General features: G+C 35.5%; 2 protein-coding genes, 1 long non-coding RNA gene and 1 pseudogene across 8 annotated transcripts; 2 read left to right on the top strand and 2 right to left on the bottom strand.

The window, feature by feature from the left end:
- Positions 1 to 33,704: 33,704 nt before the first annotated feature.
- On the bottom strand, positions 33,705 to 48,960 carry LOC129146234 (uncharacterized). Its single transcript, XR_008552767.1, has 3 exons — positions 48,873 to 48,960; positions 40,043 to 40,183; positions 33,705 to 33,784 (listed from the first exon to the last, which is right to left on the bottom strand). It is a non-coding gene; the product is annotated as an uncharacterized LOC129146234 (long non-coding RNA).
- Positions 40,035 to 40,186, top strand: LOC119253651 (U1 spliceosomal RNA; annotated as a pseudogene).
- Positions 48,961 to 49,025: 65 nt separating the features above from the next.
- On the top strand, positions 49,026 to 67,778 carry SERINC1 (serine incorporator 1). Its single transcript, XM_037520323.2, has 10 exons — positions 49,026 to 49,194; positions 56,012 to 56,173; positions 57,331 to 57,500; positions 60,796 to 60,875; positions 61,047 to 61,184; positions 62,804 to 62,973; positions 63,082 to 63,172; positions 64,398 to 64,542; positions 64,647 to 64,877; positions 66,250 to 67,778. The coding sequence occupies exons 1-10, from the start codon at positions 49,156 to 49,158 to the stop codon at positions 66,383 to 66,385; spliced, it is 1,362 nt and encodes a 453-aa protein (XP_037376220.1). The 5' UTR covers positions 49,026 to 49,155; the 3' UTR covers positions 66,386 to 67,778.
- An 8,757-nt stretch (positions 67,779 to 76,535) lies between these two features.
- HSF2 (heat shock transcription factor 2) lies at positions 76,536 to 107,191 on the bottom strand. 6 transcript variants are annotated; one of them, XM_054697789.1, is made up of 14 exons: positions 106,363 to 106,506; positions 99,564 to 99,602; positions 94,287 to 94,395; positions 94,003 to 94,130; positions 92,897 to 93,021; positions 92,026 to 92,101; positions 89,561 to 89,622; positions 88,555 to 88,642; positions 86,872 to 87,020; positions 86,269 to 86,508; positions 85,413 to 85,518; positions 81,120 to 81,173; positions 78,398 to 78,482; positions 76,536 to 77,546 (listed from the first exon to the last, which is right to left on the bottom strand). In XM_054697789.1, exons 1-14 carry the CDS (start codon positions 106,417 to 106,419, stop codon positions 77,254 to 77,256), a joined length of 1,611 nt encoding a protein of 536 aa, XP_054553764.1. In that variant the 5' UTR covers positions 106,420 to 106,506; the 3' UTR covers positions 76,536 to 77,253. The 6 variants fall into 6 exon arrangements, with proteins under 6 accessions (XP_054553764.1, XP_037376215.1, XP_054553765.1 ...); XM_037520318.1 differs by lacking the exons at positions 99,564 to 99,602; positions 106,363 to 106,506 and adding an exon at positions 106,918 to 107,109; XM_054697790.1 differs by lacking the exon at positions 81,120 to 81,173 and having other exon boundaries at positions 106,363 to 106,507.
- Between the last annotated feature and the right edge of the window lie 36,988 nt (positions 107,192 to 144,179).

The raw sequence follows: 144,179 nt of genomic DNA, 5'->3' as shown, positions 1-144,179 counted from the left end.
ACAACTTTTTTTAGTTGGCTGAGAGGAAGGGAATTAATGTAGGACATTGTTGAGCTTTAAAATAACAATTGAGTCACCTATTAGGCTTGGCAGTATTCATGTAGAAAAAACAGCAGAGAAAGGTAGCTCAAATAGGTCAGTTCAATGAAAGCTAAATGAAATTTAAAGGTGTTCAATTATTCAGTAAACCATCTGCTGCTCCTTGTATGTCCTTGTACCTCACTGCACCAAAGGACACTTTTCCATAGATCATAATACTTGTAATTAGGGAATTCAAAGAATTTAATATTGGGGATAATAGTTAAGTTAATCAGAAAGCCCATATTTAGTCTCAATCTTCCATTTTAAAACCCTTTCTCAAAATAAAATGTGGTTTCTCTAAATAAAATGTGGTTTATATACACAATGGTATACTATTCAGCTATTTAAATAAAAAGGTGAACTCTTGCTATTTGTGATAACATGAATGGACTTGGAGTTTATACTAAGCAAAACAAGTCAGAAGGAGAAAGAAATGCCAAATGGTTTCACTCATGGAACATAGGGAAACAAAATTAAGTGAAAAACAAAAGCAAACCATACAAGCCCTAGGAAATTATAACTATAGAACTGATGCTATCAGAGTGGGAGGGAAAGAGAGGTGAGCAAAAGAGAGGGGACCAATGGATTATGGTGGAGGACATGGGCGCCTTGATGCTGGGTGTCATGTGATAATGCACTTCTGAAGAGGTACAGGCCTATACCTCTCAATACTATACAGTGTTGTAAACCAATTGTTACCTCAATTTTAAAAAGTAAAAAAAAAAAAAAAGTGAAGAAAAATAATTTAAATTTTGTCTATGAAAATAAACTTATAAAGAATGGACTCATTATTACTGCTATTAATACCATTATTATGATTAAAAGTGCTCATTAGAGTTAGTAATTGTGACTAGAAGAAAATTGAAAAGACACACTAGGCTCAATTATGTAGACTGCTTCTGTATTTGTGAGCCTGTGTGTATTTGTTTTTTTAATAAAAAACATGGTGAGGGCCTCCCCTGGTGGTGCAGGCAGTTGAGCGCAGCGCTGTGAAGCTGTCCGCAGCCTCTGCAGCACCAGTTCAATCCCGGTCAGCCGGCGAGGGTCCCACATGGCACGGCAGACCTCTCCTGTCTCGCCAGCTGCTTCCCTGAGCAGTGTATTTCGTCGGTCTGCCTGGTCTGCTCCTCGCTCTGTCTCTGGTGAATCCTCTCACCCTCCCACATCTGGCCTGTACCCCAGTTCTTGTATAAATAAATAAATAAATCTTTAAAAACAAAACAAAACAAAAAGAAACATGGTGAGAAGGAGCGTGGTGCTAAAGTAGCCTCCTAAATTAATAGCAACAAATATTTAATGGAATAACCAGGTAAGCAAAGAAAAAAAAAAGTTGAGGTATTTCAGAGAATCATTTGTGAAAAACTGCATTGAACGTGATGGTTATGAGTCTCATCTTAAAAATATGTCACATTGGATTATACACATGAATAAAAATTCTCAATTCTAGGAATAACTGAATATTACTATTAAGAGTTTGTTCGTACTTACATAGAAATGACTTGATACTCCTGTCTTACCATTTGCTGTATAATGTAGAATATACTATCACTATTTCTGTTTTAAGGCTAGCAATAAAATGTTTCTGAAATATATTTTCAAAAAAAAATTGTTACTCTTAATTTGTTCAAAATAATCATCACCAAATATTAATTTGCTTGATTTCTATAATGCATTATAAAATGATACAAATAGTGACCCTCACTAGCAACCTATGTGAGAAAAATAGCAAGAAGAAAAAGAAATAAAACATTTGTGATGAAAATGTTTTTCTATCTTGATTGCTTAGACCATGCTAGATCTTATATCTCTTCATATTACTTAGTATTACTCAATACTCAATGGATGATTATGGAGTCACAAAATCAAAACACAACTTGCATAGCCAAAGAAAACAAAATGGAAGCATAATGTGACCATATTTCTAATCTTTCATTTAATAACTATTTCCCTTAGTAACTACTATGTACTGTTTTAAATCCTGGGATATACAAACAAAACAAACAAAAACCCCTGACTTATGGGGAATATATTCCAGTGTCTACTTTAAGATATTTATATATAACAATGTTACTATCATCAGCCTTTCTTATGGGCAGTACAAAGGAATTGCACCTTCTACAAACACCATCCATATCCACAATCAGCAGCTCATATTCCAGGAACATATTTGGGGATGCTGTTAAACAGTGACTGCATCGCCTTACTCCTCTCTTGCATCATCCTTTTCTGTGGTAAATAGACGGTAAAGGAAGCTCAGTGGCATAATATCCAGTGAATTTTGATTAAGGCTTCTCAAGGATTACCTGGATGAGCCTAGGACTTTAATTTTTTTAGTATGTTAACCTTATTGTATCAATTCTATGGAGATGACAGAAAATGAACAAGAATCTCCTCTCTATCATCACAAGGCACAACGATTGAGAAGTATACATGAACCATGAACTATAAATTGTATGTTTTGCACTTTATACACATTTATATACATACATATGTTTATAAACATGCATAACTCATACATATGAACATGAAGGACATTAATATTTTGACAAAATATGTCCTATTCCATACCTACACTCACTGCCCACCCCCCATTTAGACCACTCGTACCCAGGAAAATAGCAAGATGGAAATCATGAAAACATACCCTTATGCTTCCCTCAACTAATATTTATGCAGTAGTCAGAGAACATCGATCACAATGAAAGACTTGCAGGGGCGCCTATCCACAAGGGAGATTAAGATATAATAAGAAAGAGGAAAAAATACAATAAATGCAAATGCACATCGATAAATCATGGAATTTTAAGAACAAACCATATTGAAAGAATTTGTGTAAGAGAGAAAATAAATTTATTTTAAACCTGTAATCTTAGTCCTTGAAATTTTAAAGATTTGGTAATTGTTTTTCAACAATTGTATGGCAAATTATTTAAACTTAACAAAGTCTTGCATCTTCCGTTCCAAATCCACTAAGTCCTTTGAGAAGCTCTCTGATCAAGTAATTTAGACTTCTTCTTTTCTGTTAAGCTTTTCATGTTTAACAATCCCAGTTTTGAAAATAACTAGCAAGGGCCTCCCTGGTGGCGCAGCGGGTTGAGCGCAGCGCTGTGAAGCTGTCCGCAGCCTTGGTGGTGCGGGTTTGATTCCCTGCTGGCCAGGGAGATACCCACATGGTGCAGCAGACCTCTCCTGCCTCACCCACTGCTCCCCTCAGCAGTGTATTTCAGTCAGTCTTACTGTTCTGCTCCCCGCTCTGTCTCTGGTGAATCCTCTCACTCCCTGCACCTCTGGCCTGTACCCCAGTTCTTGTATAAAGAAAATAAATCTTTAAAAAACAAAGAAAAGAACTAGCAATCATAAGTCAAGGGATAGAGGAAAATCTTACATTGTAAAAGAGATGCTATAATAAAAAAAAAAAACTTTGAGGTGACTGAGGACATTTTCTAAACAGAAATACACATTTCCCAGGAGAGCTTAAATTTCAAATACCAAGTAACTGCTTTAAACCTGAAAAGTCTATTCTACCCTCTTTAGAAAAATTATAACATTATAATGATTCTATTTTTTCCAAATTCTAGTGTGATGCAGTTAAATCTTTATTTCCACAAACTTGCTCAGACTATTTGAGGAGTGAGTTGATATCCTGGCTGTGCAATCACCCAGGTCCTTGGCTCTAGTGTGACCCAAGGTATATGTGAAGCCTGTGATTGATGGAGGATCCTGGATATTTGGCAGGCTAGAGTCTGTAATATAACATCAGTTGCCATCCACCTCATGGTAACAGACAACAAGAATTAATGATAATGATTTTTTTCTCCATCAACTACAAATCATGTGTTTTCTAGCGGGAGTAAAGAAGCAGATGCACCAGCAGTGGGTGTCAGACAAGATATTGAGCACAATTTACTATAAGTAATCAAACCTTACTGTTCCATGTAATCATTAATTTTTCACTGGAGATTCACTAAAATGGATTCAGTCTAAAGCAGGAAAAAAATGTTGTATGCCAAGAACTAAAAACATTCCACACCAAATATTATTCTACATTGTTTGTGATAGAGGTTGCATGCAGACAAGACAGGAAAATTCCAGTCCCAATGTTGCAGCACACGAAAAGCCTGATGCTCAGGGAGACCTAACTGTGTGACTGAGCAAGCAAACAACTCACATCATTAACAGGCTAATGAAGAATACAATCATTAAGGAAGAAGAAGAGAATGAGGAAAAGTGTGATATAGGAGAAATATATTTCCATTTTACTTAATGAATGGCACACTAAGGGCAATAGGCTTAATAATAACCTTCATGTAATAGAATAAATGAAAACAAATGTTACCACTACATTTCAACGTCATTTTCCAGAACTCCCAATTTCCCATCAAAATCAACCAAATTCCAATTTCTAGAATTTTGTTTCCTGTAACTTGTAATTTAAGATGCTAAAAGAATCATTTTCCATGCCTGGATGCTACATGAACCATTTCATCCCATAGAATAGCTTCAAGCAAATAATTTTAATATTTGAATTTAACTGTATTCACACAGAATCTTCCATTTTCAAAGAGATAAAAGCAAATTTTAAAACCATTAACATATTGAACTAGTAAAACTAAGTGAAATATAAAATAGTAGCTGAATAGTTTCAGTGAACATTGACTGAAAAATATTCTTGTGCTTTAAAAGCTAAGATAAGGAATGCAATAATTTTATTGAATAGAGAAATCGTTAAAACCCATTTTTAGTAATTTCAAACCCAAGGCTTACTATATACAATTTTTTGGCACCTTAATCTCGCTAGATTAAGATTTGCTTACCACTAGATTTGCTTACCACTATCATTTATTTGATGTAGCTACTTGTGGGAGAAACACTCAAATATCCCCAAGCTTAACTATGAAGAGGTTACTGCTTAATTTTCAATAATAATATTTATCATTTAGCCTGATCTTGATACAAAGGACTCAGAGAAAACCAGAGGATAACTCTATACTTTGTTATAAGTACTTTTTTAAATTAGGAAACAACACATTTTAAGTTTAAAAATTTATATGAATGAACAGCCAAACGCATCATGTTTTTGTAAATGGCACTCTGCTTTGTTAGTAATTACTGATTAATGTTCTAATCAATCATGATATATTCACTAAGTGCCAAATCTGATGAAAAGAGCCATAAAAATGAGTAATATACAAATCTCTGCTCTGGAAAAGGCTATAATCTAATAGGATAAATAAAAATAATTCTTACATTCTTACAGTAGAAGACAGAAAAAAGGAAGTGACAAAAAAAATATGAAGAGAGTTCAAGCATGAGAACAACTCCAAGGAATCCCATGTACCAGAAAAATCTTCACAGAGAGACTTAAAGATGGTTCATGGAACTATTTTAGGGGATGTGTGCTAGAAGAAGGAAAGGGGAATCCTCCATGCAGACAGAAGACAAATTCAAAGACAGGAAGTTGAGAAAGCATGGGTGTCAGGACATCAGAGAAAGCCCTACTTTGCTTAGAATATAAAACAATACAGTTATAATGGGAAATAAACCTAGGAAAGTGGTTGTAGATAAATGATGGCAGTCTTGAACTCCTTACTGAAGTAATGTGGAGTCATAGAAAGTCTTTGAGCAGGCGGAGTGATGCAATCAGATATGACCATCAGTTGAAGACTAACATCATCAACCAGATACATGGTGGGAAAGACCTGGCAGACTCTGAGAGTCAAGCAAGAAGCAACAGAAACCAAGACTAGGGCAGTAAACATGGAAATAGGAAGGAAAGAAAGATAGTTTAGATGGTGGAAACCAGGACAACTAGCCACCAACTAAATGTAAGAAATGGAAATGATAAAAATAACAATTTAGCATCTAGGTGATAGAAAATTAGTACTATGTAAATAGTAATAGGTATGTCCAGAAGAAACTGGATTTTGCATGGGAAACTGATGCATTCCATTTTGAACAAACAGAATTTAAAATTCTAGAATGGTATGAAGGTCAAAATATGATACCATCTTTTTGTTTTTATATAAGTAGCAGCCTTATTACCTGGAAGGGCCTTACACGATGCTAACTCATTTGCCAAATCTGCAAATATCTTGGTTCAACCCTGTTTTTATTTTTGATTCTACTTCTCCACTTTCATTTCACTCATATTTGAAATAGACTCAATCTTTCTGGTGTTACTTTCTCTTGATTCAAAGTTTTCCTATCTTTTAACACCGTTCTCAAATAATTTCTGTTCACTGTTTTACTCCTTCATCTTAAATTTTACAAAGCAACTGTCTTTTCCTCCCAACTATGCTCTTTTCTGCTTCTCTTCAACTAATGCATTAAATAAACGTATCATTTCTTCCACTTAAAATGAGAAGAAACCTTTCTATTTCCTCTGTACTGGTTTCTGTAATTTTATAATTTTCATTTGAAAATGTGTGCCATTTTTTTCAAGAAAGATCTGATAATTAAAAATCTAAATAATCATCACTTTTGTCCCTCAAATATGCTTGAAAAATAGTGTAAGTATAAGCCCTAAGGATAGCATACAAATAAATTAAGCTTAAATTCAAGTATCATAGCTAGGATCTTATCACTCCACCCCATAGATTTCTTTACTTAAAGTAGTAACGCAGGGCCTCCCCGGTGGCACAGCGGTTGAGCGCTGGGTTGCGAAACTGCCCGCGACCTCTGCGGTGCCGGTTCGATCCCCTGCTGCTCCCCGGCCACCAGAGGAGGGTCCCACATGGCGCGCAGACCTCTCCTGCTGCCCGCTGCTCCCCTCAGCAGTGTACTTCGGTCTTTCTGCCTGCTCTGCTCCCTGCTCTGGCTCTGGTGAATTCTCTCACCCTCCCGCGCTTCTGACTGTACTCAGTGCATGCATAAACAAAACAAAACAAAACAAAACAAAAATAAATAAATAAATAAATAAAAACATGCCTCTATAAAAAAAAATAAATAAAAGCGAGAACTTGCTATTAAAAAAAAAATAAAGTAGTAATGCAGGTCAGATTTTACTTTCTAAGATTCTTAATTTGAGAACTACTTATGGTATGATTTGGACCTAAGCCACAGTAGCCCCTGCCTTTATGCACCACAGCACTGTTTATGTAACCTCGTATCTTACAATGTGGTCATTGTCTTTTGATCAAATTGTGAATCCTTAAGGACAGGGACCATCCATCTTAATCTTACATGCTTCCTGCCTGGCACAGGACCTGACACTTAGTAAGTGGTCCAACACGTGAATAAATGCACAAATGCTAGAGAGAGAAGTAAGGGCCATTCAGAGTTTGTTTAGAAACACTATGCTTAAAATGTCCTCTCTGTCTTCTTGATTCTCACTCTTTCTGGTAGCTTTCCATGTATTTAATTATACACAAAATCAAACAAGATAGAATAATTTTAAAATGCATGAGATAATATATCCTTAACAAATTCAGTATTGTTAAATACCTATTTTAAACAATTTAATGTTGTTGCTAACATTCCTTTAAATTATCATCTTGCTTACATTGTTACTATGATTATTTTATGATTATGAAAGTAATGGTTTTCATAAGTAGAGGACTGAGTAAATACCAAAAAGCACAAAGAGGAGAAAAAAGAGTCATTCATAATTCTACCTTAAAAAAACAATATTAATTTTGGGTGCATCCCTGCATACTTTTAGTAGATGAGCTATTAAGTTGTATACAACTTTGTATTCTGGTATGCTTTATTGTTCATTTGATATGTACTGTGGGGCCTCCCCAGTGGCGCAGCGGTTGAGCGCTGGGTTGCAAAGCTGCCCTAAGCCTCCCCGGCATCGGTTCGATCCCTGGCTGCTCTCCAGCCACCGGAGGAGGGTCCCACATGGCACGCAGACCTCTCCTGCTGCCCGCTGCTCCCCTCAGCAGTGTATTTCGTCAGTCTGTCTGTTCTGCAACCTGCTCTGTCTCTGGTGAATTCTCTCACCCTCCTGCGCTTCTGACTTGTACTTGTATAAATAAATCTTAAAAAAAAAAAAAAATTGAGGACCGGCAGATCGTACCCCTGCTTGGTTCTGAGAAGAAAAAAAAAAAATATGTACGGTATGTGAGTACATTCTTTTTTTTTTTTTTTTTTTGATGGGACTCCCACCAGCATCCGGGGAACGAACCAGCGCTGCAGAGGCTGCGGGCAGCCTCGAAGCCCAGCGCTCAACCGCTGCGCCACCAGGGGAGGCCCTGTGAGTACATTCTTATTAAAATTTGTAGAAGACCTCTTTAATCACCTTATACTATTTCTTTTGAAAATAGTGCATAATATTTTTGCCTTTTCCTCTATATATTGGTCATTTGGGTATTGTCTAATTTTTTTAAAAAAATTATTTATTTATACAAGAACTGGGGTACAGGCCAGAGGCGTGGGAGGGTGAGAGATATCACCAGAGACAGAGCGGGGAGCAGAACAGGCAGGAGAGGTCTGCTGTACCATGTGGGTATCTCCTTGACGGCCAGGAATCAAACCTATGCTGCAGAGCCTGCGGACAGTTCACAGTGCTGTGCTCAACCCACTGTGCCTATGGGGAGGCCCTAATTTTTTAGTTAAAAATATAGCTACAAGAAATGTAACTTTAATAAAATGGCTATCAGGTAATAACTATCATTCAAATAACTTTGAATGTTCAACATTATACTAAGTTGTTAATTGTATTATCTAATTTAATCTTCATGATTTTTTGTGAAATAGGTATAATTATCCCCATTTTACAATTGAAAAAATGGGTACAATGAGAAGAAAAAGGTGGCTTTCCCTGACACCTAACCAATATAAAGTAGAGGAGTTACTTGTATTTAGACTTGTTTGAAGCTCTGGTTTCCCTCTGCCCAGGAAAAACACAGCTCTGAACCAACTAAGGTGGCAAATTATTAAGTCAAAGGGACCAGCTTTCTAAAATGTCATGAATGCATTTGAGAATGTGTGTCTCCTAATGAGAATTAAGAGAAATAAAGTTTTAAATCTTTGCTATTTTTAGAGATGAAAAATGTCACTTTTATTTACTATGCTCTTAATTACTAGTGAAGACAATGACAAACTTGTTTACTAGTTTCAATGTCTTTAAGCCATTTAAAAAAATTTATGTGTTTTATTGAGGTAATATTAATTTATAACTTTGATTCCATTTTAGAGGTATGGGATCTCCTTCAGGTACTACAATCTCCTTCAGGAATTATTACACACCACACCCATCACCTACTGATCTCTTGTTTTCCCATTTATTATTATTAGCTTTTTTTGACTTCTGTTTGAGAGCTGTTTGTTTATATGCTTTCAACATTTTCCATAAGGGCTTTGTGTTTCTCTCACTGATTGATATGACCTCTATATACAAGAATATGATATATTCATACCAATAGCAGTTTCCTAGTTTAGCCAATTTTGTTTCAATTTTGATATACAAAATGTTACTTTTTGTACATTTTAATAGACTTCATTTTTATAAGTTTATATATATATATATGTGTGTATTTTTTATATCATATAATGGAAGTCTCCAATTTAACCCTCCAATAGGATTCCCATCACACTGAATTTGGTGATGTCATCCCAAGCAACTTTTTTTTTTTTTTAAAGATTTATTTATTTATACAAGAACGGGAGTACAGGTCAGAGGCGCGGGAGGGTGAGAGAATTCACCAGAGATAGCGGAGAGCAGAAGAGACAGATGGACCGAAGACACTGCTGAGGGGAGCAGTGGGAAAGACAGGAGACACCATGTCGGTGTCTCCCTGGCTGGCAGGGAATCGAACCCGTGCTGCAGAGGCTGGGGACAGCTTCACAGTGCAGTGCTCAACCTACTGTGCCACCAGGGAGGCCCCAACTTTTTTTTTAAAGATTTATTTATACAAGAGCTGGGGTACAGACCAGAGGTGTGGGGTGGTGGGGCAAGAGGACTCACCAGAGACAGTCTGGGGAGCAGAACAGACAGATGGACCGAAAACACTGCTGAGGGGAGTAACGGGAGAGACAGGAGAGGCCTGCCGTGCCATGTGGGTATCTCCCTGGCCAACCAGGAATGTAAGCCACGCTGCAGAGGCTGCTGACAGCTTCACAGCGCTGCACTCAACCTGCTGTGCCACTGGGGAGGCCCCAAGCAACTTTTATCATATATTTTGTTATTTATCTTATGACATTTTGCATTTATACAATTTTTGCATTTATGGTAATCGCTTTCATGTATATAATTGTTTTGTAAACTCTCTCATGTTTCGTTATTTCATCTAATAATATACTTTGAGATTTATCTATGGTGATAAAATTTGTAACTCGTTTCTTATGATGTTAGCCAAATTAAAAGTTTAGTGAAGGTAACTAATCCTGGTGCTTTATCTTGAGTGCCCCAAAAGCCAAACCTGAGATGAAGCATCAAGTATAAGTAGCTCATCTGTGTAGCATAAGGAAACTTGACAGTGGACTAGGGAAACAGGACAGGAGAATAGGAAGACAGCAGATAAGAAGTGTGTTATATAAACGGCAGAGCCACTATGTGAAACAGTATGGAGGATTCTTCATAACTTAAATAGAACAATCATATGACCCAGCGACCCCATTTATGGGTATATAACTGAAAGAAATGAAGTCACTATCTCAGATATATCTGCAGTCCTGTGTTCATTCCTGTATTATTTATAATAACCATAACATGGAAACCTAAATATCTAAATATCGATTGATGAATGAATGGATAAAGAAAATGTGAGACAACTATACACATATGTATATATGTCTACAGATATGTCACAAATGAATACACACACCTACCTCTCACATTTAAACACATAGTGATATTATAATTTAGTCATAAAAAAAGAAGGGTATTCTACTATTTGTGATAATGTGGATGACCCTTGAGGGCATTATGCTAAGTAAGAAAGACAAATATTGCATGATCTCACTTAGATGTGGGATCTAAAATAATTGAACTCATAGAAATAGAGATGAGACTGATGACTGCAAGGGTTAGGAGAGTGAGGGAAATGGATGAAGGTGGTCAAAGGGTACAAAATTCCAGTTACAAGATAATAAATTTGAGAGTCTAATGTATAGCATGATGACCATAGTTAACATTAATATGCAGTATACCTGAAAGCCACTGAGAGAGTAAACCTTAAAAGTTCCATTAAACATAAAAAAGGATTTTTCTTGAGACCATGACTCAACATGATATCAGGTTCCAATTACTAATCAATTAACATTGATCAAATGCCAAGTACCTGGATGCTTACCAAGATTTTAAGGAAATTTTCTTTTCAGAGAAACCCCAAACTTGGCAAGCAAATATTTGGAAGTAGCTAACTCTAGGTACCAACAGGAAGTGTGTTGATAATATATGGCAGTCACCAAAAAAGGGTATCAAATGTAGCCATAAGATTACTGTCAAGTAAAATCCTCCTTGATGCAGATTCCTGATCAAGGGACTCACTCTCCTTCCAGGACAGAAAGACCTTGCAATCCCTGATAAGTAGAGCCACTGTCTGTTCTTTCCAGTTATAAATGAGAATTTTCTTGACTGTATCCTGCATTTACTCCACTAGTGTCTATTATGTTTGCTGTAGGTGGTTAAACAAATATTAATCATAGACTCCGCAGCATGACAGTTGAGGCTGACAGAAAAACATAAAACAATCTCTTGATCTAGAGGCATTAGGGTAGCTGTATACAACATATTTTTACTTTTTAAACAGGAGGTGAGTATAATATTTATTATGCATAAAATATCTGCCTTATGTTACATAGGAGCAATGTATATATTTTTTTAATGTGTAAATGCATGAATCAAAAGAAGGTATGTGTTTACTACACAAGCAAGGGCTATACAATGATGAGAAATAAGCTGTCACCAAAAATCCAAAGAGGCCTCCAAGGTGTTGGTTGCGGCTAGATATTATAACTTATCCTTCATCTTAAAAGGATTTGACAACATTCTCCAGAACACTAGACCTCTAGGGACCAGCCTCTGAACTTTTGCATAATATTTCGATATTCACTTATCTTTACATTTCCAGTGATGACTATTTCTCTTGCATGTTAAGATGAGGCTAGTGTCTTCAAAAGTATCATCACTAATAAGGAAGAGCTTAATGACAGTAAACAGCATCTTCAACTAATCATAAGTGATGTTCTGAAAGAAAGCAAAGCACTAATACAAGAAATGGAACCAGAGGCTAAAGTCCCAATTGCAGTTTGAAAGGAAAAGAGGAGCTTCAGAGTAGGAAAACACAAAATTAGGATAGAACTCTACTGCCTCCCCACCCCTGAACAAAGAGAATACCACATTTAGGTCTAGTTCTGTAGTTCTTCTTCTTTATATTTCTTTCTTGCTTTTAGCACTTAATATCTTTTATGCTCAACCTAAATGCTGAGTTTTATGAGTTACCCCTGCCACAATCTGTCAGGTTCCAATGCTCTCTAATGCCTACAAACTAAAAATCATATAACTCATAGCCAAAAGGTACCTGCAAATATGACCCCTAACTATCCTTCTAGCCTCATCTACATTTCACCTCATACAACCTGTTCTCAGGCCAGCTGAATTTCTCCCTTTTTTGAGAATGTTACATGTTTTTGACAAATTCTAGTCATTGCACATACTGCCCTCTCTCCTGGGAATAACCTCCCTCTTCTTTTTTTTGTGGATTGCTCGAGTCATCCTCAAAACTCAACTATCATTTCTTCTCTGATTTTCCTAATATTCCCAAATAAGTGGATCAGACTCGTTTCTGGGTCCCCCCAGATTGGTTCATATTGTTAGACTGTTTCCCACAAGAGAATTACTGCTTTTTTTTATCTTTGCAATTTTACCTTTGTAAGTAGAAAAAAGCACGCATTCACTCAATAAATGAATGGATGGATTTATTACCTTCTATTTTCCCCAGATCATCCAGAGTGTATCCTATCTATTTATCTGAAATTTTCTGTTTTTATTCAAAATATTTAAGAGGAAATTTATTTTTCCAAAATAGCTGTGTGAACAATTATCTTAAGTCACTAACTAAAAGTGTCTCTGTTTAGAGATCACTTAGAAAGGTCAGGTATTTATTGTTTAATTCATTGTTTTGTTTTGTTTTCAGTGGCCCAGCTTTGCATGAATCACTATATAAGAAAGAGAATGAACTGACTAGTTAAAATGTTGATTTTTTCCCATCTCACCCCTCTTCCCCCTCCTCCCCTGCAGTATGTCTCTGGTTTATAATTGTCTGTTTTTGCTTTGTTGTGGTTTGTACTGTTACTATTATTTTTTTTACACTGATGTCTTATTTGGTTCCCCTATATTCCTTTTATAAGTGAAACCATCCGATATATTTCTTTATCCTTCTGGCTTATTTCACTGAGCATAATTCCTTCTAGCTCCATCCATATTGCTGCGAATGGCATGAGTTTATCTTTTTTGATTGCTGAATAATATTCCATTATGTATATATACCACATCATCTTGATCCAGTCATCCAGTTTTGGGCATTGCATGGTTGCCTTGGGGAAGGAAATTCTAGGGGGACTCAATCTGAGGGGGTAGGGGAAGCAAATATTGTCTAAAAATGTAAAAAATGATAAATGTTAAAATAAAAAAAGAATAAGAATGGAGAATAAAAGCATGTATACTTGAAAAAAATAAAATGTTGATTTTTTATTTTTTTAGATCACTCTGTCAAAGATAGGTACTTAGCCCAGAATAGTGAAGAGAAGCCTTGGAGTTCTTGTTTTCCAACACACTGATTGCTTGACATTCAATAGGTAACCCCTCTACAGCTTAACTATCTTTATACTGTATAATTAAGGTAGTAATTCTTGCTCACTAATAGACTGCTTTTTAAGAGAGTACAAATACTATTAACACCCATCAAATGCAAGCATTGTGAGTATTTTGTGTTCCTAATACACATATAAGTTAATTTAATCAAGCATTTCAGGGATAACCAGGATCAAGATTTATTTAGCATCTTATCTCTACTAACATGCATAATGTATGAACAGGGCCTCCCTGGTGGTGCAGCGGTTGAGCGCTGGGCTGCAAAGCTGCCTGCAGTCTCTGCAGCCCCAGTTCGATCCCTGGCCGCCAGTGAGGGTCCCACATGGCGCACAGACCTCTCCTGCCGCGCCCGCTGCTCCCCTCAGCAGTGTATTTCATCAGTCTGTCTGTTCTGCTCCCCGCTCTGGCTCTGGTGAATTCTCTCACCCTCCTGCTCTTCTGACTGTACCCAGTGCTTGTATAAATAAATAAATCTTTAAAAAAAATGTATGAACAAAATAAAAACCTAATTAACACACTTGAATATCTGTATATCAAGGATCACTGAGATGCTACCTGGAGATTCAGGAATCTTTGCTTGGTAGCTAGAGTTAATAACATTTTCTATCATTATAGTAAGTTAGTATCTTACTGTCACCAGAAAAAAACAAGTAGCTGATAGGCATTAGTCTAGTGTAGTAGTCTTTTTTTTTTTTAAGATTTATTTATTTATTTATTTATACAAGAACCGGGGTACAGGCCAGATTCACCAAAGACAGAGTGGGGACAGAACAGGCAGACTGAAGAAATAACACTGCGGAGGGGAGCAGCAGGCGAGACAGGAGAGGTCTGTCACGCCATGTGGGACCCTTGCCAGCTGGCCGGGATCGAACTGGCGCTGCAGAGACTGTGGACAGCTTCATAGCGTGGCGTTCAACCGCCTGCGCCACCAGGGGAGGCCCCTAGTGTAGTAGTCTTCATGTCAAGGTCAAATTCAAGCCTAAGTAAATTCCAAATCAGTAGTGTACAGCTTTAAATTGGCAAATCTAAGGAGTCTACAAAATGCTAACATCTGAATTATTTTTGAAAACTGCAAATTCTGTTATACCTGAAAACCTATAAATGCAAATGTCCACCAAAATATTGGCATCCACTGACAATCCATGTTTCCTAAATTAAAAATGTCACTTCACTCCAACAAAATTAGAAGCACCTGTGTCACTTTGCTCTATTCTCATGAGTTGAAAAGAGCTCCAAGCTCAAGCTGGCCTGACAGCTGCTTTGAAATAGCAGGTAGTGCAGTTGCAATCCTGGTGACAGCAGTGGAAATAGGGCTGTTCATCAAGGGAAAATCATCCTGCCATTTAATATTTTTCCCTCTCCTAAAACCTCACCTTGATTTTACACTATATTCATAGTTCAGTTCTCTATGGAAGAAAGCATAAATTAGATTCCTTAAAAATGAAACACATTCATTCATCTCTTAAAGGTATTGAGTGCTTAATAGGTGATAAAATAACAACATTCTAGGTGTGGTGTAAGAAAGGTAAAGTGTCCACTGCAAACCCAGGAAATAGACTTGGGAACGGCGTGTGCTCTGAAGGGAGCAAAAGGTAACAAAACCAACTAATTTCAAAGAAAGAAAGGGTCAGAGAAGGCTTTCAGAAATTGAGGCATTAAGCAGTCATGAGATTACAATGCTCAGTTATTTCAGGAATAAGGGTGCTGCAGGTATGAAAGGCCCACGTGTATCAATCTCCTTTGTGAGTCCTGAAAATTACAAGTAATTTAACGCTCTTGAAACAAAAAATCAAGTGTTTGCAGATGGAGAGCAGAATATAGTGCAGTCAGGAGAGCCAGGGGATAAATGGATGGATGATCAGAGGCAGATGGAGATCAGAACCTCTCACGGTTCTATTATCCTGGGGGTGACCGGCAACCTCTTGTGGATTTGAAGTGCAGGCTCCAAATGACTATAGTAGCCCGGACCAAATCACAGTGATTTGAACAGGGATAATTTAAAGAATTACTAACTGTAACAAGTGATTGAAATACCCAGGGATTAACTAGAAAAAAAATAAGGACTACAGAGAATATAGGAGTAGCAAGTATAAGGAGCTGCCACTTCTTTCCTGAGATAGAGCCCAAGGACAAACTGCATCTGCCCCCAACGGCTGAGATCCTGACCTGGCAGAGGAAGCACAGAAGTGGTGTGTGAAGGATGGGTGATGCTGCACTGGTGAACTTACTTGAAGTACACCCTCTAGGGTGCTAACAACCTATTCAGGGAAGATGACTCACTGGAGACACTGTATTATGAAATTACCTGGAGTCAGAGGTGCTGAAGTAGTTGCCTGCTTCTGGGTTCTGCTGCCCCCACCATTAACTGCTAAGCCACGCACTGGAGAAGCTATCTGCACCAGAAGAGGCTAGTCCCGCAGAAGCCATCCCTGCTGCAAGGACCAGACAAATGGGACTTCTAGAACCAAGAACAGCCTGGGCATCCTTCAATGTCTCTCCATCGCCCCCTAGTGACACGCTTAATATTGTGCTAACTGCCAAAGAAATTATTTAATTGGTCAATCACCTGTTTTACAGAGAAGGCAGAAATGGTGAATTTAGAGCAGAGGGGCAGCACTGGAGAGGCAAAGAACCAACATTATCTGCATCAAGAAATGCACAAAAAATTAAGCAACTGCCAGGGAAGGCAGAGACTAAAAATGTAGCCTATGTGAAATGACGCTTATATCACTGGATCCATGGATTCTTTCCATTATCCTCTGCAGAGGGGTAATTGCTCCTCTTTCCACAAACAGAAAAACTGGAGTTTTAGTCTTTGAATAAAAAGGCTTGGCCAGGCACAGTATGAAAATCAGACAAATACATCAACACAGACATAATGAATGCTGAAACAGAATGCTAAGACCTCTCTGCTCTGCCTTCCTGGCTTTTGAAGATAGCTCCATGTTACAACTTTTTATTTCACCCCTCTGAAAATAAGCAGACAAAACTAATGAGAATCTGACAAATTCTGTAACATGACAGGCAGTAAACAATAATTAGAAAGTAAAACGAAGGACAATAATCGCAACACAGATTTTAGAAGAAAGTTAAAATACTCTCCAGGAAATGAGAAAATATTACAAGCATAAAACAGAAACAATGAGAGATAGAAGGAACATTTGGGAAAGAAAAAAAGAATATGATGAAAAAAGCATGATGGCAGAGGTAAAAACTTAATGCTGGTGAGAAAGACATGTCAAAGAAATAATCCAAAAGTTAGAATATAAAACAAAAAGATGGAAAATGAGAGAAAAATATGCAGACTATCAAGGAGGTACAGTATTTGAATCTAAGAAGTTTCAAAAAAAAAGAAATCAGATAAAACAGTAGCCAGGAAATCATCAATAATTTTAAAAAATTCCCGAATACGGAAAGACATTAGTTTCCAAACTAAAAGTGCTCACAGGGCCTCCCTGGTGTCACAGGTGGTTGAGCGCCGCACTATGAAGCTGTTCGCAGCCTTCGCAGCATGGGTTCGATCCCGGCCGGCTGGTGAGAATCCCACATGGCGAAGCAGACCTCTCCAGTCTGCCCGCTGCTCCCTTCAGCGGTATTTCATCAGTCTGCCTGTTCTGTTCCCCACTCTGTCTCTGGTGAATCCTCTCACCCTCCCGTGTATCTGGCCTGTACCCCGGTTCTTGTATAAATAAATAAATCTTTAATAAATAAATAAAAATAAAATAAAAGTGCTCACAAAGTGATAGCAAAAAAACAAAAACAAAAACAAACAAACAAAAAAACACCCTAAATCCAACCGAAGGCCTATAAGTGAAATTTCAGAATAACAAAGATTAGCTTTGAGAGCAGATGGGTTGGTTTTTCCCTGGAAAAATAAGGAATCAAAGTAATTTCAGGTACTTCAACAGTCACACTGCTTTCCAGAAAAGAATGGGGATGTATTTTTTAAATTATGAAGAAATCTTTCAACATTGAAATTGATGTTCTTTCTACCAGTGTTATGGTAAATAGTTATTTTCATACATAAAAGGCCTCAAATATTATACCTTCCCTGGGAAATGAGAGAGGACATGCTCAACTACAACAATAGAGTAAATGAGAGGGTGGGAAAGCATCAAGAAATCAAGACACCCAAACTAGAAGAAAATCAAGGGAATAAATAAAATTTATTGAAGAAGAAAATAAAATTAATTGAAGAAAAAATAAAATTAATTGAAGAAAAAGTATTTCATAAAAAATGCTTTTATAGTCACATTCATTGAACAAATGTGTTAAAATTTTACTATGTCCTCAAATCAATGCTCTGCATTGGGGGTAAATCTGGAATAACAAAGTTTCTAACTTCAAGATGTTCATAAGGCTAGTTGACAGGACGGTTTGAGAGAAATGTGAAACAAAAAAATTAGAGAACATTACTGTAAGTACTAGATATACAGTATGAATTGTAGTATGGGGGAATTCAGTTGCCAAAAAGAAATATGAGAAAATTTCTTGAAAATAAATGTTTCTATAGTTTAGAAGAAATTCCCTATTTCACTAATAAAACACATACTTTTTAAATTTTTACTGCCTCATACATATAAGACATTCATAGTAGGTCTACTACATTCCTTGGTTTAATCCTAACTCTAATTAGGAAAATTTTTTTCATAGATCAGATGAACCATACTCACTTTAAGAATAAAAACTTTCGGGGCCTCCTTGGTGGCTCAAGGAGGTAAGACACAACCTATGAAGCTATCTGCAGCCACTGCAGCACAAGTTCGATCCCTGGCCAGGGAGCAACTCACATGGCACAGCAGACCTCTCCTGACTCGCCTGCTGCTCCCCTCAGCAGTGTATTTCAGTCATCTGCCTGTTCTACTCCCCACTCTGTCTCTGGTGAATCCTCTCATTCCGCCCCACCCCAAACACCTCTGACTTGTACCCCAGGTCTTGTATGCATAAATAAAATGAATCTTTAAAAAAAAAGAATAAAAAGCTTCACCTCTGTGACAATTACTGACATAGAAGTCAGACTCAAAGAGAAAGAAAGACTAAATTCTCTTCTTGGTTTACTTCAAGTGTATTTCTTCCTGTAGGTTAGAGTCAAACCAGCTGAAAAATTACTGCTACAGGTTTTTAGTATCTCTAATACTGAAATGAACCTGTGTACTAGAACATGGAAGTGTCTTTGACATATAAAACACTTCTTTAAAAATTCAATATTAATATTTATCTATATAGCTATATATAGTTGCCAAAGAGAGTATTTCTTCTTTCTTTTTAAATAAACTTGAAATTTCCATGTGAATAAATTCAAAGTACACAGTAATGCTTAAGTGTTCTCTCTTTTTGCAATCCCCAAGATGTTAATATTGTTAATTGTATTCTTAATATATTCCGAATAATGCAATTTAAATTCTAACTACTTAGCTCAATTTTCCTGCCAATTTAGTCATTATGCACCTGCCATATTTGTCTCTTTATAATCTAAAATAAAGTATGAAAATTGAATAATAAAATGCTTAACTCTATTTTGTTCATTCTGCCACCCTACTATTGAAACACTATGAACAGTGTCTACACATGACCCATATAACTGTTCTAATACTGTACTCTAAGTGGTGATGAAATGATAGAAACTATAAATATTTAATGTTCTTATGCTGGTATGCTCTGTTATGCTCTGAATATGCTTTCCATATTGATATTAGATGACCATTCTGAAAGGAGTAGGATAAGATTCTTATTTGTTAAGAGACTTCCTTTTTAAAATGATTCAGAAATGCTGGGAAACTTAAGAGTTCATCTATTGAAAGTTTATAAACTATCACATAAATTATAGAAGCTTTTATAATCTAAACCATTAAAGTCTCATAAAAGGTTAAGTTCATATTTAAATTTCACTGTGAATTTATTTTTTGACCAGATAATAAATTAAGAGTTGTCTTTAATAATCCTGAAGTGTGCTTCCAATTAATTATGGTCCTGTCAAAACAGGGCTGTTGAAATTAAATTACTTTTGTTCTTCCTTAACAACACATTTTCGAATGTGGGAGCAAAGAGATTCATTAAAACAGTAACAACTAGGTTCCTAATCTCTGAAATATGAATGGTAAATAAAATGTTCTAAAGGTACACAGAGATCTATTTTATGGATTTAACTTTGTTATTCATTCAACTAAAGCTGACCTGTATGCAAAGAAAGTAAATAAAAAATGACGCATGGCAGTAATCATAATCCTTTCTTTCCTTGCATCTGTACAGCACTTATTTTAGCTTTTAAAAAAGTATCATCTCTTCATTAAAGAATATTTAAAGAATACCCACCGTAAAGTGAAAAAAAAAACACACATGAATCAGTTTCTTCACCTAAATATATCAGAGATAATGACATATTTATATTTATATATATTTATATTTATTTTAAATATTTCCCCCCCTTAGATTTTTTTCTTGTTATCTTTATAGCTATATGCATGGTGTCTGCATAATTTGTATATAAAATTATACATTATAACATTAACAGTCTCCATGTTATTTTAAAAATCAGGAAATAGTTACAGATTGCTATATAATATTACATTTAGAGGACATCAAAACAAAATTATTCAGCATTCTTTTGTTGTGAGGAATAAAGGTTGTTGCTCACTAGGCCAACCATGAATCCTCAAGTATTTTTGAAATGTGATATTTTGAGAAGAGTGGTTAATGATCTGGTGATAAGACCACATGTCAAGGTTTAGGTTTGACTATTATATTCATCTAAGAGATCTTTTGTTATCCACAGCTCTGAATTGAGAGATATTGGGACGAATCAGATATTATTGGCAGTCTGTGCCTTCACTTTTCTTCCATTACTACCCAAAAAGCTTACCTTCTCAAGAACTTGGCACAAGACCCAAAATCACATGCAGAGATTCGGGATGGGGGGAGGTTTATTTACAAGGTGAGGGGTGAGAAGAGGGAGAACAAAGAGAGAGAGGAGATGACCCATATATCAGTAATTTCAATGTATTGATGATATAGCAAGTACAGTGACAAGATATTAAGAGTAGCAGGAAGGCAAAAGGATCACTTGACCCCATCTGGACATTCAGAGACTTCTCAGAACTGATGCCTGACCTCAGTCTCAATGGATGAGTATGACAAAGCTGGGTATACCAAGATGCTTTGGTAATGCTTGGCACGAGGCTGTCCTTCTCTCCCACAGATATATGCCAAAGGCCCACTCAGCACCATCTCCGGTGCTCTTCCTTTCACTTGAAGGCACCTTCTCTGGCTCTCTCACTGCAGATCTGTCTCACATTCCAGTTCTCAGCTCAGATGATGGCTCCCCATAGAGGTCTTGACAACCTCCTGCTAATGCAGAGCCTTACTCCATCATTTTCATGCATGAAACCTCCCCTAACACACTTGAGTAGTTAGTTTCTTACACTTGCAGGCTCTAAAAGAACTTTGTATGTTATTCTAAAAAAATTCAAAGTACTGTATTAATAAGAATTAGTTCTTTCTTTTCTTCTATTTCCTTCTAGATTGCTAATTCTTTTTTTTTTTAAGATTTATTTATTTATTATTTATACAAGCACTGGGTACAGAAGCGCGGGAGGGTGAGAGAAGCGCGGGAGGGTGCTTCAGAAGCTCGGGAGGGTGAGAGAATTCACCAGAGCCAGAGTGGGGAGCAGAACAGGCAGAAGGACCGAAGTACACTGCTGAGGGGAGCAGCGGGCGGCAGGAGAGGTCTGCGCGCCTAGATTGCTAATTCTTAAACCAAGATTGGCAACGTATGCCCATAGACACAAAATCCAGCCCACTACTTGTTTTTGTATAGCCAACAAGGTAAGAATGGTTTTTATAATTTTAAATCATTGGAAACAATACTCAAAAGAAGCATATTACATGACATATGCAAATTATATAAAATTTAAATTTTAGTACCTATAAATAATTTTTTATTGGATTACAATCATGCTTATTCATTTCTGAGGTAGCTTTTGCATAACAAAAGCAGGGTTGAATAGTTGCTAAAGAGATAGTATTATTCTAAAGTGTCTAAAATATTTTCTCTTTGGACCTTTACAAAAAAGTTTGCCAGCTACTCTCTTAGAATGTGAAGATATTTATTGTTTTTAAGATCCCTATTGTATAGTGCATGATAGATGGTTCATAAATATTTGTTTTATATTTAGATATGTCCTAGACATTTCAGAAAATAAATATATTTTTTCAATTCTCTTTTATAGAAGTCAAAATAGTGGTTATTTTTAGGGTAGAACAATGCCTGGGAATGAGCACAAGGGATGCTTTTCTAGGCACTGGAAAGGTTGTATAACTTGATTTGGGCGGTCTTAGAACGTGCTCACTCAAAATGTTCTAAGAGGTGTACACTTATTTGTATGATTTTCTAAATGTATGTTATAAAACATATAAAATCAGTCACCTCTTAAATACTAATAAGGAAAAGAGAACATATTCATAGGTGTGCTGTCTAAATGGGAAGTTGGCATACAGCTCCAGCTGACTCTACTGGGTGGAAATACTATTTTAGATTTTCCAGATAGTCCAGTTTTTCAGGAAAAACTGAACGCAGATTCAGTGTATAACTGCAGAAATTTAAAATATTGAATCAAATTATTTAAAAATATTGCAATGATCAAAAATAATAGTAACTGTTTTAGATAACTTATTAAATTAAAATATTTTAAATTAACAATTATTGTATGATCATTATTATTATTTTATTATTATTTACTATCTATAACACAGAAAGTGGTCCATGAACTCACCAGTTACCGATTTCTGTATACAGAGGAAGAAGAGAACAAAGTCAAACACTTGATTTGAGAATCTTTAAGGAATAAGCAGAAATATAGAACTCCATTAAAGTTATAAGATAGGGGTGATCACAGATACCAAAAGAAAAGAACGTAATCTGATTATTTTAAAACACTAGTGCTCTTTATTTTGTGCACCCAATTAAGGTCAAAATAAAATGCCTTTTATATTACTTAAATTAAAAATATAATTTTAATTTTTATTTAATCGGTGGCGCAGCGGTTGAGCACTGGGTTGCGAGACTGCCCGCAGCCTCTGCAGTACCGGTTCAATCCCCGGCCGCCAGGCGAGGGTCCCACATGGCGCACAGACCTCCCCTGTAGCCCGCTACTCCCCTCAGCAGTGTACTTCGTCAATCTGCTGTTCTGCTCTCCGCTCTGTCTCTGGCGAATTCTCTCGCCTGCACTTCTGACTGTACCCAGTGCTTGTATAAATAAATAAATAAATCTTAAAAAAAAATAAAATAAAAAGACCTGTTCTTTAAAAAAAAAAATATATATATATATATATATATATATACACACACACACACAAACACACATATATAAATATATACATATATGTTATTTTGGGTGCTCATGTATTAGGATACCACAATTTTAAAGAGGTTAAGACATGTCCTGAAAAGTGCCTGCAATGCAAATCTTTATGTATTTTTAAGCCCATATATTGTATTTACTACTGTTATATAAAATATTTCTTCTTCAGTGGCTAAAACATTTAATGATATCTATACCAAAACATAAGAGAAATGTGGAAAATGTTATATAGCAGGAAAAAATTACATTTTTAAATAATAGTTAAAAGTCATAAAATATAGCACAATTTATAGAAATGTACAAGATCATTTATCAAACTGTGGGAAATAGCTATCACTGAGCAACCAGGTGCCTCTAAAAAACATTCTAAAATTAGAAAAATCATTCAGAAAACCTGGCATCAACTTTCAAGGAATCTTAAATGAAGGGTAGTATGATTTGAACTACTGCACTCAGCTACTAAACACTGATCATTTAAAGGTATATATGCTATTTGAACCTAATAGTAAATAAAGCACTGCTTCATTAAATTCATATTTACTCCAGGTGTCAAAGCCCATACTCCTTGAGACAAGGTAAACTCTTAAATAAATTATTTTTATCAAATTATACAATTTGATACAATCTTATCAAATTTATACAATTAACTGACAGTAAAGATTTTAAAATAAGAACTAAACCAGATTATTAAATTCGTAAAGATATAAGCCCCAAAACCAAAAGATTTGACTCCCTCTGACCACAGGAAGGAAACTCATTACCACAAACAAAAGACTATTATAGGTTCAGCCCACTAAATTAGGAATGAAAAAAAATGCTTACGAACATATCACTCATTAGCATTTTTCCAAAGAATATGGATAGTTATTTAATTCCTTGAAAATGTTTGGGGGGACTGTGAAAAAATGCATTGGGGTCAATTCGTTTTCATTACCATAAATTACATTGTAGTTGAATATGTTTGACTAAATACAAGAGAAATCTCTGGGTTTGGTTTGTTTGGGTTTTCCCATACTTTTCCTCTCTCCAACATTTTTGTTTTGTATAAAAGTCTCACTGCCTTTCGAAAATTATCCTTCCTAGATGAAACCTGAAGAATGGGAGATTAAAAACACAATGCCGGGCCTCCCCGGTGGCGCAGCGGTTGAGCGCTGGGTTGCGAAGCTGCCTGCAGCCTCTGCAGCGCTGGTTCAATCCCCGGCTGCTCCCCGGCCACTGGAGGAGGGTCCCGCATGGCGCGCACACCTCTCCTGCTGCCCGCAGCTCCCCTCAGCAGTGTACTTCGGGCCTTCTGCCTGCTCTGCTCCCTGCTCTGGCTCTGGTGAATTCTCTCACCCTCCCGCGCTTCTGACTGTACCCAATGCTTGTATAAATAAATAAATCTTAAAAAACAAACAAACAAAAAAACTAAATAAATAAATCTTAAAAAACAAACAAACAAAAAAACTTAATAGCAACTTAAATAAAAAACATTAAAAAAAATAAAAACACAATGCCTCACCTTCTTGATTTAAGAGATGAGCATGTAATCAAGGCCAGACCCATCAAAGTCCTCCACTTTTCCAGCCACAGGAAATAGCAGAGGAATGGGCAGGAGTAAAGTTAGGTATTCATTCTGCCTTGTAATACTCTCAAATAAACATGTCCTCTTCTTTTGGAGTACTAACTGGGTTAGTATAGTATATATATATATATATACACACACACACACTATATATATATATAGTGTGTGTATATATAGATATATACTATAGTATAGTATAGTGTATATATCTATAATATATATATATACACACACACACAATCACACATATTTCTTAGGGGAAGCTTGTGGTAGTGAAAGAGAATGACAATATAATCATAAAAGAAAAGAGATAGCTAATGAAAAAAGAGAAAATCCTGAAGGTTTTAATTGAATCCCTGGATCCAATCACCCCACAATACAAAATAAATTCCTTTATTTTCTTAAGCTAGTTTGAAATGCTTTTTAAGATACAGAAACATTTATATAAATTATTGACAACACCTACTAGCATTAATATTAGTAGTATTTGGATACATTTGCAAGTAATCCATGGCCTCTTTTCAGGCACAATTTTTACTTCTGTAACTTTTAAATCTCTATAAGACTTGTTATATAAAAATTTCAGTCTCATTACCCTTGCCTGATTCTTTCAAAAAAGGTATTTAATTATCAATGAAAAAAATTACTGCAAAATGAGTTTTGAAAGAAAATAAGCCAGGATCTAAATAATTCACGATATCCAAAAATCTGGAATTTACTATATGTAGTATACAAAGAAAATATATTTAGCACAGCTTATATGTAAAATGAATCTTAGAGCAGACTAAATTTCCTCATATCTAAAAAAAAAATGCAATAACTACCTATTTTATAGAAATCAGCCATAGCTAGGATTCTACACATGTAACAAGGGGTAGTTCTTAATTTTCCGTAGCAGGCATAATAATTCTAGAGACAACTCCATACAGCATTTTTTTGGTTGAATTCCAAGCTACACTGTATAAAGGATTACAACCAGCAATGTGGGGAGAGACAATGTGTAGTATATAACTGTGTAAATATACTACAAATTTATTTTTGAAATAGGTTGAAGAAGAGAGCAATCTTCTGTTCTAGTCCCTTCCTCTGTTTTATAAATCAGTTTTATTAATATGTATTGAGCACCAAGATTATGTTGGATAGTAAATGTAACAATGATCATGACATAGTCTCTGCCACCTACAAATTCAAAGCTTGCTGAGGAATCTTCTTCCATGATCCCTAATCTTATTTGGGAGTTAATAACATCAATCAGAATAGGTTATTAAGGAAAGAGCTTTCTCTGTCATGGACTAATCCGAGTACTGTTTTAACAAACACATCATTTGATGTAGTTGTAGAAGCAGAATTGAAAGAACTGGTTGTGTATAGCCATGCTTCTGTGGTCCAAGGGTCGGCCCCATTCTCTTAGTTGCATTACTTCAACCCACCTGCCTTCCATCAGCACCACCATCCTGACTCAAAGTATTCAAAGGACTTTTGAAAGTGTATACAGGGTACATCTGTACAATCTGTGTATCACTGCAACTTTTTGGTAAATCCAAAACTATCCTAATAATAGTTGTGTGGATCATGAAGGTTTTATGTAGGTATTTCAACACACTTTGCCAGCAATTACCAATCCATGAATTTTAAAACATTAAAAAGTAACAAAAAATGCTAACACTATTATCTTCTGTATTAAGCATTTCCTGAAATGAAAGCAGAAAGGAGATTTCTTTTAGAGGTCATTTTTTTAAAGATTTATTTATTTTTATACAAGAGCTGGGGTATAGGCCAGAGTCATGGGAGGGTGAGACGATTCCCCAGAGACAGAGCAGGGAGCAGAACAGGCAGACTGACTGAAATATACTGCTGAGGGGAGCAGCAGGCGAGATTGGAGAGGTCTGCTGTGCCATGTGGGAATCTCCCTGGCTGGCCAGGAATTGAACCCGCACTGCAGAGGCTGTGCACAGCGTCATAGCGCTGCGCTCAACCCACTGTGCCACCAGGGAGGCCCTAGTGGTCATTTTTAAACCATTCCTTTCCAATGTTATTGTGAAACCACAGGAACCAGAATATATTAAAGAAACTTAGTGATTATCTGCCCATTTCCCAAGGAAGCAGTCATTGACATTTTGGTTAGAAAGATTCTCTGTAGTATAAGAGCATCCCAATAATTAAAGGATAACTACCATTCTGGTCCTGGCTCTCTTCTGTTATTATGACAATGAAAAGAAATTCAAAAATTCCCAAATACCTGCTGGGCATTGGTACTTGTAAAAAGGGGTTAATAGAAGTCCAGAAAAGTTGTATAGCCTGATTAAGGTCACAAAGCTAGTGAATTGAAACTAGCAGCAGGCTTTTCTTAATCTTCCTAAGATACATGAAAGCTCTTTAATGCTATAACATTTCTTTTAAGTTTTCTGAATTTTTGGTGTTTGAATTTAGTGTGAATTAATAAACCAAATTCTCAAGACAGGAAAAATCAAGACCTGTGTTTAACTGGATTTAGTAATTGGTTTTAAATTACTGAGAGTTTTTTTTTCATTTCATTCTCTATTAACATGAGCATATGACTCATGAGTCTTAAGGGCAACCTAAGAAAATAGTTGAAGACCTAAGGTAAACAATAAAGCTAACAGCAGGGATGGGAAAGATCTCATTTCTTTCCAGCAGAGCCAGGATGGATAAATGACTGCAAGAAAAAGATTAGTGGGAATAACCTGCAATCTGGCAATGTATGGAGCCAAGAAGAGAATTAATTACATAAACCAAAATGAAGTTGGCAAATATTGGACTAACTAGACCAATGCTTATTTAAAGATGATTAAGGAAATTTGGGGTCTAGGAAAAGATTCTATATGACAAAGGAAAGGAAGCATAAACCTGAAGACTCAAAGAAAGAAAAGCATGTAAATTTTGTCTATGAATGAAGTAGGAAAACATTTTAGAAAATTCTCTGGAGTTCCCAATTCCATGGAAAAGACAAAGTAGAACACATTTTCTACTTATACAGTAATTCTACATCTAAATTACAGAACAATAACACATGTGCACAGCATTAAAATATGTATAATAAAATCTATTTGAAGTAATAACAGAAAAAAACCTCAGAACAATTTTCCATAGATTTTAATACTTATCATGCTTTAATAACTGAAAGTATTTTATAATCAGAAAATTTTAGAAAACCTTATTATGAAATAGGTTTAGGTAGACAGATACCCTATAATAAAAAAAAAATACCCTTTTCACGAGTACATGAAACAAAAACTGACCAACTACTGGAACACAAAACTTCAATTATGCCAGAGTAGAAATGATAAAAGCCATATCCTCTATCAAAATGCTGTAATAAAGCTGTAATTTAATGACAACAGTTTTTTAAAAAAGTTCACCTTTCTAGAGAATGAAAAACATATCCTAAATAACTGTTGTGTTAAAAGTAAAGAACACTAAGAAAAAAATTAAAACAAGAACTCTATTAAAATGCGTGAGGTATGGCAAAACTTGTAGGCAAACTCATAACCTCTTTATTAATAAAGAAAAATAAGTAAAAGAAATAAGTACTTAACAAAATATAGACATTAGAGCAATGAATATAATAAAAATCAACTAGAAACTGTAAGTAACAGTAGCTTGAGAAAAGCAAAAACTGAGTCTTTGTATGAAAAGTTATTTGGAAGAATAATAACTCTTACCTTTCTTATTTTGGTTCAGGAATTAGTGGAAAAGGATAAACTACATTTCTGGGAAAGTTACAGATGCTGTTTTTGGTCCTATTTGTTTTCTGAGTACTCAATGATAATTCTGACTTAGTGTTCAGAGTAACCATAAGTCATATATCCCAAAGAAGCAAAATCTGGGCAAGCTCATGGCTTCCCTCTAACCTGGATTCTACTTGCTATTTTCCTTTGTTCAGAGTTTTTGTCCCATGAAAACTCACACATAGAACTGGTGATTCTCCCAGTATGCTTATAACCAATTCTCCTTAAATTCAAGCACCACCTTCTGTAGACATGTGTACTTAAATATGTGGCTCTCCAAGACCAGGCTAGAATAAGTATCTTACCTAATGCGTCCTACACCTCCCGTGCACTGCTCCGTGTCCCTCTGCTGCCCCCTCTTGGTTCTAGGCAGTACTCCCTCAGACACTGAGACAAATGACTTAAGTCTCAGAATAAAAGCTCTAAGTGTTTTAGAAGTATTTGTATAAGCAATGCACACTTGGTGGCTCTCTACTTTTGGTAATGTAATAAAACTACAAATGGTCTTCAGTACTTATAATCCTCATATATAACTAAAGGAAACTTTCCAACTGTAAAAACAAAATAATTATTTTTACCAAGTAGTTTCAGAAAGTCAGCTCAAAACTCTCTAAATTAACTTTAATTTTTTAGAAAACATTAAGATACATAATGGGCTTAGCCAATGATTTAGTAATTCTTTACATTTTTTGAGTCATGAGCAGATTTGAAATCAGCCTATCAGCCAGAAGAGAGTATATTTAGAGGACATCCACAGGACACCATGAGAGATTTCCGCATTTCAGTTTCAAGGAAGGACTTGCTGCAGCAGCTGAAGGAAATGCTGGCCACAGTCTTCAGGTAGCTGTCAGCCCCTAGAGAAATCTCAGTTTGTCTAAGATCACCATGTCCTTCAGGAAGCCTACAGAAACAACTGGCCAAAATCAGAATATAAAGGTGTGACCATCTTCTCCCCATTTTGGCAACTCTGAAGGCTTATTCTAGTTCAGAGCTTTCCCATAGATCAGTCGAACAGCAGTTGGGCCTGCATCACAGTACAACTTCTCCCCCTACCCACTCCTGTTTCTTTCCTTTCCTGCTATATGTATTGAAGCTAAGGGCACTACTTAATAAATATCACACTGAAGTTCATCTCAAAGTCTCCTTCCTGAGGACACCAACATGTGACAACTATCAATGTGACTATATAAAGCAATTTTTTTTCCTTCTCATGGGACATGTTCAAAAGCTACAAAAAGGACACTTTATAAGTTTGCAAATCATTTTTAGAGAATATAGAGAAATACATAATTCCCAACTCCACTTTATATCAAACCCTGCCAACAGTAGGTGACACTTATTGGGAATACTAAGGAGGAAGTGAAAACAAGAATCCTTAGAGAGTAATATCAAGAGCAATGGGTCCAATGAAAGTAGATCTCAAAAAGTACCAGCAAAATAAACTTCCTGAAAATGGAAGTACATCCTGAAGTCAAAAAGTAATATTCCTAACTTATGATGCTTGGAGAAAGGACTAGATAGATTAAACTAGCACATCTGTCTTCTTAAAAGGTGGAACCATAAAAGTAAGTATTCAGAAAAGTCATATTTCTGGGAAATAATATAACTGTCTAACAGGAGAAAGCCTTTGCATTATGAAAACTAGCTAGCCTGAAACTCTCTACCTGGCCCTCCCTCTTTCCTGAAAAGGAATCTCTTACAAATGAATAGGCCAAGAAAATCTAACTCAATGAGTAATATTTAAAGGTACAGAATTCATTTTTTAATATTTTTAAAACACCCTTTCCTCTTCTTCCTTCCATTCTTTAAAAAATACTTATTTCTTTGTTGCCTTGAAACAACCAAGGATAATAAAACCTGTAAGAACAAGACACTTTTGGGATTACTGAGGTAAGAAGAACACAGAAGGCAAATAGTTGGGTCAGCAATTTGATTACATACAGGAGGAACAATAAATAAACAGAGTAGTGTGAACCAAATTTCTCATTAACATCAGACAAATCCAAAGCTGAGAGTCTTCCTACAGATTAACTGATCTGCATTCTTTAAAAAAATAACAGGGTCATTAAAGAAAAGGAAAGATTGAAAGAGGGTTCTAGATTTCAGGATAACAGAGACATGACCAAAAAATTAGACATATAATCTTTCATTTGATCCTGGTCCAAATTAAAAAATTGTCTGTCTATATCCATCCATCCCTTAATCCATCCATTATAGAAGTTATCATTGGGACAACTGACAAAACTTGAATGTACTCCATAAATAAAGCGTATTTTACCAACAAATTTTCTGATTTGATAGTTGTACTATGGCTTTGCAATAAAGGGCCTTTATATTTAAAAATATATATATTTTAAAAAAGACTGAAAGAAAAAGATTTTCTCAATGTTCTTAGGGTCCCCGGCTGGAGTTGAAAATTAAATTGAGAAAGACAAATTAACAGAGTTTCTACAAGTTTCACTGAATTTTTTACATGTACATGGGAGTCTTTACAAGAGAATGAAGACCAGAAAAATATAATCAGAAGAGGAAGCCTTTATACTTATTAGAAAAAGAAACAATAAATTTGTGAAGAATCTTCAAACAAATATGTTTAGGCTAAAGGTAGCAAATGGGAAAAAAAAAAAAAAACCTATAAAGATAAGAACTTGTTTAACAAGGCTTGTTTGTATACAGGAGTCTGGATTTCAAATCCCCATCTCTGGTGATGAGAATGTTTTCCTTACTCCTGGCAAGAAAGGGTACCTTTCATAGTTTTATGACCTATTTCATTGTTAACTCATGATAAGGCATCGCAGTTAAGTATTCAATCATCAGGCACTCTACTCTGCCAAGCCTCTATCACTACTCTTCACCTGAACTTCAGCTACTGTTTTAACATTGCCCTTGATGGTTCTGCTATTAAACCTGTTATATTTAGCCAACTGACTCTGCTCTCTTCTGGCTCTGACACCTTTGTTAGTTAATTTGTTTGCTCTGTCTGCCTTCCTTGGGTCTCAATTTCTGTATTCTAGTCACATATCACCATTTGCTCCTCTCTCTTCCAGAGAATTTAGTGTCTTTATTGCTGTTACATTGCTTTTTAACCTAGAGAATGATGTTACCTTGACATACCAGTTCTAATATTTTAACCCAAAATAAAAACTTTGTGGATGACTCTTTGTTCTATTTTTAAAACCAGATCCTATTTTCTTTTGGGTATTACAGTACATAAGTTCTTACTTACAACTCTAGTTTCCCTTTTTGTCTCATTTTATTCTCTGTGGCAATACAGATCACCAAATTAACCAAGTTGCGAAAGAATATGTGTTAACAGTGTTTCCCAAAGTGTGCTCCGTCGGATATTGTACATTTTAATTGTTTTGTTTCAGGAGACACAACCTTCTCTTCCCTCTATTTGATCCTTTCCTTCCCACTGTTCTGGGAGTTGTGGGCAGCTCTCCAGACTAGGCATATATTTGTGCTCCCTCCTCCCTTAACAGCTTTGAAAAAGCAAGCTGCAATGTTATGCAATGTTACCCTTACAGTCAGGGTAAGATTCTGAGTTATCAGCTGACCCAGCAAGAAAGAGAGGTCTCTGTCAGAGGTTCTGCAAGGAACTGAAAGAGAGGTTCTGCAAGGAAATGAATTCTGCCAACAACCTCAAAAGCCTCCAGAGCTTACAAGCAGATCCTACCTCTCGGATGAGACCTCAGCTTGGCCAACTACTTGACTGATACCCTGCAGTAAACTCAGTCAAGCCTTGCCCAGATTTCTGAACTATGAGATAATAACTGTGCATTGTTAAGCTGCAAAAAATAATTTTTTGATAAAGGCATTTTTGACCTTAAAAAATTATTTTTACATGTATGGTTACGTTTGCTGTAAGAGTGTCATGTGGAAAGCACGCAAGACACAAACAAATGCATCAATTCATTCAATAATTGTTCATTGATCCCCTCTTCAGTTAGGCCACTAGACTCCATGATGGCAGTAAGCCTGCTTTACCAGACTTTCATGTACAAATGTGTTCTACCCTTGCTGTGTGCCCAAATTTGCCTGAGGCATCAAGATATTTGACAGAGAAATCCCAGCCAGGGAGCTAACCCACATATGGCACAGCAGACCTCCTGTTTCTCCAGCTGCTCCCTGTAGCAGTATATTTTAGTCAATCCACCTGTTCTGCTCTCCCAACTCTTTCTCTCCCCCACTCTGAATCCTCTCATCTAACCATACTTTTGGTCTATACCCCAGTTCTTCTACTATATATATATATATATATATATATATATATATATATATATATATATGACACATTTCTACACAACCACAGTACAATAATCAAAATCAAGAAATCTGCTAATGTGATATTACTTTCTAATTCAGAATCCATTTCAATTTTGCCAATTGTGTCTATAATGTACTTTACAGAAATAATAACAGTTGTTGCTATCAGTATTATTTTGAACGAAGATGCAATATTAATTTAATGTTTTACATTTAGTTGTCATGTATCTGTTCTCCTTTAATCAAGGCAAATTCTCTATTTTACCTTTTCTTTCATGCCCTTGACATTTGTACAACATGGGCCATTTATATTGTAGAATATACCTTAATTTGGGTTTCTCTGAAGCTTTTTCATTGTTCAATTTTGGACAGGAATACCACAAGAATAATATTGTGCCTTCAATATATTATATATCTGAGGCACAAGATATATCAATTTCTTCCATTACTGGTGATGTTAAAACTCTGATCTCTTGGTTAAGGTGGTGTCTTCCAGTTTGGGAAGGTAACTTACAATAAAGAAATAACCACAGAGATGATTATAAATTATCAATGTGTCCTGCAAACTAAAACAGACAAGAAGGATGAGGATAGTTTTGGAAGGAAAAACTAACACAAGTAAGGACCTGAGTAGGAAAGAAATAAAAAAGTATTAATGAAAGAATGTTGTGCTTCTAGGTGGTAAGGAAAAGGCAGAGAAGAGTTGCTAAGAGAATTGTGAGTCATAGTATCATCCACCTTAATCATCATCTGCTAAAACTTAAATATTTAAAATTTACCTAGGCTAAAAAACATAGATCTTTCTATCTTTAGATAATAAAGCTTACATAAGACCAGAAACTTCTTGAAGATAATGATAATCCCTTAAACATTTTTATTTCCTACAAGTATCTGGCACATTTAAATTATGGTCTTTGAGCATTCATAATATTGTCTCAACCATACCTTTAATAGACTAGGTGCCTGCTCTTCTTGGTATATCTGTGTATATCTGTGAGTAGATGTATATCTGTGAGTAGATGACACAATCACAAATTTTAAAATTAGTAATACAATGTCTGACACAAATATAATCATTAAGGAGCACTGAACCATCATGACATTATAAGAGCAAAGTATGTAAGATTAAATGATCAAAATAAGCATAGAGCTTATTAGTGGCTACCTAACGTTCTGCCACTTACTGACTATGTAGCCTTAGTCAAGTTATTTGATTTCCTCAGACTTCAAAAATCCCATTAGGTAAAACAGAAATACTAATAATATTTTCTTTATAGAGTTGTTATGAGGATTAAACAAGTTAATACATGTAAGTACTTACAATAATAGCTTGCATATAGTAAAGTTTTAGATAAATATAACATGATTAAATATTATTTACAATTATGACAATGTTTACAATGCCACGATTCTTAACATTTTGACGAGTCAGAAAAAGTAACTAGATGTTAACTTTTCCTACGCTAAAATAAATGGATAAATAGTGAATTAAGATACAGTTGTTGACTGTGCCTCTAAATTAATTAGTACTTTCAAAGTACTAACTTTGAAAATGGATAGTCAACTAAAATATTCTTGCTGGCTCTGAAATGAAATATTCAGCAATGACAGTTCTCTTAATTTGAAACTCATGTTTTAAAGTAAATGTATTTTGGGCCTCCCCGGTGGCGCAGCGGTTGAGCGCTGGGTTGCGAAGCTGCCGGCGACCTCTGTGGCGCAGCGGTTCGATCCTCAGCTGCTCCCCGGCCACCGGAGGAGGGTCCCACATGGCGTGCAGACCTCTCCTGCCGCCCGCTGCTCCCCTCAGCGGTGTACTTCGGCCCTTCTGCCTGCTCTGCTCCCCGCTCTGGCTCTGGTGAATTCTCTCACCCTCCCGCGCTTCTGACTGTACCCAGTGCATGTATAATTAAAAAAAAAAAATGTGTTTTAAAAAAAAAAAAAATAAAGTAAATGTATTTTACAAAATGATGAGAGTCATTAGTAGAACAAAAAAAATGCCTTTAATAATTCAAGAAATATCTGGATAGCATTTTAAGGAAAAAAAAAACAATCTGGAATGACTTAAAAAACACAATCTTTGTCAGAATTATAAGACTTTGAAAATCCAGCTATTCCATCAATATAGCATTCCATTACTGTCCCTTGGGTAGTACTCACCTTACTACTACAGACAGAAGATATACACAATCTCTTTTAAATTACAGGCTATTTCATACTCTATATATTTCTTCTCTACCCCAGGAAATAAATAAACTTTTAAAATAAGTCAAATTCTTAGACTTAGACTTCAACATTCTAATCCAAGCTCCAAAAATGTGTCATTTCATGATAAAATTTGAACATCTATACAGAATAAAACTCTTATTTGGAGCTGAACTAATTAAAAGATATATATATATATATATATAGAATCAACAATCTATTTTTTGAAGGGATAGTCAGCTGCTCTACTTTCTCAGAAAAAACACTGGATTTATTTATACAAAAGCTACCTTATTTATTGGTCAGCATAAATAATGCCTACACAAATATCTCAAGCATTGTAATGCCTGCTTTTTATGAAGCCTACATTCTGGGTTTAAATGCAAGAGAAATGTCAAACTGTGAAAGTCAAAAGACTTTTATGACATTGTTCCAGCAGGGCATACAGAAGAGAGCTTTATCAAAGAACCACTGACAAGCTTTTAAAGAATAAAAAAAAAAAAATCAATCCATTTGCAACTAACATTTGGTAGAGAGAGAAAGCACTAGAAAAATCTTAAATGTACTTGTAAGCAAATAGCAAATTAAAAATCCTCTGGGAGTTGGGAAGACAAATAAGATGTGCCTCTAATGACGAAATTTTTGCAAGCACTCTATGGATGACTTATTTTATTTTTTATTCACTTACATAATTTTTACAATCAAGTTTTTATTTTTTCAATAGTTTATTTTTCTGTGTCTCTCCTCAGTGACTAAGAACATCTTTATATTTCATTGTTAAAAGCAACCATACTTTAAGATTTCCTTCCTATCCATATGTCTTTAATTCCAACTTTCTTGTTGAAGACTAATACATTATAGAATACAGAATCTGGATTTGAATACTGTAAAGATTTAAACTGGCTTGACATTTCTAAGAGCTAAGAGTAAATCTTCTAAATTCTTCAGCATTACAAGGTATTTCTTAGTTACAATTCAGGGTACTCCTATTTCTGTTTTTCAAATTCTAAACCAAACCACAGATTCAAGTTTTGTTTCCAGAAGTCATTTATTTTATACTCTTGTATAAAAGAGATCAAATGATTTCAGATCTCATTCAATAAACAGGTGAGGGTTTTTTTTTTTTTTTAAAGATTTATTTATTTATACAAGCACTGGATACAGTCAGAAGCGCGGGAGAGTGAGAGAATTCACCAGAGCCAGAGCAGGGAACAGAACAGTCAGACTGATGAAATACACTGCTGAGGGGAGCAGTGGGCACAGCTGGAGAGGTCTGTGCTCCAGGGATCGAACCCACGCTGCAGAGTCTGCAGGCAGCTTTGCAGCCCAGCGCTCAACCACTGCACCTCCAGGGGAGGCCCTACAGGTGAGGCCCTACAGGTGAGGTTTTGTTGAGATATTTTATCATAATGATTATTACCCTCTCTCTCACTGAGGAAGAACAAAATAAAAAATGAAATTTTACTTTGTGGGCTAAAATCAACTTAATATTGATTTACATTAAAGTCCTTCAATTTTATTGGAATTTGGAAGATAGAGTAGGAGGAAGGATGGAAACATTAATAAATTTTTCTCGATAGATTATGTCACAAATAGCTTTTCTCTGGATTTGTTAATGTTTGAAGATTTAAGTCTGTAAATACATTTAAGACTATACATACACTTGCTTGATTTTTTTCACTGTTTTCATAGACGGTAACATTCAATCTGGAAAAAAGTAAACATGCTTTCCAGATTTTGTAATTTTAAATTATTTCCAAGAAAACAATGTTAAAAAACATCAGAAATTTTGAGTATCCTAAAAAAATCATTTTCATCACAGGATCAAAACACAAGTAACCACTCAATGAGAAACGACCTTACACATGTGAAACTGGTCAATAGAAAGACCAAAAACAAGTACTGTAGTAACAAATACCTGAAGAGGTGTGAATAATGACCCTATGCATAAGCAGTGATATAAACCAACATATTCAATAAAAAAATAATATAATTAACTAACACAACTTAGGAACAGTTTAGTAAACATATCAATCTATATCACACTAGTAGCCTACCTGATTTCTTTCTAGGCATCATTTTCTAAGCATGACATATGACATACAGAAATATACTCTTTAGCATATTGGCAAGCCTACTTGATTTCTTCCTAGGCATCATTTTCTAGGCATGACATACAGAAATACACTCTTTAGCATATTGGCATGCTCCTTCGGGCATCACATACTAAGGTAAACACTATACAAAACATTGACTTTTTACTTCTTTTTGTCCAATTTAAGAATACATCAGTAAGCATTTCAGAACTGCTCATCATTTGTAACTATCGTGCAGTATAATTTTGATTATACCTATCAAGAAGTACTTATTAACGAGTTTTATTATATTTTATTGGGCTGAGCAATAAAATACTCTTACATATTTTTTTAGTATGTAGTCTACTTAGTACTACCTTCCACAAAAGACAAAGAAAAACATTATTTCTTGCTGTTTTTTAGGTGTTTATTTCCAAAACTTTGTAGATTAATTATACAACCAAGTTCAGTTCAATTTTGATCATGCACAACTGAGGGAGATATATTGTTAAATATCAGAAATATATTTCCCAAAGGAGCTAAAAGCAAAACACTATATCCTTGATGTTAATATATCTGATTCTAGATTACATGGGAGTAACACTTTTTAAGTTTATGAAGAAGCTAACTTTCCTAGTTTTTTATTGCAATAAGAATAAAATGTTTCTCTTCACTTCAGAAGGAGAATTATCAGCTAAGACTCAATTGCAGTAATTATTACTAATGAGAAAGCAAAGAACAGGAATAGTACTACTTGCTGACACATCACAGGTGGAGTGTGGGTTATTGGAAACAACAAAAATCACATTCCACTTAACCAACAAGCAAACTTGCTATGGAATTCTCTGAGAAATAATTCACTCATTGTGATCTTATTCATTCAAGTCTATACTTCTTAAGCTGAACTGTCAAATTTTATAGTTAAAGCTATACAATCATCTACCAAGCTGTCTTATTATCTTTAAAATTATATATATATATATTTCCCCTAAATAATTCATTTACTAATTAATTCAACTAGCTCTATTGATTTTCCATCATAGGCTAACATTTTCCAGTCTGAGCTAAAAAATGCAGAAGACAGTCACTGCCCTCAAAAGGCCTGTTATACTTTAGGAAATGGAAACACAACAGAACAACACCATGAGATAAGTACAATCATGCAAATAACATGCAACTGCACAAGTTATATAGAAAGTAGATAAGAAATGACATTTAATATTAGAAAAAAGGGGAGGATGTGAGGGAAATTTCTTAAAGGAGATGCACGGGAGCTGAGTTTTAGTGGGTAAATTATTGTTAGCCAGATAAAAGCATTTACGGGGAATGGTGCTGGGGATATTTCAGAAAAGAAAAAAGAAAACAAAAGAAAAAAAGAGAAACTTTAGTGAGGTGCTACAGGTTAGGAACAATTTCCAGGCTAAGGAGAAATAAAGTCCAATGCTCTGCAAATAGATCCTAAGTCAAAAGGAAAATTTCAGGTAGGGTGGAATATGGTGTTGATCATTTCTCCACACGAATCTCCTTTTATTATTAAGTCTAGGGCAAAACTCTTCATTTAAAGATGAAAATAAAAATATGAGTCTGGTTATCTATTTATGGATCTTAAAAAGGATAATTTAAAAAGGGACAAAAAATACAAATAGCAGGTGATTTCCCCAAATGTGGAAAGCTAGGCTGCATAAAAAAAACAGAAAAACAATTGCATGAAACAAATGAAAATAGCCAAGATCTTAAACAAGAAAATTAACTTTTATGAAGCAAAGGCACAAAGCAATGATAAATGTAAAACCTTATTGAAAATATAAGGAAAGAACAAGCGAACGGGAAATGTGAATTAGCAGAGGACAGACATAAAGTAGCAGAATCAATCAAAATGAAAGAAAGAATTTTGAAGAAGCAAAAAGTAGATAAGTATAAGTATGGAGGACAAAATAGATTCAACATATAAACAAATGGTGTTTCTGAAAAGAAAAACATAATAATAGAAATAGAAAATTAAATTATAATTTAAGACAAATTTCTCAAAAAACAAAAAAGAAAAAACTTGAATCTACCCATGTAAAGTTTCCCATGCTCCAGAGAATCTTGATACAGAATGTTCAATACCAGGATATAGGCTATTAAAAGTCACTGAACTTGAAATTAATAAAATAACAATTTGCAGATGTTAGATAAAAACTTTAGGTCACTTCTAAGGGGCAGAAATTCAGATTGACTTCAGACATCCCTACAGAAACATTTAATTAAAATATATATATAGTGATAAACTTCTAAAAATTCCTTAAAAGAGGTGATCCAATAATTTTATTTCTACCCAAACTACTGAAGGCAAAAAAGCAAGGGAAAAAACACTTTAAAACAAGAAAGTCAGGTGAACACTAATTATATTTTATTATTAAAATAAATATGGAGCTCAGGGAATAGAAGATAATTTAAATGTTTCTACATGTTCCCATGCCTCAGAAGTGGCAAATAACAAACACTAGGAGAGAAGTATGAGGGAAAAGGTATAAAAATGCTGATTGTGGGCCTCCCCTGGTGGCACAGCGGTTGAGTGCTGGGTTGCGAGGCTGCCCGCAGCCTCTGCAGCGCCAGTTCCATCCCCGGCCAACGGCGAGGGTCCCACCAAAAAAAAAAAAAAAGCTTATTATTTCAATTAAAATAGCAGAAGGTCAAATGATAACATTTAAAGCCAATCAAGAGAAACAATATAAATACTGATGACAGGTAGATATTAAGGTATAACACTTAGCAGAATAAATAAGGATGTAGTGTAGTAATAAAAGCCATAATTGAAGAAGTAATATAACTATAAATTTGAACATATCAAAGAAGTAGCAGCTAAATACAAGTAAATACTACAAAAAATGCAAAAAGAATGAGACTTGAAAATTTAGTTATGGTGAGAGATTCAACAGATCCCACCTATAACTAGTAAACAAAAAATAAGTAAGGCCGGAAGAACTGAGAGCTCTAATAATACTTACCTGGTAGGGGAGATACCACAATCACAAAGGTTGTTTTTCCAACCCCGTTGCACTCGGATATGCAGACACTCATGATTTCCCCAATGTGGAAAGCTAGGCTGCATAATTTGTGGTAGTGGTGGGATGTGTTCATGCTCTCCCCTGGCAGAAAAAAACAAACAAACAAACAAAAAACAAGAAAATTGGGAAGAATAAACCTAAATTAACAGGTTTATGGATGTTTATATTCTTCTAATATATAATATACTTTTCCTTTTATGTCAATGTACTACTTAGAAAAACCAATCAGAGTTGCAACCCAAATGCCCAAAAATAGATGACTGGATCAAGAAGATGTGGTACATATACACCATGGAATATTACTCAGCATTCAAAAAAGATAAGCACATGCAATTTGCAGCAACATGGATGGCGCTGGAAGGGATCATGCTCAGCAAAATAAGCCAAAAAGAAAAAGAAAAATACCGGATGGTCTCACTCATAGCAGGAATCTAGAAAACTTAAATAAGGGACCAGGAAAATGAATAACTATAAGAAAGTGAAAATCAGAATCAACAAAAAACTATGAAACAGAGACACTTTTGGGGCGGTGGGGGGTGGGAGGGGAGGGATTGGGATCAGAAAGGGGGGGTTGCAACTGTATGGGGAATATAAAAATAAAATTTATTATTTAAAAAAATAAAAATAAAAATGAAAGAAAAAAGAAAAAAGTAAAAAACAAGGAAAAAAAACAATCAGAGGTTTGGTCACAAATAGAAAAGAGATTATATAGCATTTTTCTAGTCATAAGTCATTATCATTAGAAAAAACTTTTCTACTTGGAAGTTAAGAAAAATAAGTAGTGCTGATAATGGTCATATCAAAAAGGAAATTTTAAAAGATATAATAACTTTTATAGAAAACAATGAAAGGGAGAACTTTTCAGTCTATTATCTCCAAGAAATGGAAAAAGTTATTCAGAGGAAAAAAACCTATCACTTTGAATGTCTTCATTACTAAAGTAGAATTATAAATATATATATATATATATTCATAGTTAGAAATTAAAAATATTTGGGGAAGGATAAAAGATTGAAAATGAAGATAGGAGAGAGTGGAAACTGGAGACATGGGTGGATGAATTGTATGAAGCATTCAACTTTATTCTATAAACTTGGGAGGTAAAATTGAAAATGACTTCAGAATAATAAAAACGGTTGAAACAGTTGCAATACAGTGGGAAATGGTGAAGCCTTCAGATCAGAGGAAATGCAGTGTGTCCCCTACAGATTTTTTTTTCCTAACCTGTGGTGTGCTAGCCGCAATTGCTAAGTATTCGGCCTTGGTTACCCACCCAAAAATCATTATCTCCATTGTTCCTAACTAGAGTATAGAGCTGCCAAGTCTGCCTGTTTAGGCCTCACACTATAAAGAGGTTCCTCATAAAAGGACTATGACTAGACCTCATGCATGAGTCTTCTCCTGACCTCATCAAAAAAAAAAGAACTATGAATCATTTTCCACCATATTGCAGTGAAGTTTTTTTATTCTACTAACTTTGCTATAACAAAATTCAAATTAATGGAAGTAAACTTTTTTTTTTAACAGGGTTAGGTTTTTGTTGTTTTTTTTTTTCTTTTTGCAATATTTCAAAATATTGATGTAAGTGAAATATTTCCAATAACAAAACCTAGGTATGACTTCTCCTGAAATATTACAATATATTTAGCATTCAATTCAAATACCTTAATATTTTTTAGAATATAATTAACTTTATATATGTTAATATATGTAAATAATATTTGTATATTTCCCAGTATAAAAAAGCTTCTCAAAATTAAAAATTAACTATCAGTGAAGGTGTACAATGTCACAATGAAGACTATCAGATGTGCCAATAATTTTTATTGAAAATGAGAAACTGAAGCAAGTAAGCGTTGACATTCTAACTTTTCCTAGAAAAGATGGGTATCATAGCAATTTAATAAATCTGATTTAGGTCTCTATTTATTGTGAATAAACCTCCATAATTTTCATCTTATTTTTTACTATTTTTTGGTTTACAGAATTTACATAGAATGGATTTTTAAATATAATTTTCATTATTGAGAAGTGTAATATACCAAAAATTTTAAAACTTGCTTCAGGAAGGGCCTCTCTGGTGGCCTAGGGTTAAGTCTCAGTGCCATCACTGCTACAGACTGGGTTTGATCCCTGGCCAGGGAATTGGGCCACATATGGCAGCAGACCTCTCCTGTCTTGCCTGCTGCTCCCCTTATCAGTGTATTTCAGTAAATCCACGTGTTCTGCTCCCTACTCTGTTTCTGGTGGATCTTCTTAACCCTGCATCTCTGGCCTACACCCCAGTTCTTCTAGGCAATAAATAAAAAGATCTTTTAAAAAAATAAAATTTGCTTGAGGAAGAAGCAACTTATTTTTTTAAAAAGATTTATTTATTTATACAAGCACTGGCTACAGTCAGAAGCGCGGGAGGGTGAGAGAATTCACCAGAGCCAGAGCGGAGAACAGAGCAGGCAGAAGGACTGAAGTACACTGCTGAAGTATACAGGGGAGCAGCGGGCAAGCCAGGAGAGGTCTGTGCGCCATGTGGGACTCTCTTCAGTGGCTGGAGATCGAATCGGCGCTGCAGAGGCTGCGGGCAGCTTTGCAACACAGCGCTCAACCGCTGCACCACTTGGGAGGCCCAGAAGCAACTTCTTGACTTGATGTTACCCAGTAACAGAATTTGAATTTGATTCAGGTATGCACCCCTGTGACAATACTAATGAGGAAGTCTATCATGGTCTCTCCTCTCCCTTTCCTTTGTTTTAAGCAAAGACAAATGCAATTTCTGGCAAGTGTGGGGTGGGAGCTGTTCTTCTCTATGGAAAAAAATGTTTTTGTTTTTTTTCCTCTCAAAACTATCATCTTTAAATGCTTAAATCAACCAATCCCAGAACTGGCCTCCTTCCCATATAGGTTCTATATACCTCCATCTTCCCCTCCCTCTGAAATGGGGTTTAAATTTAGTAAGATTAAAAAGAAAAGTAAGATAGGTAGCAAGGTATAACATTGGAAAGGTGAAAGGGTACAAAGGGAGGGAGGAAGAGAGGAATGGACACTCTCCTAACAAAACAATGGAAGGGAATTATACTTTAATAAGGTAAGAAAAGTAAGAAAAGGACTTATGTCTTGTTGCTTATTTAAAGGTTAGAGGGCCCTGAAGTTCTCCTACCCTATTCCAACTTCCATTTTATGAAGGAGAAACTATTATAGATGTAAACATTTGGCTAAGATCCAGAGAGAGGATTTCAAAGGTTAAGAAACTGGGAGCAGGGGAGAGGACAAGAGAACAAAACTAAAGAAAAGATGTTCCTGGGCTTCCTCAGTGGCGCAGCAGGTTGAGCAGAGTGCTGTGAAGCTGTCTGCAGCCTCCACGTGTGGGTTCCATCCTCGGCCAGTGGCGAGAATCCCACATGGCATAGCAGACTTCTCCTATTGTGCCTGCTGCTCCCCTCAGCAGTGTATTTAGGTCCTCTGCCTGTTCTGCTCCCCGCTCTGTATCTGGTGAATCCTCTCACCTCCTGCACCTCTGGCCTATATCCCAGCTCTTGTATTAAAATAAATAAATCTTAAAAAAAAAAAGTTCCTGACATACAGAAGTAGTAGTTACTACTTATTGAAGATTACCAGAGGCTAAACAGTATTCTATGCACTTTACTTGTTTTCATTTAATCCTCACAGTCACAATGTAAAGATGCTCCTAACTCTCCCTATTTTAAAACTCAGATAAGGGAAGCTGCCCAAGATTACACAGGTAATTTTGAGGTGAAGTTAGCATTTAAGCACTGGCAGCCTTACCCAAAGTAAATGCATATATTTATCTACTCTTTATCCTCAAAAATCTAAATAGTTTATGCAAAGAAAAGCATGGCTGCTCATTTGTCTAGTTTCTATCAAATCACCAGACTTAGCATTTAGATATGCATTGGTCCAATATGAGGTCCAATGTGTCTGAATTGAGATGTGCTGTAAGTGTACAATACAAAGCAGATTGAGGAGATTTAATCTGAAAAAATAATGTAAAACATGCCACTACTATTTTTATATTAATGTCATGTTGAAATGGTAATATTTTGGAAATACTGGGTTAAATTAAATATAATGTAAAAATTAATTTCATCTGTTTCTCTTTTCGATGTGGCTACCAGAAACTTAAATGACAAATATGGCTCACATTATTCCTATTGGAAAGTGCTGATTTAGACAATGCCTTAATAACTGATAAGAATTCAAATATCTGATGAACACCAAAACACAAATTGTTGGCTCCTTTCTGTAGTACAATAAATGATATTTTTGGTGGAAGAATGCTTGATTACAGAAAATCTCCAATACATGTCAACATATTTTGAGAGATCAATTAATCCAAATATAGTTTAGCTAACTGTCCCTGAGATACAAAATATTTTAGAAATACCAGTAGCATTTCTTCAAGTTGTCAACCTCAATGGTTATAAAACAGTATATTTAACATTGAAATATTTTAATCCTCTACTCACTTTATTTATATGGTGAATATTTGCTTTTTCCCCTAAATTTATATGTTCTGTCTGAAATAAATTTTATATTTTTATAGACATCTGCTTCACTGTTACAAACATATCTGGTTGTCATGGGAATTACTGACATAGATTTGGACAAAAAAAGAAAATCTATTTGAAAAGACAATTTTTCACTGGCTATTTTAATATCATTTGTAATAATTTAGAAGTGTATACCTTTAACATTATACCTTAGTTTTCAACTTTTTTTCAAAAATGTCAAAATCTGTCTTCGCTGACAAAAGCATGTCTAATCAGGATCAGGTTGCTTCCAATTCTAAGTTAATACTGACCCCTATAGGTTATTATGTCCTAATCTATATTTCTGGCATACTCCTACAGAACATATGGTGAAATATTTGAAAATGTTTACATTTAGGATTTAATTAATTAATTACTTTCTCTCCTTGTATTCTACAACATGAACTTTGCACAAAACTTATTCATACTTTAATACAATTTATTTTGAGGGTCTATGATATTATACTCCACATTAGTTTGTCTTGGTCTAATTATAGTAGGGGAATTAAGGAGCATAATTTCTAATTTATGGCTAACTTGATTGTTTTCATAAAAATATATTCTCATAATATTTCATTTATATAATCCATTGAGAAATTAACTTTTAAATTGTTTAGAGATGTGTGTAAATGCAGGAAGGACTTGGGACCAAAGGTAAATCTGATTTCAGCTAACCTTGGTGGACAAAGTGATTCTAGGTTAAAAGAGAATTTTTAATGTAATGTGCAGATTAGAAGTATTTCTGTGTGGATATGGATTAGGAATTTAGGGAGGGCAAAAGGTTACAGACTCCTGAGTTCTGGGCACACACATTTCCAGCAACAGGTAGTAAGGAAGGAACCTCTTGTTGAAAACTACTAGATACTACAGAAAGCAGCATAGCAGCAGCAACCAATATACCAGGGAAACTGTCATGATGATAAATGGCAAGAGGAACTCCATACACCCCCTACATGAACCACTGAACTGGTATCTTCCCAGTTCATACTTTGCAGAGATACTAGAAAAAGATCTAGCATCTCTGCTTAAGAAAAGTTAAAACCACTTAAGAAAAGAGTTAAAACTATACCAATTTTCAGGAAACAATACTGGAGCATTTCAGGACTAAGCTTGAGAAATTTCCAAAAGCTAAAATGCTATGAAATCCAGGTTTTTTGATTCCGTATTACTCTATAATAATAAGCCTTGATTGAAAAAAAAAAAAAGTAGGGCATAAATATGTGTTATAATGAATTTTTAAAAATAATCTTTTATTACTCACACCTCTTCTGGAGGAACACTATCAGTCATGAATATGTTGTATGAGTTCAATATGAAGCTTGAGCTAGCTATTCCTGTTTGTTGTAAACTTTTATTTTAAAATAATCGGAGGCCTCCCAGGTGGTGTAGCAGGTTGAGCACAGTGCCGTGAAGCTGTGTGCAGCCTCTGCAGCGCAGGTAGGTTTGATTCCCAGTCGGCCAGGGAGATTCCCACATGGCATGGCAGACCTCTCCTATAGTGCCCACTGCTCCCCTCAGCAGTGTATTTTGGTTGTGGGCCTGTTCTGCTCCCTGCTCTGTCTCTGGTGAATCCTCTCACCCTTCCATGCCAATGGCCTGTACCCCAGCTCTTGTATAAAAATAAATAAATCATTAAAAATAAATAAAATAATCAGAGAATTAGGCATAACAGGATTGACTTTTTAACAACCAGACAGTAATTTCCAGAGTAGTATAAAGCAGAGAAAAGTTATGATCCTTCTTTTGACAACTCAGGAATGGATGCCATAGAAAACAGAAAGCTAAGTACTTCCTTTTATACTGAAGTTATGGGATTAGTGCCAAGAAGATAAGTTCTAAAACCAAAATTATTACTTGGGACATTGAGTCATAATAGTTAAACGAATGCCACTCAATAAGCCTGTATTAAATTCTGGGAATGTTACTCATGGGAACTATATAGGCCTATTTTTTATGAATTTTTATTCATAAAAATATGAATGATTAAAATTTTTATTGTTACAGGACAGTGTGGTAACCCTGTCTTACATTTTCCTTGGACTAAAATGTTCACAACTTCCTCTATTGGATACTTTAATTTTTTGTTGATCCACATGGGAAAATGAACCCAAGCTACTTTCTGAGGAAAACCTTAAGCCTTCCTACATAGTATTCCAAAATTTTCTGAGGATACTACTGTGCATGTCTATTCTAATTTGTGTCTTGGTCTAACTTTTGAAATTCCCTAAGAGGCTATTAATTTTTCATAACATTAATTTGAATGCTAAATTTTACGTCCCATCCTTCATTTGCAAATAGTGTACTCTGATCCTTGCCAAAGAAGATAACCTTAACCTCTTTAAGGCCAATGCACTGATCAAAGGCTGTTATGAAAAAAGATATTTTAGGAGTATTGCCAGAGGGTTATGCGGTTCATCCTTTCTTCATCAGTATTTCTAAACTACACTAGCATGTTTCAAGGAAAAGAAAAAAAGGCTTTTCAAAGTCAACTTTTAAGTTTAGAAAACGTAAGGGCCATGAATTCTTATACTTCAAAACATTAATTTTCAGCATTAATCACAAAAATATAAAATGCAACGCCACCCAAAACTACTTGAAATCTTTCATGAGATAGTTCCCCCCCAAAAAAATTATTATATTATTATTAGAAACATATTCTGATGCTTTTAGATATTATCCACTCAAAATATTATGAGGTTGGTCCTTGAACCCGGTCACATCATGAGATAACAGATTAATAGTTTCTTACTCCCTTTGGTTCCACATTAAGGTCTGTAACTCTCATCACTTCCTTTTTCCATATCTTCCACTATAACTGCAAAGTAAGTTACTTTAACTTTTGTATCTCATGAGCTCATGATTTCAATTTGGCATTTTAAAGTAGTGAGAGGTAACATTTCAAACCTCAAATTCAACCTGTTCACATTAAATCCATTATCTTCATCTAGTCCTATTGTTACAGGGCAGAGAGAGGGGCAGCCCAAACCCCGCAAACCTGCCTATTCTAAATGGGTTCTGTCATCCGCCGCATTAACACAAAACATATGAGACTTTAATGGGAAGGAACTTTAATACAATTTGGAAACAATACAGGAAAGGAAAAGAATCTAGTTTCTAAATCAAGAACCCAACGTTACCCATCCCCTCCTGGGTAAAACTCCATCCAAATGGGATTGGCCCAGAGCAAGGCCCCAAAGCCTGCCGCAAGTCCAAAGCATCTTCCAGTGGGGACCCACAGAAAAGGGTCAGAAACAACCAGACAAGTCTGGAAGGAAAAGAGCAAAATCAACATCAAGATAAAAGCTGCCATTGTCACTTCCCCTCGGGTCTCTCACCCACATCTGTGTCACCCAGTCCGTGACCAAAAGAGAAGCGCAGTTTCTTCTCGTATCTCTAGGCTCCATGCACCTCCTCCAGGTCTCCTGGCTCCATCCTGCTTCCTTCCTTCCTCAGTCTCCTCTGCAGCCTCTTCTCGCCCTGCTCAGCTCCACCCTCCCTTGGGTGGGGCAGGGAACCTGGAACCTCCCCCTTTCCTGGGGACCACCCTGTTACACTCTCCCTTCCTTTTTATTACTATCCGTTAGTGCTCACAATTCTCCCAGATCCCTAGGTGTTACCGCTCCTTCATTAGTTTGCAGATTTCACCAAAAAACTTTCATATTATTAGTTACTGTAATAACTATTCCTAGTTATTACTCGTCCTCCAGAATTTCTGCAGGGACAAATTACAATAATCAAGAACTGGGACTTTTATATGACTATATTCTCCAAGGATGTTCATTATCACCTAAACAGGGTTCCAAATGTCCCAACAGCTTGTGACATTCAACAAAGCATGTTTGAGTTTTTATAATGAGTGGGTCTTCACATGGAACTAATGAAAAACTTATTGTGCAAACTTTTTTAAACATCTCAATAGGACAAGAAATTAAAATGTGCTAAGAAATTCAAGTGATAAAAAAGCCTCTTTCACTCAAATGTGTATGAAAATATTTCAATAAAGCTTGCTGAGAAAGTTAAAGGGTGGGGGGGGGAGACGCAAAAGTGGAAAAATGAGCAAAAATGAGGCAGGACGAAGAATACCAAGAAAGAAAAAGCAATTTCCGCAAAAGGCTTAAGAGCAGTTCCCATGATACAGGAGGGCAAAACATCAACCACCACCTACACGCTATCCTCTACTAACACCCCAATTCAAATAAGTAGTAATAAATGTGTGTTTGTCTCACAGCGTTTTCTTAATTTGGCAAACTACGGTCAGTCCCGCATTAGCCAGGCGCTTTCAACACGCAGTATTTGAAGATTCCTTCCCGGGAACTGGCGTCCCGCGGGCGCGCATGCGCAGCCTCAGCGCGACCCCACCCGCGCCTCCTGCGCCGGGTCTGAGAGGAAGTTACGCAAGGCGGAGGGGCGGGGTGGGCTCTGCACCGGAAGAGGCTCCCGGATAGTAAATAAGCCCCGAAAGGCGGTGTCTCCATCTTGTCAGTGTCAGTGTCTAGCGACATTGAGACGATGGGGAGCGTCCTGGGACTGTGCTCCATGGCGAGCTGGGTGAGTGGGTTTTGGCCTCCTTCGGGGGTGCTGGTGTAAGAGGGGAAAGGAAAAGAGATCCGGGAAGAGCTGGGAGTCCCGGCTGGAACGGTGTACCCCACCCAAAGTGGCGCCTGCCGTCCTCATTTTCTCTGCATCCCCTCTGGTCTCTGCGACTGAGCTTGTGGGCACTGAGTCCTGCAAAATGCTGACCGGGATGGCCATGAATAGCGGTGGGGAGGGGAGGATGACCCCGATGGGAGGAGTGAAGGAGAAAGCTGGCGTCTCCCTCCCCCACCCATCTTTTGTCAAAACTGCTCTCGGGTCTTCCCTGCCCCTTTTTGTTGTTTTTCTCTGTGTCTGCCTCACCACTATTTCAAGGGTCGTAAGGCCCCCTTTTTTTTTCCCGTAGGGTACCCCATCTCTTCCCAGCGACCTCACACTGCAGCGTGGCCTTCCTGAGTGTGTGTATGTCGGCCTCTTTGTTCTGTCGCGCAGAACAGTTAAGAAGTGCCCGTTATTTAGGACAGCCTGGCAATAATCTTGATGTAATAATATCGTTTTGAAATAAATAGTCCTAACTCTGGGACCTTAATAAGTAGAGAAAATTACTCTAATGCTCATATTTTATCGCTCGAGAAAAGCTGGTCAGTTCTGTGGTATTAAATTTCTTGGGATTTTTTTTACTTTAAATAAAACATGCTTTTGTAATCTGAAATTTCATGTTTAGTTAGGGGCACGTTGCATTTGATCTTCAGTATAAGATAACCGTGCCCCCCCTTCCCCCTACCCTCCCCATGAAATAACTACCTTTGCAGTTAATAAAGGTATTTGTAATTTGGCACAAGATATATGGATTCAAAATATTTCTTTAATCCATGCTTTTGAAATTCCAGTTTTAACGATTTCTTGTCTGACTTTCCAGGTGACTCCGTTGTTACCTTGGCCAGCATTTTGATTATTTTACATACCTCACTTCTTTTAAAGTTCTTGATATGGGCTTTACTATAAATATCCAACATTAATACGTGAATGTTGTTACTTCAACCTTAGCCATTCTCTCGGTTGTTATTTTTCCCTCTTGCAGTTAGGCGAGGAATCTGACATAATTTTATCTCAATAAGAAATTACTTGAATCTGTTGACTTATATAGTTGAAAAAAAAAACATGTTTAGCGCAATAATTCTATTATAATTACAAAGAAAAGATGGTTTTCTTTGGGTTTTCTAAAATGTCATGTATTGATTTATAAAGTTAGATTTTGTCCAGTTCTCAAAAGGACATGTTATTTGTATATAGTAAAGATTTTAAAAGGGAGGGATACATAGTCTACATTTTATTCTCCAGATCAGTCAGAAACAGGAACAAGCCGTCTTTGCCTCAAGGACAATTATTATTTTTAGAAAAGTTTTAAGGATATTTAAAAATATTTTTTTAAATCAGAAAGAAAATAGTTTTAAGACTATGGAAAAGTTTTTATTCCTACGAATTAATGTTTTTACAGCTTAGTTTCACGCCGTTACTAAGTAGAAAAATGAGGGAGTTAAAACTGACACTGCCTTTTAGTCACTCTTAATGTTGAGGTAATTTGGAAAGGTGAGGCAGTTTTCTTAACTTCCAGTTTTTAGATCACTAGATCACTGGCAGAGAGACTTGGTGAGCAAGGTTGCTCATCATAGTTCTAGATTATTGTGGCAAGTCTAGGAATTGATCCTATAGTATGCAATTCTGGTCATCATTTTCCCTTTCCTTTTCTTTATTCCTAAATTGTAAAATTTTGGTGCAGTTCTTTATCAGTTGAAGGGGAATTTGCCTTGAAGTATGGAAATCCATTTCTTCCACAGCCTTTACAGTCAGCTAGCTCATTTACTTGGAGTTTTTGACATATTTGAAGTACATTCAAATATTAAAAAGTATTCAGATTATTAAATTTAATCAGTTGGGCTAAAATTAAAAGAAACTACATTTTTCCTTTGTTCACATTTCTTCAGGCCTAATTTTTGCTGAAATTTTTTCCTGAAAGCTTAGCTTTTTCCTCGCTGATAAAAAACTAGAAAATTTCTGAACTATGAAAAAAACATAAAAGGGGAAAAAAATTCATATCTTCAGTAGTACTAATGTATAAAGATTGGACTGTTAGATTTTTTTATTTTGTTTTATTTTTGCTTTTTTTTTTTTTTAAAGATTTATTTATTTATACAAGCACTGGGTACAGTCAGAAGCGCGGGAGGGTGAGAGAATTCACCAGAGCCAGAGCAGAGAACAGAGCAGGCAGAAGGACTGAAGTACACAGCTGAGGGGAGCAGCGGGCTGCAGGAGAGGTCTGCGTGCCATGTGGGACCCTCCTCCGGTGGCCGGGGAGCAGCAGGGGAGCAGCCGGGGATTGAACCGGCGCTGCAGAGGCTGTGGGCAGCTTCACAACCCATGTATGGACCGCCCCAGCTAATCCTTTAACTACAACATTACTAGTAATTTTTGCCTACTTAAGTGCTTTTCCCCAGCCCTATCTCAACAATGGTGTTAATGAATAGAATTGATTTTTTGGACTGGACCTTGTTTACAATAGCTATCATTTTTTTGCACAAGATATTTAATGTAGCTAAGTAAGTAGTTAAGAGTGATTAACTGCCTGTTTTTGTGCCAACCTGTTAGATTTTTTTTATTTTTCAGTACAACGACTTGTTTTTGTAGAAATGATTCATAGTTGCTATGAATAGTCAAGCAATGTAGAATACAAAGTTAAAATACCACAAAAAAATCCCACCACCAATAACGTTCCTTCACTTTCAGTGGATATATATATTGGATGTGTGTGCATGTATGACATACACACACGCAAATGGATGAATAGACAAAAATCTTTCTATGAATGGCAGCATGCTGAACAAGTATTTTCAAATAAAACATTAACTCTCATTTCCTGAATTTAATAAAAGGAAAATGAAAATAGAGTAGTTGCTGAATGCTTAACTAAACATTTCTTATCAGGAGTGTTTCCTAAAGAGATTCCTCTAAGGAGATGGTTCCACAGCAATGGTTCTCCACTAGCTACAGTTTTGCCACAACTACCCCCCACCCCCAAGGGACATTTGGCAATGTCTCCCGACATTTCTCTGTGTCTCAGTTTGGGTGCTAATGCTCCTAGTAGGTTCAGGACAGGGATACTGCTAAACATTCTGCAATACAGAGGACAGCCCCCAACAACAGAGAATTATATGCTCCAGAATGTCAGTAGGCCCTGGTTGAGAAACCCTGCTTTATAATCTTCATTGTATGTCTCCATTAATTTCCCATGTCTTTTATACCCTTTCATTGTGAAATTACCTTTCTTATCTCATTATGATTCTTTGCTCTGATATCAACTTTGATGTTACTGTAGCATGGTATGTACTTTTCTTGTTTGTATGTCTTCATATTGGGTTTCTTGTAGAAAAGGTAGTTGGATCTTATTTCTTTGATTTGGCATGACAAATTTCTGCCTTTTAATTGGAAGTATTTTGCCATTTACATTCAGTGTCGGCATTGACTGTGTTTGAGCTTAACTCAGCCATTTTTCTGTTTGCCCAGCCTATTCATTATTTCTTTTCCCTGAGTTTTCTTTGCCTTATTTTGGATTTAACTGACCATTTTTTTAGTACTGTTTTATCTCCTTGAACTTACTAGTTGTATACTTACTTGTTTTTCTTTTTAGAAGTGACTCTAGGGCTTATATTATTTATCTTTAACTTTTTATAATTTACTGTCATACCACATCACACCATTTCATTTCTAATTTAAGAACCTTACAGTAGTATAATTGTCTCCTCTTCAAGCCTCTTTGCAATTGTCATACATTTTACTTCTACCTTTGTTTTAAACTTCCACAATATATTATTTTGCTTTAAGATAATCTTTTAAAGTAGCTTCCTTTTTTTAATTAAAAACATTTTCAATTGTAGTAAAACTTACAAAAAACATTTTTCAATTTTTTAATTTATACATAACACGAATTTGCCATCCTGTGTTTATGCATATGGTCCTGTGGCATTAAGGACATTTACATTATTATCTGGTAGTTAAATGTCTAAAATCTATATACTGCCGTAATTTTTGAAATATATTTTCGCAGTATAAAATTATCTGTTTACAAGGATTTTTTGGTTATTGTTCAGTATTGACTTTTGAGTGACAATTCTTTTTACTAGTAATTTGTTATCTTTCTTTGTGTTTCTGTATATAATGTGCTTTTACTTTTCTGTGTGCTTTTAAAATTTATCATTGTTTTTAAGAAATTTGATTATGATGTGATTAACTGTATTTCCATAAAAGAACTGATTTTTTCTCCTCCTTCAAGAGTTCCAGTTTCACTATATTTGACTGCTTAATCTTGTCTCACAACATTGATCCTCTTTCCATTTCTTCTTCTGGTCTTTATCTCTTTTTCATTTTGGATCATTTCTTTTCCTTTGTTTTCAGATTCATTAATCTTTTCTGCACTGTTCTATTTTTTGGTTCAGGTATTTACTTTCCACTTATAGAAGTTTGATATGGATCTTTCAGATTATTTTCCGTGCCTTTCCTGAACATGTTTTTTTTCCCCTTCCTTTTCAAGCATGTGAATTGTAGTTACAATATTCAATGCTATTATTTATAAATTAATTCAGTATTCTGTGTTACTTTCAGGTTGGTTTTGATTGATAGTTCTCTTCATTATTGATTGTATTTTCCTGCTTCTTTGCATACCTACTAATTTTTTATTAGATATCAGACATTGTAAATTTTATCTTGATAATATACTTAGTTGTTTTTTTTTAAAAGTTTGGGCTTTGTTCTTAAGCATATATAAGTTAAAAAAATTTCATCTTTTTGATGTTTGTTTTTAGGCTTTTGTTAAGTGAGACTGGAAGAGTCTTGTCTAATTTTTCTTCACTATATACTAATAGCCTTAAACTCTTCTTTGTCTAATGAATTATGTTTTTTCATCCTGACTGTGGTAATACTAGCTCCTGTCCGTCTGCTTGGGTCAAAATTTTCACAAATGCATGCACTCCTCACTGCTTTGTTGAAGACTCAGGTTGGAGCCTCTGCAGATCGTTAGAGTTCATTCTCTGTAATTATTACCTCTCCATAATTATACCTTATGGATTCTGTCTTCGCTTCATTGAGCACACAACTCTGTCCGAACTCCCACCTTTGTCGCCTGTCTCCGGTAGGCTGTTCACCTTTGCCTGGATGGATGGTCCTCTTCCCAGCACTGGGAACTCCCAAGCCACAAAGATGGGCCATAGAGGAAACAACATTGTTTCCTCGCTCAGAAATTACTATCTTGCGTTTTCTGCTGTTAATTCTCTGAAAAAAATATTGCTTTGCTCTTTTCTTTTTTTTTTTTTCATTTGATAAAGGCAGTAGTAAGTCTGGTCAATGTTACTTCATTTTGATCTGAGTTTATAGTAATTATCCCACACTTCCTCATCATTAGGTTTACTTTCAACTGTGTCTGATTTGTTGCTTGATAGTTAATTATTAGTTCTTTAAGTTTGCTTCCCACCTTCTCATTTGATTCTGCATTTGCCATTTCCATTTTGTTACGTTATGTTCTTTTCCCATTACTTTTTTTTATATTTTTTTTTGCTTGTTGATATTTTTCTACATCTCAAGTGGAATTACTTTTAGAGAACTTCTTTTTCTTACTAAATAATGTTCTGTTTCAGACTGGATTCTTCAAGGGCCTTTTTTTGGGGGGGGTCTCAGGGGAGCCTGCTTATTTATTTTCACTTTTTGCTTGAGCATATTTTCATAGTTATGACATTTCTATCTTACTGAAGCTTAAGTGGCTCTGTCCCTACATTATATTGTGTCTGGCTTTTACAATACAGTAAGTCCTTCATGTCAGTGGGTTCTTGGAAACTATAATTTAAGTGAAACAACATATAATGAAAGCAGGTCCTTTGTTGTTTGTTTCAGCATTGGTCAGGGATTATTTTTTCTCATTAATGTTATGACACGGAACAAAAATGATCGTTATTCAAGGACATGTTGTACTCCCTTCCCGTGGTTTCTGATACTGTTTTCCTCCAGAGCTATTGCTATAGGACTGGACTATCCTAATCTGTCACGTTTTCTGAAGTCGATGGTATAGTGGCTGTGAGCCCAAGGTTATGGTCAGTCCTTACAAGAATACTTAACACTTTGCCTTTCTGATACTGTTACATGCCCTTATTGCTGCTCACCTCCCCTAGTAAGGGGGACAGATCTTCTTCACCTGGGATATACTACAAGTTTAGTGTGACTTTACATTGAAGATGCAAAGAGTTATTCATTTATCTGTTTGCCTAATTCCAATAATAATTTTTATTATCATTTCTGTGAAGTCAGAAGAAGGGAAAGATAAGTATACCATTTCACTTCTTTTCCCCTTCTGGGTATTTGAGGATTCTCAGAATTTGTGACTTCAACACAGTGATTTTTGGGGGGCTAAAAAGCAAGAGCTGGAGATGGGCTTGTAATCATGAATATTCCTTTTTTTTTTTTTTAACTACACTTTGGTTGCTACTGGAGATTTTTTCACCTTTGTTGTTTTAGTTTTGTTCCTTTTGCTCCATATAGAGGGCAAGCATTTTTTTGTTTGTTTTTTTTTTTTGTTTTACTTCACCCAGAAGTTTCTGGTTTTGATTTTTAGTTTATAAATTATGTATGTCAACCATATATTTTGTCTCTTGGTAATTATTTCTGTCCTTTTTTGAATGTGTAGAATGTAAATTTTCACTCTATCATTTTGAACTATGTTGATTTTAATAACATTTTAATAATAAAATTTTAAAATAATAAAGCAATAACATGTTAATACTATTTTCCCCAGATACCGTGCTTGTGTGGCAGTGCCCCATGCTTGCTGTGCCGATGCTGTCCTAGCGGAAACAATTCCACTGTAACTAGGTTGATCTATGCACTTTTCTTGCTGGTTGGCGTTTGTGTAGCTTGTATAATGTTGATACCAGGAATGGAAGAACAACTGAATAAGGTTAGTCTTCTTTTTTAATTCATTAACAGAACCTATAATATGTTTATGCTGAAATTGATATTTTTTTTTTTGGAACTCAAAAAGTGTACAAATCCCAATTTTAGTAGGTCTTAATCTTCTGGGACAATATAAGTCTGCTTGTTCAATTCTCTGGTAGTGAATTTTCTGATGTGCTATGGTCATAAGAGGAAATGAAGTAATTCTAGTAAGTGTCTGAATCTCGGTGGGTATCATTAAAAAAATGGACATTTCAACCACTATGGAAAGCTGTATAGAGGTCTCTCAGTCTACTAAAAATGGAGCTACCATATGATCCAGCAATTCCACTATTTGGGATCTCTGCAGAGGACACAAAAACATTGATTCAAAAGAATACCTTACCCAGGGCCTCCCTGGTGGCATAGGCGGTTGAGCGCCGCACTGTGAAGCTGTCTGCAGCCTCTGCAGCGCTGGTTCGATCACAGCCAGCTGGCGAGGGTCCCACGTGGCGCGGCAGACCTCTCCTGTCTCGCCCGCTGCTCCCCTCAGCAGTGTATTCCGTCAGTCTGCCTGTTCTGTTCCCCACTCTGTCTCTGGTGAATCCTCTCACCTTCCCGCACATCTGGCCTATACCCCAGTTCTTGTATAAATAAATAAATTTAAAAAAAAATTTTTTTGTGCTCTGATTCCAGTGTAACAGCCTTTTTCCAGATTCTAAGTTATGCCAGCTATTATGCGGAAAAGCTAAATTCACATTATCAGAAATAACAGAATAAAGGACCAAAATTTAAAGTAGCATTGACCTTGAAAAACCATCATTTTCTTTAGTATCTAGAAACTTACTTAGTTACTCTGTAACTCCTTAAAATTTTGATTGCATTTGTCCCTTTTTTGTTATACTTGTAATTCAGTATATCACAGTGGAATGCAAGTTTTAAGAATCTCATTTTAAGTCTGTCTCAATAAGCACTGACATTTAGATTGACATTTGTAGTTTACCCTATATTCCCATAAACTTCCATCTGATGAAAATGTTTCAGACTTACCTTGATTACATATTTAGCATAAACAGTAAAACAAACCTCAGTTTTATAAACATGTACTTAAAAATTATTTAATTACACAGAATTTTCATTTTTACTTGAAAAAATTGTCAACCACAAACTCTTGTTTTTTAGATCCCTGGATTTTGCGAGAATGAAAAAGGTGTTGTCCCTTGTAATATTCTGGTTGGCTACAAAGCTGTATACCGTTTGTGCTTTGGTTTGGCTATGTTCTATCTTCTCCTGTCTCTGCTAATGATCAAAGTGAAGAGTAGCAGTGATCCCAGAGCTGCAGTGCATAATGGGTAAGTTTTTGAATAAATTTGAAAATGAAAGTTTGGTAGTCTTTTCTTCAGTTTTTTCTAAATAAATTTTAATGTACAACAAACACACAATTTGCAGAATTATTTTATTATTCATGTTTGACAAAGGAAGAAAATCCTTTTGCCCCTACTAGAGAATATCATACTTGGAAACGTATTAAATGTAGTTTTGGGTCATTTTTTATTATAATACCTGAGGCATAATGTTGTACATATTTTAATCCTGAAAGGAGGATATACCGTATCTGTGACTAATAATGAGTAGCTTTTTTCCTCCTCCTTTTAGCATTTGTAGTCCAGTCTCACCACATAAAACTGAATTCATTAATTAGCAGTGTAGTCAAAATGAAAAGGGTGATAGATTTTCTAAATGGTTGGTTGTACAGGACATTATAGAAAGAAAATTCATTGTCCCTTTAACCAGTCTTCCTTAATTTAGAGCTCCACTTTTTTACTCAATATGAACCTTTTGTATTTGTCTTTGTATTTTTTCCATAAATTAAAACTTTTTTGACTGTTTATGCTATTGCTTATTCACTAACATGTTGCCAAAGACGAATGAATGATAAAGTGAAATGTAAATATTAATGAAAATGTATGATAGATTGATTTTACTGCATTTTATTCCCTTATTAGTTGCTTTTAAAAATAACTTAGTATTTTTATAACCATCTTTACTGTATTTTAAAATATTTCTCAAAAATGCATCACAGAATGGCTGTCACAACCATTACTGAGATAGCACTCAATTCAGAGTAGTATGTACAGAACTATCTTTGACATGTGTGTATTGTGTTTTTTATTGAGATATAATTGACATAAAATTATGTAGACCTAAGTTGTACAGTGTTGATTTCATTTGATTTTCTTTTTTAATTTCTTCTATGATCCCTTGGTTTTTCAGGAGTGTTGTTAATTTTCTACTCAATTATATGAACTTTCCAATTTTCCTCTTGATTTCTATTTTCATTCTTTTGTGGTCAGAAAAGATGATATAATTTCTCTCTTCTTAAATCTTAAGTCTGCTAAAATTCATTTTGTGTCCTGTGTCCTGGAAAATATTCCATGGGCACTTGAGAATTTGCTGCTGTCATCAGATAATGTTCTTATAAATGTCTTAGGCACATTCTGCTAATATATAGTTTTAGTCCAGTGTTCTTGATTTTGTGTCTAGATGATGAGTTTTTTTATGTTAGAAGTAGGGAATGATTTCCACTACTATTTATTGTGGTGTTGTGTATTTTTCCTTCAGATCTGCTGCTTAATATATTTCAGTGCTCTAGAGTTGGCTAGGTAGATCTATACAACTATTAAAAATATTCTTGAATTATATTGACTCCTATGTCATTTTATAATAATCTCCTTTCTCTTGTTACAGTTTTTGGCTTAAGTCGATGCTGACAAAATATCATCAAACTAGTAAAGATGCCATGATTCACTTGTGTGCTAAGTTATTCAAATGCCCCACCTGCGTAGTCTAGTTGGCAGCAATTGTGATATGAATATTAAACTGTAAAGTGATTTATATTTTAATAGGAAGGACTCATCTGAAAGCAATTAGGTAGTGTAGTGAACCAGTTGTAAGATGGGAGTCTGCTGTATTTGAATCCCATAGGCTATGGAAGCTCTCTTTACTTTTTTTCAATGTTTACCCTATTTAGTTATCTCAAAGTTCATCCTCTTACTTCATATTCTGTCTTGCATTTGATCTGCAGTGCTGTACATACGTTCTCTATGTATTGAATTCTTTCTTTTACTGAATTCTTCAGTTTGAGAATTTTTTTTTATTTCTGTCTCTGCCAAATATCTCATTTTCTTCAGGTATTTTTCCCTGGGGGCGGGGTGTGTGTGTGTGTGTGTGCGTGTGCGTGTGTACTTCTATTTTACTGAGTTTCCTCAAAACAATTATTAAGAACTTACCCACTGGATCTCAAAATTCCATGCCTTTGAACTCATATATTTAAGGTTTATTCTCTTTTGAAATATTTTCTTGATTATTCATGTTCCTTGTAGTTTTGTGTTGTTACTTTCACATTTGAATGAGCAGATAGCTCAACTTTATTAGCTGTCTTTAGGTAAAATATGCTGTTCATTCACCCCATTATCTCTTGGGTTCTCTCTGACCTTATATTTATATACCTGCTTCATTTTCTTTGCTCCCTTTTGTGGCAGAATTCTTAATATTTATGTCTTCTCTGGATGTCTTCTCTGGCTAACTGCTAGAAATTTTGCATTTTCCATAAGGTTGCACTATAGGTCAAATTTGTGATTTCTCTCTTGTTCCATATATCTTGGTCTGTTTTTCTCTTGAGCACTCCCATTACTGGATCCTCTTTTCCCTGTCCTGTGCTGTCAGTAGGAACCCCGTTTATTGCTCTTTGATAATTCTTATCTGCCACTTTACTGATCTCCTCCTCAGTGATGGAAGACCTGCCTCAATACTATTGGTGCTGCTGGAGAAAAGTGGTTTTCTCCAGAATTGTCCTGAAAAGGTGGGGTAGCCAATAATGCACTGCTCTCCTTTTCCTCCAAAGGAGATTTTGCTGCCAGATAATACTCATGCTATGTAGCCTAGGTGCAGGGGCAGCACTGCAAAGCACTTCTTCCCCTCTTCGTTCCATGAAAACTTCTATTTCTGTTTTTTGTTTTTCTCACGTGGTGTGCTTAATTCCCCTCAGGAGGATTGGACTTTTGCAAATTGTCTCTCATCTGTGTATATTTGTCCAAGTTAGCACTTCACTAATTTTGGGAGGAGAAATGGGGCAAGTTTGCTAGATTAACAACCCATACCCAAGGGCTGTTTGCTTATTACTATGTGTACAGGTGGGCCTCTTGGCATATATTGCTGGATACCAGTTCCCAAGAGACACTTGCTCGTGAATGGATACTTAATTAGTTGTTGAAAAGGGAGAAAAATAGGGCCTTCTTAGGCCATCATGATAATGGCATCCTAAAAGTTGGTGATTTAAAATTACAAGTTATGGGTGGAGCATTTATCAGGTTTTTAAGAACTGCTCATCTGTATAATGCAACTTACATTATCACACATTATGCCACTAAATTTGTAAAATAAATCAGTGAAATGGAACTAATATTGCCACTTTATCCTAATTAATTAGAATTGTTCTAAAGCAAGTTTACATAAGTCTTCACTTGTCATTGTCAGGATGTCCTCAGACACATATGAAGTAGCTATTTTTTAGGATTATCTGAAAAGATTTCATATACAAAACTGTTGAATGAATGTTTATATTCAAATTGCATTTTTTTGTTTTAGATTCTGGTTCTTTAAATTTGCTGCAGCAATTGCAATTATTATTGGGGCTTTCTTCATTCCAGAAGGAACCTTTACAACTGGTAAGAAATCCTTTTTTTCAAAACTGATATTTTTATAAAGAAATTAAATACTGCCTGCCACTACATAGCTCTACCTAGTGTTTTGTTTTTATTTTCCGTTGTCTTTTGTGATTATGAAAATGAAATTATAAAAACAGGGCCAGCCACTCATTATATACTTTTTCCTTTCAGTGTGGTTTTATGTAGGCATGGCAGGTGCCTTTTGCTTCATCCTCATACAGCTAGTTTTACTTATTGATTTTGCACATTCATGGAATGAATCATGGGTTGAAAAAATGGAAGAAGGGAACTCAAGGTGCTGGTATGCAGGTAAGCTTTTGTTTTGCAGCACATCTTAAGATAGTTGAATCTTGAAGGTGTTGATGCTAAAAGCATACCATGTAGACTAGGAAATCAGAATTTTTATGGTGTAATTTTCTGAAAAGAGGTTTTTAGTTTAAAAGGACATGGCATTCTATCAAAATTGTATTAGCAACTTCTTGAGAGATACCCAAGCACTAAGAAAGAATCCAAAAGACTTTGAATGGTTAAAGTAATGTTTCAAAGCATACTGGTAAAATTGGATAGCTACAATAAGTTAAAAGTAAAATATTATGGAATAAGAAAGCCAGAAATAATAGTTTATCATGAAGAAGAAAAAAATGAAATATAAAAATATATAAATATGAAAAATACAAAAGCAACTTGAACATTTTAGGTAAGTGCAATGGATGCTTTTATGTGTATGAGTAACGGGAATTCTTGTAGTATCATCGATGTTTACTTGTACTGATAAGCTTGAGCCCTCTGATTATACTTTCAAAACTGGGATCAGAATTCAAACACAGTAGGTAATGAGAGAGGGACAAGAACCAGGTTTAAGTGCATACGCTGACATTGTGCAAATGGTAGGACTATGATGAATTAGAAAAGGCCCTATGACATTGTGCAAATGGTAGGACTATGATGAATTAGAAAAGGCCCTATCTAAAGTACAAAACTACTGCCCAGTTATCTTCAGTGGATGTCATATGAAGCCAGTGTTGCTTGGTTTTCCTGATTTTTTTTCCTCATTAGAAGTCATAAATCTGGACTTTTTTGTGAAATGATTTTAGTTTGTTGAAAAAATGTTTTAGAGTGAAAGCTAAACCCAACATATATGCTGATTAAGGCTTTTCTCACAAAATTAGTTTCTGGAATTTGAGCTCAGTGGTCTTTAAACCACAGTTTAGTATTCAAAGAAATAAACTTTGTCATTTAGAAAATTCACACATATAAAATACCTCATTCTTTAATGCAAATTCTAATTAATGCATGGAGTTTCTGTTTTGTTCTTGGCATGTCCCCAGGGATAGGACTTTTAGGTATTCATTGTTTGTTGGATGGATCCCCTATCAGTGATGCAAATATACATATTTATACTGAGCACATGTTAACACAAACTAAAATGTCATGTTGAAATTTACATAGAAAAAAATTAACTTGTCTTAGTAAATAAAAGACTTACTTTTACATAATTTTAAAAAAGATATTAGTTGAGTAAAGCATTGTTTTGTGGTCATAGCATTAACTGAAAATTATGTATCTTAATATCTTTGTTTACAACTGAATGATTATAGGTCTTTAAAAACCTTAAGTAAAAGTGCCCTTCTGTTTATGTATTTTGAAAATGGCAAACGTGGATATTTTATAAACTGTGATTTATCAATAAAAATTACTATTTTAACTTACTGTTCTTGAAAATATATCATAGTGAGCTATGTGTAGAATATAAAATACTCCTTTGATAAACTTGATTTTTCTTCCCTGCATTTATAGTCTGCATAATGTTGACAATGTTAGTTGCTTAAAATATTTTTGAAACCATAATATTGTTTTAAAATGAGCCCTGTATTTAATTTCTAATATTTAGAATAAAATCTAATTGTCCAATTATGTTTCTTTCACAGCTTTGTTATCAGCTACTGCTCTGAATTATCTGCTATCTTTAGTTGCTATTGTCCTGTTCTTTGTCTACTATACCCATCCAGCAAGTTGTTCAGAAAATAAAGCATTCATCAGTGTCAACATGCTCCTTTGCCTTGGTGCTTCTGTGATGTCTATACTCCCCAAAATCCAAGTATGTCCTTTTATCATTAAATTTTGTGAAGCTTCTGTTTTTCTAAGTTTTTCCTATGTGTTGAAGATGTCAAAATATTTTTTTTGTTTGTTTTTTTGTTTTTTGTAGGAATCACAACCAAGATCTGGTTTGTTACAGTCTTCAGTAATTACAGTCTATACAATGTATTTGACATGGTCTGCTATGACCAATGAACCAGGTATGTCTTATTTGCTTGGATTTATTTCTTTTTAATGAATTCTGAAACTTTTTTTCAAAGATGGTGTATTTTGTGAAATGAACCTGTTGAAATTAAGCTCCTTGAGAAGAGACAGTAGGGAAATAAAAATAAAACCATTTCACCTTTGATGTTTTGCTGTAATTTATACTTACTTCATCAAGAAATTTATATAAAGGTTAGAAGTATATGGAAATTAAAGATACCTAATTAGCACAGTGAATATGATAGCCAGAAAATATGTTAAAATACTTGATTCACCAGTTAACAGTATAGTTTTCCAGCTACTAACTCACTCATTTCATCTGTGACTACCTTACAAGTGAATATATAATCAGGCTTTGTAAAGAATATCTTTATAGTTCAGTTACATTGCATTCTACTAAAACAGAAGCCAATATAAGTCAATTGGAGTGAAACAAACTAGTGAGAAATTATTGTTTTTTGAAAAAGAAAAAAAAAACTCATTTCATTGAATGTAATTTCATATGTATTTTGTCATTTTTGCCATTAGTTAAAGTTAGGTTGTTTTGTTGTTTTTTAGTATAGTAGAGAAAAATATCCTTATTTTTTTCTAGGTAAGAGTCAGAAAAATATTACAAATTTGCTTTAGCTATTATGCTGATCCAAATGATTCTAAGAATCATTAAAATGATGACTACCATATCTCACTTTATTAAAGGAAAAAAAGATATTTTGGACACATTAGTGAATACCAACTCTAATTCTTTGTTAAAAGAGTAAAGAAATGTATAAACATTAGGTTTATTTCCACAGCATTTTTCAAAATTCTAGTAACTGGTTTTATGTATAAGCTATGTTCCTTACATAATAATCTACTTCAATAGACTAAACTTCACACATTACATAGAAAAGCCAGTGCACCTTTAGAATATCTGAATTTTACTTCAAACTCTGGTGTTTTGTTTAATTTTAAAGAGGTCATCTGACTTTCCACTATTTCCTAATGAATAAAAAACTTAGTCTCTCTTGGTTCCCACAAAATGTTGAAAATGAAATTCTGTAGCTTTTTGAAGCATTTATAAGAATTTAAGCTTTTTAAAAGGTCTCATTTATAACCCAAACTATTTTATTGTTATACTTGTGCCTTTTAATTTGCAAGGGTATATAGTGTCAAAAGAATTGCAATTACACCCTGAAAAATTATTTTTATACTATCCTAATTTGACGTTAATTTACATTACAGAAACAAATTGCAATCCAAGTCTCCTAAGCATAATTGGGTACAATACAACAAGCACTGTCCCAAAGGAAGGGCAGTCTGTCCAGTGGTGGCATGCTCAAGGAATTATAGGCCTAATCCTGTTTTTATTATGTGTATTTTATTCAAGGTAAGAAAAATTATGGGAAAATTGTGGATTTTTTTAGTACAATTATGAACCTTTTTTTTTTAAATGATCTTGTCCTTCTGTTTTCTTGAACTCTTCCATTGCAGCATCCGCACTTCAAACAATAGTCAGGTTAATAAACTGACTCTAACAAGTGATGAATCAACATTAATAGAAGATGGTGGACCCAGAAGTGATGGGTCACTGGAAGATGGAGATGATGCACACCGAGCTGTAGACAATGAAAGGGATGGTGTCACTTACAGTTATTCCTTCTTTCACTTCATGCTTTTCCTGGCTTCACTTTACATCATGATGACCCTTACCAACTGGTACAGGTACTTGTATTTTGTCACAACTTTGCATGTAAAAATTCCAACCAATGCTTTGTTGATTCCATTGTATGTTAAGTCCTCAAAGTTGTTGATAGTCTCCTGCAAACTGCAACTTAACTCGAAATCATGTATAATGAAAGCCAGTCCTCTACATCATTTTGTTCAGTCAACCAGGATTTTTTTTTAATCTACATTAAAACGAAATGTTGTTGAAGGAAATAATATTCAAGACCTGCTACACTTTTTATTTCCAAATGTATTTCAAAATAGATATAACCAGCTAAATAGATCAGTGTGAGAAATCGGACTTCCTTGCTTTAGTAACAACAGTGTATATTTCCAAATCTTAGTGACTGAAATAGAAAATCTTATGAAACTCTTATAGAAATATACGTTGACAATTGATCCAACAATGTTTTTCTATATTTTAAAACTGCAACCAGTAGTGCATAAAAGTAGATGAATCCTTAGAACTCAAGACTGCAATTTATGCTTTCTTATTACTTCAAATCTAGTGGAATTTTTTTTTTTTTAAATCTGGTAAGAGGTAGTGATTTGCATTATTATTTTTATAAGGAATTCTAATTTTGTCCAGTTGATCACTAAAAGATGTAAGATACAAGTTGAACTGTGTGGTTTGGACCATTGGTTTTGTTACTTTTTGTTGTTGTTGCAAGAAGACTTTGAATATTAGCAAAAGGTATAGAAAAAGGAAAAGGCTTTGGGTTTTTTGGTGGGGTTTTTTTTTTTTTTTGGCCTTATTTCTTTGACAGCGGCATTTATTGTTGGGGGGGGAAACAAAACTTTTTTTTAATTCCCACAGCATCATATTAAGGTTTAAGAATCCAAGCAGTTCTGAATAATTCACATCTTTAAATGTTGAGATGTTTGATCAAAACTATGTTTTCCAATGTTTTATTAACACAGAAATCACCTTAATTTGGAATATATTTCCTTCCCAGTTTCTTAAATGATGAAGTGGAGGGTAGTGCACAGGGTTCCCTTATACTTTGAATAGATTATATTCTTGACAGGACAGGGTAAGATTGCTAAATCTTACTATGTTAGTGTTATTTTGTATCCAGAGGTCACACTCCATTCCTTTGCTATCTAATAACTACTAATTCAGAAATAACATAGAAAGCCTAAGTATTATATAAAAGAGCTACTTTAGAAATTTCTATATTTAACTCCTCTAAAGAAATTTGACTCTTCGCATTAGCTACTGAAGAGGTAGAGAAACAAGGCAACTTATTAATCTAGCATCTGTCTACTGTTACCAAATTGTATACACAGAACACTTCTGAAGTAATGAAACTTAGTAGCTTAATGGCTAATATCCAAACTCCTTTTTTTTGTTTTCCTTTCATTTTAGGTATGAACCTTCACGTGAGATGAAAAGTCAGTGGACAGCTGTCTGGGTGAAAATCTCTTCTAGCTGGATTGGCATTGTGCTGTATGTTTGGACACTAGTGGCACCACTTGTTCTTACAAATCGTGATTTTGACTGAATGGGACCTCTAGCATGAAAGTCCCACTTAGATCATTGTTTATTTGAAATTAACAGTATTTCCAACTTTTGTTAAGTTGTGTATGTGTGAACTTCCCAGGTAACCTCTCCAGTGTCTGGCATGTATTAGATTTTACAAGCTTGCCATTTTATTCATTATATTCTTGCCAAGCTCATTGATGTGTGTGTTAGAATGAATCAAAGAATTTTTTGAGTATGATGGTAAGTTAGGAAAAGTAGTTAGATTTATCATTGCTGCACATGTGAAATTAAAAGTAAAAACTGCTTAACAGTTTGATTTTTAAATTGTGTAGGAACTTGCTGACTTACAAAGTATACAAAGAAACATACTTTGTAAAAAAGACTGCCTTTTGAAATATTTGATGCCTTGCACTATAGGAGACTGCAAAAAATGTCACTTTCTAAGATCAGAATTTACACAGGAAAGAGGGTTTGATGGACAACAGTGTAGCTTATGCAGGAAATTGAGGCACAGAGCCTTCAAAGATGGTCACATTGGTAGGTACTAAATTGAATACCCAACTAAGTTATAATAATTCTGAGCTAGGGATAGTCTCCCATACCAATAGTGAATTTTGTTATTATAACAAAATTTTGTTATTATAAATACAGAAGTATGGCTTCAATGGTGATGCTAGGGGTCAAAAGACAGAGTTTTAAGAGAGATAATTGCGCTAAAAGGAAGTTATGAAAATCACTTTGAAAGTTCTTTCTGAAAATCAAAGATGGACAGGAAGAAACTGCTAAATACTTGACCATAGTATGAAAGCAAAATCTAGTCAGTCTTTGTTTAAAAAATGAAACTGAAGTACAGACTTAAACATTTCAGAGGCAAAGCTAGGAAAATCCAAGTCTGCCAAAAATAACCCATATTCTTTCAGGCAATGGAAAATAATTTCTATTCAAAGTAAATGCATAATAGATTTTATGCCTCATTAGTAATCTATGTGATGTGGATTGCTGGTGTCTAGCATGCCTTCTACCTGTAAACTTGAGGTCAGGAGTATGATGGAATGCTGTAGTATAAAATGCTTACAGTACACTGTACAGTTCAAAAAGTTTTTAAATGCTTTTGTATTTACTGCCATCTAATCAAAAATAGATTATAATCTTTCAACCTGCAAATCAAGCATTATGATTGTTAGCTTCGATAGAAACTTAGTTATTTGTGTTATTAGTGACTTAATGAATCAGAAAATCTACATTTGCTTCTTTTAAGATATCAATGCAAATGAAATGTAACAATTCAAATTAATTCCCCAATTTTATTGTGTGTGGATACTGTGGTTCCATGATTTTGAATGGCTGTCTGTGTTCTATCTAAATAAATGAATTCAGAAGAAGTATGTTGTGATTTAATTATTTAGCAAGTCAAATTTAGGTGGCTGTAATACTTACCTACTAAACTCCTGTGTAAAAAGAACCTGGTACTAGATAACTGTTCAATTTTTGATTGAGTTGTTTTAAAGTGATTTGTATCTTTTGGTCCTCTGTAAGTAACTTCTAAAGTTGGATCTCAGAGGTAATTAAAGCAATATTCTCCTCCTATACGCACTTAGTGAAGGTGGATCAGTTTGGAGATTTTTTTTTAATCCATGTGATAGATAGCCTACACCTGCTGTGTCCTCCAGACATTTTTCCTGAGTTGCCAACTGATGGTTCTTTCTCCAGCATTTACAGTATATTTTTTACAAACCCATTACTAAAAAAATAAAGGTAATATGATGTTCTAATCCACAAGATATATTTAAAATGGTCTAAAGTTTCTATGGGCAAGAAAATGTCCATAAAATTCTTGGGTATTTCCCCCAAAGAAAGAAAAACTTAACATTCACATAAAAACCTGTATACAAATGTTTTTAGTCACTTGATTTAATAGCTTAAGCTGGAAACAACTCTGATGTTAATTCAGCAGGTGAATGCTTAAACACAAAATGATGCCTCCTACATTGGTATACTACTGAAGAAGGAATGAACTACTGGAATACACTATTTGTGTGGATCATGAGAGGAATGCTGCATTAAAACAGCCAATCCCCTGTTTTATGTCAAATCTTTAATATCAAATATTAAACAGATTAGACTTAAATGTAAGACAAACACCTAGACTTTAGAACAGGAATAAAGCTCCTTAACCTAAGTCTTAGTAATGACTTCTCGATAGGATATCTAATGCACAAAACCAAAATCTAACAAGTGGATTACAACTAAAAACCTTATGCAACTTACAGAATGGGCAAAAAGAGACCAACACTTACAGAATGGGAAAAAATATTTGCAGATCATATCTGATAGGGGAATCAATACAACTAATAGCAAGAAAGCTGAGTAGACATTTTCACAAAGATATACAAAAAGTCAACAGGTAAATAAAAACATGCTAAATGTCACTAGGGAAATACAATCTAAAATTATAGTATCACATCTGTTAGAATGGCCATCATCAAACAACATGCCAGGTAAATGTTGGCATGAATGTGGAGAAAAGAAAGTCTTGGTGCACTGTTAGATTATAAATTAGTGTAACTATGGAAATAATAGAGAGGGTCCTCAAAAAGTTAAAATAGGACTACCATCTGATCTAGCAAGTCCACTTTTGGGAATATATCCATAGGAAATGAAAGCACTAACTTGAAAAGGTTATCTGCAATCCCCATGTTCTCAGCAGCAGCATTAATAATCACAAAGACAGACACAACCTAAGTGTCCACTTAATAGATGAACGGTTAATGTATATATGGCATCTATACACTCAGTCATGAATCACAATAATGAAGATATGTTGTGAGAAAAAAGTCTTTAGGCAATTTTGCCATTGTATGAATGTCAGAGTAAATACACAAACCTAGGTCAAACAGCCTATAAACCTTATCTAATGCAGCCTATTGGGACCTCTCTCATATGAGTCTTTATTGACCAGAAGGTTAAGTGACGCATGACTATATAATGAAATAGTAAACCACTGTTTACAAAAAAACAAAACTAGAAAATCCTATCGTTGGTGACACATGGATGGACCACATATTAGGCTACATAAAGTAAGAAAACTACTGTATGATTTCACACAGAGAATCAAAAACCAAACTCAGAGCCTTGTGATTAACAGAGGCAGAGGTGGGCAGTGGAGTAATGTGGTCAGAGGTACAAATTTGCAGTTACAAGATAAATAGTAGGAAATAATATATAACATGATGACTACAGGTAACACTGCTGTATGAAATATAGGAAAGTTGTTTAAAAAGAGTAAATCCTAAGCATTTTCATCACATTACAACACTATAAAGATTCATGAAAGTACTAGGAACAAATGGCAACAAATGTGCAAATTCATAAAAACAACATTCCGAGACTAAATCAGGAAGACAGAAAACTTGAACTGATCATGACTAAGGAAACTGTAACAGTAATCACTAGCTTCCCCCAAAACAAAAGCCCAGGATCAGATGGACTCATTAGTGAACTCTACCAAACTTTTAAAGAATACCCATCCTTCTCAATCTCTTGTGTAAAACTGAAAGGGAGGGAAAACTACCAACTGCATTCAACGAAGCCAACAATATCTGCTTCCAAAACTTGACAAGGGCAATACTAAAAAAGGTGAATATTAGCCCAACATCTCTGATGAACATGGATGTAAAACCTGAACAAAAATACTAGCAACCTGAATTCAGTATTACAGTCAAAGAAACATACCATGACCAGGTTGACCCCATACCATCCCTGGTTTACCCCATTCCATCCCTCCAGGGATGGAGGATGGTTTAACGTATGCAAATCAATGAACATGAGACACCACATTAACAAAAAGACAAAAGACATATGATCATATTAATACACAGAAAAAAACATTTGACAAGATCCAACATTGTTTTATGATAAAACCCCTTAATATAGTAGATAAGTCATATATGATAAGCCCACAGCCAAGATCATACTCAATGATGAAAACAGAAAGCTTTTTCACTAATATCAGGATTATGAAATTCTTTTCCATTTCCACTAGGATTCAATATAGTGTTGAAAGTGGTAACAAATGCAATTAGATAGGAAAAAGATATAAAAAGGTAACCAATTGGAAAGGAAGTAAACTATCACTACTTGCAGATGATATACATAGAAATTCCTAAAGATGCCAGTAAAAAGCTATTAAAAATAATGTGATTACAGGGCCTCCCCAGTGGCGCAGCGGTTGAGCGCTGGGCTGCGAAGCTGCCCACAGCCTCTGCAGCACCGGTTCGATCCCCGGCCACCGGGCAAGGGTCCCACATGGCACGTAGACCTCTCCTTTCCCCCGCTGCTCCCCTCAGCAGTGTACTTTGATCCTTCTGCCTGCTCTGCTCCCTGCTCTGGCTCTGGTGAATTCTCTCACCCTCCCGTGCTTCTGACTGTACCCAGTGCTTGTATAAATAAATACATGATATAAATAAATATCTAAATAAATCTTAAAAAAATAATGTGATTATAGTAAAGTTAAGATTACAAAATTAACACACAACCATATGAGTAGTGTTTCTGTGTGCAAATAATAAACAGAAGTAATCAGGAAAACAATCCCATTTACAATCACAGCAAAAGTTACTAATACCTTGTAATAAATTTAATCAAAGAAGTGAAAGATTAGTACACTGACAACTATTAAGACATTGTTGCAAGAAATGAAATAGAGACAAAAGGAAAGATATTTTGTGCTCATGGATTGGAAAAATTAACATAGCAAAAATGGTTACACTATCTAAAGCAAAACACAGATTAAATGCAACCCCTATCAAAATCCCAATGGCATTCTTCACAGGAACAGAACCAAAAAACTATGAAATTTATATGGAACTATGAAAGATCCCAATTAGCGAAAAAACCCTTCTGAGAAAAAAGTCCAAAAGTGGAGAGATCATGCTCTTTGACTTTACTACAAAGAAATTACAATTAAAACAACATAGTATTGGAATAAACACACACACACACACACGGATGAAAGAGGATCAAGACCCCAGAAATAAAACCACTTATGTACTATTAATTATGACAAAGCCGCCAAGCGTTTAAATGAAGCAAGGAAAGTATCTTCAATAAATGGTGTTGGGAAAACTGGACAGCCAGATATGAAAGAATGAAACTAGACAACACACTAATAGTATACACAGAAATTAGCTCATAATGGATTTTATAAAGACTTGAACATAAGAACTGAAGCCATAAAATACATGGAAAAAAACAATCAATGCTTCTTTTCCTTAGAGATATGTTTAAAGACTCAACTTCAAAAGCAAGGAAAACAAAGCTAAAATAAACAAATGGGATTACATCAAATTAGAAAGCTTCTGGACAGTAAAAGAAATTTGCATCAAAACAAAGATGCCCTACAGAATGGGAGATGCTTGCAAACATCTGACAAAGGATATAAATCCAAAATATACAAAGACTCATAAAACACAACAATAAATTTCCCTATTAAAAAATGACAAAGGATATAAATAAATAGTTCTCCAAAGACAACATACAGATTGCTAACAGGCACATGAAAAGATGTGCATGTCTTGTAGGGAAATGCAAATCAAGACATACACCTCATATTTGTGAGAACAGCTACTATCCCAAAGATAAGAAACAAGTACTGGGGATGTGAAGGGAAAGGAATCCTTGTATACTCTCGGTAGGAATGTACACTGGTGCAGCTATTATGCAAAGCAATATGGCGATTCCTCAAAAATTGTAAAATAAGAAATTTCATTACTATCCAGTTATCCCACCACTGGGTATTACCTGAAAAATACAAATGCTTTATTCAAAGAGATACATATGTTACCTTGTTTACCGCAGCATTATTAACAACAGCCAAGAGATAGAAACTCAAAATATCTGTGGGCAGAGACTGATAAACGTGGAATATATACACAATGAATACCACTCAGCTATTTAAGAAAGGATAAAAATCTGCCGCTTACAACATGAATGGACCTAAGGGTTATTATGTTTAGTGAAATAAACGAGACAAGGCAAACATCATATAATTTCACTCTTATGTGGTATGAAGAGAAAACAAAGGGATGAACTATGTAAAAACAAAAACTCAGATAATTAGTGGTCACCAGAGAGGAAGGGGGAAGAAGGGTGGCGAAGCAGGGGAAAAGGAATCAGTTGGATGATAAGGGGTACAGAATTGGACTTGCACTGGTAAGCTTAATGTAGTACAAACATGCTTGGTTTTTAATGATGCATACCTAAAATGTTATGATGTTTTACTTCAAGGAAAAAAAATTCATGTCACCAGAATCTTTTTCATTTTATTATATCTATATGAGATATCCATGTAAGTTAGCTTATACATCTATGTTAGCTGAGCCTAATGCTCACATGTTCATATAAAATTACATATAAAATATTTTCAACTATCATTTCCTAGTATGTATAAATCAAAGAATCATGTTGTATGCCTTTAACTTAAACAGTGGTATCTGTCAATTATTTCTCAATGAACCTGGGAGTGGGTTGGGGAGGGAAGCCAATTCCAAAGGTTGTATAAAGTATTATCTCATTATGGAAAAGGGGAGCTTAGTAGTACCTGGAATCAGTGAAGAGAGGGACCATTGTGGATGAGCTGAATGTTTTAAAAGAAATTACCAAATTGTTTCCCAATTGACTATCATTTCATATTCATACCATAAATGCAATTAGCAATTCAGTTTCTTCGCACACTCATAAGCATTTGACGTTGTCATTTTTCATTTTAGCCATTCTTAATAGGAATGTTGTGATATCTGACTGTGGTTTAAATTTGCCTTTCCCAAATGACCAACGACGTGAAGTATCTTTTTATGTGCTTTTTTTGATGCTCTTTGATGAAATGTCTATATCTTTGGACCATTTTCTAATTGCATTGTTTTTTTTAACTACTGTTAAGTCTCAAGAGCTATTTCCTTGTCCTTTCTTAAATTGTTTGCAAATATTTTTTCCAGCCTGGAACTTTGCCTTTCCACCCTCCTAGAGGGTGTTTTACAGAAATATGTTTATCCTTTATCTTACTTTTTATTGGCTAAAAAGTATGTAACACTATGACAGACCAGAAAAACACATCTGTGTACTGGACAAAAAGATGTTCTATTCCCCTACCATTATTTTCTTTGCACTGAGAGATAGGATGAAGAGAAATTTTGTTCCTCTTTTAGTGAGTATATTGAGGTTATCCAGAGAAAAAGAAGCAATCAAATATGTATACATATGGAGAAAAACATTACAAATATTTAACTCATTAACTATGAAGATTGTTGTACAAGTCCAAAATCTGTGCATGGGGCTGGTAGACCAGGATACATAAAAGACCATTATTTGTAGGTAGGGATGCCTTAGTTGTTCTTGAGACTGCATGGTAGGCATCACAGAACTTTTAGGCTCATAAAAATGTTTGACAGTTCAATCTATTAAGTCAACACTAACAACAGTGAAAAGTCTAGTAAACAGCTTGTACCTTTGATATATATTGAAAAAGGCACTTCACTACTTTGCCCTTTCTTCCCTACAAATTAAATGTCCAATCTAATTATGGGGAAAATGCCAGGTAACCCAAAACTGAGAGACATTCTACAAAACACCAGGCCAATGGTCCTTAAAACTGTCAAGGTTCTAGTTTATCTGTATTGTAATTACCATGCTTGCTACCTTGAAATGCACTGATTTGCTTTATGGCATAATTAATGGCAACCACTTCTTAAAAAGTAGTTCTCATATGCTTGAAACAAAGTTCAAGACCCTAATTCTTCCACGTGAGTATTATTTGGTCATTTTTCCAGTCTGCAGACCATTTGTTCTTACACTTCAGCCTTTAAACTCCAGATTATTCATATGAAACACAGTGATATACCCTAAAAGAATATATAGCTCTCTAAGTCACAAGCTATCTCCCAGGGCCCTACTTCTATCTCCCTGAGGTAACAGAATGTTGGAAGTAAAATGGAGATGCAGGGTACCCACTAGGTTAACTGTCTTCATAATGTGGTACTCCATATTGTACAAAGGCAGCTTCCTCTGCTAAAAACAAGCTGGATTACCTTTCAAGAAATCCATTTCCAGACTTTCAATTTCCACATGTATTCTTTCCTAAAGTTGATCTGCATGAAAAGATACCTCAGGACAAGGCACCATCTTTCTTAACAAGTACTCTTTTCACATTTGACAAAACAAAGATACACCTATTTATCTGTTCTGAATCTTGCTAATAAGTTACTTTTGATTAAACCTCTAAAAACATTAAACAGACAATTTTACATATTGGAAAGACAGTGGTACTAAGTAGTAAAAAAAAAAATCCTTGTAGTTCAGATGGTTTCTACTTTTTCGCTTTGAACAAAAGGATGATCTAAACCACCAGCTGATAAACTAACAAAATTCCTCCCAATCTCTCTACTTACTGTTTTGAATATAAACAGAACTTTACATCCATAACAGGAAAAAGAAAATTAATGCTCTATTGATAATTATAACATTCACCTCTAGATAAAAGATGAATTTCCAGTAAAATTTTATGCTTAACAGCAGATCAAAATTTGGATTATACTGTATTAGTGAGTACTAAGAACTGTAACAGATCAACCAAAAAAATAAAATTCAGAGACAGGAGATAGTAAAAGTTTGTCTTCTCTTTACCTAAAGTGTACAACGGGTGTCTAGGATTAATGACAGCGCTCTCCTAAGCAGCAGAAGCCACATATTACTCTGCATCAAGTCAGTGAAGGAGTAAAGGGCAAGGAGGATTGCATGGAGGAAGTTTTCAAAGATCAGACCTAGAACTTCTGTAAATCACTTCTCCTGTTTTATGTATTAAAACTCAGCCACATAGTCACCCTGTTTACAAAGGTGGAAGAAATCTAACTGCATGATAGGAATAGGAAATCATCTGGTAGTCCGTTAACAGTCTCTGCCAAATATATCTGTACCATTTTGATCCGCTGTATTGATAATTTGCTACGTTTTTTTAATGCTTATAATCTTAAGGCAAAAGGAAACAACTTCAAATATACATGTAGAGAGATGCATTTTCAATGTATGACTTCCACGCATAATAAAAATAGGATTAATATTATTGAAGGAGAGGATAAATGTTGGTTCATATCAAATCAGTATGATATTTAGATGTTTTCAGGTTAATTTAAAAGACGCATGTAACAATAAAACAGAAGTATTAACAATGATCTAAATTCCTTCCAACTATTAAAACTAAAGATTGAAAAAATCTTAAATGTCATCTCAGAAAGTACTAGGGGTATAAAACTTTTCAAAATTATTTTTACAGTACTTTTACTGCTCCAAAATGAACCCAAGGAATATACACTTGATCCCAACTCATAGTGAGGAAGGGAAGGAAAAAAGTCTCTATAAAGTTTTCTCTATACTTGAGCTCCTCTCCTCACCTTAACCCTTCTCTAGGGAACATGATCTCTACAGCATATATGGGAAAACCTTCCAGAGTCTTAAAATAATTCATCAACATTTTAGGATATGGTAGGGGTTTCCTATGACTGTGCTAGGCTTTACTATGAATTTTACATCACCATAAGAGAAATTATAGGATAACAAGAAACAGAATATGGCCAACATGAAGGGTATCTGTAATTCCTTATCAAATACCTCTATAAAATATTCAGATATTAACTGCCCTGTTCCAATTCTCTGCTTGAAAATGGAATTAAGTGATCAAAGAGGTCCCCTGGCCATTTATATTAAGTCTCTACGATCCTCCTCAGCAACTGTTCCAATAGGAAAAGGTGATCTGATGATCTCTCTTATCTCTCTGGGCAAAAATTAGAGGCCCTTGGTAGCATCTAGTGATAATGTCTTACCTCATTTGGGACAATGAGAGGTATATTTCTCTCAGTTCTTTATTAGAAACAGAAAGCAAGCCAATATAATTTTTAAACAAAGAAGAATTTTAAAACACATTAAATTTAGAGACATTATATTCCCTCTTTGTTGTAATACAGAGTTTGTCTTTTGAGATGAGGCACAAAGATCTGATGTGACTCACATTAAGAAGGGACAACTGACACAGTTTACAGTTTAAGTCTATCTAATTTCAATGAAAAGGAAAAATCATTAACAAGTGGGTATCACCTACAAAGGAGGCACGTAACAGACACCAGTACACAACATTCATTATATTTATTTTACTAAATAGTATGGTTCAAAAAAAAAAAAAAAACCAGAAAAATTTTACTTAGAACTAGTCCAGTGAAGTGGACAGGGTTGATGCCATCCCATCCACTTCAGTCTACATATATAGAGCTGGAACCATATAAGACAGCAAGCACTCATGTATACTTTGCCTTTCCTGTTGAACATGAACTTCTCTGAACCAAGAAAGACAAAGAAAGTTTTACAAGATACAGGCACTTTATGTTCCCAGTTTTAAAAGTATGCCAAGTGAAAAATACTTAATGAAAGTAACTGGAACAGACGAAGTTTTAGGAATTCTACCATTAGCTCTAGTGACTTACACTCAATGGGAACAGACAGCATCAAACAAGTAAGACAAACAAAAGTTTAACTGGGGTTAATAGGCATATATGTAAAAAAAAGAAATCCAATTTACTATAATTGAAGGGAAACTGCCATTTGAATCCAACTTAAAGATATGCCAATAATGTGCATTAAATCTTGTGTACCTAAATAGCTGAGTAACACCTGAAAGCTTTGCAAGAGTGTGTGGTTAGTGAGAAAAGCAAAAGATGCTTTCTATTCCACAGTATCTGATTAGACAAAACAAAGCAATTTACAAAAAAAAAGTACCAAATGATACTTTAAAATAAATAGTTCATCATTTTGATGAATATATACATACATTGTCCACTTCCTGGGGATTTAGCTATCTAAAAGTGGCATGTCACTATCCAGAGGTGCAGGAGCAAGTTCACATAAATAAAACAGTGTAGCTTCACTAGCTTCAGCTTCAGTCAATGGTTCCAGGCGTACAAGCTTACTCTGTGTTGGTTCTGGATCCAGGCTGCTATCCAGAAGCTCATCAACTTCTATGGGTTTATCTATAGTAGACATAACTTCTGAAGAGGCTGTACTTCCCTGATCAACAGTAGAAGCAGGGTTCCCATCCAGGAATGCAAGAAGTGGAAAAGCAGTATACTGGATAAGCTGCTTGTCTATACAAAAGATTAGAAAAGTGTTCTTTTATCACCAGGTCATATATACAGAGTTCAAGCTGAAGATGGAAAAAGAAATGTGCACATATGCAATCACTACCCTTACCTAGTTTAACAAGAAATATGACAGTGTGTGAGAGTAAATTTAAAATGTGCAAGTCAGGAAAGTTAAGTCTTACTCAATAATTAAGAAATGATGGTTCTTTCAGTTCTCCTAAGGTTAAATGGGAAAAAAAAGAACCACAAGAAATTTGCCAAACTACTACCTCATCATTTTTCCCTATAGGCTGATCCTTGATATATTATGCATAAAACTGAGACCATACATTTTGTGTTCAACTGTTAATTTCAATGAGGCCTCTCTCAGGTCATCAATAGATTCTAGAAACTGTGCCTCTAAACTAAATGATGTTTTATTTACTCTCAGTTGGGGTTATTTTCTTCTCATCAGCATTATAAAGAAATGATGTTGAATGCTATTTGGCTAGAAATAGTTTTTACGTTAATTTTTAAAAATCTATAAAAATTGGGCCTCCCCGGTGGCGCAGCGGTTGAGCACTGGGTTGCGAAGCTGCCCGCGGCCTCTGCAGCGCCGGTTTGATCCCCAGTTGCTCCCCGGCCACCTGAGGAGGGTCCCACATGGCGCGTGGACCTCTCCTGCCGCCCACTGCTCCCCTCAGCAGTGTACTTCGGTCCTCTGCCTGTTCTGCTCCCCACTCTGACTCTGGTGAATTCTCTCACCCTCCCGCACTTCTGACTGTGCCCAGTGCTTGTATAAATAAATAAATAAATCTTAAAAAAAAAAAATCTATAAAAATTAAGAGTGTGTGTATGTATGTACATATACCTACCTGCTTTGGGTTTAGATTTTCTTCCCTCTTCTGAAACTGGCTGAACTACATTGTTCTTGGCAGTTTCTAATCCTTTATTCTCGGACTAAAAGAGAAAAAATATAAAAATATTTGCTTCATATTTTATGTTTCTGAAAAACAGCAAAAGTTATTTTAAAAACCTGGCACAATGTATGAATATTGGTATACTATCTGAAATATACAAGAAGGGTAAGAATCAGGAAAGAGAAAGACATTTAAGTAGAAATAGCAAGACTGTCTAAGAAAAACTATTGCTGTCATCAAGTGGATGAAACAAAAGAAACTGAACTAGGATAGTAGTTAAGTATGAAAGGAAGAGGGGCATTCCAACAGAATAGACAGAATTTGTCAAGGGTAAAAGATGGGAATGAATCACAGATGATTGGTTTCAAATTGCTAATTAAAAGATAATTCTTTAAGCAAACTCATTTTAAACAGTTTAAAGTGTAAAGTGACTAGGTGTATTACACAGTTCTCTTTACTCATAAAACAGAGTATTTCCCATAAGTAAACATATTAAGAGTAGCTCAGGATAACATGGTGACATCCTTAAAACTATTTCTCTCTATATTTGGAAGCCTTAAAGTTGAGGTGGTGTTTCTTCATTTCCATTTTGTGACTCTTTCAGTTCTTTGCTGTCATCTGAATTGCTTCTTGCAACCACTGTCTTCTCTCCTTCCATCTAACTGGAAGGGGATTCAATCTTTAATGCTGTTAAGTTCTTCAGTGCTCTTTTCAACGATGTTCAATTTGAGGTGCAGAGGTTCACAATGTTTCTGAACAGCTGTAAGTCTCGGATATGTGCATGCTGATTAAGCATATATAACAAACATGCTAATTCCCATTATTCCCCTGTGTTTATCATAAAATGAAGCAGTAAAGTTTCCACAATGGAGAGAAAATAACGCCCCCCTCATATAATAAAAACTACTTAAACTTTTCAAAAATTTTACATAAAAATATGTTCTCATTTATCATTCATAATAAACATTAATGTATAATAAAGCCACATTAATGCAAAACCATTATTATAATTTCCTAAGATAGGTATTTTTCAAGGATGTCACTGTTATTATTTGAAAATGTAAGAACCAGATAACAAATGGGTTTCATCTCCCATGCAAATACGTATTCGTTAGTAGTGATCACTTAGATTTCTGTACTGAAGTGTGTAAGGCATCCTGATTTATGAGGAAAGTACTGTAATCCATAAAACAGAATGATAGCTGATATGCCAATTATGAAAAAATTAATCTTGATTCTGTAAGTATAATGAAAAGTCTCTCTCAAATTTATCTGTTGTATAATACTGTAAAATAATATGCCATTGGCTTTTAGCTTATTTATGAAAACTGGACTTATTATTCTTTGGAATAAGAAAGGTGATCCAGAAATGGCTCAATGCCTAGCAATAAACAAATAACACAGCACAATCACTAAATGAATGTATGATATGGGTCTAACATTCAGTAATATGATCACATTTATTGAAATATAAATCTAGGCAAATTACAGCCTACATGCCCAATTCATCTGACTGTTTTTGTAGATAAAGTTTTATTGGAACACAGCCACACTCATTCTGTTATTGTCCATGGCTGCTTTAACACTACAATTGCAAAGTGAGTAATTGTGAAAGAAAACATATAAAGAGCAAAACTGAAATATTTACTAACAGGTCTATAACAGAAAAAATATGCCAATCCCTAAAATCATTCAGATATTAAGCTCATAATCAATTTTCTAGTTCAACAATTTATAACTTCCATCAACTTCAAGTTACCTATACTATAAACTGAATATGCAAAAAATGTGAATAGATTCTCACGTATGACAAATGTCAGAAAATTTCTACCCACCCCCTGACTCTTATCACTTTTATTTTATCTGATATGCATTCATTTTTAGATTACTAATGTAGAGTTTGAACAAATCTCTGAGGACCTGATGTACCTCTGAGTTCAATGAAGAACAGGGATTACTGAAAACTTGTATAAATATAAGAGTAAAATATACACCTGTTCAAGACAATAAGCTACACAAAGTTAACAGGATGTTTTTCAAACATCTGCTCTAACAACTTCAAATGGTCCTTTATTATACATTAAAGACTAGTTGTAAAGAAATAACTTATCTATTCCCAACTGCAGTTCCTATATGTTTTAAAAAAAACAACAAAAACCATTACTTAAAAAAAGTCCAAAATGCATCCTACATTGTTTCAACTTACCTAGCCTACAATTAGTATAAATCCCTGCACTTTTACTGTATGCTAATAAATGAAGGAACTTATAGAAGACTATAGGTACCAATAATTTTTTTTAACAAAAAATGCTGTGAATTGCTTTTAGAAGGTTTAAGAATATAAAATCAAGCACATAAAACATGAAACAGTCATTTTAATAATTTGTTTCAGTAATATACCTGAATTTGCCAAATTTAGTCAGATAATCTCCCAGCAACCTGAGCACTAATTTCATCCTGGCAGTTAGCTACACAAGTGCCAGTAGAATTGGGCAGTAATTTGCCCCATAATCAAAAGCTAATTTTTACTCTAGAATTTTACTATCTTGATCACATATATTAGGTGAGAATATAAAATGCTTTTTATAACTTGGAGTGATACTGCTCTCTCTACTTACTAGGACTTTTTTCAGATTCTTACAGCTATGGGTCCTGAGCAACATGAATTAAAACTTACTTTTGTATTATTGATGTAATCTGTGGGATTCATCTGCACAGAACTAGTGAAAAGCTGAAAGACCAAACAAGAAAGATGATAAGTTTAAAAATATTAAAAAAGAATTAACTGTGTGTTCAAAAATTTTATACAGCCATGTTGGGTGAAGATATGTAGCTCCTGCACTAAGAAGTTTCCATACAGTAAAACAAGTTTGGAAGAGAAAAGCAAGAAAAGCAGAAAGAAAAACAAACAAATAGCAAACTATCCCGTGAATTAGATGTAAAGAATTTTTCTATAAAAGTGTCATTTGTCTCACTTGAGACAAAAGGTGTTTTTCCCCACCTCCCACTCTCATTTGTTAATTTTTTTCCTTCCTAATGTCTTTTGCCTTAAGTAGCACCCAGGACTGAGTTTCTTGCCCTGACACTAAGCCTTTACTAACTACCTGGCTAAATGCGATAAACTTGAACAATCTGCTCTATGACAGTGGTTCCTAGATTATACCTGAGGTGAAACTCTGACAAAATGGCATACCTACTTGTTTATTTTCCCCTCAACTAGCAAGGGGATGCTAAGACCACTGCTTATTGAATTTCTTAAACCAGTCAGTTTACAGATAAAAGTTTTTTAAGTTGTAAGTTTCAAAGTCATTCATTCTGCAAGGATATTTGAGCATCTAAGAAATAACTGACATCATGAAGAATACAAGATGAAGACACTATTCCTGCTCTCTAGGAGCTTACAATCTAAAAGGCAAGATAAGAACAAAATCCAACAGCAACATATGATCAGATATAATCTAGTATCATATAATGTATGATGGATCTCAAAAGTACTAAAGAGTTTTAAGAGAACGATAAAGAAGGAAAATACACAGATACAGATAGACAGATACAGACAGACTCATATACACAGGATCAATAAAAAGTCTTGACGAAGCTATGCAATATGGATCAATCTCTACATATGGTTAAAACAAGAGAATGTAGGGAAAAGTATGTTATAGCATTATCGACAACAGAAGGAGGAATAGTTGTGGACTAACTTTTAAAAACAGGTAAGACAACTACTGCAAATAAAATAAAATAATACAGAGTTGAGTAAGGTGTAAACATAAAGTTCAAAAAAGTAGAGAAAGGTCAAGCTAAGTGGACAAATCCACATTCTGTCAGCAATGAGTGTCTTGGGAAAGGTATGAGCAATGAAATATAGTGATCAGAGCATTTTAGTACAATAAGTATACCAATGACTCACAGGATATAATGAAATGCACAAAGACCATAGGTAGAATCTGCTTCTTCCACACTTTCTAAACACTGATCCTCTCCTTAAAGTTCCATATTCATGGTAGCCCTAAAAATATTCCAACTCTTCCTTTCATTAACTAGTCCTTCTTTCATACCACCTCTACTGATCCATGAAACAGACGAAACTCTTTCCTTAAGAATAGATAGCTATTCATGATTACCAATCACTGACAGCTCAGTTTGTTATCACCTCAGACACCTCATTATTTTTTCTCCCTACTGAGAGTGGGATCTGAGGAAGACCAGCAGTGAAAACTCATTTCTTTTTTGCCCCACTCACCATAACCACTGAATTAGGAATACTATCATGTTTTCTCAGGTGTAAGATAGAAAAAAGTAGATCACGTGAGAGGAGTGACACAGTTGCTTGATTCTAAGGTCAGGCCCTTAGTGTTTCGCTCCACACTAGGTTAATCAGTACTGAACTCTGCAGAGCGAAACCATGAACTCTTCAGCATATTTATCATGCTGTTACCATCTTTATCCTCTCAGAAAACAAAGAAGCTATGATTGGATTTTTTGATCTATGATAATACAGCAATTTTCAACAATGAAACAATGATGATCTTAGAAAAGTAGTGGTGGCTTGTAAATGCTGTTTTTTGAAAATACACAAGAATTGGTGAATTAGATAAAGCTAAGGAAACCAAGATGACTTCGGGATTACTAGCCTAGGTGAGTAAGGAAAAACCTGTTAATACTACAGAATATTGTAATATAAAATAAAAACATGAAAAGAGTACTGAGTTTAGAAAATAAGGAAAAATTTGTTGTCATATACCAATCTGAGCCAAGATCTAACTGATGACCACAAAGGCATGGACTCAGAACTCAAGCAATATTTACTTTAAAATATATTAAGAGCAGGAGCTATATATCTGAGAACAATTCTATAAGCCAAAAATCCCTCTTACAGGAAGCACAGAAAAAGGTAGGAAAAAATTAAAGAGGATAAAAGCCTGGGTACCTTGGGGAATACTCACAAGTAGCAGACAGGAAGAAAAAGAAATCTTAGAGGAAAGTGAGAATGTTTAGGTAGACAGAAAAAGAACAAAGAATTCTGGGGCTTCTAAGTCAAAAGAAAAAAGTCTGCCGTGGAAAATCAATAGTGTTAACAACAATAATCTTAATTATAATCCTCACAACATTCCTTCATGTCCGCCATTAGCCACATTTAATAGATGCACAAAAGCAATTAACTTTACCAAGGCTAACAACAGTAGCTAGTAAGTAACATAAGCCAATAATTGAACCCAAATCTGTCTGATTCAAACCAATCTTCCACTAGCCCAATTCTAATTTGGGAAAAAAAAAAACACACTACAGTTTACCTTTCTGGCTAAATCAAGATAGTAGAGATAGCACAGGTTTAGAGTAAATAAACAAGAAATAAGATAATACAGGGTCTCATTAAAAGTAATAATAAGAAATAAAGAAGTAGCAAATATATCTACTCATTTCTACAGTACTTCACTTACTTCTGCAAGTAAGTGAAGAGATAGATTAGAGAAACAAAACAGTAAAGGAAAACCCAATAATACAAGTAAAATGTTATCTTAAGAGGAGGGAAGTTTCAATTAACTATTAAAAGCTGATGGAAATGATTAAGGATACAGATAGAAAAACAGAAGAAGGCAGATGTAAAAATTGGCTTTAGATGGATATAAATATTTCCTCTAAGAAAATTTGAGATTCCATAGCTTCCCAGAGAACCAGAACACTGAATTATCCCCTGTGAATAGGGAAGAATTAACTGGATGAAGTCTTGAAGACAAACAAGTGTGATAATTGTGCCACAGTTGGATTAAAATGATCTAGTTGAAGACTGCAAGGATTAGTAGAGGATCAAAATTATGGAACTTTATTTTCTTCTTACTGGTCTAAAGGACAACTATTCTAAAAGGCTCTTTGATTTACAGTGAAGATTAAGACTGACAATCAATCAAGAGGGCTATCAAGTTACTGTTAAAAATCCCTCATTAAAATGGATGCTGAATTCACTTAAGATGATAACACAGGTCATCATGGAAAGGAAATCTTCAAAAATGGTGAAATCCATCCTGTGAATCACTGATGATTTGGAAATAATAAAGTCACATGACATTGACAAAGACTGCTGAGAAGCAGAGATATAAGGTGGTAAATTATTAAAACTAAAGAGCTAAGACAGGAGTAATTCCTTTTGGCCTCACTGAGCAGCTCTTGAAAAAGTAAGACTACAGAATCTTTTAATATGAGAGAATTTGTATTTCAACACAAGAAGTGTAAAAAAAAAATGAAACAATAGAGCTTTCTTGGGAAATAGAGAAGCATGTTCAGAACAGAAAATGTAAACACAGAAGAAAACAAGATGCATCTGGATGTGACCAAACTACTTAGGAAGCTTTGTGGAAGAGAGGAACAAGAGAGAAGAGAAACGAGAAGTCAGTGAGAAAGTGTTCAGTGCCAGAAATGTAGTAAGAATTCACAGTCCAGATAATGCTGGAGGTCAAGTTCATAGAAGTACTGATGGGGATTGGAGCAGAGGACACTTAAGATTCAGGGGTGGGTGGGTGGGGGGATGGGTGGGTGGGAGTGCGTGTGTATTAAACAGAAAATAGAAAAATATATAGTTGGAGTGGAACATATTAATTCCCAATTTATTAAGAAGTGTCTCCATTCTGTTTCCCAGATAAGTATCTCTATTACTAATTTCCACTTATTTCCATTCAGTGACAATTTATTCTACAGCAAAACAACACAGTAACATGTCCAGACAAGACCTAGATTTAATAGTACTGGTAAACAGAGTTGATATGTTATTATGGGGGATTAGCTGAACTACTACTCAGAGATGGGTAGTAATAAACCTCTTTCACTGTCCTAAACCCATCTGTTCATTCTTTCTGATAAACAAAACCATTCATTAAAAAAAAATGCAATAGCACAGAATTATCAGAAAATTATGTATTGATTTATAAATATATAAACTGCCAGTATAGCAAAGATGATTCAAAGTACCTACATCAACCAGGAGGTCCGGGTCTATGCTAAACTGTCTTCCTGACAGCATGGCTTGGAAGTCCTCTAAACTGCAATCAATACTGTCAAGATAATCCAGCAGTTCAACCCTAAGGAAAAAAAATTTAAAAAACATCAGATATTAGGTTTTATTGTTTTTATATCTAAAAACACTTTACAATCTAGGCAGACAAATGATTCCTCAATGCACTGAATTCTCACCAACTCTTTTTTATTTTTATTACTTATGTATTTTTAATAGAGTAGTATATTAGTATACCTCCATCAGGTACTGCCACCAAAGTGCACCCACCACCAAATCACCCATACTCTACCACAGTCAACTGTGCTTCCTTCCCTCTTTGTTGTTAGAAATCCTATTTGATATTTGGGATTTCCAAAATATTCATTAACTGAAAACTCACAGCTATTACACCAATCTTTAGTATTTGCTGAAAAAAAGATTCTGAAACAATCCCATCTTTTTCCTTAAACTCTAATTAAAAATGTTTAACCTCTAACTTCTAGTTTTCTTAATGCTATAATGTTCCTTAATAAAAATTATGTTATTCCACAGTCCTGATAAAAAAGCAAATAGTCATAATCACACACCATTTATGGATATTCAAAACACATTATTTCATTAATGTGAAGAACTGCCAAGGAAATTCCAAGACTATCTAAAATCTAAATCTTTCTCAAAATACCACTTTGGGGCTCAGCCCTAACCAAAACAGATTAAAGTTAGACTACATGGGTTCATAATTTGAAAGGAAAATCACTCAAAAAGAAACAGAATTTGGGAAGTCAACAACAACAAAACAAAAAACAAAAATCTAGAGAACTAGCAGAGCACTCACTTTCCCAAAAGATTGATGTTATCATTTAAAATGGAATCCATCATGGTGACAGGATCATCTGTGGTCAGACTAGACGAGCCATTTAGCTGGACAGCACTAGACATGAGAGGGCTGGTGCCATCACTGCCTGAACTTAGTAATTCTCTGGCTACTTCATTCTGATCTCCACTCTGAATGACAGGTGCATACTCATCTTCATTGTCATCTTCAACAATGACAATATCAGGATACTGGCTACAGCTACATTGGCAATATGAGAAAGAATCAATTACATTTTCAGACTCCACAAATTCATTCTATCCAATCTCCAAGGAAATTCCTCAAACTATGTGTTTTAGTTTTAAATGTCTTGGTTTTAAGCTTAATCACACATACTGATGCATCACATAAGAATCACGTAAAGGAGCTTATCTTCAAAATTAAAAAGTAAATCCGCACTTTTTGTTGGGGGAAAGGTAGTATTTGATTGAACAATTTGGCTTAATTTGTTCAATAATCCAAATGTGAGTTAGATATGAGTTTATTAAGGAATAAAGTAGTTTTGAATTCTTTGATAAGAAAGTAACCAATATTTTTATGGATTTTATTTCACAATCTTCTTACTTGGAGGGATCAGATATAACATCTTCATTAGTTTCTGGAATAACTGGGATATTTTCTTCATCTGCATTATCATCAGTGACATCATAAATAATGATGTCATCTGAAATTCGTTCCCTTGGCTTTAAACCTTCAGTCCTACTGTGTGGAACCTAAAAAACCAGGGAGAAAATTTATCAAAAAATTGAAATTACACTGACCAGACAACATACCATTTTAAAAATATTTGGGCCAACAAACATTGATGATACAACAGTAAGCAAAACAGTTATGTTATCTTCCCTTAACAGAACTTACACACTAATTGGTCTAAGTATTAGCAAGACACATGAGGTATATAATTTGCATTCTACCACACTATTTTTCATTTTAAGGGACTTTGAAAACAACATGCCTGCAAATATATCCGTAGACGGACCTTCAAATTTTAAAGTATTTTTTTATACACAAAGGGCAACAATGTGCTAAAATGTCACCAGTAATTTCACGCATTACTAAATGACCACTGTACTGATGGACATTATTTCATCTCAAGCTACTCTGTTTTGATATTTTTTTTTAATTCTTACTTGTTAAGTGGTCATTAACAGAAAATAGAAAGCATTTCAACTATTCAACAATTAAATGTTAGTCTGGCTTTTTAGCAGTAATTTTTTTTTAAGCTACAGATATTTTCAAACTATATGTTAATCAAAAGAACTTTCAATGTTCTACAGCAAAACTAAGGTCAGGACTGTCATAGAAAAAATATATAAATTTCAACACTAGATACAGAAGGCAAAAGACACAAAGAACCTAAAAATATACAGATAGAGTAAAATTAACAAATCTTCATTCATTTGAATTTTCAATGCTAAAACCAGAAACAGGTATACTTGATTATTTAAGAAACAGTGATGAGCAGAATTGGACGTTGGTTAACTCTGATATGCCGGAACAAAAATCTTCAACCTTTAATAATAAATCTGAAGTAGTATTTGGAATTCTAAGATTTATAAGTAACAACAATAATCAGATAATGAATATAAACTCTGGCCAGGACTAATTTGCCACTGGGTATAACTCTGATAAAGTATCCAGAGAGTCTGTAACAAAAATGAAGCAAACAAAAATGTTTTGTTACAGTTGTTACAGTAAAAAAGTCTACTATATGCACATTTTAATAAAAGTTGGATAAAGTAACCTGACAGAAGAACGCATAATCATATTATCAATACATTAATGTTATGATAGTTGAAATGAACTAAATCTCTGTTTAATAAACTTCAAAAGCAAGAGTAGGTGGAAACAAGTTACAATGTAAAATGTTATGCACAAAATAACATTTTATGAAGTTCAGATGTATGTGAAATAATACCAAATATTGTTCATGGATTCACACATACAAAATGGCCATGAAATAATATGTACTAATTTGGGATAATAAAATAGGAAACTGAAGAGGGGTATAAAAATAATTTGGGAAAAGGTAACTTTTCCAACCATATTTGGAATGTCTGATTCCAAGTATTATTTGGAATATATATATATTTCGTTATTTGGAAATAATGAAAACTGTCATGCCTTAATAAAGCTGGAGGATAAGCACTTAGATTATTATTCATGAAATTTCTTTGTATGAAATTCTGCAGTAAAAAATTTTAGTTTATGATTATAAATATAAAATAAAATTCAACTAAAAATTACTTTATGATGGTGATTATCAGCTGGTTCTTTGACTATGTGCTGAAACAGATTCTTCTTTTGGGCCCCATTAGTGTTCAGAAGTAAAGGCCTGAAAAATCAGAACACATTCATGAAATTCAGTGATTCAAACATGCAATTTTCAAAACTGCTTATAATAATTTAACCCCACAGAAACATGTTTAATTGTAAAAAAAAAAATTTCACTAAGGATGTATACACAAGGATCTTTTTAAAATGATTTACATCTTAGGAATAGAAACTGGGGAGTGAGTCTATTGAGGACTTTTTCTGTGCTGTTTTTAGCAAATACAATAAACTATTCTTTTCAGATATTCTTCATTGCTGACTGAATTATATAACTCTTTATGAACTGCACTTACACAGTAAAAAATAGGCAATATAAGAACTAGTTAGTGGAAACAGAGTTGAGCCCATAAAGTTCTGAGCATAATCAAGCATGGTTAAAACATTAGCCTTACGAAATAACTTTTTATTCTTCCCAATTATTCCTTATCCACTATTCCTATATTTTTGTTGTGACAATGGTAGTTACTGACATGTACAGGCATTACAATTCATGGATGATACACAGATTTTTAAAAACCCTATTAGTGGATTAAATATAAGAGCAGTCAAGTAAAAAAAAAAAAAAAAAAATTAAGTTTTTTCCAACACAGGACTTTTAAGAATTTCCCTCACTCAGACACTCAGGCCCTCTAACGCTACATTAAATTGCTAACGAGAATGAAAAATACAGTTCTTTTGTAAACCCTAAGGCTGTGTGCCCATTAGTCATTTAAGCTATCCTTATCTCTCAACAACATCAGCAGATGACAGCAACAGGAAATAACACCACTCTTGAAATGTTCAGAATATAATTTAACAAGGGAGGACTGTTCATCTAGGACAACAGGCATATACTCAGCAAATGCAGGCCTTTCTTGGTGATCATTACAATGTTTGGTTGTCTATACACAAGTCACAATGTTTTCTCATCAAAACTTACCTTTTACGTTTCAAACTCACAAGTTGGTTATTCTGAACCAATGTAACAATAAACTGGACAATCTAAAAAGGAAAACATAAATTTAAAAATTTCCATTGTAGGCGCCTAATTTTTTAGTCTATATTGCCAAGCCTCAAAATTTAATTCAGATACTATAAATCCTTGACATCACATAATTTCTCACATATTGACACAGTTAAAATTTGGATACATCTTATAATAGTTATCTAAAAAAAATACCAGCTTCCAGGCAGAATGAGATAAAGTTGCTGTTATGTAGGACACAGAGGTGCCTAAGACATTGATCGACCCAGCAATCTATCTACCCACCACCCACTCACGCATCCATTTATCTAATATTCAGAGTTCAGTTATTTGTTTTGGTGGTAAGTAACATGCACGCCTAGATATAGATCCCAACTTTTTACTTAAAATCCTTTCAAGATGATGCAAAAAAGGAATGTTTGACAGGGAACCTTTCTCTTACACCAGGTTACACAATTAGAAGCAAAAGAAATTGTCAGCTCTCTCAGAATAGATGATAAAATTTTCAAGTTAAAGAAAGTTTACTTGCAGACTGCAGAAAAATTACTATTGAGGTATTAACCATTTATTGAAGCTTTCTGCTGACAATCAAGAGAATTTGGTTTATAGCTTCAAAGTCTGATCACATTTAAAGAAAAACTATAAACAAATCAGAAATGCAAACTAGCCTTCATGTTTTATGACTGTGCTTCTTAAAGTGCGGGCCATGGATGAAGAAGTTAAGAAGCCTAAGAACTTCTTAGGCAAATTCTCAATTTCACTTCAGAACTGCAGAATCTGAAATTCTAAGGATGGAGTCAACCAATGTGTTTATTTAGCAAGTCCTCCAGAGGTTACTAATGTGAATGTGAAAAGTGTTGCCGGACTATTAGACTTGTCCACAGAGTTCTGTAAGTTTTGTGAAATGTAGTAACACAATTAAATAGAGGACTGCAAATTAAAAATTAATATGAACAGCTTTAATTTTTTTCCATATCATCTGTTTATTTTTGGCACTTCTGAATCATGTTGAGTAGTTTGTTCCCTAAAGGAGAAAATGAAGCACCTAACATTAAAGCATTTAACTTCTGTACCTGACAAATCCTATAAAAAGGCAATTCACATATATTATTATTACAAATTAATCCAACACCAGAGAAAAGAGCAGAGCTAAAAACCAACTCCAGGAACAGAGAAAAAATGATCAGCTGTCATCATGCATTATAAAAACCCTACCTCCACCAAAACAGAGATTCAATATCAAACTCAGCTTTCATATGAAACTGAAATGCTATATAAGTATTTTACCAACTATTCTTGCTTTTAGGGAAAATAAGTCCCATGAATTGTGGAGTGTTAAGTTAATATTTAGCCAAGACAATGCCTTCTGAAAAAATATTAATGAATTTTAAAAATAAAGTACAGATTAAGATGTATCTATCATATTAAATTAAATATTCCTAATAGTTGCATGCTGGAAACACTGTGAAAGTTCGAAAATATATGCACTTGGACTAAAAAACACTTAGGACAGAATTATGTATTCAATTTTCACTTGTACACTAATTTTAGAGACACTAGAGTATCTATTTTGACTATAAGCCAAAGGTTGCAACTATCATTAATCTTTGTTCCCAGTCTGTTCTACTACACACAGATCCTATCATTCATAACCCTATTTTTAGCTAAAGGCCTTTGAGCACAAGTAAGTTGAAGCTCTCTCCACCCTCCCTCTCCACAAAAAAAATAACCTGTTGCTTTAACTTAGTGTCCAGTTTACTCATGAGCAAAATATAGCTGCCTTAATTACTTTCATGCATCACCACTTATTAGCATATGAAAGCTAAAATGAAAACATTAAATCACAAGAACACAATGCAACAAAGAAATTTTTAGATCCCCCAGTAATTTTCAGCTCAGACAGTAAAATCTAGCATTTAGTTTGTAATACTACATTAACTGTTTATCTGCAGACTAATAATGGCATACACTGATAACTTATTTTTTTAATTCATAATTAAAAACTAATTTGAAAAAGCTAACTTCCAGAGAATATCTATGACTTTTATAATAAAAAAAATAGTAAAAGAAAAAAAACTCACACAATAAAGCCATTTTATAGTTAAAAACAAGAAACTGATTATTGATTATGCTCCTAAAAATGAAAGTACCTTAAAGTTGCATCAGGCAAAGCTAATGAGACATTAACTGGGAATACAGAATGACCATATTTAGCTAATGAGAAACTTTTTATTAAAAGGATATATACACCAAATGCTTAATTTGTCTGATTTCATAGTTTTACATATTATCTATGTATCCAATGTATAACAACTGAGCTCAATAACTAGAGACTTTGAGAGACTTTTCTGGGTCACAAATGGTACTCATTATACAAATGTAGGCTATGGGGGGGGGGATGTGCGGGCGAGGAAGCTTACCTTTCGAATAACTTGTTGCTGTTGTGCATGTTTTGCTCGCAATTCTGACACCTCCTTCCAAAGAGACTCATTCTCACTATATTGTCATATTTAAAAAACAAAAAAACATTTCATCAGAAAACCAGACTGCAGTATCTTTAAGAAACCCCAAGAACTTAACTATACTTGCTTTTACTATATAACTTCATGAGACTAGGAAAACTTTAGTTCAACTACTTAGTAATGGTAATTATCTTGACACAACTTCAACATCATCGAATCATTCGTTTTTAACTGAAGCATCTTTTACTCATGGTTTCATACACACACACACACACACATATGTGTATCTCTCTGTGTGTGTGTGTGTGTGTATATATATATATATATATATATAAAAAAACTTCAAGGCTTAGACCTATATCCATAATAGTAAGTAGTAGGCAATTTAACTCTGATAATCTGTATTTTACAAGATGAAGACACAAAGATGCAGGAATTTAGAGGATTAACCCAAGATTACACAGATAATTTGGTAAAGGGTTGACGTTAAACTCAAGTCTGTCAGACTCTAAAACTGTCTGGGTTAAGATCTGTCTCAAAAACAAGCATATGAAAACACTAAAAAAAGGAATTTTTTAAAGCATACCCAAGTACATGACAAACCCGTAACTTTCCAACAGTATAATTTTAATAACTGTGTAATTTCAGGTCAAGTATATAGGTAGAAATAAAAAGTAAAGGGGACTTATAATTACAGAAAAATGACCTTTCATCCTGGCTTCAACAACATGATCTAAGTACTAAAGGAACCAATCTCCAACCCCCAACTTACACTTATATAAATGTATCAGCCTAACAACTTCAGATTTCATTTAAAAATATTATTTACCTTTTTAATTCAGAAAGCCTGGACTCAATAGTTTCTTGTTTTATTTGGACCTTCTGAGCACTACTTATAATTTTTGTTAAATCTTCCTGACGAATTTTATTTTCTTCTGGTTTTGAAGATGAAACCTTTCAAAAGTTACAATTAGGAAATTAAACAAATACTGAACACCATATCATTCAAAGTTTCCTTATTTTAAGAGGTTTCTATATTCTGTTCAGGAAGTGATATCTAGTTCCAAAGGCCCAGGATAGGATTCTACATTAAGAATGAACTTCATAGCTCAAAGAGAGAAGAGAGGGGATACACTGATCTATCGATCAATTAATCTATCTAGCTGAACACCGATTATTCCTACAGAGAAAATTTCTAATTATCTCTCTCTATATATAGAACATATATATATATATCACACATCAATATGTAAATATGTACGTATACCTTTAAATATGGAGACATTTCCATGAGCAGAAACATCTTAAGACCTTTTATTCTCTTCATTTCCTTATGCCAAACTTCCTGCAATTTTCCCAAGCCTCTTTTTTAATCACAGTTCACATTTAATTAAATTTATTAAGTAATAGCTGCAAACTAGGTCATAATCTTTTATGGTCCACTACCCTTTTATTCCTGCCCCCTTATATTAGTAAAAATATCACATTTCAGCAGAAGATATGAATCATTCAAAAATGTATTATAAAGTACCAAGCATATACAAGGGATTCATTCTGGGTACTGGATATTTCAGCTGTGAACTACAAAAAAAAAAAAAAAAAAAAAAAAACCCTCCAAGCATAAGACTATCTAGCAGGAACTTACATTTTTTAATTTAAATTAGAATTGAGCCATCTGAATATGGATGAGTACTCACTTCCAGTCAAAATGCAACTATTCCCTTCCCTTTAGTTGACTGAAAATTAAGCCCTCATTACAAGGTGGTACAGGAAAAAAAAATGAAATAAACAATGAAAGCTTTTTACTCTAAATGACTACAAAAAGGGACACATCAGGATTTCTGCAGATTCTTAATCTCAATAATTGAAACATCAGTCTTGGACAAGTTAGCTATATGATATTTTCCTTATTAAATCATGTTAACAATAGCTCACCTTCCTTTTAATGTTCTCCAACAAGTCATCCTGCCCTTGTTTGAAATAAGGATGCTGAAATTCAACAGGACCATCTCGTTCCTGCTTTACAATTCCAGAGTCAATATGTACTACTTTACGGAAACCATCTGAAAAAATATTCAAAGTCAGATAACTAAAATAGACAAAAGTCAAAAATAATGGTACTTCTATGTAATATATTTTCCATTATCTTCCAAATGGGAAGAAATGATTTTATCAATGGATAATAATAAATTTCCAAATGAACTGCTATGTATACTCACACATATTCAGCTGCCTCACAAAGCTTGCCATATTATTGTGTTTGAAGTATTTGGGAAGAATTTCTTTTGCAAATCTTTGTTCATCCAAAACCAGAAAACTTTGGCCATTCTAAAAATGAAAAAAAGTCAATTATTTAAGGTTCTCCAATACTAAGTGATACATATGAATCCCAAATCTGGACAGTCCTTCCATGAAACCTTTCATACCAACATTTTATTCTTTTTTTTTTTTTAAGATTTATTTATTTATGCATACAAGAGCTGGGGTACAAGCCAGAGATGCGAGGGCTGAGAGGAATCACCAGAAAAAGTGGGGAACAGAACAGGCAGACTGACTGAAATACACTGCTGAGAGGAGCAGCGGGTGAGACAGGAGAGGTCTGCTGCGCCATGTGGGTAGCTCCCTGGCTGGCGGGGGATCGAACTTGTGCTGCAGAAGCTGCTGATTGTTTCACAGTGAGGTGCTTAACCCCTTGTGCCACCAGGGAGGTCCCCCAACATTTTATTCTTGTAAATGGCAGTTAGTACCAAACTGTAACTAAGTTTTTTGATGTAAATGTCAAACACTTAGTAATATGTCTCACATAAAGCTTCTTAATTCCTTATACTGGAAGAATTTCCATTAAATCAGAAATAAGAAAAAAATAATACAGTATGTACCAAGCATAATACCAGCGTAACTATTTAATTTTGTTTTAAAAACAATGCAACTGAAAAGGAATAAGATAAAGTTTAAGAGAGAAAAGTATTTCATTATTATTTGTAATGATATAATTATATTCAGTGGTTTGTCAGTCTTTACGCAGACTCACGCAGTTTTGACTACCGTAGAAAGACAGGCCAATGGAATAGACATCTCTAAAATAAACTCTCACCTATACAGTCTTTCCAGGATTTTTGACAAGAGCACTATGACCATTCAGTGGGAAAGGACAGTCTTTTCAACAAATGACACTGAGAAAACTAGATACTCCATGCAAAAAAAAATAAAGTTGACATTACACCATAAACAAAATTAACTCAAATTAGATCAAAGAACTAGGTATGAATTAAAATTATAAAAATTTTCCCATGGAATTAAAGTATTTGTGAATCATATATCTGATAAGAGATTATTATATATAATATATAAAGAACACTTACAATTCAACAACCAAAAAAAAATCAATTAGAGAAAGACAAAGAATTTGAATATTTTTCCAAAGATGATACATAAATGTTCAATAAGCACATGAAAAATGGCAAATATAATAAATAGGAAAATGAAAACCATAATCACATGAGATATCACTTCTCACTCAATAGGATGACTATTAAAACAAACAGAGACACACAAAAACACACAGAAAATAACTGCTGATAATGATATGGAGAAACTGGAACACTTGTGCAGTGCTGGTATGAATGTAAAATAGTGCACCTGCTGTGGAAAACAGTATAGTATTTCTTCAGTTAACATAGAATTACTACATGGTCCTGCAATTCTACTTCTACCAAAAAAAAATTGAAACCAGGGATTCAAAGAGATTATTTGTACATTCATGTACATAATAACGTTATTCACAACAGCCAAGAGGTAGAAGTAACTCAAATGTCCACTGACATATGAATAAACAAATACAGTATATACACACAATGGAATATTATTCAGTTTTAAGAAGGCAATTCTAACACATGCAACAACATGGATAAAACTTGAAGACAGGGGCTTCCCTGGTGGCGCAGGTGTGAAAGTTCAGCGCTATCAAGCTATCACCAGGCACTGCAGCCTGAGTTTGATCCCTGGCCAGGGATAAGACCCACAAGGCACAGCGGACCTCTCCTGCCTCGTCGCTGTTGCCCTCAGCAGTATATTTCAGCATATTTGCCTGTTCTGCTCCCTACTCTGTCTCTGGTGAATCCTCTCACCTCCCAGATCTCTGGCCTACATCCCAGTTCTTGTATGCACAAACAAAGAAACCTTTAAAATCTAAGGATATTATGCTAAATGAAATAAAGCAGTCCTAAAATGACAAATTCTCTATGATTCTACTTATGTTAGTATCCAGGTTAGTCAAATTAGGTGAGACCAATTAGAATGTCACCAAGAAGGGACTAGGAAGGGGAGGGAAATGGAAATCACTGTCTAATGAGAAAGAAGTTTCAGTTTACAAAAATGAAAAACATTCTGTAGATAGATGAAAATGATGGGAAAAAAATGGAATGTACTTAACGATAATGAATTATATACTTTAAAACAGTTAATTTTGTTATATATATTTTATCACAATAAGAAAACTAATACCATTACAAGCGGTATTAAAAATTCCAACAGAAAAACATCAAGTATCTAAAATTAAATTTGAAATGTATTTTAAGATCATTAAAGTATTAAAACTATAAAGGACACTGTACTGTTGTAAAGCTGTCAATTCTCTATAAATTAACCAATGCATTAAATTCTCCCAAGTAAAAAAAAAAAAGCTTTTGAAAGATGTTGGAAGTTATGCTAACACAACCAAATAGAAAGTACTAATAGCCAAGAAAAAATTGGAAACAAAGGGGAAAAGAGTATTAACTCTATCCTGTAGAGCGGATAGAATTACAATGTTTATAAGAATTTGGTACTAAGAAGGGATAGTCAAAATTCACATGGAACCAGAAAGGACCATGAAATAGTCAAAAGAATCTTGACAAAAAAGATGAATGATGATCACATCACACCAGACTTCAAACTATACCACAAAGGTGTAATAATCAAAACAGCATGGTAGGGAAATAAACTCAGACACACAGACTGATGATTGAATGGAATTGAGGGCTCAGAAATAAACCCACACATTTATGACCAGTTGATCTAGCACAAAGGAGCCAAGAACATACACTGGACAAAGGAAAGCCTCTTCAATAAATGATGTTGGGGAAACTGGAGTGGAACATGCAAAGGAATGAAACTAGACTATTATTTCAAGTCATACACAAAAATTAACTAAAATGGACAAAAACATGAATGTAAGACCTGAAAACATAAAATACATAGAAGAAAACATAGGTAAAACACTCCACAACACAGGCTTCAGTGATGTCTGTGGATTTGTCTCCAACAGCAAGGAAAAAAAAAGTATATATAAATAATTGGGACTACATCAAATTACAAAGCTCTGCACAGTGTAAGAAACTATTACTAAAACAAAATGACTCCCTACTAAATGAGAAAATATTTGCACACCATACATATGACAAGGGGCTATATTTAAGATCTGCAAGGCACTCATATAACTCAACAAAATCAAGTAATAACAATCAAAATGGGCAGAAGAGCCTAACAGGCACTTCAAATGACATACAAATTGCAAACTGGCACATGAAAAAACTCATCATTGCTTATTGTCAGGGAAATGCAAATCAAAAAACCACAATGATGTAACACCTAACATGTGTGAGAATGACCCAAATCAAAAAGAGCAGAAACAAGTGCTGGCAAGGATGTGGAGAAAAAGGAACATCATACACTGTTGGTGGAAGGTAAACTGGCCCAGGCCCCAATGGAAAACAGTATAGAGGTTTGCAAAATATTAAAAATAGATCAACTATATGATCCAGCAGTTCCACTTCTAGGCATCTTCCTGAACAATGTAAAAACATTAACATAGAGGGAGGGATATATGCAATCCTATTTTCACTGCAGCACTATTTACAAAAGCAAAAATATGGAAATAACCTATGTGCCTCAAGACAGATGAGTAGATTAGGAAGATGTGAGATACAGACACACAATGTAATACTACTGATTTATATTTTTAAAAAAAAAAGATAAAACACTTGACTTTTGCAACAACATGGCTGGAATTGCAATGGATTATGCTAAGTGAAATATCAACAAGACATATGACTAGATGGTGTCACTTATATGAGGAATACAGAGAAACAAAACAAAGGACCAGATAAAACCAAACCAGTAACAAACCCTGGAAATATGATTAGAGAATTGAGGTTACCATGTGGGGGAGAGGGAAGGAAGAACAGAGAGGGGAGGAAACACAATTGACTACAATGGAAGACTATGGGTAAGCTGGTGTTGAGTGTGCTGTGACAACATGCTCCTGAAGAGTGTGATCCTATACCTCTGAATCATGTACAATGTTGTAAACCAATGTTAACTCAATTTTTAAAAAAAGATATAATCAGGCAGATGAATAGACTAGAGAGTACAGAGGCAGAAGTGAATCTATTTGGGAATTAAATAGATAAAGTGTAGCATTCAAATAAGCCAATGAAAATCAGGAGAGAATAGGGATTAAACCAGTAAGACAAAAAAATTCAGTGTGAAATTCAGAGGTACGATCTCATTCATAATTGAATATACAGCAAAACAAATAATGATTGTTATTTATTCGACTGGCAAAATTTAATGTTTAAAAATAACCAGAGGTGGTTATTAGGTAAAAACTGAAGTTAAAAATACATATTTATGGATGTATTTCACTATTTTAGACAAATTTTCCCACTACCATACTTCCACCTAAATCTACTCACCCCATTTGTCTCTTCCTTCACTGAAAAATGTAACAAATATTTTAAAGCCTCCTCCAATTTAGACACATCTACTCATTCTAGGTAAAAATTGTTCCTAATTTCCCTCCACACTACTGAATTCATTTTTTAAAAATGTTAAATGCCATACTCAATGCCCTCTTTTCAGTTCTGATCTCCTACACCTCTGTGGCATTTCATTTGGCATTAATGACAACCGCCTTCTTAAATGCTCTACACTTTAGCTTTGAAACTGTGCACTTTCTATTTCTCCTATTTCCTTTTCATTTTCTTCCATCTCTCAAGAGGTAACATGTTTTGAAGGTCGCTAGCCTTAATTACGACATGTTTTATACTCTTTCCTTAGGCAATCTCATCCACGCCAGTACATCTAGTTACTGAATTTATTATGTATGATTATCACATCTATGCCTCTGCCCTGATCATCTCAAATTTCAACCTTGAATTTTGGCTGTTAACATTTTTACACAATGGTATTTAATTTACTATGTTCTCAACCAACTGTCTATTTCAAACCCATCTGCCTACTCACCCCAAGTCAACTTGTTCCTGTACGCTCCATGCTGGCATGGCCCTCATGAAGTTACTCTATTAAGTTTTACTTCAACAACAACAAAAATTAAAAATTCTCAATTTCAAAAGCTAGAAACTAAAGGTGGAAATATTAAAATTATTTCCTTTAAAATTAAGGGAAAAAAGTCCTATGATCACTACTTCTATTTAACACCTTAATTCAAGTCTTACCTGCTGCAAAAGACAACAATAAATTGATGGTATAAAGTTCTACAAGAAAGAACAAAGCTATTATTTATAGAAGCTATGTATGTAACACCCAGAAAACCCAAATCAGTAAAATTATTAGTTCCCTGGCATAGTATAAATATACAAATGTTACTTGTATTTCTAATTACCAATAACTGCAAGAAATATATTTATACCTAAAGGATGCCATTTACAAGACCTATAAGATATGCAGCAAAATAATCTTACAAAGATGTGCAAGATCTAACTATTAAACTTTGATAATCAACAAAATGAATTTAGAAGTCTGTCTTGTTTGTGGGAATGATCAGTATAAGGATATACATTTTCCCTTATAGTTTTGAAGCAATACCTATAAAAATTCCAATAATTTTTAATGAAACTTGAAATAGATATGACATGTACATACTTTCTGTATGATATAATTTTGTTAAAAAACAAAAATAAAAAACTTATCAATGGGAAAAGAAGGAATTGTTCAATAAAGGGAAGAGGGCAACTATTCAGTTTTATTTACAGATAAAATAGGTTGGAGTCCCCATTTCACAAAAATCAATGCCCTGTGAACTGAAGAAATGAAATGCACATCTAGAGAGCTTTCGGAGAACATGGAAAAATATGTTTCTCTCCTTGAAGTAGGTAAGAGAAAACATCCTGAAGAAACAAAAAGCATGAACCACACAAAAGAATGACTTATTAAATTATCCTACAATTAATAGCAATTATCTCATGAAAAGAAAGTAAAAAGTCACAAACTGGGAGAAGACAGCAACAACTGATACAAAAATTGGAAATATAGACTATATAAAAAATGTCTACAAATAACACAAAATAAACCACTCAACAGAAAAATGGTCAAACATTTCATGAAATAGTAAATACAAATTATAAATATGAAAATGTGCTTGAAAATATTTTTTGTTAAAGATTTATTTATACAAGAAACGGGGTACAGGCCAGATGAGCAGGAGGGTGAGAGGATTCACTAGAGACAGAGCGGGGAACAGAACAAGCAGACTGACGAACTACACTGCTGAGGGGAGCAGCGGGTGAGACAGGAGAGGTCTGCCACAACATGTGGAACCCTCAGCGGCAGGCCAGGATCAAACCAGCGCTGCAGAGGAGGTACGCCACCAGGGGAGGCCCTGTGCTGGAAATTATTAATCAAAATATAAATCAATACCTCACTGAGGTGACTCTTTTACATCCATTACTGATAAAAATGAAGAACAATATTTAAGAACAATATTTAAGAATAATTTAAAAATTAAGAACTGATAATATTACGTTTTAAAGATGTGACTTAATGGAAAATCTTTAGTAGGAGTATAAGCTTGCTTGATCTCCTTGGAAAACAAATGCACTATGTTGAGGCTAACCATTTCATATCCCATTTTTCCAGCAATTTCACTCATCAGTTTTTTAATTATATACACTAGAATATATAAAAATATTTATAACAGCATTTAACATAGTTCGTCATTTTCTCTTTCACAATACCATTTTCTTCAATTAACTTCTGTGACCTCATTCTCTTGTTTCTTCTTAATTTCCTATGCTTTTGTCTTCAAAACCTTTAAATGTTGGACTACACTATCTTTCAGTTCCTTCTATCTTCGTTTTCCTGGATGATCTGATCCAGTCTCATAGTTTTGCCACTAACAAGCCCCAAATTCCACCCTGAATGACAGACTTATAGTCAGACATCCTATCATATATTACCACCAGAAATGTCCTGGAGGGTAGAAGTGATTCAGGTTATCAGAAATATTCCTGTTCTCCTTCCCAGCACTGCATTTCTGTATCTCCTGTAAAATCAGGTGTATGAAATAATTTTCAAATACTAGGGATCCATTTGTAATCTCAAGTTAACATGGTCAAATAGAATCCCCACCTCCAAATCCTCCTCCATCTCATCCTGTTTCTCAGGCCAAATCTATTAGTCATTCTTAATTCTTCACTGACCTTCCTCCAACTCCAGCCAATTTATCATTAAGTCTGGCAGCTTTGCTTCACAGCAAATGTCAAATCCAACTACTTCTCACCACCTCCATTGCTACTACCCTGGTCTCAGAGTTACACTATTTTCAATACAATTGTGGAAAACTGTGATGGTCTTCCAACTATTTGTTTCAATTCCAGACTCAAGGTCATAAGGCCCTACAATATCTGCTCCTGCCTCCCTCCCTGACTGCATTCTCTAAAGATACTCACATGGGCCTTCTCCAAATGAACATGCTATTTATTCTCAAGGACTTTACAACTGCCACTTCCCATTGTCTGGTGCATCCTTTCTAATCATTGGGGTCTGCTCAACTGACACTTTCTCAAATAAACTTCCCTCATTACTTAAAATACCCCTCAATCCCAGTCATTTTATGTGCTAGTTATCAATTTGGTGCTCCAAATTCATTCATTTTTGTTGTGCATACATGGAATGGGTTCCCTTAAAAACCTGACTTTTCTAGCCAGAATGGTGTTAAGCTTTGTCAACAGAAGTTACTAAATACTACTTAAAAGGGGGAATTCTCTTTCCTGGGTTTAGTGTGTCCTTGCCAGACTCCTGCAGTGCAGATAACATTCTCCAACACCTTGCTCCAACAGCATGGAAGTCTATAGTATCCTAAGCCAGCAGATTCCCCCAGCACTCCCTTTTCCCTTGGGAGCTCTCAAATCACAGTAAGTCTAGCAGGATATATCCCCCTGAATAGCCTAGAGCAAGACCTGATAAACATTTTCTTGAAGAGCTAGCCAATAAATATTTTAGACCCGCAGATCTAAGGTCACACCTCTGCATTTGTAGCAAGAAAGCAGATATAGAAGCAGATATAGACAAAATGTGTACAGACTGCACATGGCTATGTTTCAAGTAAACTACAAAAAAACAGATGGCTGGTCCATGGGCCATAGTTTGCTAACCCTTGCCCAAGAAGGCATACTTCCCAGCAACCTCCAAAGAATGGATTTCCACTGTTTCACCAGTTTAGCATCAGTGAGTTCTTTGCCATTCGGTAAGACAGTCAAACTCTCTCCAACAAGGCTAGAGGTTTGAAGGGAAGCAAATACTCTTATTTTGATGCCCTACTGAGGCCCTAACAGTGATGGCTGATTCCTCTAAATATTATTTCTTAATTCTTCTTTTTCTTTAATCCTGTTCTATTAAACTTTTCTGTTCAAAATACTGTGTGACTTCAGTCTCCTAATTGGACTCCAGCTGACAACACTCTTCTCTTTATGCTGCCTTACTTATTTTTGGTACTTACCACTAACTAAATTTATATTATTTGTGTTTGCTTAGTTTTTAATTATCAGTATCCCCACTAAAATATAAATACAATGAATGTAAATTCACCCACTGTGTTCACTACTGAATGAATTCTAGTAGCTAGCACACTCTCTGGTTATAACAGATTCACAACAAATATCTGTGAGTGACTGAAGAAATGAATCTTTGGTCACAGTGGATGAAGTTGTATTTTTTGAATTTCAATTTCTGGATTGTATCAAGTGAAGAACTAAGTGACTCTTGCTTATATCTGCTCACTCATACAACCATCATCCACTCATAGCAGTTTCTTTAGTCTCCACTTCAAATTAGTAAATAACCTGAGTACAAAAATTCCACTTCATTGTCACTTAAACCTGTGAGGTTCAAACAATACAACACAGAACTCTCCTGAAACATTTTACAAGGGGAAGAAAATCACTACTAGGGGAGGGTACAGTGGGAGTTTCACTTTAGGCCTCACTCATAAATACTGGCAAGCTTCCAAAGAATAGTGAACAGTTGTTACTGCTCAAATTAATCCTTTGGAACTCTTGGTTAAAAACATTCAAAATATTCTATAAATCTCATATTGTAGCCTTGTTATTTTAGCCCTATTACTTTTCAGAATGGAAATTTGTAACACTTTTTTAACAAAGTCTTTAACTTCTAAATGTTTATCAATGGTTCCTTTTCAATCTCCAGCTCATTCTTCTGTGTATACTGAAAAAAGGTCAATGAATCTTTCAACTCCTCTATAAGGTCTATAAGATGGATTTTACCACTATTCTGCCACACATATGGGCTTTTTTGTTGTCACTGGGAATACTATAATAATGCAGTGGTTGCTGGGAAGTTCAAAACAATACTGAAACATGGGAAATATAAGGGCCTGGTGCTTACATTGATCTAAAACCACTAAAATAAAAGGGAAGAACATATTTCCACTCCTTTTCCTCTTATTTTCGCATTCATCTCTGCTGATTTGATCCCTCAAAGAAGAAAATGCCAACGCACACAGAAAGGTAGAACAGATTTGTATGCAGACTTTCCTAAAAATCACTTCTAGATCTTCTCAAGCAATCTGAAAGAGAGAGACAGGCAATACACTGGCGAAAAATGACCTTTGCTACTTTTATAAGGCTTCACTTCAACATATAGAGTATCAGACTTCACTAGCAGTAAAGGCTATTCTCACCATCAACAGCAAGAACATATTCAATTTCCACAATCTCTTGTCTCTGAATATTAAGCTTCCTCAGTTACTTCCAAGCTAAACCTGTGTCCTTTATTTAGGACTCTGTTGCATTTAAAACATCTTTGTCCAACAGACTATCTCTGTCCGTGATTCTGGCACTAGAATGCCAGAGCCAGACAGCTATACAAAAACTTTGAAATAGAAGAAATATAAAAAGAAAAAAGGAAATTTCCACAGGGAGAATATCGGTGTATTTGGAATTTTCATCTAAAGACAATTCTATTATTTGAGTCATTAAAATTTAATATAATTTTGATTGCTCAGAATGAGAATGTGGACGTTATTTCATTTTGTCATACTACAGTTTTCAAGGAAAAGTAAACTTATATAAGTCTTTAGAAATATTAAGCCAAGTTTTTCAAATTGTAGTTGGTATATTTTCTCCCTTCCTTACACTCTAGAAAAGTTATTTCTCACAAGTGAAAAACAATTTCGTGAAAGACTACCTCGTTTCCAAAACATCTGCTGCTTCTAAAAGGTCTTACAATGATTTTCACTCAGATAATAGAAATACTAAATTACCTCAACAGAAATTCAGCAAAACATGTTTGAAGGAAACCAGAAACTACCATAAATAGTGACCTTTAAAAGATGACATTAACTTATTTTGGTTTTTCCATGTAACATTACCGTTTAATTATAAAGTTTTACCTACCATTATTAACAGTGCTTCTAAAAGAATTCTGTGAGAGAGTAAGAGAGCTTCCCTAAGCAACTTAGCTTAGCTCTAAACATTAATCCAGAATTGTCCACTGACTTGTGAAGGGATAACAGTTTCATATAAATACTGTGCCAATCTGTATTGAGTGTAGTGCTCCAGATGGAAAATTGATCTGGGAGGTCAGAAATCTATGTTAGAGACCCACGTGCAGTAACAGGTAAGTAATCTAAACTGTCTAAATCTCAAATCCTCATCTAGATAATAATGAAGTTAACTAGATGATCTCTAAATCTTATCAGGCATAATTCTATCATTCTACCATTTTCGATTACTCATCAAACAGTATGTACTTACTGTGCCCCTGACACAGTCTCTGCTCTCACTGAATTTATAATTTAATTATCCCATCCTGTATTAGAAAATGAACAGCTATACCATAACTGGAACTTAATGAAGGGATTTTTAAATGACTTGTTTATTTAGTTTTGAACTCAAAAAAAATGATCCATTTATGACTGAAACTTCACATTTAATGTAATAAGAATATTAAAATATGTCAGCTAATGAAATTTATTATACCTATCACTGACATAACAGACTTTAATTAAAACCAATTACTAATGCATTTAGGCAACAAAAATAAGACAGTCCATGAAGTCGAAAAGGTATGATAAAATCAGCTTGGGTAGGGGGAAGACTTTCAGTCCAAGTCTAACATGTAAACAAGACTGAGTAACAACAGTTTGTGCTGATCCATCCCTGTCAACTTTTAATCCTTTTGACTGATGAAAAGCATGAGACATCTGGTTATTTTTAAGTGTATGCTGGTGACTGGCTTCCTTTTTTTTCACTTCTTTACACAACTACAAAGAATTCATCAAATGCTTACACACATCCTCCAGCTCATGCTGACCTTCAAAAAAATTAAGTCCTATAGTGGAGATTTTAAAAATGAACAAATAACAGTATTATAAAGCAGAACATGGTGTTACAGTACTCAATAGTATTCTATATTAGATAAAACCAAATAATAAATCTGAGTTCTAATCATAGGAAAGGGCTGAAAAGAACGGGAGACAAGGGGGAGATAACATTTCCTCAACACTACACAGGTGCCAAGCACTGTGCAGACAGCTTTCACTAACTCTCCTCCAGACCTTTAAACAAGAAAATATCCAAACAGGTATCACCTGCAATAAGAAAAACCCATTCCTTCACAAAATGAGGACAGCCTAAGATAAGATATACCCTAACGCACAGTGTTTACATAAGTCATTCTGCTTACAATCTTAATATTTACACCTAGGAGGAGTCTTGTATCACCTAAGCAATCCATTTTTCTTATGAACGATAAAACAGGCCAGACAAGAAGGTGAACTAAGGGCACGATCAGAATCATCAAACCAATAATCAAGGCATCCACCCCTACCACTCTTGTGGCAACTAATGAAATTAAGCGATTCAATTTGGTCCCTCGCTAAGTTACTAAACACCTGTTATTTTTATTAAAATGATCATAAAAATCTGTTCCTATAAATGGCTCCGAATCTGCAGGGAATAATTGACCGGTTTCTCTATAGTCTTGGAAAGCAGCAACCTGCGACTGCCGACTTGGCTCACAAAGATCCGGCTGCACGGCGGGGTCTGTGCACATCCCAGCGCGGACAATCGGGTCCGGGAGGCAGAGGTTTCCTCAGAGAAACCCGAGCGGGGAAGACCCCGGCCAGGGGCTCTGACGCCCCCGGCGCCTCCTCACCTGCGATCTGGCCGGCGCAGGGGATGAGTGTGCAGTGACGCGGCTCCCGCGCCCTCGGCTCGTCGGCCGCTCTCGCGCCAGCCGGCAGGTTCCGAACGCGAGCGGGCCGGACCGTTACTGGGCCTCCCCGGCCGCGGCGTCCCGCGCGGGCCGCCCCTCCCCCACCGCGGCCTGAGCCCCGAGGGGTGGCGTCCGGGACCCCCAGCGACTCCCCGCGCGAACAATACAGGGGGCCTGTCGCGCGGCCGAACGCCCAGGCCCGCGCCTCCAGGTCACCCCACGCCGCGGGCCTCGCCAAGTGCGTCGCGCCGCAGGCCGCGAGAGACAAGCCGCGGGAGAAAGCGAGAGAACGCGTTTCGTCAGGGGGTTCGCGGGCCGCCGTGCCTTGACCCGTACCTGGCTCCAGGTGATGAACTCGTTGGTGTGGGTTTCCTCCACCAGCGTCCACAGCTTGCTGAGGAAAGCCGGCACATTCGAACTCTGCTTCATTGTTACGGAGGCGCAGGGATTCCAAATTCTACACCCGAACGCGGCAGGAGCGGCGGCGACGGCAGCTGCTGCTCCCCGAGAACGCCCACAACGCAGGCGCAGCAGCTCCCGGGCCCCGCCCCCCGGCCCAGCCAGCGCGCAGCCAGGCCGGGAGGCCCGGCGGCCGCACGTGACGGACAAGGCTCTGCTCGCGGCCGGGGCGCTCTGATGCCGCGCCGGTCCCATTGCCGACCAATCCCAGGCGCCGATCTCACGGCAGGGAAAAACGATTGGATGCTCCCGACGTGGAGGGGTGGGCTCAGGAGAGGGCGCTGTCTTCTCATTCGCCTTTTATTCAGGAACCCTCCTCGTAGCGGGTCTTCGGGGGAGCGAGCCGTGTTTGGTTGTTTCACGTGGAAACGGCTTAGGGTTCCTGGGCCGCGCTGAGCGACAACAGAAAGTCCTCAGAGGCCTCTGAGTCATGGGGTTGGCAGGCAAAGCGTGGTTTGCGCTAGTCAGGAGGAAGGAGTATAATGATTCACATGGTGGGGGGGTGGAGGGGAGTTTTAAGCATAATGTGCTAGGCCCCAAATTGAAAGTGTCTTAAAAATAATGCGTTATGTCCTTATTTATTTATTTATTTTTAGTAAACGGGCCCTTAAAATGCATTGATCAAAAGAGGAATTTAAATACCTCACTATTAAGCACACACTACTGTTACACAGGAACAGTAGACTGCACATTCAATGCTGTTGTTAATACAGACATTAAATAACCAACCATATGCTCAACATAGTTAAAATAGTTGTTTCTGCATGTACTTTGAAAGTATGTATTTAAAATTATTTCTGCTGCTTATATCCTTGTTAGCGTAAGATAGTTTGGTATAGTGGGAAAAAAATGATGGACAAGGAGTTAGACCCAGTTTTGAGGACATTTTAATGAATATTCTGGTACTGTGTAATTTAGAACAATCACTTAACCACCCCATTCCAATTTTCTTCATCTCTTCACTGACAATAAGAATAACTCTCTTTTCACCAATAAGAGTGGTTTTAATAAACTTAATAGAAACAGAAATTCTACAAGAAAAGTTTTTTGCAAAAATGAGCTTGTGAGCATAAGAATTCACAAACTTGAGGTAATTTAACATTTTATGGGATTCAATATAGGGTTGTTTGCTTCCTGAGCACATGTGAAATAACTCATTAAAAAAATAAAATTCCCAGTGAGCTTTGTGTTCGGCTCTATTCTGTTTGCTGAAGCAAAGTAAGATATATAGCAGGTTACATCTGACAATGGAACTAATATTTGACCAGCCCTTCTATATATCCATGGCTTTGCATATATTATCTCATTTAATCTTAACAACAACCCAGTGAAATAGACCTTATTTTCCTAGTGAAGATTCTGCAGCTCAAAAGTAAATTAATTTACCTATACAACAGCTAATAAGTGGGAGGGATACAACCAATCTTTAGTGAGCTCAAAAGCCACTACTTTTTCGATTGTATGATATAGCACCCTCTTGACCTTTAAGAGGCTTACATTCTAACTTAAGAAATAGGATAAACAAAATGATGAGCAGATCATTCATATTTTTAAATTTAATAGCTAAAGTCATAGCATAAAATAAGTAGAGGTTTCCCCCACTATCATAGTGTTTGTATGCTACCTTTCATATGCTGTAGTGTTATAAAGTGAAAAAGCAATTATTAATTTATATGGATTTTTTTTCAGTATTTCCAAACCCTCCAAAAAAAATCTAACAAATTATCCCAAATGCCACATAAAACCTAAAAAAATACTGACATATATTAATGAGGGAAAGATACTGATAAATGTGCAGCCTGTAGAAGATAGCTCCACGGGAAAGAGCTTGGCAGTGCCATTTGCTGCTTGGGGTGCAAGCTACCTATATAATGGCTCGCTGCAAAAACAAATGCTGATAGCTATTTTCCCTTTTTGCCTTTTGTTTGAAAAGTGAAAATCATTTTCAGATTTCTTTCTATTAGCAAAACCAGATACTGATACAGGTCTTCTGTAAAAGTGAAGTGGCATAACTTTTGAAAAACGTAGGCTTTTTGTTCTGTAAAAGTTTACGAGCCAGAGTTAAGTGAATTAAAATAGTAAGGGAAGATTTTATAAAGAATGGGGACTTTTTTATAAAGTTAGGTCTTGAAGGATATATGTGTATGGGGCTCTAAAAGGAAGATAATAGTGGGCAAAAACATAGATGCTAGCAAGCACCGTCTATCTGTGGAGATCGGTAGTTCAGGAGGTAAAATTTGGAAGTGACACCTACTTCCATATATTTTATTACTTTATTACTTCCCTCTAAAAAGAAAGATGTGGTTAGATAAAAGAAGAAACTCCTCTTTCTACAATCAATATACACAGGTAGAGGGCTGTGCTTTGTAAGATCCTTGTATTTGATCTAAGGCTCTGTTGTCACCATCTTGAAAAATATTAATTTTTAAACTCGGGACCCTGCAAAATAATTCACTTTGCACTGAATTATTCAAAATATGCACCTGCTTCCAATGTATTACATCTAATAGACCAGTGGTTCTTAAACTTAAGTTTGCCTTCAAATTACTTAGAGGAGAAAAACCATCAATATAACAAATGAATATGCATCTCTTACCAGGTAGTATTAATAATACTCATTAAGTCAAGTAAGAAACTCATTTATTAGCCAGGTAACCTAGTGATGGTACCAGGAATTAGATGTGTTTAAAATCACGTTAACTAGAATAGGATTGAAGCCATGTCTTTTGTACTCTGAAACGTATACTTCTTTCCTTTACATCAATGTGTCTCAAACTATAACTAACATCAGAATCACCCGGTGGAAATGCTCAGTAAATATTTATGGAATAAATAATTTTAGTTTTTGAAAACTTTGAATAAAATGCACTCTACCCAATTATGAGGAAACCCTGGCAACTTACATCTCTGTCCTTATAAATATTTTATTTTATAAGAGAAGAAAATGAAGAAAAAAAGCTTATATGTGGCTCAATTGAGAAATACAAGATTGAGGAGTTATTAGTGAAGCAAGTATCAGATTCCTGGAAATGCCAACCATTAATTAAACGTCATAGAGTTCCAGGCTTGAGATTAGTTATGCCTATAAAATAAGCAATCACAGTAGAAAAATCTTAAAGATCACCAGTAGACTTTTGAAGAGAGAGCTACACAATGAAACATAATTTCTTAATATTTTCAAGAAGGCAATGAAGGATCTTCTTTTTTTTCAAGGGTACAATTTCTGTGCATAAGATACTGGTCAGAGAAACTTTTTTAATGGGAAATGTGTTAGTACCACTTCTACCAGACGTGGGCAAGGCTGCTCTACATGAGAAGCTTCCATTGTATGCCAAATTTGCTAGCATCTGACCAGTCACCTAAGATGACGTGCAAGCTAGGCCAGATTTCTGCATGAATTTGCTTGTTCTGCAACTGAAAGTCCTTTTCCCTACATGCTCCCTCAGTTTCAGGTAAGCTATGATGGTTGTCACTCTAATTTCAGCCTCTTGCAGTTATTGATGTTGAACAGGAAGCAGTGGCTCATCAAGTTAAGCCAGGAACTTGTACAGAAGCTAGTGTAGATGAGGGATCTAAAACTTTAATGCAATTCCTGCTCTTTGTGGAAGTAGAATAGAGGTCTCTTTCATAGAAGCCCTAACAACCAGTTGATGCATGATAAATAAATTTGATAAATGGAGAAAAGATACATACTCCACAAATCAAGATTCTGATGGAGGCCTATCCTGTGCAGAGATATTTGATAATAAAACTCAAGACCAGAAGACTCAGTCAACTCGCAGCCTTGAAAACAAAACAAAGCAAAAAAAAAAAAAAAAAGAAAGAAAGAAAAAAACAACAGTAGATTAGCTATGTGGCTTGTGAGATAAGGCCTGTGAGAGTAATATCAGGTGAGGGCTCCAGTTTCCACTCCCTTGTGACTGGTTTTATTCCAAGTAGAGATGGTAGTCAAGATAGAAGGTGCTTGGACTTCATCTTTCTAGATAGTGGGGTTTAAGTGATCATTTTATTCAAATCATTTGATGGTAGATATCTGAGCCCCCTCAAAGATAGTGGGTTATGTGGCTTCAGTACAGAAACCTACCTGTGCCTTGAATACCAGATTATACTTGAGAAATGAGCTTCAGTGAGCAGGTAGTCACTGTCATAGTTGCATGCCATGATCACAGAGGTATGTAGGGAGAAGTGGAAATGATCAGAACTTTTATAAATTCTTTAAAGTTAAGCCAAGTTCTTTGCTGTGGGAAGGAAATGTTCTTTCTAATCTGTGTGCTTATAGTGCAGAAATCAGATTAGAGGTATCCTAACAGAATGCAATGACTTCTGATCTTTCAGAGAAAAATCTGGCATTGTCTGAAGCAAGGACTTGCTAGGACACGTTTAAGAACAACTAATTAATGGCAGAACTCTTGATTTATAAAGCTCTTATATAGCCTTTATATTTGCTGTAATTTACTTTAAAATCCTGCTATTTAAACACAGGTAGCTAGTGTGACAGTTCATAGTAATTTACACCCAACAGGTAGGTGTAGTTACTTACCATTTGAAATAACCTAGTGTCAGCTAATTAACATTGAAATAGGAATGCATACTCCAGGGTGTCTAGCTAGTATTTGAAAGACTAACCAAAAATCTACCCTATTTGAAAGACTAACCAAAAATCTACCCTCCAAAGGCTTTATCTTAACTTTATTTTTTTAGCAATAACAGAAATTTTATTAGTTAGGATAACAGATGTGGAAATGGATGTTTCTTGATGAAATGACTGAAATTTAGGATATGTATATTGGCTAGAAACAACGTATTAGCTTTCTCCACTCTTGACTAAACTGGGTATTAAAATAGTTTGAGTCAGTAGCCTATGCCCTTTGGAGGTACCCTAACCATAGGATTTTCATAGATCTTGAATTCAGAGTACCTTTAGTCCAGGAGATTTGGGTGGCTTGGTTCAAAAGTAAATATAGAGGCTTACATACATATTTTAAAATGTTAAAAGATCACAGATCAAGTTAACAAACTATTAGATAAAATATGGTCTATTCTCCTACCTTCACAAATATATTTCATAATAACAAATTTGAATGATATATATATAAAGTGACAGTTTCATTGAACAATAATTTGGCAAAATATCCAAGGCCAAAAATTATATTTGACAATTTTTATTGTCTGGTATTCTGCTGATGGGGTAGTAGTGTTTTAGATGACTGATGAAGTCACATATAATCTATACGACTGATGAAGTCACATATAATCTATACATCATTACATGTTTATGACATGGTTTTATCTTGCCTTTTATCTCACCAAAATCATTAGTTAGGTTGCTCATTAGTTATGATTTTCACATAAAAAAGATTTTCACATAATCTATGTTCTATTGATGATAACAAGAGTATTAAAGATGTAATGACTTAAAGCACAATTATGTTTAAAATTCAAATTGCATATATTTTCAAAATGTTGCTTAAAAGTAATTTTTAAATGAATGCTATATTCAAGTTTTTAATATTAAAATAATACTCAGTTGAATTAAAATTTTAAGAAATAAACATACTTTAAAATTAAATACAAATTATATGACATTTTAAATGTTTCCACCTTTTGGCTACTATGAAGGATGTTGCTATGAACATTGCTGTATTTACATAATCTTATGCATTTTGCATTTCTCACTTGACAATATGTGGTGGAAATTCTTTCCAGTCAACTGTTACAGCTATGATTTACTTCCTTTAATGACTCCATGGTATTCCACAGTGTGTGCAACACAACATGTTCAATCATTCTGCTATTGGTGGGCATTCACTGTGTTTTGAGACATTTAATTATTTATTTTTTCACTCACTCTGAATGATGCTGCAAAAAAATCCTCATACATAAATCATTGTATACTGGTGCTTTTACATCTCTAGATCAATGAATTCAGATTTCATGTAGAATTTGCACGGTAAATCTATACCTTCTATACCTTCTGTGTTGGCATTTAAGAAGAAAGTCCTGCTTATTAAAAAGCCCCACATTTGAGCTAACAGTATGCTATTGTATATGTTTCCAACACCATGATGCTCCTAGCAACCAGAAATGTCAACATGCTTCTATGGCAACAGCAAATGTTTAAGCTTGATAGAGAAAAATCTAATATTTTGTGTTCAGGCTAGTTTTGGCTCTTAGATAAAAATAAAGAGACATACTTAGTCTCTGATATTTTCATTATACATTAATGAAGTATTATGAAAAGGTGCATTTTATTACATGTGTCTTCATGAGCACTGTGGCTGAAGATCTATTCCATGTTGCTTCTGGATCTATTTCATTCTGGTTTACTTTTCACTCGATTAAACTTATAATTATCTCTTCCAGTCCCACTCAGTTGTATAAAGAGAGAAAAGTTACTAGTGTTTACTGCACTATTTATTGAAGTTAAGACTTAAAGAGTCTTAACTCTGGTATGTGATGTACCTGAAGTGTGTCTGGCATTCTCACCCCAAAACAGCATATTCCCTTTTGATTCTCTTTACTCCTCTGACCATGACTATGACATGGGATTCAGTCATAGTTTTCTGATTTACAATCCAGTTCCCACGCTAGGGCCGAGGCCTGCCTTGAATACCTTTGCACTTGACTGGGCTGCTCCCTTAGCCCTCAGTCAGGTTGGCCACAGACTGGTTAACATACTTAGAGGCCAATTAACAAGGCTTTATTGCAACACATATAAGAAGTGCAACCTCTGGCCTGTACCCCAGTGCTTGTATTCATAAATAAATAAATGTTTTTTAAAAAAAAAGTATAATGAGGCCTAACTCCTTCCTCTGTTCTAAGCCTTTACGTAAATGCTATCTTTTCTGAGACCCATCCTGAACATCCTATTTAAAATTGGAATTAGGGCCTCCCTGGTGGTGCAAGGGAGTAAGGTGCAACCTATGAAGCTATCCGCAGCCACTGCAGCTCAAGGTTGAGTCCGAGCCAGGGTGCTACCCTCATGGTGCAGCAGACCTCTCCTGACTCGCCCGCTGCTCCCCTCAGCAGTGTGTTTCGGTCAGTCTGTCTGTTCTGTTCCCCACTCTGTCTCTGGTGAATCCTCTCATCCCCCACACCTCGGGCCTGTACCCCAGTTCTTGTATGCATAAATAAATACAACTTTAAAAAAATAAAATAAAATTGGAATTAATTTCGGCACCACCAATGGTGGACCCCTAATCACTTTTCATCTTTGTATTTTCACTGACATGTCTTGAGATTATGGAAATATGCCTCGCACTCATAGGTATTCTATAAATATTTGTTGAAAAATGAAAAATTAATGAGAAGAGCAGATTTTTACATAACACGATCAAGTAAATTCATAACCAGAGCTGGCTAAAAGACGTGGTATAAAGGTAGACCCTATTTAGTGGTGCATTAGCTTCAAGTTAGCAAAGAAAGTGTTTAGATTAATCCTAACAATAGGAAATAAAAATCAAAGTACTTCATTGTTACTGTGAACTGTACTCCCTCAATAAATACCTGTCCAAGATTCTCTGTACCTGCAAAGGAAAAAAAAAATTGTTTCACCATTGAAAAATTTCAATATTAATATGTTTTGGGGGGTTACAATAAACATACAGAATTCTAACCTTTTAAAATCAGTTCATTTTTGACCAATGGTAGTTCTTACAAGATCTATACATGTATACTTACACATAGAAATATACATTTGATTTTTATTCTCATTTTATTTCTATTTACATAATTATCCTGCTTATCTGTTTATTCCAAAAAAAAAAATTCTCCAATTTTTTTTATATCAATGGAAGATATTTTAAAAAAGCATTCTCGGAGTTTGGTAGACATGGATTTGAACCCTAGGTCCATAAATACAACGGTATAATTGTGGAGCTATTGAGGCCTCTTATTTACAAAATCTCATAAAACAGTTCTAAAATTTTAATTAAATAATGAATTAACTGTGGATAGTTATGGAATAGTAGATGTAATAGCAGATGTTTCCTTGATTCTGTCAAATAGTAAAATACCCTGAAATGGTAAAATATTGTTTATAAATTTGAGCAATTGTGCCTAAGTGTCTTCTGAGCTTATTTATAATTTTCATTTTCATTAATGAATATGCAGGTCTACATTTCTAAGACATGGGCTGCATTGATTTGCTTAACTAACATTTCTTTGAGTGACCATTAGGAATCCTTAATTATATTAGCTCCAAGCAAGTATAAAACTTTTGTGATCCCTAAAAAAGAATATAATCTAATGAAGACACAAATGAAAATGCACAAAATAAATGCACAATATAATTAGAGAATATTTTGATATTCTATGGACTAGAAGTATAGTGAATAAAATGTCAGAGTCAGTTGGAGAGAGTAGAAAAACTTCCATATTTGACTTGGTCTTCTACTCACTCTTACCATAACAACAACATGAAAATAGGGACACTTTTCAGAGCACTTAATATGTTCCAGCAACAGTAGTAAGTACGTTCGGTTTATTAACGCATTAATTCTCAACGGCGCCTATGAATTAAGTACTATTTCTATGCCATCTTACAAAGGAGGAAAGAGTAAAGAATGAGGGTTAGTAATTTCAATATTCAACTTGCCATCAAGTCTACAGAAAGGTGGAAGAGGTTACCAAAATTTTATGGATATTGCAAGAGAACAATCCTTATTGTGTGACATATCATGCACAAAATTCCTAGTTATTCTTTCACCTCATATTCACCTTGTTCATTCCATTTATACTAAATGATAACCACTCCTCAAGATTCGTTGCAAAGGCTATCTCCCTATAAAGAATTTTTACCTTAATCCCCTATCTTCAGAGAAAAATGTTATTTTTTTATGTTGCTAATATTTTACACCCTTGATAGCTATTTGTATCTAGTTCTTATATTATGAAAAACAAGGGAAAGTAATCTTTTTTTTTTTCATTTTTGTCTTCCTCAGTATTCTTTTTTGCTCCCCATCTCCTCTAATCTTGGTACCTAGTACATATCTGACTACAATAAGCATGCATCAACATTTATAAAAAAATAAGCTTATGAATGTAGTCATAGATAAGTAACAGATAAGTAATCTAACCTGTCTAAATCTCAAATCCTCATCTAGATAATAATGAGGTTGACTAGATGATCTCTAAATCTTATCAGGCATAATTCTATCATTCTACCACTTTCATTACATATTCCAAAATTTTCAATTACTCATCAAACGTTATGTACTTACTGTGCTCCTGACACAGTCTCTGCTCTCACTGAATTTATAATTTAATTAGATAAAAAGTTAGCTTTTAAAACAAATAAAGACAAATTTTTAAGATAATGACTAAGATTAGATGACAAGAACAAAAAATTTATCAGTGGATTGATTTAAAAAAAGGTGAACCAGATAAAAGGAAGAAATTATTAAAAACTACTTAAAGAATAAAATAGCAGTTTAAATAAAATGAAATTTCACAAACGTAAAATAAAAACAGAAAAGAAAAAATAAACGTGGGGCAAAGGAGTTGTGGAAATGAAAGAAACATGAAAAAATAAATAAAAAGGAAAGAATTGTATCTATGTATTTTATATATATAAAGAAGAGAACATGACACAGTAGAGAAGAATTCGAATAGGAATTTTAAAATGACCCACGTTGTGGGAATAAATCTGTAAAATGACATTTTCAATAGAGGTCATGAGTTGTGCATTTGTTTTGAGGCACCCCCTCACCTAAAGTGAAATGTCTTCTTGTAAAGAATCCCGACTCTTTACTCTCTTTCAATCAAGGAGGTGCTGAAATATTTAAAAATGATGTTCTCAAAATATTTTAAAGATAAATTGACAAAAATTATTTTCCTACTCATATCTGACAAACAAATAATATTTGGCAAGAATGAACTCCATTAGGGAGAGCTAACATTTTCATATTACTTATGAGAACAAAGAAATATTCCGACCAGGAGTTCTGCATATTGCCAGCCTCCTGCGAGGTCAAGCAGGGTTAGACAGCTCTTTGTGAAACACTAGACTCGCCGACATTCATGGGCTGGCCTGAGAGTTCTGCTCCCTCTGGTGTCTACACTGAGTTACTGCTGCGATCTGTAAATGCGTTTATTATTTTTGGCCTCTGAGTTAAAATAAATACATCACAGAAAGGCCAGTTATAAGAAAAATGTTTTATAAAAACGCAGAATCTCATTCAGAGACTCTTAAATGGTGTTTAGTAATCATTTCTTTCATACATTCCACTTTCTCAGCACTAGAATTGCTTATTCTCAGCAAAACTACTTTTTTTTTTTTATTAACTTTTTTTTTTTTTTTTAAGATTTATTTATTTATTTATACAAGCACTGGGTACAGTCAGAAGCATGGAGGGTGAGAGAATTCACCAGAGCCAGAGCAGGGAGCAGAGCAGGCAGAAGGTCCGAAGTACACTGCAGAGGGGAGCAGCGGGCGGCAGGAGAGGTCTGCATGCCATGTGGGACCCTCCTCTGGTGGCCGGGGAGCAGCCGGGAATCAAACCGGCGCCGCGGAGGCCGCGGGCAGCTTCGCAACCCAGCGCTCAACCGCTGCGCCACCGGGGAGGCCCAAAAAACTACTTTTTTTAATATGCCACAGAAAATTGTATTGCCTAGGACCAGATTTTTCTTCCTTTAGTTAATATCAGTTTTCTTTCAATTAAGGGAAGGACCATGAATTCACAATAAGTAACTTCCTTAGTGGGTATTTTTCCCTAAGTATCTAGATGAAGTTACATATTTCAATGACTCATTAAGACACTAGAATAATTTTGAAATTCTATCTAAGAATGGTTCCTATTTATTTGAATATTTTAGATATTTATCCAATTTAATTTTTTTATTTAAATTTAGAAAAGTGTGGTTATTTCTAAGTTCTTAGAAACCATTTGGCATTATATTTATAATATTAACTAAATCGCATCTGTAATATATATTATAATAACACTGATGCTACAAAGATGGATATATTTCAATTTTTGAAATATTCTTTTCTATGATCACCAATCCACTGGACATCCCCAACTGGGTTAAGCAAATAGGACAAACCACCAACATTCTAAACATTAGGCAGGGCAGCAAACAATGAAAAGGGAGAGAAGACAATGTAAGAGAAAAAAGGATTGGGGGGAGAATGAATGAAGTTAAGGAGATAAAGAAAGGAGCAATGATGTATATAACAGATAGGAGTTGAACACCCAAACATTTTTGCCTGGAAGATGAGAATTTGGCTTAGTTGCCTTTATCATCAATGCTTTAATTCAATTCGTCTTTATATAGATTTTGACTAGTTTTATAACAGATCTTCAAAATTTATCATATAAACAGAAATTTAGCATCTTTAGACTTAGGAATTAACTTTATCTGATGGTAAACATGACTTTTAAAGTTATTTTTTAGAAAATAGTTTTTATTATCATAGCAACACTTATCCTTATTAAAAATATTAAAAAATAAAATAAGAAGGGTAAATAACAAAACTTAAGGGCCCTATGATTCCTTTTCCCATCTACAGCAGTATTATTCACCAGGATGCATAATCTATATATATAACTTTATTTATTTTTGCAGAGGCACTCACAATTACATATAATAACTCATTAATCCTCAAAACAAACACCATGAAATATGTACTGTTACAGATGACCAATCAGGCATAGGAAAGTTGTTTTTTTTTTAAGATTTATTTATTTATTTTTTATTTACACAATAGCTGGGGTAGAGGCAAGAGGTGCGGGAGGGTGAGAGGATTCACCAGAGACAGAGTAGGGAACAGAACAGGCAGATTGACTGAAATACACTGCTGAGGGGAGCAGTGGGTGAGTCAGTAGAGGTCTACTGCGCCATGTGGGTAGCTCCCTGGCCGGGGATCGAACTCATTCTGCAGTGGCTGGGGATTGCTTCATAGGTTGCGTCTTAACCCCTTGCACCACCAGGGAGGTCCCTGTAATGGAATTTCTTTAGAAAGCAGAGTATATAAACTTTCTGATTATTTATGTGTCTGAAAATACTTCTGCCCTCACCTTTGATGGATGGTTTTGTGGTATGTAGATTTCTCTGTGGAAATCATTTTCCCTCAGAATTTTGAAAACATTCTTCCACTATTTCTTATTGTTTCGTACTATGACAATGCTAATGATAGTCTGTTTTGTTTCTCTTAAAGGATTTTTTAATTTCTGCATTAGAAAATTTAAGTAAATTCTCTTGTTGTTTTGAGGTTTTGCAATGATATGGTTCAATGTATGTCTTTTATTTCTTTTTTTTAAAGATTTATATATTTATGCATATAAGAACTGGGGTACAGGGCAGAGGTGCGGGGGGTGAAAGGATTCACCAGAGACAGAGTGGAGAACACAACAGGTGGATTGACCGAAGTACACTGCTGAGGGGAGCAGTGGGAGAGTCAGGGGAGGTCTGCTGTGTCATGTGGGTAGATAACTGGTGGGCTGAGGATCGAACTCATTCTGCGGAGGCTGTGGATAGCTTCATAGTGCTGTTTAACTCCTTGCACCACCAGGGAGGCCATGTCTTTTATTTCTCTCTCTCTTTTTTTTTAAAGATTTATTTATTTTTATACAAGAACCAGGGTACAGGCCAGATGCGCGGGAGGGTGAGAAGATTCACCAGAGACAGAGCAGAGAACAGAACAGGCAGACTGATGGAATACACTGTTGAGGGGAGCAGCATGTGAGACAAGAGAGGTCTTTTTTGCCATATGGGATTCTCGCTGGCAGGCCGGGATAGAACTGGCGCAGCAGAGGCTGCAGACAGCTTCACAGTGTGGCTCTCAACTGCCTGCGCCACCAGGGAGGACCCCTGTCTTTTATTTCTTAATCAGACTAATATAGGGTGTTTCAGCCTACAGACTTTTGCTGAATTACTTCAGCTGTAGATTTCTTCCATGACGATGAGAGGTGACACAAACCTCCCTTCCATTAACTGTGCTCTCTCTAATGTTAGACAGCTTGGAATAAGCATCTGTGCTTCCTCTTCTCATATATATATATTTGTCTTTTAGTTCTATTATTCAGGAAGGATTTTAGTATTTATGTTTTGATTTGACACATTTATTCTAAGATACTTTTTAAAAAATTTTCTAATATCACTGTGTTCTTTCATTATGTTTGTTTTAAACATGCATTAGATATAGTATCTTCTTGAATATCTCTGAAGATACAATCAGATGTGCTTTTTTAAATTTTGTGATGAAGTTCCTCTGTTTTTCCTGGAATCACTTTTACTTATTTTGATTTTTCTCATTTGTATTACAGGCTTTTCTTCTTGGAACCTATTGATGGTTCATGCTTGTCCATTTATATTTTTAAAAAGGTAGTAGAAAAACAGAGTTTCCATCAAGGGCAGTTACTGTACTGTACCAGCAAGTTAAGGTCTTTTTTTTTTTTTTTTTTTAATCTCTTTTTTTTTTTTTTTTTTTTTTTAGTATTTTTTTTTTTTTTAAGATTTATTTATTTATGTATGTATACAAGCACTGGGTACAGTCAGAAGCGCAGGAGGGTGAGAGAATTCACTAGAGCCAGAGCAGAGAGCAGAGCAGGCAGAAGGACCGAAATACACTGCTGAGGGGAGCAGCGGGTGGCAGGAGAGGTCTGCGCGCCATGTGGGACCCTCCTCTGGTGGCCAGGGAGCAGCCGGGGATCGAACCGGCGCTGCAGAGGCTGCGGGCAGCTTCGCAAACCAGCGCTCAACAGCTGCGCCACTGGGGAGGCCCGCAAGTTAAGTTTTAAATTATGTGGCTGGTGAACTGAACATTACAATTTGGGACTCCTAAATATCAGAGAGTCCTAACTCCCACACAAACTGCCCCACTTATTCCTAAGCAGGATATTCAACTTTTATAAAGAATGACAGCTTTTACCTTTTCCTACTTCGCTTCCTATTGTCTTCATTTTTCTTCCTCTCTCCTTCCCTTCTGTTTTTCCTATTTGCTGATAACACGACTTTTATATTAATATAGAATAAATAGACTGGTTTAATATTAGAAGAAAATCTAGCTGTTAGCTCTCCAATTTACTAAGGTGAATTAGAGCTTAAATTATGTTAAAGAAAAAATGTTAAGTAGTTAGAGCTATAAATATTCGTGCTAGAGTCGAACTGACAATTGCGTTCATCTAGACATGATTAGAAGTCATATTCCAGCAGGTCTACATGAAAATTTGCTAAGAAAGATGAAAAAATTTCTATTTTATAGCTCATGATGAGATTGTTCAGTCTCTGGAACCACAGTTTATATTCAATATTAACTTTACGTATTTCCTCTAGGTGGTGCACAAGGCACAGTAATGTTTGAAAATCCACAGTCAAACCCTAAAGTCTTTCTATATATTATTCTGAATCTAAATAAAACCAAGCCTCTTTTATCTACTATAATTGCATAATTGAGATACACACTTGGGAAATACATGATGTTATATTTTGGCATGTATATAACAATTGCTTGGAATGTAGTAAAAGGTATGTTTATTTTTTTCTTGGTGTTATTATAAAATTAACATTTAGTTCCCAGTGAAGGAAAATTTGATCTATCATATTCATTTCTTTCAGTTAGCTCAAGTGAATGATAAATATCCAGATTGCAATACTACCATCAGCTATACAAAAATCACTATAGAATGAAAATAGGTCTATATTCACGGACTTCAGATAAACTCTTGAAGGTCTGTACTGCTGTTGTGCCTTCATAATCATTAAAAAATGCCTATCTTGGGGTTCCCTGGTGGCTCAAGGGGTTAAGACGCAACCTATGAAGCTATCTGCAGCCACTGCAGCACGAATTTGATCCACGGCCAGGGAGCTGCCCACATGGCACAGCAGACCTCTCCTGACTCGCCTGCTGCTCCCCTCAGCAGTGTATCTCAGTCAGTCCACTTGTTCTGCTCCCCACTCTGTCTCTGGTGAATCTTCTCACCCCCACACCCCCCGCCTGTACCCCAGTTCTTGTATGGATAAATAAATAAATCTTAAAAAAAAAAGTCTATCTCTTCCCTAACATCAGTGAAAGGTACAGGGGATCTGAATGCATGAGCCCATTGGATTGTCTTTATGTGTATTGCACTGGATAGAAGCCGCCACAAGAGTGCAGGGAAGGCTTTTTTGCAGGAAATGGTATGGCAGTCGTTTGATGAGCACTGTGTAGTATGAACGGATACAATCACCTTGAGGTGTTAGTATGAGAGTTTTACTTATTTATAAAATTTTACCTGCTTTTATGAAAGAAGTGGCTATGTTCAAGTAGCTGCAAAATCTTTATTAAATCTGAATAATTCATTAAGGTTCTGGGTTTTTTTGCTTTATCTGAATGACTAATTGGTCCAGAAGTTTAAGACTATGGTACTAATTAAGGTCTTTGTTTATCAAATTAGCACATCTTCATTCTTCTATTGTAATGGTAGATAATGTGATATAGTTATTTTGTGAACAGTCTATCTTTAGCAAAAATAATGTATTAATAATTATCATGATAAACATTTAAGACTCTTGTTATTCCAGAGTTTAGTAATTTAAAGGCTTTGTTAAACCCCAAACTTGTAGTGTAGACAATTGTAAAATACCTCTGAATTTCAGAATTCTGTTGAGATTCTCACAGAAAAGAAAATTTTTTTTAAACAATTTTTTTTTTAAAGATTTATTTATTTATTTATTTATTTATACAAGCACTGGGTACAGTCAGAAGCACGGGAGGGTGAGAGAATTCACCAGAGCCAGAACAGGGAGCAAAGCAGGCAGAGTGATGAAATACACTGCTGAGGGGAGCAGCGGGCGGCAGGAGAGGTCTGCGTACCATGTGGGACCCTCGCCAGGCGGCCGGGGATCGAACTGGCGCTGCAGAGGCTGCGGGCAGCTTCGCAACCCAGCGCTCAACCACTGCACCACCGGGGAGGCCCAGAAAATAAAATTTTAAAATGAAAGTCTTTTAAGAAATGGAATGTGCAAAAGCTTGGAAAAGAAATTTCTTTTTTCGACCTTCACTTTTGTCTTCAGTATCCTCTTGGTCAACTTTAAATTATAACAGAAATGCATGCCATTACAAAAAGAAAGTTAAACAATACAGAGGAATGTAAAAAATAGAATTCCACTCTCCTTGTCCCCAGTTTTTCTGCATTCCTTAGAAGCAGCCATTATTAAGAGTGAGGTATGTTTAATCCCTGATATTTTAATATATAAGTAGCTATATATTTTACACAAATGTGATATGCCCATATGTCTTTTTTGCAACTTGTTATTTTTATTTCTTGAGATTTGAAAAAGATTTATTAAGAGAGTTAGGATTATGTCAGCAAGTTCAGCATTCAGAATTCTAACACTCTTTATATAACATGTACACCCCTATTAATGTACTAACAATATTCAGTCTTCTATTAAAAATTAAACAATCTTTTTTTTAAGATTTATTTATGCATGCAAGAACAGAGGTGTAAGCCCAGAGACAGAGTGGGGAGCAGAACAGGCAGATTTACTGAAATACACTGCTGAGGGGAACAGTGGGTGAGTCAGGAGAGGTCTGCTGCGCCATATGGGCAGCTCCCTGGCCTGGGATGGAACTCATGCTGCAGTGGCTGGCGATAGCTTGATAGTGCTGTTTTTAACCCCTGCGCCACCAGGGAGGCTCCTAAAAATTAAACAATCATTATACTCACTATTATATTGTATTTTCTGTGAACTCAGTGAGAGTGTCTGTACATTTTAAAAATATTTTTATTTTGAAATAGCTATATATTGATGAGACATGGAAAAGATATGTAGAGGGAGGTCCCATACACCCTTCATTTACCCTTTCCCAATGCCAACTTCTATAGTACAATATGAAAACATTGGTAGAATGCACAGAGCCTAATTCCTTGAGATTCATTGAAGCTATTGCTTATTCTTTTCATTTAAGATTAAATTATAAGTACCCTTCCATGTAATTACTTATAAATCAGTCACATGCAAATATGTAACATAGACTCTTTACCTCCACCACCTTCCAAAGGGATTCTAACATTTCCAGAAAAGATTATAGGTTGTTTGTGGTGCCATTTGAGGAGAAACAGGTTCAGATATGGAAGGGATAAAATCAGTGAACTGATTTTTAAAGAAAAAAGTCAGGAACATTGAAGGTATGATTTGCGTGGAAGGTTCAGAAGCATCTAGTGCAAAGGGAAATGCAGGGAGAAGAACCAGGAGAAGAGGAAGCCATTAAAAAATTCCTCTGGGTTAAGGAATTGGGGAGTTGGGGATTGAGAGTTTCTGGAGTTTGGGAGGTGAGGGAAATTAAGGCGAATAAAGGGATTTTACCATGTTGTTGTGAACTATACATTTGGAATCTCTTTTTCATGTTCTTTGATAAATGTCAGTTAAGGATTTGGGTCAGAAAGCCTACATCCTGCTGTATGTTGTGTGCTACTGCTGCTGCTGCTGGTGCTGCAGGAAGGAGACAATAGCGTAAATTGCAGTTTTTTTCACTTCCTTCTGTCAGTGTAGCACTCGCTCATAACACAGTCTGGTAAATAGTATGAACTAAGCAAATGTTTGTAAAACTTAAAGAATAGTGATATCAGGCTGTGCTCTGCTTTCTCATTTCTTTTAACAGCAGTACCATCATTTCCCCCCTCCACCTGTACCTCAAACCGTTTGATATCATCTATGAAATTTTATTCCTTTGCTAATCTGTTACCAATCTGTCACCCAATCCTATCCATGCTTATTCAATAAATATTTCTTGACTCCTACTCTGATTATTCATTCCAGGGGTCACACTCAAATATTTATTGGGTCAGGCTGGTAATAGAGCACTGTGGTGTGAGGCAATAGGGTGTGGCTAGGTTTTCTGAATCAGAGAGATTTGGAATTTGAAGAGTAGCAATATAAAAACACCTATCTGAATCTTACCTTCTAATTCTGATTCATTTGAGATAGACAAAAAAGTCTAGCTGAGGAGGATCGAAAAGTTGCTTTTGTTGTAGCTGGAGCTATAGGCGCACTCAACTTGGGTATGTGGCAAAGACAGTGATCCTATAAAAAGGAGACTTTCTCACTCACATTCTTGTCAGGGCTCTGACAGGCCTCCTCTCCAGGGCAGAGTTGTAACATTTCAGTTGTGCTTAGGATAGAAGATAATGGCTACTCTTTGCAGGGAAATTGTTCCCAAAGGGAGAGAGTGGGAAAGGAGCTCTGCCTGTCTGGTTTTAGTTGCCAAATTTGTCGATCGAATATGGTATGGCATATTCCATGAATTGCTGTTTTTATTGTTTTTAACATATTGAATATAAGCATTAAGCCTGTGGTTAATCAGGAGTGTGGCATTCCCTTTTGGGGATGAAACCTCATGAGATAATTTCCTTTTCCTTGAGGCTACTCCCCTCCTTCCAATGATTGAACCTTCCATTACCACTAGTTGTCAATGTAGATTTAGCACCTAGAAGGCAGGGCTGTGTATTAATTAACATTTTGTAACCATATTGACTATATTGTCTAAAATTACTTCTCAGAGTTTTGCAATGAGATTGAATGAAAGCTTCAAGAGAATCTGGCAATAAAACTGCCGTTAACACAGTGATGTCCCAGATTTAAATATAATGCCTCTTAATTATAAAATTTCTGGGCAGATTCCAAAGATTTAAAGTCTCCAATCAAATCACATTGCTTAAGTTAAATTAAAACCAAAAGATGTTAAATCCTCCCCAATTTCTAACTCATTCTCTCTCTGACATTTGGGTGGTCAGGTTTCCCCTTGGTGTCTGAAACCAGAGTATTTACTGAATGTATTACATGGCAACCCCAATATGAAATGGGTTGTTCTTACTGTGGGTCCTCACCTGAGTGCTTCAAAGGGACTTATAACGAGACTCAACTGTAGGCACACACAAAAAAGTTCATAAAAGGTTTATTTACAAAAAGGGGAAATGAAGAAAGGAATAATTTAGGGAGAAAGAGGGAGAGACAAATTCGTGAATGGGTCTTACCAGTTCCTCTGAACTGGGACTCCAATAGCATGCCAGTGAAAAACCAAGGGACCCCTCCAAGGCCCACATGACTGTTACATACCAAGCCCTGGCCGCGTAACTCCACCCTTATTTCCCAACAATTCTCTCTTTGGTGATGAGGACATTGTGGGACTTGTAATTCTTGGTTCCTTAGATATTTATGGTCTGGGGTGGGGGTGGAGTCCATAAAACCTGTGTTCCTGGAGTTTGTTCAGGACATCCTCTCCTCCAACAAATGCACTAGTTCTTTCAGTTGCATCAGTTAAACTTTTCATATCATTGCTTTAAAAATGTGTCCAAAGAGTTAACAAAGCAAAATATCATCCATGCAACAACCCTACACTTACCCAATGTAGAAAATGGGCCAATACCTTCTTCTAGAATAGTGATCCCAACCAAAAGTATGTACCTAGTAACTTGCATTTGAATGGCCAAAGTCCCTGTATTATTAGAGAGAAGGAAGCTATAAATAGATGGAGATATTTGTCTTTGTTCAATTTTCTGACTATGATTACCATTCTTTCAAATCCATGACCAGTGAAATGGAAAGCCCGAGATCTCTCTCCTAGCAAGAGTAAATTTTGGCACTATTCCATGACTAGAATCAGGGAGTTTATTCATATATTCTGCATTTTCCTCATGTCGTGATGTGGTAATTCTGGCTCATGGATCTCATTTGCGGTGCTTTTTTTTCCTTTCTGCATATTTAAACTCTTTCATTTTCCATTTTTTTCCCTGTGAGTTTTGTGCTTCTGGAACACCAAAGCTCTATCTTGGGGACTGTCTGGAGATGGGCTGTGAGCAGCCCTTTTCAGTTCTGTACCTGTCTTTTCCTTTTAAAAATGAATTTCATAATCTCAGAAACCTCCTGCCAGGGGAGTTTTGCCCTAGTACCTTCCAGAAAATTCTTAATAGATTTCTGAATTGAAGTTCTTTTTGATAATTCTGAAAACTGAGCCCCAGAGACCTTCCCTTCAAGACATTGTACTTTGTTTTTCAGTATTTTCTCCCACATCATTTTCTGAAGCTATAGGTATTTGTCTCTAGCTTCACTTCTCTCTACTTTGTTACACCTTTAGAGTTCAGTTGAAGTTTTACCAGCTTCTTGTTTCCTTTCCTTCTTAGCATGGCTTGTTTGACCTAATAACATGTTTCCCCTTTAATTTATTCTTTGCACTTCTATTCTGTTCCTCTGGATTATGTGTGGGTGCTTATAGTGGGATGAGGAGGGGATTGACAAACCACATATTGTCAAATATATCTTGTCCAACTTGTACATTTTTTCAGTTGGATCATTGCACCCAGAAGATACTCTCCCATCAGAACAGCATGTAACTCAGATTCCATCTGTTTTTGTCCTTCCTGACTCTACTTCAATATATCACACCTTTGCTTTGTCATCCCCTAGGGTTCTAAATTACCTACATTTGTGGCATGTTCTGTTAGGGCACTGTCTCACTCAAACTGATCTAATAATTCTTGGGACATTTACCTAATAATCCTGACTTTTTCCTCTCTTTACCAGTTCTAGTTTTTTAATACTTTTTTTTTATTGCTTATTTAACCTTAAGGAGTTGTTTCCCAACTGCTTTTGCAATGGACTTTATACTTACAGCTTAAGAAGTCATATCTTAATAGTTTCCAGGATCTTGGCCTCCTTGGAGGGGAATGATCTGTTTTCTGAGATTTTCACTTTTATCTTTCTCTCAGATCATGTTGGACTTTAGTAGCCATTAGATGTCTCTTCCTTTTCTAATGCATTTTTAAACAGCAAAAAATCCTGGCTAAATTTTTTTTTTTTTTTTTTTTACTTTTTGTATGTTTCTGTTCTGGTTCAGAATCTCATTGTACTGTCAACCTTTTCTTCTATAGTTGTCCACCTGGAATATAAGGTAAATTTGAGCTAGATTTTAGAGGGCCTTGAATGCAAACTTTGCCCTGTAGATAATTCTGATGTGGTTGTAAATTAGAATTATCAGGGGAACTTTAAAAAGTCAATGCCCAGACTCACTTCCAGAGATTCTGAGTTAATTGATATGATGGGAATTGGATGTTGGTATTTTTATTTTATTTTTATATGAGCTGATTTTAAAAGCAAATGAAATTCTCATTTCATTCTCTAATTATATCATAAAATTCTACCTTTTTGCAGGTAAATTATATTTCAAGAAAACCAACTTCTTCAAAAGACCACTATGTATTCCAAAAGCAAGTGATATACTGATATCATACACAAAGAAACTATTTACTCAATAAGTGTTAAACTTAATATCTGTATAAGCTTTAGGTTCCAACAATGAATGGCCCATACATCATCCTTACAGAACAGGAACCTAACTAAAACTAAGCAAACTTAACTAACTCAAACTAAGCAAATACAAGTCAAAGTGAAATATACTTGAGCAAGATATGCAAGACATTAGCTCAGAAATTGTCATTCAGTAAAAAAGACAATCTAAACAAAATTATAAATTTGAAAACATTTAAAAATTATTTATAGCAAAGTAAATAAACACTATTTTTAAAAGAAAAAAACCATATATTTGATGTAAACCGAATTTGCTTAATTCAATGGGTGCTATGTGAAATAGTTTTTAAGCTATTGTAGGGTCAGGAACAGACACAGTTGCAGGTTTTCTGATCCCATGCAGACTGGGTAAAGGAGGAGTCAGAGTCCTCAGTGATTTTGCAGGTTTTTATTGGGGTTCAGTGGGTACGTGGCAGGCAGGGGTGCGTGGGGGCCGGGAGGCTGGCAGTCCTCCCAGCCCCCAGCAAGTCTTCACTATCTAGGCCTTCTCCGGCCTTCTCTCGGCTTCTCTTCAGCTTCTCTTTTGGCTGCTACTGGCGTCCCCGTGACACCACCCTTAAAAAAAGCACAGTCTTAGCACAGGTGCACCCACTTCAGGTGCCCGCCATCAGGCATGCATTCAGGATCACAGGGTTCCCTCATCTATCCTGATGGCGGGAGGGCAGAAATACCTGATTTTTTACCTTACCCTACAGCTATTAAACAGATTTCTAGTTCTGACAAATCAAGTCCCTTAAATTAAGAAAAAAGACTGAGTGCAAGTTTCCTGGGTTTCCTTATTTATTTTTTATGTTCACTACATGGTTTACTGAATATTTTAAGCTCACGGTTGAGACCTACTACTCAGAAAAAGAGGGTTCTTTCAAAAGACCACTGCTCATTGACCATGTACCTCCTCACCTGAAGCTTCTGATGGGAATGTACAAAATCATTAATAATGCTTTCATGCCTACTGTCTGAGGAACCCTTCTGCAGCTCATGGATCAGGTGTTATTACTTAAGAAATACATTTACTAAGGCTAAAGCGGCCAGAGATAGCAATTCCTCTGACAGATCCTGGCAAACTTACTGGAAATCTCCTGGAAATGAGGAGAACCAATCTAGGTACCATGGAGAACATAAAGGATTCATGGGAGGAGGTCACAATGTCAGCATAAAGGGAGTTTGGTGGACGTGATGACTTTGAGGGGCTCAAGACCCCAACAGAAGAAATCACTGCAGATGTGGGAGAAACAGCAAGAGAATCAGGATTAGAGGTGGAGCCTGAAGATGTAAAATTTGAACAGATGAGGAGTTGCACTTATGGATGATCAAAAAATGTTTCTTCAGATGGTATCCACTCCTGGCAAAAATGCTGCAACATCTAGTTTCTAATTGGTCTCTCTTGAATAATTTCTTGCCCATATCTCTGCTACAATTCATCGTCTGCCTTACTATTAGGAAATGCTTTCTGAGGCATTTAATCTTAATTTTTTTTTTTATAGAGGCATGTTTATTTATTTGTTTGTTTGTTTTTGTTTATACAAGCACTGGGTACAGTCAGAAGCGCGGGAGGGTGAGAGGATTCACCAGAGCCAGAGCGAGGAGCAGAACAGGCAGAAGGACCGAAGTACACTGCAGAGGGGAGCAGCGGGCGGCAGGAGAAGTCTGCGCGCCATGCGGGACCCTCCTCCGGTGGCCTGAGAGCAGCCGGGGATCGAACCAGCGCCGCAGAGGCTGCGGGCAGCTTCGCAACCCAGCGCTCAACCGCTGCGCCACCGGGGAGGCCCTGAGGCATTTAATCTTCATGCTGAGCAACCTGTTGCTGACAGAATGCGTCTCACAAAGCTTTTTATAAGCAGTGCCATGTAATTGCTCATTTGACGACTGTCGTATTTACTAGTCTGTCAGCTTCGAGAACCATTACCGATTTCACACACAGGCAACCCCTTCACTGTACAGAGGCTCTTCATCGAACTCTCGCCTCATGCTCATTTCACACAGAGGGAAGTGGGGGTGGGGGTGGTGTCCAACGAGGGCACGCGATCTCAGCAGCCGAGGCTGCGCCATGCTCCTCACGCAGTGAGCTCAAGTGCAACTCCGCCTCTCAGGCAGCGAGTTCACGCTGGAAGCCTCAGAAAAGGCAGTGAACTAGGTCTGACGCCGCCCTTAGGGTTGTGAGCTAATGCGAGACTCGCTGCCCTGGGCGGTGAGCTCAGGCAAGACACCGCCCCTCAGACAGTTAGGTACAGGGACGCCTGCTCCCCCACCGCCAAGGCCTTAAGGCCAAGTGAGACCCCAGACACCGCCCCCCATGGCAGCGAGGTCCAGCAGGACTGTGCTCCGCACAGAGGTGAGTTCATGAGAGTGTGGCTCCTCAGTCAGGGTGCTCCCGGGTGACCCACCCTCATGGAAGGGGACCCCAAGAAGGCTGTGATCTCAGGGGCCTAGGCTGCCCCATGCACCTCTGATGATGAGCTCATGCCAGACGCAGGCCGGCACTGGGATGAGGTCACTCTGTTGGTGTTTCAAAATGTGATTCTAATTCACATTTTTTAACTCTCAAGAACTGTGAAGGGCCTCACATTGTACTCAGTTTGCTATCTAAAAAGTCAGTCTGCCATAGTTTCAAGATAGTATTATAAAACAAGAGATTCATTAGCGATGAGGAAAGTTTATTTATCATTTATCAGTAATTTTTGTTCTGGACCCCTAAATCCTGTTTCCCATATGGTGATGTAAAGCAGGTCAAATAACAGTTGTACACAATAGATTTCATTACAGAAGATCTACTAATTTAGGGGACCCAAATATTTTATTCTGAAAAGTACAGGGCTTACCCTTTGTCCACTAAGGAGAGACTCTGTGTCTTCTGTATAAACATCTTTGGAAGGATAATCTGAAACAAAGGTTAGTCAGTGCTTGTTTTATAAAATGAGCAACATGAAATAAACCTGTGGAAAACTGACTCTCGAGAGTTGAAACTGCTTTGGTAGACAAAAGGGAGCCTGAAATTGTTTTTATTTTATTTTATTTTTTTAAGATATATTTATTTATTTATTCAAGCACTGGGTACAGTCAGAAGCGCGGGAGGGTGAGAGAATTCACCAGAGCCAGAGCCAGGAGCAGGCAGACCGACGAAATACACTGCTGAGGGGAGCAGCGGGCAGCAGGAGAGGTCTGAGGACCATATGGGACCCTCCCCCAGCGACTGGGGATGGACACTGCTTGCTGCAGAGGCTGCGGGCAGCTTTGCAACCCAGCGCTCAACTGCTCTGCCACCGGGGAGGGCCAAGCCTGAAATTGTTTTAAGCAGGCAAATAAAAGAAGCATTTTTAAATAATGCTGATAATGAGATTTTAATTTTAATTTTAATTTGATAATGAGATTTTTATCAGACAGGAAAGTAGAGAAACACCTTGGAAGATATTATGCTAACTTGGGCAAAAGTTAAGAAAACGCTTTCACCGGATAACAGAAGACAGGGATTGGCATAGGAAGGAATTAAACACAAAATTGATGAGTGTGGATTAGATTCGATATGAGGGGTGGAAGATAGTAACAGAGTCCAATTTTAGATAGACATAGAATCCAGTTTTACTTGCGGGAATGTTAATTTTGATTTTTTAAACAGATAAAGGGCTATTCACATTATATATTTTTTCTTGAATAACTTTAGAATTTGTATTTTTCAAGTAATATATTCATTTCATCTAATATGTCAGATTAATAGGCATATTTTTTTTAACTTGTCTTCCCATTATCTCTCGATAAATAGTATGGCCTAGGGAAACATGTCTTCAACTTTGGAATTGTTAAGACCATCCATCAATAATTATTTATTCAACTTCTACTATATACTTTACGTGGTTTTAGGAGCAATAGGTACCTTTGAGATTATATTAAATCTGTCCTCATGGAGATAATACTCAGATAAAAGAAGATTCTTTGGTCTCTGAAGTAACATTTCCTAATCTCTGTTGATGGTGTTCTTGGTGTCCATAGATAATTTATCTGGTAGAATAGCTAGAATATCAGGTACAGACCACAGGATTTCTTTTTTAAGCCAGAGAATTTCATACATGGGTTCTATTTAATGGTACATTTCAAACCAGAGGTTGTGAACATGACGAGAAGGTACAGGATGATATTTAGCACATAGGTGACTTTTCCTTATTTGTCTATATTAATTCCATTTCATAATAGCAATACAAAAGCCAAACAAAATAATTTCCAGTTGATTTATGCAATTTTTGTGAATCACTTTGCTCTTGGCCTGAGGCCCTGCAGCAGTCACCTAAGGCATGGGCTCTGATATCTACTCAGAAATGTGCTACATAGCAGGCTGCCAGCCTTAAATAATTTAGCTTTGTTATTTCACTCAGCAGTATTGTGGCTTTGAGGGAGATGAGCCTAATGCCAAACTCTTCTTACAAAGTAAAGCAAATCAGAGTCCGGAAAGTGTATATCTCTCTTAAGAGTCTTCTGATCCTTGGCTATTATGTGAATTATTGTCTTCTCAGTGTGATAAAGGAGCAACCAGTATTTTTGTTCTCTTAGTATAAACCCAAAAGTGCTTCTGGCTTGAAAGTAGAATTTAAGGCTTCGTCTAACATTTTCAAGTTTGACTGGGGTTTTGGTAACTGAATATAAGACTGTTGGAATGCTTGGGGTTTTGGAGGGGCTATCAAGAGTTCTTAGATTATTCAAGCCAGATAGTTTACTTGATGACAGATTGATTTCAAAGAGGAAAACATGACTTAGCTCTCTCTATGCTATTTAGTGTGATGTGGAAACATACTCTTTCTTGGCCTGTATTCAAGTCTGTATAAAGGCTGTACTCAAATCTCTGGTTATCAACTCACTGTATACTTGTTCAAAATTGAAGATTGGGAATAAAACAGACTTTGATAGAAATCAACTTATAATTATATCTTGTGATAGTTCTTTGGGATTTCAACAGTGAAATCATCTTATCACTAACTATCCCTTCTAGAAGGGAAATGTGAGGGAAAATAAGAGAGCAATTAAATACATATTCAGAATATGATGTGCTGAAAAGTCTGGGGATTTTCTGAATTTCTCAGAAGGGCTTATTAGTTATATGTGCATCAGTTATAATTTAATAAACAACTAATCACAGTACTTTCACAGGATAGCCTAATTATTAAAATGGGTATATATTATCCTAACCATTAATAAATGCAATTAAATGAGCTTAGATGGTCTTTTTTGTAAATGTAATAAATCATGGTCTAATTCACCTATTTGGCTGACCACCTGCAAGTTACTAGAGGCACACAGTGCTGTGAAGACAGTGGATTTGAAATTCAGGTTAGATTTTTCATTACTCCATTTGTTCACTGAGCTATGATAGTCTACCAACAGAAGCTAATAATATGTGCTTCCTGAGATTTTTGTAAATATTGTGTTTAATATCCTCAGCATTAAAACAGGAACTCAGTAGTTGTTCAGTACATTGGGTTAAATTTTAGAAGTGTAGCAAGGGGATTGACCTATGCTTGGGCATTTTGCCTTTACCTTGAATATTTGTAGTTACAGATAAAAGATCATTAATCCCATTAAAAATAATTGAAGGAGAAAACACGCATCAGAGACAGTCATTTTTAATGTGGGGCATAAATATAAAATATCTTTTTACCCATTCATTAGTTCAGAAGACTTTATCTGCTTTCTTCAGGGCAAAAAACCCAAACCAAAACAAAACAAAAACACCTAAAAAAAAAAGCTAATTAATCTGATCAAAGTTCACTTTGTTAATTTTTCCAAAGGAACTTTAAAAGAAAATCATCTTTTTTTCTTTTTCTGTCTTGAGTCTTTTGTAGCCAGGAAATTTGTAATCTTGTTGATTTTTTCTTTAGGCTGTATTTAGCATCTAATTTTTTCATGTCTGCTGCCATACTAATCAACTCCCTAACTACACTCTCCAAACTATTACTGTATTCTTATTCCCAATGTATTATATTTCTGTGGCCACATCTGCACATCTCTTTATTAATTTTCTCACTTGAACTTGATTTTTTGAAGAGTTCTGATAGCAAAAATAAATCACATTTACAATCTGTTTGGTACTTAGGTAATTTATCATTATCTTATAAATCCATTGATCCATACTTTATAAATATCATTCCTATTCCCACATCACCTCTCTTACCAGTCTCTACACAACTTTTAAAGTAGGGTTTATTTCCCATAAATCTTCTTGACTTTAGTCTACTGCAATTAATTGCTCTTCTCTCTGAACTGCTAAGCATTGATTGATCACTTGGCCAACATGTGTAACCTAAACTGGATAACAAACTTTTAGGATAAATTATCTATTATCTCTCAATGGATTTCAGATTCCCCAAAGACACATTTCCTATCTTATACTTCCTTTTGGTTCTTTAGGTTACTTCTTCCCATTCATACCATCTAGACACTGATTACCATATCTGGAGGTGATGTGAAAATGAAGGAAGACTTTCCTTCATAAAGACAAGAGACTAGGAAATAGAATATTCACCTGACATGAAAAACAGGGCTTGGAGAGATTGGATAAAGCTACAAATTTCATGGATGGTTGCAGGTTTGTATTCAAGCCAACCACTTTGTCCTTGAGAAATAGTTTGTATAGGGAAGTGTCCTAAATTCTTCCAAAAGTACACTTCTCAGTGCTCCCAGTAATACGTCTTGTAGTTACAAGATATATTACATGGACGTCTTGGGATGTCATGAAAGGTGGCTCATGGGAGAGATAATAAGTAGGTCGGGAACAAATCAGGGGAGAAGGTAGGAGAGTGGCAGTGGTAGAATTCTTAGCATTGCAAATATATTATTCAAGATGGTCTATATTCCAGCAGCATTGGCATTACCTGGGAAATTATTAGAGATGCATATCTTCAGGCCCCTTTCTAGACCTCCTGAGTCAGAATCTTCATATTAATAAGATCCCTGCTTGGAAAGCATTGACCTAAACATCCACTTCCTCTATGCATACAGCCACTATCATTGAGCTGAAACTTGGTTGTTGAGTAGATCTCTAAGTTGAATATTCAGAAGTGACACTCAGGATAGCCAATAATAAGGATAGGTTGTTTAAATGCTGGGTTGAAATCTGGTTTTATTTCTCCATTAGTGCATCAGTGCTTCAAAAGTTAGCGTCGGTCTTGTACAGCTTATGCAAAGATGGGGATGGAGGATGATTGAGCTCTATGTGTGTTAGAATAATATTTTTCAGATAACAAACTGAGACTTAATAAGAATTGGGTGGAGAATAACTAAAATAATCTAATTGTGAATGAAGTAGAGTTTTCAAGTGTCTGTTCCTGTCATTAGGATCTCCAAGAATTTTTTTTTACTTCAAATATATTTTTGCCAGTTTTAAGTGCTTCAGGACAGGAAAACAGTTGACCATCTGGTTTTACTAAACACTTTCTCATGTGCAAGGACAAGATGTATTACTTGGAGCAGCCAGGAAGTGCACTGTTGGAAGAATTTAGGACAGTTCTCTCTACAAACCATTTCTCAAGGATGAAGAGCTTTGCCTGCATCAAAAATTAAAGGAATTTTTGTGGAATACTTCTGATTCTTTCTTCATATGCTTTATTTTTCTGTAGGTAGTGTATAAGGAGACATTTACTTAATAACTAGAGAAGGTATCTCTGGTTACATACAATGCTACATGCCTACCTTTCTCTTAATGGTAAAGAAAACGTTATTATCCAAATTTCTGTTATGTGAATTCTTTCATTTTTCTTGTTATTTTTATTATTGGATTACAGATTACAGATGGTAATTGACTAAATAACAATTTCTTATTTACAAGAAAAAAATTATAAATTAGAAAAGACCAATGGGGCCTCCCTGGTGGCGCAGGGGTTAAAGACAGCACTATCAAGCTATCACTAGCCACTGCAGCCAAAGTTTGATCCCTGTTGGCCAGGAAGGCCAGGGAGCAACCGACATGGTGCTGCATATCTCTCCTGCTTCACCCGCTGCTCCCCTTAGCAATGTATTTCAGCGGACTTGCCTATTCTGCTGTCCACTCCCTGGTGACTCTTCTCACCCCCCACTCCTCTGGCTTATACCCCAGTTCTTGAATGCATATATAAATAAATCTTTAAAAAAAAAGAGACTAATGATAAATTTCTGCTAAAACATTAACTGGATTGTTAATATTAAGCAATAGAAATTTACAAAATTCAGTATATTATGCTTAACAGATTATTTTTCACAATAGATATAACAAACTAAAGAACACAAAAACGTTTCAACTTTTTTTAAACTTTATTCTTAAAATAAAGGTCTCTTCCTCCCATGATTTGATATAATTAGTCTCCAGCAGAATTATTCTTTCTAATGACCCCTGTGCAGTTTGTCATAGCATGCTTTGATCGCTGTGTTTTATGTTAATAGCAGCACAAAAAAAATATTGTCCAAACTACTACCAATTTATAAATAGGAGGATAGATTAGCTGGCTTATATATATATATATATATATATATATCTGTGTGTGTGTATGTGTGTACATATATATATTTGTCTAGCCACAGGCAGTATTACTCAGCAAATATTTAGTAGATTGTTTTTCTTGATCTTTGTATTTGAGCTAGTTATTTGTTTACATAATAATTTGCTTGAAAGGCAATGTCATATTGACATTGGTAAAAATATTGACCAATGTAAGACTCTAATCAGTAGTTACATTTTAAATATAGTTTAACAGAAAGAGCCAGATAGTTAAAGTGTGCATCTAAAGAACTGGTAAAAAGTGAGGACGTAATGTCCTCAAATTCACTGAGGTTGGAGTAGATGTATTTATAGAAACTTTTTGACTTCAGGAACTCCTTATACTGCAAGTCTCTTCAGAGAATTTATTTTAAGCCAGGGATAATGAAATAGACCAAAAAAAAAAAAAAACAGACATACAATACCAAACATTTTGTTGCATGCTGTATAGTTTGACACGTGTGCAGAGTAGGGTTGTTAGTGGGCAGAATGAAAGGGCACCCTGGGACCACCCAAACCTGCTTGCTCTAAATGGGTTCTGCCATCTACCTCATAAAGGCAAACAGACTCTGAGTGAGTAAGACCTTCAATGGAAAAGAATTTTAATACAATTAATGTACGATAGAGAGACAATTATTGTGTAACAGAGAGAAGAGAAAGAGTATAGTGAAAATAGTTTCAAATTAAACACCCAAAGTTGTCCATCTCTTTGTGGGTAAATGCCCAGCTGAACAGAGTTGGCATCAAGCTGGGCCAGAGGCCTGAAAGCTTGCCACACATCTAAGGTACCTTTTAGTGGGGACCCATAAGAAAGGGACTGAGGGGCCAGGCAAGTCTGGAAGGAAAAGAGCAAAATCAAAACCCAAGTCAAGATAAAGGCTGCCATTGTCAGCCTCCCCACTGGTCTCTCACCCACATCTCTTGTCTCTCTTAAAGATTTCCTTCCATGTCCCCCAAGTCCCTGGTCTAAAGCCGAGAAGCAAGCACGACTTCTTCACATGTCTCTCTGCTCCATGTGCCTCCTCCAATCCTTTTTCTCCCTCTCCCTTTCCACTTCTTCCCTCAGTATTTTCTAGCTTCATCTCCCTGCCCAGCTCCACCCTTCCCTTAGGGTTAGGCAGGGATCCGTCCCTTTCTATGGATATCACACTGTTACCAGGTTGCAAGTATCTTTTTCTCTGCGTGTCTTCCCCATTCTTTCTTCTGGTTCCCATAGTCATCCAAACCTCTTCAAAGAATTCTTATCATGTCAGGAAGTTCTCAAGGAGGCATATGACATAAGGGTTGCATATTCCTTGTGTAAGGCCTATTTTGGGATAGAGAACAGCATCAGCAATGGTGCAAGGATAGAAAAATTTAAGCAAGAAATGTGAGGCAATTAGTGAATATACCCATCAGAGAGACACAAAGAGTCAATATGAACTTCCAAAATCCCAAGCTAAAAAATGTCCAATTCTATACATAGGTGGATTGACTGTAATTTTCTTTTCGTGTGATGCTCTTACCAAGTTTGGAATTAAGTATTATACCAAATAAAAAATTAGGTCATGATCACAAGGAAAATTATCACTTTAAGTGATAGTTCATATTATGTGATTGAGATATTAGGCCATGACCCATTCAGTGACATATAAAAAGGCAGTTTTCTTGTATGTAAATGAAAAAGAAAAATGGTTTGATTTACATAATTAAATCAGTGTGTCTTCTGTACTTAGATTTAGTCTGTATTAGTGATATGTTCCTGGTTAACTAATACTTCTTTGAATTTCTAAGCCAGATATAATTGGGTTTTGTTTGAACAGAAAATGGATAAGGGATTGAGGGAGGCCAAGTGTTAACACATCTATAATTTTTTTTTTTATAAGGCTAGTGTCTTAAATCTGTCCTTCTATTTACTTGCCCTGCACTTATGGCCTTAGGTCCCTAAGACCATTCTGTTCAGCCTTCGAAACTTCTGGCCTGCCTTGTCCTTGTATGTTTTCCTTCCTAGGTTTTACCGGGGTTTCTGCCTTCCTCATTCAAGTATATGCTGACTTTTGTTTTTCATCCTAGTTTCTAATATCATTTCATGTGAAATCTCTTGCACTCAGCAATCCTTCTGGGTTCTTTACCATATTTGTATCCAATCCAAGTCAGAATGTTAGAGAAAACCTCTTGTAATTTTGTAAATGAGAAAGCTGAGCCCCAGATAGGTTATTAGGCAGAATAGTATTGCTAAATTGTGGCAGATATGAGACTAAAAGTCGTTTTCTCTCCCAGTTCAAGGCTTTGTTTGCTACTACAGCTTCTTTATTCCCTAGGTGTGGTCTCAGTGCTCAGGCCAAATTTAACAATAATTGTATTTTGATCTTTAGCATGTACATCATTCAGTCATTCATATCATATCTTCTTAGTAATCTTCCTATCTTCTTATTAAGGGACATTTATCAGATACAAGTGCTTCATTTTCTCATGTAAATTTGAGATACTACTAGGGTGAAATATAATAGCTATTGAAGCAAGTCACTGAAAACAAATTAAATTCAAGCAACAGAGAAATCACATATAACCAATTTGAAAGAGCATGGGGGAATCTAAATGATGCTGAGTAAGTATCAAGTGAAAAAGTAGATACAATCCAATATTTTAGTATTGTTTCACCTTACTAATGTTCTTGGAGAACTACTATCATCAAAGAGAAATTTCATGGGGATATAAGAAGTTAGAAGTTTAAGATTTACCAGGAGCACAGAACTAATTAGATGGCAAAGTATTGATTCAGTACTATTTCAAAAGAATAATTCCAGATGCTAAATCCCCAACATTGATGCTCTCATAAGCTGAAAACTCACATTATGTACAGACTTCAATTTCCTTTAAAGATAAATTAGACAACAACAAAATAACACCAATGCTATATATAATACAGCCCTGATAGTTGCTGCAAAAATTCAAAAAGAAAAAAATTTAAAAATCACAGTGCAACCCTAGAGTCTCAACTGCACATCTTGTTCCAGCAACAACCCACATAAATTTTATCCTTCCCACTGAAAACTAAAACACTAATTTAAGTGCTTCAAAGATAGCTTGGTTTTGTGTAAGTGCTTATTGAATGCTTTACAAGGAAATAAATCAAGAGATGGTGAAAAAAATATTTTGTACAAATGAGTGAGGATTCAGAATTCAGGTCAATGTTATCATTCCCTCTCCCTTTTCTATTTTCCATAGCAAGTCCCAGAGGAAGAGAATAGGCATAAAATAACTGACAGAATGAATAAACATGTGATCATCTAACTTCCCATACCCTCCCTGGAAATATATCGAGATAAACCTAAGGTTTGCTTGATCTCTCATGTACATTGAGTGAGTGCTCCTTTTACTTTACATCCTTATAATGTATGTATCTTTAAATAAAATAAAGAGATACATAACAAATCAGATCAGTGTTTTTCCTTAGCCTATGCATCTCTTGTCTAGCCTCCTTGATGAGGTAGTGTCGAAAGATAAGAGTTTGGCCAGCACTGTTTGTAAGATATGTTGTTTTATGTTTATGCTATAAAATTCTGAATAGAAATTTTTAACACACCCAATAAATGAATTGTTCACATTTTCTGTTTACTCTGGATAAGGGTGCATTTGTGGTCATCATCATCATCATCATTCTTTAAGAGATCAGTAATCTTTTAGAGTACCCACAGGCAACATGAGGCATGAGGGATAAATATCATGAGTAATAATGCAACTGGCATTAAGTGAAAAATATAACTGCAGATGCATGAAGATACCAGTTGTTTCAATACAAATAGGCTCTAAAGAACTCTGGCATTATGATAATAACAGTCTCACAGTGGAATATATATAAAATGGATATTTAATGATAAAGAACACAAAGAGATGTTTCCTAGACCTAAACAGGAAGAGACAGCATGTGGGCATCCTGAAGAATCTTCATAAGAATTGATTAGAAAATAAACAAGTAAGACCTTTTCTATCCATTATTCTGAATCTTCAGTAAGCTAATCTTCACAAGGTCCCATTAATTTTGTAATATACTTTAAAATCAAATTAATTTTGTAGGTAGTAATTCTGTAAAAATATTTGTATAGGGCTTTGCACACTTTAAAGTAGCCCCTTGTTACATGAATACTTTCAACAGAAATCGCAGATTTTTTTGCTGAGATGTTTATATAGTTCATTTTGACACCGAAGAGAAGGTGATGAATAAAACAAAAATGGAAAAAGTAGACTTTGATGAACTTCATCCACATCAGAGTTGGCTTTGAAATTAAGAGTAAGAATTTGAAATGAAGGCATAACTGGAGTTGAGGCTTAGTTCTGTTATTTTGGTGTGATTCTTGGCATGTATTTTGCTACAACAGGTTGCAGTTAATTCTCTAAAATAAAATGATGCAGCATCTTCCTTGGTAGGTTTGGACATAAAGAAGAACCAGAATTATTTTTAAGTAATTAGTGTAGTGTTTGGCACATAGTAAGAGATCAAATCAGCTTAGATATTTTAATGTATTATTATTAATAGAGGACTAATTTAACAAGATTGAATGCTCTATATAGTCTTATAATTAATCAATAACCTACTTTTTATTTCTTACCAGAAAGCTAGATATTTAAATTTACTTTTGTGTCTAAAAAATAGTGTTGGTACTAATCTTCACTTAGTGTACAATCGATATTATGTTATATTTGTCAGTTTACACAGACTCATCCCTGGGGTATATTCATTGGTCTACTTTCCTAAGGTATCAATTGATATTCTTCACCTACAGGTAGTGGCTCAGAGATAAATAATGGGAAAGTGGAATGTTTCTGTCTTCTGCCAATCCAAGAGATTTGAGATTTACTTGCATGAAATCAATACTAAGTTCTACTTTCTCTTTCATTAAAATCAGGTTGCTTGTAATGGATTGCTGTTGCCCCCAACCCCACTTTTTTGAAGGGGAATTGACCAACACCTGAAGCTCCTTCTTATAGTCTTGGAATTCCTCCATGTAATTAGTTTTGGAGAGAGACAGAGCATGTTTTTCAAAATACAGAGGTTGACTATGCATTCCCAGGGGTCCTTTCATCTAGTATGTGAGTCTATGACCTTTGTTCCACTAATCAGACAAACACATCATCCTCCAACTGTGAATAAGGAGTTACAGATACAAAAGAGAGCACATGGGAGAAAATCCACTTTGGTGATAATTGCTGGCAGCAGCAGTGGCTGTTAATAATGAGTTCTAGGGCCAGCATTTACTTCGAGTGAAACAGTGGAAGAATATTCTGTGGCATCCAGTTGTTAGTGGTGAAGGCAGAGGTGATTTCTCTGGATTGGTTTACAGGAAGGACTTGGTCATGGTTCTGTGTCCTCATTTCCAATTGTTGAATTCAGAGAATTGTGAGCAGATGTTTAATTTTTCAATAATTTCCATTTTTCCTAAAATCAGAGTGAGTTTATGTGTTTGAAATTATGAACCCTGATTGATGAGTGTCTGTACTCCTCTGTCTACTCTATTTTACCTTTCCCTGATTTCTTTCCTATCAGTCCTCCCTTGATGAACTTATCACTCTCCTATGTCATTTTCTCTTCTCCCCTGACCTCCCCTCCTTGTGGAAGGTGGGAACAACATGGTTGCCACACATTTTACATGGAGAACTAGCCCTACTGCCATCTGGAAGTGACCTTTCTTGCATGTAGGTCATTGAATGATATATAAAGCAGAAGCAGAAAGAGTGTGATATCCATCGAAAGGGGAGGTTCCAGGTTCCCTGCCCCACCCAAGGAAGGGTGGAACTGAGCAGCACGGAGAAGCTAGAAAAGGGAAAAGGACTTGGGAAGAAGACTGGAAAAAGAAAGAAGACTGGACGAAGACCTGGAGGTGGCATGTGGAGCAGAGAGAGAGACATGTGAAGAAGCAGCTGTTTGCTTCTTGGCCTAGGACATGTACCAGGGATTAGGGGGACAAGGAAGAAAACACTTGAAAGGAACATGGGTGAGAGACACTCAGGGAGGCTGACAGTAGCAGCCTTTATATTTATCTTTGTTTTTTTTTAAAGATTGATTTATTTATACAAGCACTGGGTACAGTCAGAAGTGCTGGAGGGTGACAGAATTCACCAGCGCCAGAGCGGGGAACAGAACAGTCAGACTGATGAAACACACTGCTGAGGGGAGCAGCAGGAGTGGCAGGAGAGGTCTGCGCACCATGTGGGACCCTCGCCAGTGGCTGGTGGCCGGGGATTGAATTGGCGCTGCAGAGGCTGTGGGCAGCTTCGTAGCCCAGCGTTCAACCACTGCACCACCAGGGGAGGCCCCTTTATCTTTATCTAGACTGGGGTTTTGATTTTTCTCTTTTCCTTCTAGACTTGCTGGCCCCTTCTGCCCCTTTCCTATGGGTCACAGCTGAAGGTGCCTTATATTTGTGGAAAGCTTTTGGGCCTCCACGGCCCTGCTTCAGGTAAACTCTGTTGGACTGGAAGTTTACTCATGAGGGGATAGGTAATTTTTGTGTTTCATGTGGAATCTATTTTAACTATATTCTCTTCTCTTCTCTTCTCTTCTCTTCTCTTCTCTTCTCTTCTCTTCTCTTCTCTTCTCTTCTCTTCTCTTCTCTTCTCTTCTCTTCTCTTCTCTCTGTTGTACACTAATTGTATTAAAATTCTTTTCTATTGAAGGTCTCATGCACTAAGAGTTTGTCTTTATGCAGTGGATGGCAGAATCCATGTAGAGCAGGCAAGTTTGGCGGCCCCAGGTTACCTCTCATCCTACCCACTTACAAAACCATTGTATCTGACTAAAGCTCATCCACAGGTCTTGTGATGATGTTTCACTTGCATTTTGTAGCAGTTTTATTACCTGCTCTTGGGAGACTCTGCCATATCAATGGTGCCCATCTATTTTTAGGTAATTTTCTTTGTTGAACTGTTTATGGTGCCTCTTCAACTGTTTAGAGACATGTGATCTCAGAACTTTAATTTTCTTGATATTTCCCCATCCCCTAAATCTCTGGGAAGTTAAATATTACACATGTAAGAGATCTAACTCCTGATGCTTTCAATTTAGTTCTTGTATTGGTTCCTTCCAACCAAAATTCTAACTAATTTAGAATTATGGAAAAGTTATTATGCTGACATTTAAACGTACTTGGTGGTACATGTGGCAAAATTCTCTCTAAATACCACGAGAAAGGAAAATACTAACAAAATCATTTTATGGGTTTTCGATAATTTTTTAAAACCAGTAATGATGACATATTTTTGAACATTAAAAACAACAAAATGTCATATTTAAAATCAGACTCTAGGCAATTCATTTGAATAATAAATCTTGTTGTAAAACTAGTAAAACAATCAAGCATTTTTGAAAATCTGCATGCTAACT

Source organism: Talpa occidentalis, unplaced genomic scaffold (assembly GCF_014898055.3).
Source record: "Talpa occidentalis isolate TD23 unplaced genomic scaffold, MPIMG_talOcc4v2.1 talOcc4.2, whole genome shotgun sequence".
In the NCBI taxonomy this organism is placed as follows: Eukaryota; Metazoa; Chordata; class Mammalia; order Eulipotyphla; family Talpidae; genus Talpa; species Talpa occidentalis.
Note: the sequence above shows the minus strand (reverse complement) of the source record. Positions and strands in the feature narration are given on the sequence as shown.

Coding starts and splice junctions, on each gene's coding strand:
- SERINC1 (XM_037520323.2), top strand. CDS start 49,156: ATGGGGAGCGTCCTGGGACTGTGCTCCATGGCGAGCTGG. Junction 57,501..60,795: donor AGAGCTGCAGTGCATAATGG/GTAAGTTTTTGA, acceptor TTTTTGTTTTAG/ATTCTGGTTCTTTAAATTTG. Junction 63,173..64,397: donor TGCTATGACCAATGAACCAG/GTATGTCTTATT, acceptor TTTACATTACAG/AAACAAATTGCAATCCAAGT.
- HSF2 (XM_054697789.1), bottom strand. CDS start 106,419: ATGTGCACAGACCCCGCCGTGCAGCCGGATCTTTGTGAGCCAAGTCGG. Junction 94,131..94,286: donor TGTGAGGCAGCTGAATATGT/GTGAGTATACAT, acceptor ATATTTTTTCAG/ATGGTTTCCGTAAAGTAGTA. Junction 78,483..81,119: donor ATTACATCAATAATACAAAA/GTAAGTTTTAAT, acceptor TTTCTCTTTTAG/TCCGAGAATAAAGGATTAGA.